The sequence below is a fragment of the Vigna angularis genome, chromosome 8 (assembly GCF_016808095.1).
Source record: "Vigna angularis cultivar LongXiaoDou No.4 chromosome 8, ASM1680809v1, whole genome shotgun sequence".
In the NCBI taxonomy this organism is placed as follows: Eukaryota; Viridiplantae; Streptophyta; class Magnoliopsida; order Fabales; family Fabaceae; genus Vigna; species Vigna angularis.
In genome coordinates, this window is record NC_068977.1 from 7,224,642 (window position 1) to 7,360,247 (window position 135,606).

The 135,606-nt window shown below is 31.5% G+C and overlaps 8 protein-coding genes, 1 long non-coding RNA gene, 1 other non-coding gene and 1 pseudogene across 31 annotated transcripts; 5 read left to right on the forward strand and 6 right to left on the reverse strand.

Moving 5' to 3' along the window:
• The first annotated feature begins 3,883 nt into the window (after window positions 1-3,883).
• LOC108344898 (uncharacterized) lies at window positions 3,884-6,243 on the forward strand. The gene is made up of 7 exons (XM_017583430.2): window positions 3,884-4,058; window positions 4,169-4,290; window positions 4,426-4,478; window positions 4,719-4,782; window positions 5,093-5,135; window positions 5,231-5,278; window positions 5,711-6,243. The coding sequence occupies exons 1-7, from the start codon at window positions 3,972-3,974 to the stop codon at window positions 6,014-6,016; spliced, it is 723 nt and encodes a 240-aa protein (XP_017438919.1). The 5' UTR covers window positions 3,884-3,971; the 3' UTR covers window positions 6,017-6,243.
• Window positions 6,244-7,886: 1,643 nt separating this feature from the next.
• Window positions 7,887-12,646, reverse strand: LOC108344876 (uncharacterized). Its single transcript, XM_017583407.2, has 6 exons — window positions 12,497-12,646; window positions 11,358-11,739; window positions 10,409-10,605; window positions 9,614-9,755; window positions 9,273-9,426; window positions 7,887-8,225 (listed from the first exon to the last, which is right to left on the reverse strand). Exons 1-6 carry the CDS (start codon window positions 12,523-12,525, stop codon window positions 8,194-8,196), a joined length of 936 nt encoding a protein of 311 aa, XP_017438896.1. The 5' UTR covers window positions 12,526-12,646; the 3' UTR covers window positions 7,887-8,193.
• Window positions 12,647-18,811: 6,165 nt separating this feature from the next.
• LOC108343809 (salutaridine reductase-like) lies at window positions 18,812-21,655 on the forward strand. 18 transcript variants are annotated; one of them, XR_008244790.1, is made up of 6 exons: window positions 18,813-19,236; window positions 19,330-19,672; window positions 20,200-20,376; window positions 20,615-20,785; window positions 20,951-21,050; window positions 21,257-21,655. XR_008244790.1 is itself a non-coding variant. In XM_052867086.1 (6 exons), exons 2-5 carry the CDS (start codon window positions 19,445-19,447, stop codon window positions 21,026-21,028), a joined length of 597 nt encoding a protein of 198 aa, XP_052723046.1. In that variant the 5' UTR covers window positions 18,813-19,236; window positions 19,330-19,444; the 3' UTR covers window positions 21,029-21,050; window positions 21,257-21,655. The 18 variants fall into 18 exon arrangements, 9 of the variants coding, with proteins under 9 accessions (XP_052723048.1, XP_052723053.1, XP_052723046.1 ...); XR_008244791.1 differs by having other exon boundaries at window positions 21,327-21,655; XR_008244784.1 differs by having other exon boundaries at window positions 20,615-20,728; window positions 20,951-21,104.
• Window positions 21,656-25,287: 3,632 nt separating this feature from the next.
• LOC108343872 (protein COBRA) lies at window positions 25,288-30,066 on the forward strand. The gene is made up of 6 exons (XM_017582295.2): window positions 25,288-25,589; window positions 26,450-26,529; window positions 27,147-27,603; window positions 27,941-28,100; window positions 28,194-28,477; window positions 29,387-30,066. The coding sequence occupies exons 1-6, from the start codon at window positions 25,484-25,486 to the stop codon at window positions 29,674-29,676; spliced, it is 1,377 nt and encodes a 458-aa protein (XP_017437784.1). The 5' UTR covers window positions 25,288-25,483; the 3' UTR covers window positions 29,677-30,066.
• Window positions 30,067-30,420: 354 nt separating this feature from the next.
• Window positions 30,421-32,866, reverse strand: LOC108344749 (COBRA-like protein 4). The gene is made up of 6 exons (XM_017583233.2): window positions 32,626-32,866; window positions 32,461-32,540; window positions 31,678-32,134; window positions 31,442-31,589; window positions 31,036-31,313; window positions 30,421-30,943 (listed from the first exon to the last, which is right to left on the reverse strand). Exons 1-6 carry the CDS (start codon window positions 32,675-32,677, stop codon window positions 30,663-30,665), a joined length of 1,296 nt encoding a protein of 431 aa, XP_017438722.1. The 5' UTR covers window positions 32,678-32,866; the 3' UTR covers window positions 30,421-30,662.
• A 7,473-nt stretch (window positions 32,867-40,339) lies between these two features.
• Window positions 40,340-47,920, forward strand: LOC108345861 (probable tRNA (guanine(26)-N(2))-dimethyltransferase 2). Of its 2 annotated transcripts, XM_017584683.2 has the most exons (13): window positions 40,340-40,702; window positions 41,087-41,434; window positions 41,603-41,690; window positions 42,227-42,348; window positions 42,436-42,575; window positions 42,665-42,737; window positions 42,931-43,019; window positions 43,144-43,249; window positions 46,022-46,234; window positions 46,341-46,535; window positions 46,761-46,838; window positions 47,328-47,523; window positions 47,660-47,920. In XM_017584683.2, exons 1-13 carry the CDS (start codon window positions 40,427-40,429, stop codon window positions 47,671-47,673), a joined length of 1,938 nt encoding a protein of 645 aa, XP_017440172.1. In that variant the 5' UTR covers window positions 40,340-40,426; the 3' UTR covers window positions 47,674-47,920. The 2 variants fall into 2 exon arrangements, with proteins under 2 accessions (XP_017440172.1, XP_017440171.1); XM_017584682.2 differs by having other exon boundaries at window positions 40,341-40,702; window positions 47,328-47,920.
• Window positions 47,921-50,137: 2,217 nt separating this feature from the next.
• Window positions 50,138-53,133, reverse strand: LOC108344671 (UDP-arabinopyranose mutase 1). The gene is made up of 4 exons (XM_017583115.2): window positions 52,500-53,133; window positions 51,473-51,723; window positions 51,186-51,354; window positions 50,138-50,805 (listed from the first exon to the last, which is right to left on the reverse strand). Exons 1-4 carry the CDS (start codon window positions 52,827-52,829, stop codon window positions 50,476-50,478), a joined length of 1,080 nt encoding a protein of 359 aa, XP_017438604.1. The 5' UTR covers window positions 52,830-53,133; the 3' UTR covers window positions 50,138-50,475.
• Window positions 53,134-60,234: 7,101 nt separating this feature from the next.
• LOC108344744 (cytochrome P450 85A) lies at window positions 60,235-64,017 on the reverse strand. Its single transcript, XM_017583224.2, has 9 exons — window positions 63,830-64,017; window positions 62,944-63,265; window positions 62,697-62,846; window positions 62,347-62,592; window positions 62,027-62,113; window positions 61,786-61,864; window positions 61,208-61,314; window positions 60,878-61,002; window positions 60,235-60,445 (listed from the first exon to the last, which is right to left on the reverse strand). The coding sequence occupies exons 1-9, from the start codon at window positions 64,015-64,017 to the stop codon at window positions 60,358-60,360; spliced, it is 1,392 nt and encodes a 463-aa protein (XP_017438713.2). The 3' UTR covers window positions 60,235-60,357.
• A 36,279-nt stretch (window positions 64,018-100,296) lies between these two features.
• Window positions 100,297-100,370, reverse strand: TRNAI-AAU (transfer RNA isoleucine (anticodon AAU)). The gene has a single exon. It is a non-coding gene; the product is annotated as a tRNA-Ile (tRNA).
• Window positions 100,371-102,265: 1,895 nt separating this feature from the next.
• On the reverse strand, window positions 102,266-106,202 carry LOC108345223 (protein DOWNY MILDEW RESISTANCE 6-like; annotated as a pseudogene).
• Window positions 106,203-126,974: 20,772 nt separating this feature from the next.
• Window positions 126,975-131,320, forward strand: LOC108344909 (uncharacterized). Of its 4 annotated transcripts, none has more exons than XR_008244974.1 (6): window positions 126,975-127,814; window positions 127,899-127,934; window positions 128,067-128,160; window positions 128,350-130,588; window positions 130,667-130,706; window positions 130,811-131,319. It is a non-coding gene; the product is annotated as an uncharacterized LOC108344909 (long non-coding RNA). The 4 variants fall into 4 exon arrangements; XR_008244975.1 differs by having other exon boundaries at window positions 130,927-131,319; XR_001833597.2 differs by having other exon boundaries at window positions 128,350-130,706; window positions 130,811-131,320.
• The last annotated feature ends 4,286 nt before the right edge of the window (window positions 131,321-135,606 follow it).

The following is a 135,606-nucleotide window of genomic DNA, read 5'->3' on the forward strand; positions in this document are numbered from 1 at the left end:
TTTTCAAATTATTAAGTGGCATTAATACATGATCTGGAATTGCTGCATTTAAAATTATTATGTGGATAAATCGTGGTGAAGTACGAAAGCAGTTGGATTTATTGGATAAAATGATTAGATAAAATAAGATATGGATATGAATCAAAAACAAATATGTGAAAAAAGATTTCCATAATAAAAAAAAGATGAAGCTAATGGATTTATAGAAATAAATAACATTCATTTATACATTTCAATTTTTTCATAATGGTTTAAAAATATTTATAAAATTTACTAAAAATTATTAATTTTAATAAGATATTATAAATAATTATCCAAATAATATATTATATCATATACACGAATATATTTTATATTTTAATTTATAAGGTTTAATTAAGAATAAAATAGATTTCTTTAAACATTGTTAAATTTATACTTTTCAACATGTTTCCGTACATGTATCCAAACGATAATAAAGTATTATTATGTAAATTATAATTTTTAGTAATTAAATTAGTTATAAGAATTCACTAATTTTGTTGTTGATTATTTTTTAAAAACACTTAATGGATTTATAATCAATTTTTTTTTGTGGGCCTCTCTTTTTTGTTAACAATAAAAAATATGAATTAATAAAGGGTGTTGCTCCCTTCACCACCACGTCTTTCTCCTTCCACCTCCCCAATTTTTTCTAATTCCAATTATATCCTCAGATTAAATTTTTTTACTTTTACTATTTTAATTTATTTCAAACTTAATTTTTCTACTTTACTTCCTCCACCCTACTTTCCATCTTCCATTTCCGTTGAACAATCTCTTTTCCGTCTTCCATTCCACTACAACCCTCTTCTCCATTTCTTTCTTCTTCATTTTCCTATGGAGGAGCGTTTGGTGTGGAGGAGCCGTTGGTGCGGAGGAGGTCGTTCATCTGGCGTGGAGGAGCTTGGATCTGCGTCGTCCAGGTTTGTTCTCCGTTCACCATTCTCTGTTTATCTCTGTTTATCTGTCGAGCTTTCTGCTTGAGCGCGTTTGAACAGTGTCCACGAAAGGCCAAAACGGATGTGGGACATCCGTTGGCCTTCGACGGATGTCGGACTTCCGTCGACGGATGTTGGATATCCGTTGAAGGCCAATCGGACATCCCACATCCGTTTTGGCTATCGGGATGCTGTATTTTTTTTTTAATATTTTAATTGTTTGTAAAATTATTATAATTAGAATATATATTTGATATATTTTTTGTTAATTTTTTTAAATATAGTTATTTGATAAATATATATATATATATATATATATATATATATATATATATATATATAGTTATTTTTAGATTTTCTTTAACCTTTTATATTATTATTTGAATATTTTATAAATTTTTCTATTTGTAGTTTCTAAATGAATTGATTAAGTTTTTGAATTAGATATGTAAACTTTTATATATTTAAATTATTTTTATTTCTTGAAATAAATATTATTAATTTAATTGTATTTAATATTAGTAAATTTGTATTTGTATTTAATTTATTTATAGTAAATTTGTATTTGTAATAATATTTAATTTAATAATAATTAAATGGAAATGTATTTAAATATTTTTTTTAATTAATTAGCTAATTGTTTCTTTTATTTAATTTTTGTTGTAGTTAATAAATTAATTATTATTAGTTTAATTTATTTTGAATTGCATTTTTTATAATTTATTAATGATATTTAAAACAATAATTTTCTTAATTTTTGAAATTAAACAAACAAATTATTGTTAGAAATGGCAAGAACACGTGGTTCATCTTTTAGTTCTCGAGGTGAGAGTTCTCGAGGAGAGAGTTCGTCGTAGGGCGAAGATCGGAGAAGACCTACCGTTTCTGCTCATAGAAGTCGTGCAACTCCTATCCAGGATGACCCCATAGTTGAGGAGCGAGCCGTTGAGGAACAAACATATGAGGCGTATGAGACTCATGGTGAGGAGAATGCATTTAAGGCCCCTAATGACGATGACGATGAGGAGGAGCATGTAGATGTTCATGACATACAAGAGGATGTCGGTGGATTTCCTGGAGGTCCACGTGATGGTTCATTGCTAACGCACTATGTTCAGCATGTAACTTATGCTATTTCACAAGGCCGGGTGAGTGCAAAAATAAAATTTATTTTATTATTTTTTTAATAGAAATTTTATTAAATATTGATGTGTAGGATCGAGGGGACACACTGAAGTTGATCTCGCACGGAAAAAAAGTAAATAAGTTAGGACCATGCCACGAGGCAATTTGGGTTTCAGCAAGACATTCCATGACCACCGACTACGGTTCCAGATGCAGATGTAGTGGTCATTGATCATGTTTGGTTGCACTTTAGAGCTCACGTTGTGAGTAATGTCAGACATGCAGCATCCCCTTCTGACTGTGTCGATGGGTACATTCAGTGGTTCAGGAGGGTTTCGCATCCTTATATTATTGAGCTGCAAATGACGCGCGACCAGCTCTTGCGCCTAGACAGCGCCCCGATGTTCCACTGGAGGCACGACCCCATCGTAGATCGTCTCCACCTTCACCATCTGGCGCCCTGGTATGTTATTTTTCATTGCTTATATTAATGATGTATCATGTGGACATCCAAGAAATCCAACTACTTTATGTTCTTGTTGAATAATATCCTCGTGCTACTTAATAATATTTTGTTGCTCTTCAATAACATCCTCCTACTACTCATCAAGATCATATGAGGTAGCGATGCAACTTCTCCAAATTTACTAGGATGACCTTTTTCTACAAGCAGATGTCGTAGTTTTTCTTCTACCTTCACTTTGTGGAGAACTCTAACCTCAAGACATAGAAACACCTCGTGTTCTTGTCATTTTTATAACAAACAAATTAAAAAAAATTTTAAAAGCAATACAAATAACAAATAACTATATTTAAAAAGAATAAATAAAGAAAACAACAACAATTTAAAAACATATTAATTTAACAAATAAAAACAATTATATATATATATATATATATATATATATATATATATATATATATATATATTTAAATCCTAGACCTAGTAAACCTTAATCCTTAAATAGGAACACACAAAATAAAATTAAAAAAAAATAACAAGAACAACGAAATTAAAATAACAATTAAATAAAAAAAAAAAAAAAAAAAAAAAACATAAATCCTATAAAAGAACACACAATAAATAACAATCATTAAAAATAAATTAAAATAAAATTAAAATAACAATTAAAAAACTATATATATATATATATATATATAATTATGTGCTTAATTTTTTTAATTATATAATCTTAACTAATTAATTACATTTAAGTAATAATTTCATAAATTATTTTTTAAGTATTAAATTTATAATTTAAATAAATAAATTACATGTAACTTTTAATAATTTTATAAGATTATAAAAGTAAAAAAATTATGCTTTTTAAAAGTTTTGTAATCCTAAATCTCCAATTCTTTTCTATCTATGTTTAATAACTACGGATTTCAACTAAACTAAACATTTACAAATTAAATATTGTAAATAATGTATATCTTGTTCGAATGAGACGATAGGCTTGAAGGTTCAAGGTGACTTGCAAGAAAAGTTGTAATGGTGAAAGAAAATAAAAAGAAGAATTCTTTGTATGGGTGGTGCAGCGCTAGGATTAGGACGAAGAGTGAGCAAGTAAAAGTGGATGAGTATAGTAAATATATAGAAAGATTTTATTTATTTTTATCTTGATTAGAAGGTTAAAACAGGGAAATTAGAAATATTTAGAGGTGGAGTAATAAAACATTGAGTGGCATGAAGAAGGCCCAATCAAATTGATAGGTATGCGGAGCAGTGTTCATACATTCGAAACTCGTCACGCAAATAAAAAAAAAAACAGAAAAACAAAACTAGTTACCTAATCGAACAACAAAAGATCACATTAAAGAATGTGAAAAGTGTTTTTTTTTACTACGAAACGCAGGTTGTGAAGAGAATCAGCAGAAGCAAAGATGAGTGGCGGCAACAGGAGCGGACCCCCAAAGCATCAGAACAAGTACGCATGGAAACCCAACGCTGGACGCAAAATCAACGAAACTGTATGTGATTCAAACCATTCCTTCAATCTTACTTTGTTCCTATCAAATCATTGATCATAGAAAGAACATCTGAACATTATTTTTAATGTTGTTACTGTTTATATTCACAGGAAGTTGGAGGAAGGTTCAGACCCCTCTCTGAGATCACAGGGGTGTGTCCCCGTTGCAAGGAACAAATCGAGTGGAAACGTCGTTACGGAAAATACAAGCCTCTTCTTCAACCCGCTAAATGGTAGTATCATCTATCTATTCTCTTTTTCTCTTTGCCCTTTTGAAAAGAAGACTTTGTTTCCCATTTTTTCCATGAATTAGATTAGATTGTTATCTTTTTAGCTTTTGGTTGATTAGTTAGTTTACTGGGTTGCAGTCAGAGATGTTCCAAGCGCAATGTTCGACAAGCCTATCATAACTTGTGTTCTGGTTAGTATAACAATTGATTACTTTCACCTTTTTGTTTTTACTTTTGGGCATTGGCAAGTGGGTGTTCTTGGTGTGTGGGGGTCGAAAGAGAATAAAGGTGTGTGTTGAATTGGTTGGGCCTCGTGTTCACATGGTGTTTGTGAAAAGTGTTCTGAGGTGTATTAAATAATACCCTGACGAAATTTGTTGAGAACTGAAAATGTGTGTTTTGGTTGATCATTCGTTTTACTGTTGGTGTAGGTTGTGCCAAGGAGCATGGTATATGTGCAAAGTGCTGTTGCAGTAGGAAACAAATAGTTGGAAGGTTGTCTTTCTCACATTTGATGGAAGATTCAGTTTTTGTTTTTATTTATAACAACATAAGAAAGGTTTTTAAAAACAGAATGTTGATCGCAATGTCAAGGTTTTCAAGTTCATAGGGTCTGCTATTATGACCATATTGGCCACATTTGCTTTCAATTTTCCGCAATCTTGCAGTGAAAACCGCCACCCCAATTTGAAACCTTGGACATATATGTTTTGTGCAAAAGGGGCATCAGTTTGCACCTGCTGACCACAACACTCTAAAGGAAAAGATGAATCTGCATTTGATGCTTGATTTTTTTTTCTTGTAGGGATTTGTTAGAAGTTGAGGCTGAGCAAAAGATGCTTGACGAGGTTCCTTTTTCTATGCCCTTCCCTCCTTTCTGAATGTTATACTTGTTCTTTTATGCAAAGCGGACACTCATAGTAATACTGGATTTTTGTTGCAGGCCATTAAGAATTCTCGGGAGAGAGAAAGGAGAACCCTATTACGTGCTGTAAGATACCAAAACTAAGACCATTCATTTTTTTCACTGCATATTATGTTTCTCTCTTCTCCCTATCACTTTTATTCTAATCGATCTACCCCTGAAAATATTTATAAAACAAACATGACTATATATTGTATGTTGTTATGTAACATTTCGTTTGAAAATCATTTCACCAGGTTGAGTTTGTTAAAAAACTCTAGTTTATGAAATTTGTTGTAGTTAGTACCAGCTGTTTGTAATTCTCTAAAATTGTTCTATATGCATATGCTCATATAATATATTTTGAGTTTGTATTGGTATTTTAAAGTCATGATTCATTCTTCACTTATGGCAAAGGCCAAAGCCAGTACTTCTTTTTTTATACCATGATTGTCTTTCTGTCCTGCTCTGCATATGTGCTATGTTACTGATGATTCTACTTTCTACTTCTGTTATCAGATGAACAAAGGCAAATCTAAGAATTCGAATAGTACCCCATCAGATACTAAAGGTAATAAAGTTGGACAACTGTTTCCAAATGCATCACTTGAAGACTATGCCAAACTGAATAGTGTTAAGGTGGGGCATGATGATGGCGAAATTTGTGAAGATGATAGTGAGGGTGAAGTTTGTGAAGATGAAGATGATAACAGTGACAATGAAGATTGTGATGACGATGGTAACACCGACAGTGAAGATTGTGATGAGGATGACGACAAAAATGTTGAAAGCATAATCGATCACCCCAATTCCAAAAATGAATGATTCGGTGCACGAGTATATCAGTTTCCTGTAGAAATTCAAATTACAATATTTATTTCTTTGCAGACTATTTTCGGTGTATCTGTTGCGCATTAGGTGAGAAATATTGTGTTGAATACAAATTTTGGTGAGTTGTATCTTTATTCTGATCGCCTTATGGGCGGGTGCTTCCTCTTGTTTCATTGTATTTAAATTTTGAAGTGGTCTTCATTATTGATTTTTTGTCCTGACATGTTTTGCCGAGCATGATCATCAGTTTATTATAAAGTTATTAACTTCATTTTGAGGTCTACTTATCAAACCAAAAAAACATCTTAATGTTGAGAGCATGGTTATCAAACCCGTGGGCTGACTCTCGCACACCCATAAGTCTAGGCAGTGGTCACGACTCACGAGTTGTATTTGGTGTAATTTGAACTTACATAACAGTCATGTGTGTTGAACTAAGTTATTTTAGAATTATTGAATTAGTGTTTGATATTTTCATTAATTGTGGTGATGAAATTTTGAATTGGTATGATACTATAGACATTTATTTCATATGAAGTCGACTTTTATGAGTCTACTAGTTTGAGTTTACGAAATTCTTATGAGTCTTTGTAAACTCTTGAGTCTGATATCTTTGGTTATGGTTAAGAGATGCTAAGTTGCTTTGAGCTATGTTATAAAATTTAAGAGATTATTGAAGTTCTTTTTAGCATATTTTGGTAAGCTTTTCAATGGAATCTTGTAACTTCTTTCTACAAGTTTCTCTCATGCATATGTAGTTCATGGATGAATTTTTTTATCAAGATGTAACTTTAATATAATGGCAGACTTGATTTTGCCTATTATGCTGACGTTTTAAAAGGGTTAAATGTATATTTTTTTTAGTATGTGTAAATATAATTTTTTTAATTGATAGGTTACAGGTTATACTCCCAGCATTAAGATGTTTTTTGGTTATAGGTTATACTCCCACAACTACACAAGTTTTGACATGCCATTGCTGTATTTTCAATTATCTCAAGTGTTTAAGAAATTCTTATGTGAGATTTTGAGGTATCGCTCATTAGATTGGTAGAGGTCATTTTGACATATTGGCAAGAGTTTAACATATAACTAATGGCATTCGAGATGCTATGTAGATAAATTAAAAAATTAATTTAAGAAAAATTTCGTAAAATCAAAGTTAATTAAATTAAAAATAATCTAAACATGTCAATATCAAGTTTAATAATTTTTTTATGTTCCATTAAATAAAAAAGTTAAGCTTAAACCACCAAATTTTTAAAATTTCAAATCCAAATTTGAAGTGCTCAACTGGTTTATCACTACTTGTCTGGAATGGTTCCATTTCCAAATATTCAAAAGTGAGTTTAACTCTTCTAAAGAATGTCACTAGCAGAATAAATTGTATTAAACAAAATTCCTAAATCTACAAATGGCCTATAAAGAAATATTATAAGTTAGTCCAACTACTATTTTTACTAAACACTTTTCTTTAATAAACACTTTTCTTTAAGACAAATAAACTTCTTAATTAATCAAATAAACAATAAGCTAACTGAAATAATATGTTAAACACACTCAATTTGCCGTCTAAATAACTAAACCCGAATTTCCTAACGCTGATTTGCCCCTTTTTGGGAAATTATTTTAGAATAAAATAAGTCATGATAATCACATAACAAATTTTGCTACCTTTCAATAAGAAAACCCGGATATATCTTAAACACTTCAAAAACTCCAATTCTACTCATATCACAATGACCAGTGATGAGGTGCAAAACAAAATAAAATGAAATGAGAAAACAGTGAAGGCAAACCTGCAGGAGAAAAAAAATCTGATTGTAACCATTTTCCTCCTATTGTAATTATCAATAACAATGTTAGAAGAGAACGCATCTAATCCAATTTAGTCTTCGAAAAGAATGGAAAAAAAAATTATAGTACAAAAATTTCCATATTTATGTTCCTAACGATTAATTCGTTGAACAATCAATTAGCTCAACTGTCTGCTTAAAGTTTAAAACCTTTTAAGCAGTAAATCTAGTGCATATGTGACTGGTTATGTGGCTAAAAAACTAACAGGTATGTCCAGCAGCAAAACTCTTGCTCAATTGCCATTGTGATTTTTCCAGTAATGTCCAGCGAAGCATTTGAGACAAAATTCTTGGACAATTCCAAACTACATCAGTTTACACATCTTCATCCTTTGCACACACGCGCTCTGAGTGAACAAACATTGAAATAATTTCAACATAAAGCTAAAATATTTACCTACAGAATAGGTTCTAGGATACAAGAAGATTAAAAATGTGCCAGACTCTTTTAACAGACAAAACCATGAAAGAAACCAAATAACAAGTCTACGGTATGAAAAAGTCTCTTCAAAAAGGGCATAAACTATGCAATGAATGGGACGATAAATCGAGTGTGAAGAAATAAATTAAGTCCTTATTAAAAATTTTGAGACAGGGTCATCAGAATTTACATTAGTAAGTTCAAAATTCTGACAACTAGAAAAACGTAGATTATTAATACCTCTTCTTTTGTGCAAAACTAATTAAATATGCATCGCTTCATTCCTAAGTGAGAGGACTGATAAAGCTAAAGTATTTAATAAAATAGGGGTGTCTGGTACATGGATTTTGATTGCTAAATGAGGGGAGTCCATAAATTTAAATAAAGATTCAAGGTTTGACTGAAAAATAGAACTAATAACAAGGAAAAAGTCAAATCAAAAGGGTTTAGGATTCTTAAATATGGGAGTTAAGAATATAACCATCCCTTGTGAAAATTTATCATGATATATTTCCAGTTATAGTTAATTTCAGTAAGCACACTACTTGCAGCCCAACATGCACCATATAAAAGTGGGAGATAGACTAAATGTAAAATTGAATCATCTTATTATGGATGATGCATTTAACTTCAAATGTAAATGCATTACATAGTATCATATGCAGTACCACAAAAAATTACCAACAGAACTAACTACTCAGCCTGACCATAATTCCGAAATAAGATCGAAGCAAATAAAATTAATAAATCACCAAAACAAGGATAATTAGAGTTAATAAAAAGTAATGGGTTAAGTTCAATATTTAACTACAGTCTACAAACCAGAATAAACAAACAGGATTGTAAACACAGGAAGTAATTAGAGTTAATAAAAATTAATGGGTTCATTTCAATATTTAACAGCAGTCTACACCAAACCAGAATAAACAAACAGGATTGTAAAGATAGGGAGAAATCAGAGAGCACGACTTACTCAGATATTCATAAGCCAGAATCATTGAAGTGCCCCACGCTGACATGCTGAAAAACCTTGGACCTAATCCTCTATATAAACCTTTCCAACCATCTTCAAGAATCAAATCTTTAACAACTTGTTTTACAGAGATTTTCTTTTCAAGTCCAGTCACCTATAGTGCAAGCCATTGAGTGAGGAAAATTTAGTAGGCAGCGACAGATTAAATAAATATGATTGAGATTCAATCACAATATTATACAATCAAAATACAAGCATTAACATCAACACTGCAGTAATGACCAAATGATGCAGAGAACTTGTGCAATAGAAAGAAATGTGTTCAACAAGGTTATGGATACCTGTAACCGTGTCTTGATTGTATCCAACGGGGTTGTAATACAGGATGCAGTAGCACCAGCAATGATCCCTCCAGTAGCCTGAACTAACATAATCTTTAGTAGACTAGGAGTGCCTTCCTCACCGGAGTTATCCCCCAAGATTCTGCCAAAGCAATCGGTAATAATGATCATTAAAAATCAGATAGTTTACCTTGGAATGCAGAAATAACATATTAGTATGATGTGCTTTATGAATTCGTTACACTGTAAATGGTAAAATTCACCAATCTAAAGTAGCTTAAAAAAATATAAGCTCACTTTGGTTTATGCTTTTGTTTTTGGATAGGTTCTCTAAGTCCGGTAGAAATGAACTATTCAAACTTATATACATGGATTTTATATACATTGATCTGACCAGGATAGCATCAAACTTCAAGGATCTTTACCAGATTTTTTGCAGTTTTACCATGTCCTTGTAATACAACAAATCTACACATCTTTAACTTGAATGAGCTAATTTTAAAATCACTGCTTTCATTGTAATCAACATGTACACAGATGATAAATCGGAACCAAACTGATTGATAGATTGCAAACATTTACAGGTTCTTTCGATACACTCTTATTTTTAATAGCATAGTAACCTTGGGGTGTTAGTTAAACATAAAAAAGAAGAAAATGACAGGGTTAAAATATACGAATTTCAAAAGATTTTCTGTTTTTCTAACCATTTGATAAACAACATCTTATAAAGGAATAGGTAATATGAGCAATGAAAGAGCTTTAAGACTCCAGAACAGCATTACCATGTCTCACCTCCATAAGTAATGTTTACTTGAGCCATAACTTGCCCACCACACAGCACTAGATGGTACATATGTCACGACAGATAGACCAAATCCTCTATATAATCCCCTAATGCCATCAGACCTTAACACCTTACGAGCAACATCCAAACCCCCCCTATATTGCGTATGGCCAGAGTATCCTTGCACCATCAACTTTTGGCTAACCTTAATATCATTCAAAAGGTAGTTAGCATATGAAAATTGATACAATTATACTACTAATTAGGTAAGAATGCAGAAAAGGAGATAATGGAAATAAAAAATAACAAGATATTAAATTAATATGCAGTATTGTGAAGAGATGAAACTTAAGTAGATAAAGAAATATGGAAAGCACCTCTAAGAAAGAAATCATCTATGATAAACATTACTATCTAAACATGTCATTAGCACCCTTAAAAGAAGCACAATATACATGGAGAAAAAAGATAAAACACCATAGTATGCTGATAAAACACATTACTAGAAAACCTTTCTTTCAAACCTTAAAATTTCTGATACATGAGTTTATGGAACTAACCAAGTTAGAGTTTGACTACAAAAAAATGTACAAAATAGTTTAAATTTAAAAATGTATCTAATAGAACTTATAAAGCCATATGAAAAATTAAGTACAAAAATACTTCTAGAGCTAAAATAAAATTGAATTGCAACAGATATGTCAAGAACTCCACTGTATATATTCAAGCTTCAATATTTGGCAAAGTTAAAAACAAACTTAAAAAACTGTTGACCAGCTTGCACTGTCAAAATAACTAACTTATAAAAGATGTATTCAAATGTACCACAACATACAAATGTGTTAGCATAGCATCATATACAGACATCAGTGAGTCCAAAAGAGTATATTTTTTTAACTACAGAAATACAGACACTTGTGCACAGCGGTTGAGGTTAGGAGAATTAGATTATTATACCACATCAATTGGAACAAACATAGCTTGTGCCAAAAGTGATGATGTCATGCCTGCTACTCCATTTGATATGGCAGCCTGGGTGGTATCAGATAGTCTAAATGGCTCCAGCATCCTGAGGGAAGCCACCTTTGTGGTCTCCAAGGCAGTAAGAAATATGATTCTGGTAGGAATTGTACCAGTCATAACTGTAAAAAACCCTTTATACAAACCACGGATGCCATCCGTTTTAAGTAATCCTTTCACAACAGATAATGCACTTCTCTCCAGAGTATCCTTTGAAGCAACCTGCAGCCTAGTTTTCACAACAGAAACCGGGTAGAGTGCTACTGTAACACCTGTAAAGAGTCCTGCTCCCACGACATAGAACTTCTTTTTATCTAGCCTACAAAAATAAGTGGGACTTATTAAATGTATAGAGCTTCAAGACATCAAATTCATCATCCATAAAACATATTCCAAACCAGCCAATTCAAATGTCTAGAATAAACCACCGACTTCTTCCTACAGTTATTACCCACTGTCCCTACTAGTCCCCACCAAATTATTTGCGTAATTCTTGAAGTATTGAGTACTTATCAGTTTGGTCTCCCGCTCAATATATTTTTGTGAAATCCAAGGATCGATTTGAAGGATTGTTTAATATTTGGAGGACTACTTGACATGATTTCGGATACTTTCAGGACTACTCACAAAATCCCTTCGCAAGGTAAGGCTTGCTTGCGTTTATATACTCCATTTAGTCATATATCTAAAAGACGTGAAATCTTAAACACAAAGAGAGTAATAGTTTAGATATGAAATTGGTGATTTACTCAGTGCATATTAAGAAACACTGGTGCAAGATTCATTGAGCTCTGAATAGGAAAATGAAGCAACAATACAAGCATAGAGACACAACCTAGAATCTTGAATCAAGAATCTTGTTAGTTGAAATATCTTCTAATCGAGCAAACATAAACAGCTAACACTACATTTCTTCTTGTAAGCCTTACTTCAAACAGTTATAGTGCATATCATGTATATTTCTTGAACTCATTTTTAGTTCATTATCTTTAATTGTTCATGCGAATGTTGCAATTCACACTGTAAAAGAACTAATAAAAGCGTGAAATAGCAAGAAATGGAGAAAGTGAGAAAACCTGTCCCAATCAATATCGGAAGAGGCCATTGCTCCAGCGGAGAAGAGAATCGTTCATGAGTAGCTCAGTGCTGCTGCAGATTTCGAATATGGAAGAGATGCAAAACTGAGAAGGAAGAGCATACGCAAGGAACTTTGTATCATTTATAGAGAATATGCCAACTCCTGTTTTGTTTCCTATTTATTTATTTTTTATGTTTTAAAAATTGTTTTTAATTTTTTTATTGATTTGTCAAACATGTGTATTGATTCATCCTCTCTAAGAAAAACTTATATTTATCATAACTTTTATAAAACAATTTATAAATATGTTAATAATATATAAAATTTAAGGTTTAATTCTTTTCGACATCCCTATTTGTGTAGAATTGTCTCATATAGGTGTTCGTTTTCTAAAGTGTATCAAAATGGTCCTTAATTTTGAAAATTGAGATCAATTCAGACCTTTCCGTTAAGTTGGTTGGACGGCGTTAAAGAAATTGATGCGTGGTTATTGAGATGACTGACGTGGCATTGTTGTTGACCTGGCTTAATGGTGAGTTTTTATATTTAAAAAAATTAAATTTTTATGACCTGGCGTCTCCTTACCATCTTCTCCCTAGCATCGTCGGCAACATCACCGCCGCACAACCCCGGACCACCGTCAACCTTCAAACAGTGCCACCAGCCTCCATCAAAACCGCGAGAACAGCCACCCAGAATCGCGATCCTCATCGCGTCTCTCTTCGCGAGTTCGGCAATCTCGAACCACCATCATCTTCGCCACAGCACCACTGCAAACAACATCGTGCCACCGCACCGCCAACCACAAGTCATCATCATCGTGCCACCATTCATTTTCCCAATCATCATCTCAAACCTGCATATCCAAAAACCCAATCCGATCTGAAAAATCCTTCGAACCCTAAACGCCGAAATCAAACTCCAAGCCAGAATCCCAATTCTGGGTTTGTTTGCAGGTCTGATTGTGGTTACAGGTGGAGATGAACGAAGGAGAAGATGATTCGCGCCATGGGTTTCTGCATGTTTTCTCTGACAGGTGCGAGGGTGATGAAGGTTAGTGGTTGCGATCATGGCAGCGTCTTCACGGAGGTTTTGTGGCGCTAAGGTTTAGCGAAGCAGCTGCGAGATGCGAAAAAAAAGAGGCGATTCGGAGAGGCTTGCATCTCTGGTTTGGGGGAGGTTGCGGCGAAGCTTGCGAGGAAGGAGATCGAATCACGCTTGGTGGCGGAGGACGAAGGAATCACGATTCTGGTGGCTGATACGATTCACGTTTCTGCGATGGTGGATAGCAGCGATTTGAAGGTTGACGGTGGTGGCTTCAAGGTGGCTAACAGCTAGGGTTTCTGGGTTTCCTCCTTTCCCCTATCTGAAACCCTAATTTTGGGTAGGAAAGGGGTTGACACGTGGCAGGTCTTCACTGGTCACGTTATGAATCAGTCAAAGTTGGTCAACAAGACTCTTTTGATGCCATGTCACCTTGTAATTAAAGGACACCTCAGCATCTCACTCATCAATTTTTTTAACACCGTCCAACCAATTTAACGGGAAGGACTCAATTGATCTCAATTTTCAAAATTAAGGACCATTTTGATACACTTTACAAAACGATGACCTATCTCAGACATTTCTACACAAATAGGGATGTCGAAAAGGATTAAACCTAAAAATTATTAGGTAACAAAATATATGAAAACAGAAATTGAGTAATAAAATTATGATAATTAATGGATAAATTATTTAGTTAAATTAAAATTGAAAGAGTACCGAAATTCAGAAAAGAGTAAGGGCAAAAGGTTCAATAGCATAGCAATTAAAACACATAATAACATTTTTATTAAAGTTATATGTGTAACTGTCAATATTTCTTTTTCTTTACTCTATTTATCCTTTATTACATCTTCCAACTGTAGTTAATAATCTATTTACTATTATGTAATCTTCATTATTTAGTTTTGCTAATCTTTTTTTCTTTTTCTTTAGTTTTGCTAATCTTTTTATTTTATTTATAAAAAATATTAAAACACACGGAATGTTCCTTTTTTAATAATATATATATATATATATATATATATATATATATATATATATGTATGTATGTATGATTTTTAATGTTTTAGGATAATGTGTGTATAGATTGTGGCGGATGAAAGTCTTATGAGAAGCCAAAAACACAATTGGTTAACTCTTCCTCTAGTCCCCACCACTCTTGTGTAGTTATAAGACTTCCGTCTTTTTTTCTTATATAAATACACTTAAAAGAATACTAGTTCAAAAATAATTATTTGCAAACAAAACCCAATAACTCAATAAGGTCATACAGTTTTAATAATTTAGTGATCGGAAAACATTGTTGATATAAATATCTGTATACTAATAATATATATAATCAAATATCATTTGATTATGTCATTATATTTTTTATATTATATATCTACGTCACATTGTTGATATTATTGTATTAATTATAATATATATACAATAAATTGTTATTTTATTGATATTGTTTGATATCATTTTGATATTATTTGTCTTTTACAAAAAGTCTTATAAAGCTCCAAAACCTTGTAAATACACGTGATATTTTATCAGAAAATACATTATTTCTCGTACTCGCTCTTTTATTTAAAAGATTCAAACTTTCTTAGTGACTTTAGTATTAGAATGTCGTTTATAAGTGAATATTTTCTTATGTTCCAATCCTCATAAGCATATAATCCATTATGAACATTCGGCATTCATCGTAGGATATTAGTAAAACTTTTTCCTGACCTTACTATTTCGTGGTTACCACGCGAAGTCAAGCTTAGTTGTCACATGAGATGAAGTCCAACCCAATGATAACCCTCAAAAGTCAGATGCAGACACTAATCTAGTAGAACGAGCAACTGTGTAAGCGTTGCAACAAAGAACTTAAAGCCTTACACAACAAAATTTTTTATATGAAGCTACACAACACTAATTCATTTTATTTTATTATTTTTATTATTTACCTATTTAATTATTTTCCTCGGGTCTTATATGATATGCTCGACATAAATCCTGAAAAGATGAAGGATGTCCCTACCACAACCACTGTTAGGATGAAGAGTCAACAAAGTCTTAGAACTCTACTAGACATCCTGAAAAATGGGTAAACCAGGAAAGAAGTCAGACTTATTAGACACACCCCTATCATTTGAATTTCCAAGATATGAACTGAAGTATCTAAAAAACACTAAAAAGGGGTTCAATAGTCTTTTTGGAAAACGTTTTTCGCAACCCTTCTAATATAGCACGTTGTCAAGCATGTGAAATATTCTTTCAAAAGCTTAAACACTCAACTTGAAATATATGCGTTGATAAGATTGTCGTGCTATTCAGAATACTTCTACTACGGTGTTTGTAAGAACTTCTTTTAAAAGTAAAGGATCGTTTAGCTTGAAAGTTCTTATATTTTCAAATATAAAGCTCAACTACAGGTTTTCTAAAAGGATCGTTTAGTAAAGAGAAGAGAGAAAAGCACAAAAGATTTTATACTGGTTTGCTCCAACTAAGCTACGTCCAGTCTCTTCCGCAGAGGGTTCCACTATAATCTTTACACAATTACAAATGAGTATTAGCATCACTCCTGACACTCAGCTACCTCGCTGAGATTTTCTTTGAGTATTCCCACCATTCCTGGTACTTAGCACCCTGTTGAGATTTCCTTGCGTATTCGTACCACTCTTGATACTAGACTATGGCGCCTAGATTTCTCAACTCAAAAGAGTTTAGTGTTAAGTATTTTAATTCTCTTCAGAATTACAATCAAAGATTGCTTACAAGCAGTTCATACTAAATTTCTCTACGACAGGATTTGATTTCAATACAATGGAATCTAAACACTCATAGGTGTTTCTCTCTATACTCTTACAACAGTAAGAAATTTGACGCTTAAGCTCGAAAGTATCTCTTTCTCTTTTTCTCTTCTCTTCTCTTTTCTTCACCTCAGATGTATTCTTCCTTTAAGCTCTTTTATCTCTTTTTCTCTTTCGGAGGGATATGTCGTTATAAGCTTTGTGCACTTTGGTTATCCTCTATTCTATCCTCTTGATTTTATTCTTCAGAGATCTTCTATATATAGGCTTCATGAATATTTATCTATTAGATTGCGTTTGTAGTTTATAGTTTATGATACTTGTGTTTTCTTTTTCTTCTTTTTCTCAGCAGTCGTCGTGTAAGTCAACTTTGTCAAAATAGACATGCTTTTTCAGTCATTTGCTTAAAATAGGTTGTACGATCTTTTTAGACTTTGCTTTAAGAGATGAACATTCCATGATTATCTCTTTTGTCTCTAATGTCCACAAAATATTGAAATATTTAATAGAGATCACATCACAATATATTGAAATATAAGTAGTCTTTGATTTTATTACAATTAAAAATTTCTTACAATTTTTTTTTCCTTTTTAAGGTTTTTTTTCTTGATTGAGTTTCCTTAAGTTGTTTTCAATTAGGCACATGAATAAATAAATTTATCATTCCCTTTACACTTTAATTGCTTATTATTTACAAAATATTTTTAAATAAATTTGGGTTTGATTTATATCCATGTATGTACACTGTGTTAGAAGAGTAATTTTTATCATTATCAAAATGACTTATATTTCAATTTATATCCATGTAAATATCAATATAAGAGATGATTATGAAATAAAAAAGATTCGATTTTGATTTCTATTCATATAATTATGATTGCCAAATTCATGAGTTGACTTAGAAGTAAACTCGTTTTTTAAGCAAGTCTGGTAGACTCGCCATAAACTTGGCCAAACTTGTGATCTTGCAATCAAGTTGGCGAGATCAAGCGAGGATTTTATTAACGAAAAATTACGACAATGATAGTCATTTGATGTGATGTGTGAAAAAAAGTCCTTATCATAATTAAGGTTTCATTTGTTTCCTTATTCTCCACTACTTGTCATTCTCGATGTTAGGGTTATTTCTTTTTCTCAACTACTCGCTGCTACTCACATTGTTATTTGTGACGTGGTTGTCCCAATTCATCGCGCCATCATTTGGTCGACTTGTCACACATGTTCTTTTCCCTGTTCATGGTGTTATTGTTATTGTCGTAATTTGTAACATTTTATCCACATATCACTCATGGTGATGTTGTTATCTAGAAGAAATAATGGAATGTTTATTTGATGAATCCATATGAGGGACATAAAGACTTTGTCAAGAAAAATGAAGAATGTTGTGAAAAAAATTGAAGTGGTAATTAGAATTATGTAAATTGTGATTGTGATCATACAAATGTGTCTTGGCCTTTTAATATGTTAAAACGTGTTTTTAACATGTTAATCAACTCCTCTTTAAAGAATATGTAATTATATATTAATGGATTGAATTTACTAACAATCAATTAATTTCTCTAGTTAAGAAAAAGTTACATTGGTTTATATGATGTATAACTTAAAGTCAATAATAATCAAATTAGGAAAATCGTTGTTCTTCTATTTGATCATATTGAGTTAGAGGATGAATAGATAACTAAAGAGGGAGATGTAAATTTTGTTGAGATTGAGCAAGCTCAAATTGAAAATGATGATGAAAATGTTCACTTAGATGAAGCAACAAAAGATCCCAATTTTAGATGCACTAATAACATAACTTTTTATACCAATGTGGTCGTACAATTTTCATCTAGGGAAGAATTGGATGAAAATAGTGAAGATGGTTATGGAGATGATAATTAACCTTATATAGAATAAATTAACCTTTTAGTCCAACACATGCCTCACATTAATGCTCTGTTTGTATTCCATATGTCGACTGTTTGAACGAATGTGTGAAGGCGAATTTTTCATCTACTCTTGCATCTGTTTCCATGCATGTGAGGGAATTTAAGAGAGCCTATTTGTGTGAGAGAGGGAGGGAGTGTTCTCGAAAATTGCAAAGATTCACTACAAGAAAAATGAAAATTATCTACTGATATTTATATACGGATTTTAATCCGTATATAATATATATATTACATACGGATTTTGGAAAGTGAATTACATACAGATTTTATGTACGAATTTTTTCTGTATATAAAATTCATATATAAAGTTTAGCATGTTAGAATGGAAAAATTTGTGAAAAACTAACATCCGTATATAATGGTGTATAATCTGTATGTAATTAAAAATAATAATTATTAAAGATAAAATCTAAAAATTCTTTTCCCTCTTTTACGGTCACCCTTTTCCCACTACTTTCCAAAATTTAAAAATTTTACATTTTTTCCCAGTCTTACGGTAACCCTTTTCCCTCAATTTATAAAATCTAAAAATTTTACAAATTCCATTCAAAATTAATCAATAATCTTAGTTACTATTCTAAGTTCTTTCAAAGTACGAACCCTAGGTTTCTTCTCCTTTCCCACCTCTCCTCTATCAAAATCGTCGCCGTCTTAGGCTCCATCGTCGCTTTCGGCAGCGAAGACGACACTATCCACCTCTACGACCTCTCTGTCGCCTCCTCCCTCGGTTCCCTCCACCAACACTCTACCTTTGTCACCGCCCTCTCCTTCTACGCCCCTCCCAATCTCCACTTCCCCCGCAACCTCATCTCTGCCGACGACGCTGGCTCCCTCGCCGTTTTTGATGCAAACGGCTTCGTCCATCTTACCACGCTCTCCGTCCACTGCAACGCTGGTATCAACGACCTCACCCTACACCTATCCGGTGAGCGCGACCGATAAAATGGAAGATGTTTGTTCAGGCTTTGAAGGTAACCCCTTTCCCTTCTTTCCCAAATTAGAAATTAAAGTTTCTGTTTTGGTTTTATTCCAAATTGTGATTATTTCTGTTCTTGATTTAGCAGGATGCTTGAATAGAGGAGTTTGAGCTATATCGATGGCAACAAAATTGAGGACTCCGACAGCCTGGAGAGGATTAAGCGAGCGTTGGCCGAGGCGATCGGCGGGGACGGCGACGGAATGGTCTCGGTGACGAGACCGGCAATGGCGAACTCGGGGGTTGTGGTAAGGAGGTCTGGGCTGGTGGATGGCGTTGGCGAGCGTCGCGCGAAAGCGGAGAGAATGTTTACCTTAATGGATGGGTTTCTGAAGAAAGACCCTCTCAGTCTCCAAAAGGATATTCTGAATCATGTGGAGTACACTGTGGCCAGGTCACGGTTTAATTTTGACGATTTCGAAGCGTATCAGGTACGCTGCCTTTCAATTCCATTGCTTTTGGTTTATGGCTGTGCTTCTTTATGATTTGCTCTGGTATGGTACATTTTCGTGTGTGTGTGGATCAAGCGTGGTTATCCGAAAAGAAAGAGGGAAAAGGAGAATTTGTATTTGTGCATTTTATTTGAAAGGCAGATAGAGGCATAACCAAGAGTAATTGATTTTCTAAAAGATCCATAAACTTGTAAACTTATTGCAGAAGTGCTGATTGTCTCAACAATTGCAGGGAACAACTATGGCTTCACTCATTCAAGAAAATTCTATCAAACAGATGCAACTATGGCTTCACTCGTTAAGCCCAACACAAAGTCAAGGAATTATGAAAGCATTTTAACAACAGTTAAGGATTTTGGAATTGGCTCTTCTTTTGCAGTGTTAATGATTAGATTATCCTGCATATTGTTACTACAACTCAATAGATTTCTTGAATGTGCAAGAGACTTAAATAGTTGTGTAATTGTAGGATTTTCAAAGTGTCATTGAGCTGCCACTGTTTTCAGGTGATACCAGATGAGGAAGCAACAAGGGCAGTGACTCAAACATATGAATTAGCAGAAGAATGCTTGCAAATAAATTACTATGGCACTAAAATAACTATAGAATCCCTTATGCCCCTCTTGCAATTATCTGACTCTCCAAGAATTGTGAATGTATCATCCACTCTCGGGCAATTAGAGGTAGGCAACAACTTCTTCTGCAAATAACTTCATCTCATCTGAATTGTTAATGAATAGCCAATCATATGTTATGCAATGTTACCTTGAGTGTTTCAAAACTTTCCTGTAACAGATATTAGTTTACTATTGCATCTTGTTTCCTTTAATTTTCTGAAGGTGTTGTTGCTTGTTGATGTAAAATTCAGAGTTTCCCTAAAGAATAACTTATTAATCCTTTCAACTTATTTTTCTGCTGTAGGTTTCATTTAATTTGCTTGAGAAGTACTTGGAAGCACACTCAAAGGCCTCCATGTGGGAAAATGAGCTCCTGGATGTAGGCTACCAGCCTTTGTGCATCCAAATTCCCTACACAGTAAGGCTCTTAATTTTGAACTAAGAACTCCAGCCTCACGTTTTGTTTCCTTAGTTGGTATAAGGCTTACTCCTTGCATATTATTTTCTCTGTTAGTCGTGTACTCTGTGTTAGATGGCTTACTCCAAGTAACATTTTTCTGGATATGAATATTGTTGATTGATGAAAAGAAAGAACACAATTTTTCTGGATATTGGAAGTGATGCATTTACTCTTTGCAAGCTAGAAGCATTTCAACCAGGAAAAAGGGGAGCTGTCGTGGGATTAGTGGAAGAGAAGCATTTCATTCTCCTTTCTTAGATGGATGGTGACGTTGCAGAAGGTTTTTAGTTTTCTTGTCTATGTTGAAACCGAGGAGAATTTTGAAGAACACATGGTCTTGTTCTTGTTTTTGTCTTTATGTTTGAACCAGATTTTTATTTTTATATTAGTGTTATTTTACTGTGAAGAAGTGTGCATGTTGGTAGCTTTTGTCATTTTCATTTGGTGATTAGATTGTTGCTCACGGTGATTTGTGGTTTCTTTTAGAAAAAGCTGATTTATTTGAGTTGAAAGAACTTGCACAAGGTGTCAAATTATTTTCTTTCTTTGATGATAGAGGAGAGCACGGTCATTGAAAGTAAGTGGGGTCACGGCTTGAGTTGGTGCAGCTGCCATGTGGAGAAGAATTCATCCACTTTAGAAAGCAAAAGTGGAAGGGTGGTTGGTGATTTACGTGAAGAAAAGAGAAGTCGCTTACATGATGCATATTTCTTTTATTTCTGAGTTGGTGCAGCATGGAGAGAAGAGAAGCACACTTTCATTTGTTTAGAATACTTTCAAATTTTTTATTCCAGCTTAGGAGTAGTTTTAGTTTATTTTATTTGCTGCCAATTATTTTCGAAACCTATGTCTTATTTTTGATAAATGATGAAATTTTTCAGTGAATTATATCTTTTATTAAATAGTTGTAAATGTTTATCTATATTAGATGATTTTTGGCAATTTGTTAGTTATGTTGACTTTTATCAGCTATTGAAACTCAACTATTAAATGCAGATGCAGAATCACCTATTTTTTTTTTTATAAAATCATAAATTATATACGGATTTTTTCGTATATAATTATATACAGATTTTATATACGGATTTTTCCGTATATAATTATATACAGATTTTATATACGGATTTTCCATATATAATTATATACGGATTTTCCGTATATAATTATATACGGATTTTATATACGGATTTTCCGTATGTAAATTATATACGGATTTTTCCGTATGTAAATTATATACGGATATATCCGTATATAACTTAGTTACGCTTCTTTTATATACGAATTTTTGTCCGTATATAATCCGTATGTAATATTATTTTATATACGGATTTTGGAGGTTATATACGGATTTTGACCGTATGTAACTGTGATTTTTCTTGTAGTGATTGGAGAAGGTGGGATGTTCATTCAAACAAAAAGACCAGAGCACACTTGCTTTATTTTGAACAAAAACTGAAGTGGTGAAATCGATTATAGACTCCTATTGAAATGGTAGAATTAATTCTAGTATGATAGAATCATGTTCAGCTTGTGGTAGAATTGATTCTGGAAGTGGTGGAATCGATTCCATTGATGTTGGAATCAATTATGAGCATCGGTGGAATCAATTCAATGAATTTATAGTTTTTGCTTTTTGTGGTTGCAAGAAGGATAAAATATATTCTTTTGATATTTTTTGGTAATGGAATCAATTCTATGTATTTGATGAAATGACCATTGAAACAGAGTTTGCCGACCTTACTTGCCGAACTTGTCGAGCAAAATCGAGTTTATTGAGCTTGTTTGCTGAGCTAAACCAACCTTACCGACCATACTTGCTATTGTTGAACTTGACTATCTTCTCCTCTATTGTCGAGTTTGATGACATTTTCCTCTGTTGTCAAGGGTGACCAGTGAAACCGACCTGAGCTTATTGTGTTATCTGAGGTTCTTTTATTTTTGTAATTTTAATTTTATTATCATTAACAATTTCAAATTCATTTAATATATTTCCATTACTTAAATTTAAATTATATTAAATTTCAATACAATAGTAAATTAGTAATTAACTATTTTTATCAATTAAAACATTTTTTAATCTATCATATCCATTACATCATTCACAAGTTTTTTCTTCAAATCCCTTTATTCATTCCTTCAAATCTCTTAATCCAAACAACACTTTAATTCTTTTCCTATCTTTTCAAATCTATCCACTCTCCTCACATTCACTCTCTCTATCTCCCTCATATCCACTTTCTAATTAAAACACTGTCTAAACCATATACATATGGTATGTAAAATTAAACATTTATAAACAATAATATCATAAAACTAATAAATCTCATTATAATAAATTGAATAAGGTATTAAAAAATAAATTTACCTCAAAGTACTGTAAAATCATTTTTTGTTTAAGGGATGTAGATTTAACACTAATTAAGAGTACACGACTGTAAATAATGATATATGTATACTCGTATTTTTTAATTTAGAAAAATTTAAATAAAAATAAATATATTAGATTTTCTTAGATGTTAAATAGGTATAAAAAAAATTAAAAGTTATTCGCATACACGTTTTCCTTATATATAGAATGACGTGCTTATGAGTTTCCTCTGTCGTACTTCATCTATTCATTCTGTTTGACTTAAAAAAAAAGTGCGTCACTTTCAGTTGTAACCATTTACCACTCCAAAGACGATCAATGTATGTATTTAGTCACAGTCACGGGCGTGGCACTAGATTCTTGACAGGTCAAATAAATTCAATTTTTTATAAATAAAAATTAATTTCAAAATAAATTCTAACATCAGTATAATCCTTCCACACAAAACAAAACACGCTAACGAATAAGAAGAAATAAGAAATATGTAAGAAAAATTTTCCTCGAGTGTTTCTATTTCTGTCTTTTTTTTTTCATTTTAATTACACGAACATTTTTTATTTAATATTAATTTTACAAATATTTTAAAACATAAATAGATTAAAAAATAAGTTAATATTTTTAATTCAAAGTAAAAAAAAGAGAGAAACAAACAATATAAAACTTCTAGTTTTGTTGATTACTTATGTAATAAGAAATGTCTAAAAAATGAAAGTGACATGCACTTCAAAAACGCTCTTCCCTGATAGTCTGGACCCATTGCTAACTTGTTTGAACATTGTTAGACGCAAGTAATCGCTTTTCACATAAAGCCATTTTTCAAAAGCACTTTCACAATTTTTTATTTATTATTAAAAAGTTAAGCATATATAAATTATATATGAAGTTTTTGCCTATATATTTTCTTTCCGACCGTTATTTCGCACACAATGTTGTCAGTTTAAATATTCTGTCACAATTTCATATTAAAAATGTGCTTATAAAACTTTCTAATGAATTCTAACAAATGTTATGATCTATTCCACTATTTATAATTTTTATGTTAATTTTTAACTACTCATATTTTTAACTATATTCTGGAAACAGTCACTTTTAATACTTTTTTTTATTAATTTTTAATGTTTTAAAAAGTACAGAAGTGAAAGTGCTTTTTTATTTAGTTTCGGATAAATTAACTTGGCTGGTGGTAGCTGGGCGCAATCCATTCCTCACTTTGTGAATCTTAAGAAAGAAGATTGAAGATTTTGGAAGAAAAAGAACAGTAAATGATTTTATGATAATATTTTTTAATATAAGAGTTTCTAAAGAAATAAATTAATAAACTGTTACGTAACCTTCTAATTCTTTTATTTATTTTTCACATAATCTAATTCTATAATTAAAAACATTTACACAGTCGTAAGCTTCTACAGTTTTTATTTTTCATAAGCTACTTTATTTGGAATGCGAAACTTTAAGTTTGTAAATTATTTGTCATGGTTATTACTACCATTTCATTTCGAGTGCATCCTTTAATTTTCAAAAACATTAAGATTATATGGTTGATAAAAGAAATTTTTGTAATACTGTTTTTTAATGTGTTTCTTTAGTTTACTCTTTATTATTTAATTTTATAATTTTATATCAAATTTAAAATTTAAGGTATACAAATCACCCTTTCTTTATTTTAATTTAAGAACTCATCGATTGACCTAAACCACGGCTTTAGAACACAGGAAAAGGAAGAATAAAGTTTAAATTAAAATTAAAAAAAAAATCTAAATCTAAATAAGTTATCTACTGATAGGACAATATTTTTCTATACTTTTATATATATATATATATAATTAAATTTATTAACTTTATAATAATCACCTTTTAGTTACATTTAACATTACATTTTAGTTGAAAATATTAAAGAAATAGAAATTAATCATAAATTTCAAATTCATTTGTTGACATTAATTATTTTTTCTTTCATTTAATGTTTAATAAAAAACAATAAATTGTGATTTATTTATTTCCATTTCCTTCCAAAATTGTAAATAAGAATAATGATAGTGAAACTTCTAAGTATTATTATGAAATACATATATATGTATTTCAAAAACATGAAAAATAAAATAGAAAAGTGTAAAGTGGGCTGAATTTGCAGTGCTTACAGTGGGATCACCATCTCTTGCTCTGACAAACACTCGCCAACTGGACACAACAAAACAGTCAGTTTAGGCCGCGTAATTTTTCCACACAGACTCTTCTCTCTCTTTCTTTCTCTCTTCCTCTGTTCCTTTTTACTCACTCTGTTCTCTTTCCCTCTCACTCCAACAAAAAATTCTGAACGCCCCAACATTCCCTTTGTTCAAAGGAAAATGTTTTTCCCTTTCACCTTCACACCCACGATCCGATCCTTCTTCAAACCCTGCCCATGCATTCTGCTTTTGCTTCTCTTCTTTTGCACGTGCTTCACTTCAACAGGTTCCTGCACTCATGCTCCTCTTTTTTCTAGTTAAAGTTTTGGATTTTTCGTGTGTTCCATGCTTTCGATTGGTGGGGGTGTCGTGTTTTTCTGTTGGGTACGAGATTGTTTGTGTTTTATTGTTTGTTCCTTTTTACATGACGTGGTCCTCACGGCGTGTTGAATTGGAATGAATGTTTGAGATTGGTGGTGCGCTTTGTTGGGTGATGAATGGTGATGGACTTTGTCCAAGTTTTGGAAATGGGTTGATAGCTTTTTAGTTTCTGAGAATTGGGTCGTCTTTGGGTTTAGTTTCTGATTGTTTAAACCTTGAATTTTCGTCTCTGTAATTTGAAGTGCCAAATTTTAGTCGTGAAATCGCAGGTTTAGTCTACGTTCTCGTTCCTTAGTGACCAAGGTTTGGGTATTTCAATGTAAGGAGGAAAAATTACACTGGGGCACGAAAAACAAGGATGACCTCCAGGAACTTGTAGAACATGAGAACTAAAAACACTGTTGACACTCTTGAACATTTTGATTTTTTATTAGGTTGTGGTGACTTTTCATGTTGATGATGATGTAGTGGGAAATATGGATTTTGGATTCCTTCGTAATTCTTTTGCTTGCGTTTTTTCTAAATCTTGGTTGTTGTAAGATGCTGGACTTATGATTATCTGTATTGTTGGAAGATGCTTGTTTACTTTCTTTGATCATTTGCTTTATCAATTTTTCATCGAACCTTTCATGAGTATCATCACTGTCTTTTTGGTTTAATGTGCTTGAGGATGTAGGAAAATGTAGAAGTTCACTGTTTACATTGTCCCCCCCCCCCCCTTTCATAAATTAATTTAAATTTTAAGTTTTACTGTGTATTTTTCAGAAGCTTATGATCCACTTGATCCAAATGGAAATATCACAATCAAATGGGATATTATAAGTTGGACACCTGATGGTTATGTAGTAAGTACATTAATTTTCAGTTTCACCTATTAATATCAGAAGCAAATAATCTATTTACAGTTAGACATGGTCATAATCGTATTTGTCCCTCTTTCTCTCTTCTAGTTAGGCTTATATTTTGTGATGAATCTGCATGTTCGCATTAGTTTCATCTCATGTTATATTTCAGTTCTTACTTGGATAATATATCTTGCTTAAAAGGTCTAGAAGCAAAATCATTTTGTTCACTGAGAAATGAAAGCAATATGTTCTCTATCACCCTTCACTGTTGATTGAAATTCATATGATGGCATCCATTAAAATCGTGTGATCCCAGTTTGTATTTATTGGGTCCCATATGAATTTCAATTAGCAAAGTGTGTATTTGTACTTTCTACCATTCCACTTGTTCCAATTAGGAATATGACAGGATTTGAATTCCAAATTACACTACTATCCAATTTTCACAGAAAATTCAAGATTGTGTTCAGTTTTTACTGTGCAAGTTGTAAAACTACTGTAATTGAATGAAAACTAGTATAAACACGAGTTTATTTATATTATTGGCTAGAGCTATTTAGAATATTTGGCTTATTTTTTTTCATTTAGTTATGTCTAAGAAGCAATTGAATGGACAGGCTGTTGTTACAATGAACAATTTCCAAAAATACCGTCATATCTCAGCACCTGGGTGGTCACTAGGATGGACATGGGCAAAGAAGGAGGTGATATGGAGCATGGTGGGAGGTCAGACCAATGAACAAGGGGATTGCTCAAGATTTAAGGGAAACATCCCACATTGCTGTAAAAAGAACCCCATAGTTGTAGATTTACTTCCCGGAACACCTTACAATCAACAAATTGCAAACTGCTGCAAAGGTGGTGTACTCAGCTCATGGGCACAGGATCCATCCAAAGCAGTTGCAGCCTTTCAAATCAGTGTAGGTAGTGCTGGTACCACCAACAAAACTGTCAAACTGCCACAAAGCTTCACCTTGAAAGCACCAGGCCCCGGTTACACATGTAGCCCGGCGAAAATTGTGAAACCAACTCAATTCATACAACCAGACAAAAGAAGAGTGACCCAAGCTCTCAGTAAGTTACTGGACTTTTAAAGATTTCCATAAACGCTGTAGGAGAATAAACAAGGAAGGTAAACTGAATTGGCTTTTTCCTATAAGCTAAACTCAACTTGTACACACTTACTTTCATGGAAGCTCTCGCATTTAACTTTTTCAAAAGTTGAAGTGCATAAGTTGATTTTTTCTCATGAGGGAAACTCAATTCCTATTTTCTTCTCCTATAACTTTAAGTTCTTACTGAGAAGCTTATTCAAATAGAACCTAAGTTAACAGTTGTTCCATGTTTTTACTTCACATTAGCAAGATCCATCAATATAGTTTGAACTTATCATTGCTCTGATGTATCACAGTGACATGGAACGTGACATGCACATATTCACAATTTCTTGCTCAGAGAACACCCACTTGCTGCGTCTCGCTCTCGTCTTTCTATAACAATACTGTTGTTCCCTGCTCTACATGTGCATGTGGCTGCCAGGGCAACTCATCACTAACAGGGGACTGTGTAAAGTAGGTTTTAATGCTTGGTGCACTGATTATTTTTCTTAACAGAAACAAAAACTGTATAATAACATCACATGTCCTTTTTTCATATCATTACAGTCCAGATTCACCACATCTAGCATCAGTTGTTTCCAACCCTGGACCTGATAAAAGTAGTATTGCACCTTTGGTTCGATGTACTCGTCATATGTGTCCTGTCCGAGTTCACTGGCATGTTAAGCTTAACTACAAGGAGTACTGGCGCGTGAAGGTCACTGTTACTAATTTCAATTACAGGATGAACTATTCTGACTGGAACTTGGTTGTTCAACATCCAAACTTTGACAATCTGACCCAGCTTTTCAGTTTCAACTACCAGTCAATAACTCCATACGGATCAATAAGTAAGTGTTATCTTTCAAAGACTTACAACTTTAGATACGTGAAATACTCATAACTATTTAACTTAATTGAATGCAGTGTCTGATAGTGTCTCAAACAGGATTGTCTCTTAGGATACATTGTGGAAAAGCAAAACACAAATTGAATGTAGTGTAGGCTTGGTACAATTATTGGTAGACAGCCACTCTAGGATTATGAGGAGTTGTCAAATTTCTTGGGTAGTATATTTACTTATCCTTCCTATTAATGTATTAAGAGTCCAACTTCTTGAGTGTTAGATTATCTTCTGTTGTAATCTGAATTTGTTCTTCTTCAAGACATGTAGCCTCACCGTTTCTTAACACTCTATTTGCATACTTTCTAAAATGCTTAATTTATCAATTACTACCAGTTTTACTTTTTATGTTAAATTTTTTGCTTTCAAATCTCAATTGCATATGCTCTCAAAGCAATTAATTGATTGTAATTTTTTTGTTAATTATTTTCTTCTCAAAAAAATTTCTCATTTTTTTTAATCTTTTCATTAAAATATTCATTTTATTCTCCAAACTCTGGCTGATCCACTCCTACATATTTTAAAGTGACTCAATTTTTTTCCATGCTCCATCTTAAGAATGACATAAACTGCTTTATGAATCATATATATATTTCTTGTTTATAATTTCAAATTTTTCAAAAAGATTCTACCTCCGCATTCATTCATTACAGTTTTAAATTTTTCAAAAATATTTTTCTTTCAATATGTATTTTTTTAAAATTTGACCAACCTTTGGAATGCACACATACTTGAAAGTGACTTTTCTAAACATTCTGGTGATAATTACTGCAAGAGCAACAATTCTTGTTTTCACCTTAGAGCATGTATTTTTTGTGGAGGAACAAAAATAATTTATCTGTGTTGCTTTTAACAGATGATACCGCAATGTTGTGGGGAGTTAAGTTCTACAATGATTTTCTCATGCAAGCTGGTTCTGATGGTAATGTACAGTCTGAACTACTATTCAAAAAGGATAAATCAACTTTCACTTTTGACAAGGGTTGGGCCTTCCCTCGGAGAGTCTATTTCAATGGTGACGTTTGTGTGATGCCACCACCTGATGCCTATCCATGGTTACCTAATGCTGGTTCCAGGCAAGAGGTTTCCCTGCTTGTTTTGATGATGACCTCTTTGGTGGCCTTAGTATTGCATGCATACGCTTAAAGTTCCTATGCATGCCACCCTCAAATCTGTCATGAACAACTCTTCGATGTGACAAGTTTTGACTCAATTTTGGGATACCAATTTGGGATTTGAACCAAGCTGGAGTAAGACATCCACAGAAAAATTTCATTAGTAGCTTTGTTGCCCCCCTGATTTGTTTCTAAGTTCCAGCGTATGGGGCGATTGAATTGGCTACTACATTGTTATTTCTATTTGTTTTAGTGTAATGATGTGTTTATTCATTTTTGCTCCATAGTTGATTCTGTAAGTATAAGAAATATTTAAAGGTACACAGTAAATGGAATAATTCATAAACGCAAGTCTGTACTAGAAATGATCATTACTTATTCATTGCAGCCACATTGGAATCATCATTGTATGTTTTGGGAGGTGATGATTCATTTAGTATGTGTTTGGTACATGTATTTATTTTTTATACATGTTCCTGAGTGTTTTTATTCAGGTAAGATCGTTTAAACACACTAGTAAACATGATTGTAAATATTCAATCTTCTTTCCATCTCAAATATAACTATAAATAAATTATTTTTTGTAGATTTATTAGTATAACTAAATTTTAACTACATTTAAATTATTTAATGAGAGTATTTTCATGCTTGGTTCCAAAATGACTATTGTTTTAATGATAAACTTCTAAACATGAATTGTATTTCTTTGAACTTAATTTTAACTAAAACTCAACGCGCTCATCCAAACATGCTGTAAATGTAGTCCAAAGAAACAGACTAGAAGACGTATGAATTATTCATTATGGCATTGCTGTGACAGCATCAGGAATCTATGATTAGGACAAAATCACTGTTGAGATTTACATTCAGCATCCCTGTTGCTCATGTCAGAAAAACACAGCCATGAGATTGGCTAGGTGTTTCCAAAGAATTTGAGTATTCATGCCTATTGTCACGTTATCACGGAGAAGGTATTTTCAAAATTTTCACAAAAATTCTGACACACTATGCAGTTGTTCACCACACTGCTAAAAAGAAAAGCAGCAAGAAAATAGATGGTGGGAAGGTAATTAGGCTTGGAGGTGCTGAGTTAGGTAGAAATGGGTAGGTGTCAGGTGGAGGCATCATGCACTCATCGCCATTAAAGTAGATCTTGCGAGGAAAAGCCCACCCCTGCTTGAATGTGAATGTATCCTTGTCCTTCTGAAGAAGCAACTCTGATTGAACATTCCCAGTTGGTCCAGCTTCCATTAGAAGATCATTGAAGTATTTCATGCCATAGAACATGCCAGTGTCATCTGCATGCACAATAACAACATGCTTGAAAACTCATTCTTAAAGTTATTGAATTATTATAGAAACTCGAGAAGATTGATTTGCTTGCACTCACTTATTGAACCATAGGGAAGAAGAGGCTTGTAATTAAAACTGAAAACTTGGGTGAGATTATTAAGATTTGGATGCTGAACAGCAAGAGACCAGAGAGAGTGATTCATCCTGTAATTGAAGTTTGTAATGGCAATCTTGACTCTCCAATAGTCCTTATAGTTAACCTTGACATGCCAGTGAACCCTGATTGGACACATGTGATGAGTGCACCGCAACAATGGTTCATTGTCTTTCTTGGGAGTGTGGAGACCCACCATGCTGAGAATTTTGGAGTCACGCCTGCATACCACACCAACAGTGATAAGAAGTTATTGGAAATTCTCTATTAATTTACATAACACATATTAACAGATTTCTTGAGATTGTGCATGACCCTTTTACTATTTTAACGTTTACAGAAATCTTACTTGACACAATTCTTCTTGTTGTGGCAGCCACAGGCACAAGAGGGACAAGGGGTGATAGTTTCATTATAGAAGGAAGACAAAGATACACAACAACTTGGATTCTTTCTTGCCAGGAACTGTGAGTATGTGCAGGTAACATTCCATGTCACTGCATAAGAAAAAGCAAATGAGATTTTTGAGAGTTTTTAATGGTGAAATTGGTGATCAAACTGAAATTGTGAGGTTAGAGATCATACTTAGTGCTTGAGTCTTGCGGCGCTTGTCAGAGGTAAGGAAAGTGGTGGAAGGAACAATCTTGGCAGGGCCACAGGAATAGCCTGGTCCAGGAGCCAAGAGAGTGAAATTCTTGGGAAGTTTCACTGTCTTGTTTGTGGTACCAGCTTGGCCTACACTAATTTGGAAGGATGAGATAGCTTGTGAAGGATCTTGGCCCCATGCAGCCACCACTCCACCCTTGCAGCAGTTTGTGAATTGCTGGTTGTATGGAACACCAGGGAGTAGATCTACAACTGTGGGATTTTTCTTGCAGCAATGAGGTATGTTGCCTTTAAACTTAGAACAATCTCCTTGCTCTGTGGCTTGAGCTCCTATCATGGACCAAATCACTTCTCTCTTGGCCCATGTCCATCCCAAGGTCCATCCAGGATTCATGATGTGCCGAAACATTTGGAAATTGTGGACTGTTACAGTTGCCTGAAAGAAAATGCAATAGCCATAAATCAGGTGAATTCATTGCATGACTCAAGCATTTGATTAAACAACTAACAGTTACATATTTTATTTTGGCACTTTTCTGTTTAATACTTAGGCTGGTTTCGTTCATGCATTTTACTGCAGCAATTTGTTAAAGCAACTTTAACTAATTCTTAAGTTAAATCAAAACATTATACTGAGTTTTCTTATAAACTTGTTTTTAAGAAAATGAAAGCATTAAGTATAACTCCATTGCATGGAAATCCATTTTGCAAACAAACACACTTAATTATAGATAGAACAAGTAGAAATGCAGATTGTGTTACCACATAGCCATCTGGTGTCCAAGACATGATATCCCATTTGATTGTTATGTTTCCGTTTGGATCCAAAGGATCATAAGCAACTGAGACAGCAAAAAGTTATAACATTAGTTGAATATTCATGTGTTAGTGAAACAAAATCAACATATAGTGAAACTTGTATCTGACCAGCACAAGAGAATAACACAAGAACACAGAAAGTTGAAATGACAAGCCTCATTGTATGAATATGTGTTTGATGTTATGAACTGCTACAATTGGCTCCAAGAAACTATGAGTGAGAAAAGTTTTATAGATCAAGAGTTGTTGAGAGGAACAATGCTAAGGCATTGCATGTATAATATTGTAGAAGAACCTTCGAGGGAATTCTCTTGTGGTTCCAGTTATGTCTCACCTAATGGTTGTTATGAACCTGCACATTTTTGTTGCTATATATCACTATCTTACACTTGGAGTTTCTGTTTAAGTTTCCCTTTCTTAAAGCTACCGCTACAGATCAGAACAACATGCTGTGAGAGTGAACATAACACTTCAACGGTCGTGTTTGAAAGGGAAAGGAAATTCCTTAATCAAGAAACTTTGTTTTCTTTTTTCTTTTGTCATACTTCAAATCAAGAAACTTGACACAGTGAGAATGGAAACAAGGTTTTTCAAAAGAAAAGAAGGACTTTTTTCAATGCCCCCTTTTTCCCTTTCTAGTTTGGAAGTGCAAATTTCTCTCATTCCTTCGAAAATTCTCCAATAATGATGGTTGATTCACTTGATATGGACGTACAAATGGTTGGATAAATTTGGCAGAGACCAATTACAATGGTGTTCTTGTACATTTGGTAGATATGTCGGTCTCATAAAGTCTTTAAATAAAATAGTAATGTATATAATTTCAAAAGTAAATGTTAGGATTACTTATTTTTGTTGTTGTTATAATTGTACGAAATTTATCTTTAATCTTTATACTTAAAATCATTTAATTTAGTCTTAGTGTGTGTGTGTGTGTAAATAATAAGGTTACAAAATGAGTTTTTTTTTTTTAATTTAAGTTATTAACATAGAAATGCTGTCTATGCACTAACTTAAAAAACAAACTTCGAAACTAAGAGAATTAAAGAAAAAAAAAAGAGAAACTTTAACTAAATGATTTAATAAAGAGAATAAATAGCCATACAGTGTTGCATACGTTGATGAATGAGATCACCATGTGAAGAAAAAAATCTTTCAAATATTTAATGTCCTGAATGCTTAGGACATGAATTCAACATCATTGTTTAAGTGAGAATAATCCCATGTTACTAAATTTATACACGATCGGTTAAATATTTGAAAAACTATTAAAAAATATCATCACATAATATTATTTATTTGTTTAAACAAATTGATATTAAAGGTGCAGGCACATTCAGAAACTTAAAATTTGTCTTCTAATATTTATTTTTTAAAATTTTATTTATATTTAAAGTGATTATTTATCCACTATAAATATGGGTGTATATTGTCTCTTAGAACTTAATTCAACTCACATAAATTGATTTCAGTTTTCTTTGCAGTTGAGTTAAAAGATAATCCAACGCCTAACATATTCTCTTACGTGTTGGGTAAGAATTCTACTATGTTAAACCTGAAATTAAACTCAATTTCAACTAAAATTATTAGATAATATTAATTTTTAACTAAATATAAAAATATTTTTCTTTCGGTTATATACATATTTTACTTTTCAATATACTTGTTACTATATGTAAAATTATTTCACCTTTTTTCTTATATCTTACCTATCATTTATTTTTCCTCTCTTTGTTTCTGCAAACGGAGCGAAGGAAAACAATGGTTTTATAAAGTTTGATGCATAAAATCACAGAAAACGGGAAAGAATTATGTTTCAGAATTTCTTCGCTAGGATGCAAAGAAAGGTAGTTATTATAAATTTCATATTATCTCTTTCTAATAACAATATATTTATTCTTTCATTATAATATAATAAATAATTAAAGCATACAAATAGGAATAATAATAAATATTTATAAATACATTTTATTATTATTATTATTATAATTAAAAGAATAAATAAAATAATTAATTTGTTTTAATATATTTTAATCTTACAATTTCATCTATTAAATTATTCTTTTAATCCATCAAATCTATCATATTACTCACAGTTTCACTAAGGTGGACAAAATACCCATTTTCTAAATTTTGTTTTTTAGTTGTGATCCTTATTGCATAATTTCTCTAAACCAGATTTCCTATTTTATTTATATGGAATTTAAAATCTGGAAAATCCAAATTTTTTATTTGGATATGCTCATATCCAAAGAAATCTGAATCGAAACCATCATTTTCTTTCCAATACCAAAATCTGCATTTAGCACAAGAGAAACAGTGTTTGATCCATATTGTAGTTTTTTATCACATCAAAAGGTGGAGGCACTTATATATACACAAAATTGGTTAAAAGACACACATTTAACATCATTGTTAGACTATGATTTTAAAAAGCTTCAATGTGTTACCAAAGTGGTTAATGTTTCAATTATGTAATAATATTACAATTAAATATGTATTAAATAATGATAACTTTTTCAAGAAGATGTTGATTACAACATAATTTCTTTAAGTTAAAGCTCAAGCCCCATGTCTCTTGTAACCAATAAGTACATGAATGGACGTCCATTGTTGTTTTCATATATAATGGCTCCTATGTTTCTATTAGCTTAATGTTAGAAATATATAATTGTTGCTCCTTTTTCAATGATCAAATTCTTACTTTACATTTGTCGTGAATGGGCTTTTGATATGGAGATTAATATTGTTGTTATTTGATGATGTGTAGTGAACTCTCATATATGAATGGAAAATCTTCTTTTAACGATTTTTTTTAATAATTTTTTGACACAGTATATAATCGTTTATAATTGATTCGTTTTAAATATACAAATTAATAAAATAATAATAAATAATTTATTATTAAAAAATTGTTAAAAATATTGTTAACCTAATAAAAAACATTATGTTCATAATATCTTGTCCAGAGACTGTAAGCAATTGATTACATAAGAATTGTTTGGCATTTACTGATATTAAGTCTGTTGCAGTAGTTATTAAGCAGCTTCTACTATTTTAAGATTAACATGTCCAATTCAAGATGCATATTGAAAGCACTAGATTTCGGAATCTGTACAGTATTTAGAATTGGATTTATTAAAATCTAGGAATTGAAAACGCTGTTTCAATCGATGTTATTAGTCATTAATCCATTGTTAGTTTTTTCTTTAAATGTTAAGAATTTATATAATTTATTATTAATCTTTAATGTCATTAATGTTATTATATTTTATATATTATTTAACTTTTTATAAATTTATGTATTAGATGAAGTAGTTATTTTATTTTTAAAATATAGATTTAAAATTAAAATTAGATTTATAAAAAAATTAATTTCATTAAAAATATAAATTAGAAATGGATATGGACTTAAATATTGATCGAAATATTTGGATTTTTTTTAGAAAAAAAAAACAAAATAGTTGTTTTGCAACAAAATCATATTTGAATCCACAATTTACTCCAAATTTGTGAATCTATATTGAATTTAGATTGGATCTTTAAAAATTCAATCCATAGTTATCCTTAATTTTCACAAACTTTTCATCTCAAATATATTTATTTCTTATCTTCACTTCCTTTTTTTTCTTCAAATTCACACTCTTAAATCCATCTTCAAATCCAAGCACAGCTTAATTATCACCTCCTTTTCATTTTAGATTTAATTATATCAAATAAAAATCAAATTTTAACAAAAGAGGATAAACATAAATAAATATACATTAAAGAGGACATTAAATTTAAAATTAATGTACATATTAATTTACCGCATTTATTTTCACTAATATTAATAAAAATAATAGTAATATAACAATTATATTTTTATTTTATTGTTATATTAACAAAATGTATTTTTAAATATTAAATTATCTAACAATTTAAATATTTAAACAATTTTTTCTATTTAAAAGAAAGCATGCTTAAAAATTAAAAAGAGAATATTTTATAATTACAAATTTTAATAAGAAAACTCTAAATCTATAACTCTGTTAATGGAACATACTACAACTTCATAGAGAACAAATTAAATTGGATTAAAATTAATAAAAAATAAAAAAGTTATAATACCAATTTATTCTTCATTTTCATTCGATTTTGTCAATTTTGTCTTAATTTTTTTTTAATAAGAATCGATTTTCGTTAATCTATTTTTCCGTGTTACTTCATAGTTTTTTTTAATATTTTTAAATATTTAAAAAAAATTATTTATTTATTTTTAATTTTTCTTAATTTAAGAAAAAAAGTCACGTGTCAAGTTAATATTGTGTCACGTGACAATAACAGTACCATGTGTCAAGGTGATTAACATGTGTTAATATCAGTGTTATGTTTAATTTGGTTCTTATATTTGTTAAAAAAAATTCAATTCAGTTATACTGTATAATCGATCGGTTAATGTATTCTCCTACTATGACTAACTGGCCAACTTGTCGAAACCGAACATCTTTCCAAACAAATTTGGAGGGGTCCATATACATTATAGTCGGTATACGTTTCGAGGATGATACGATCGATAAATACAATGTAAATTGCTCTTCATAAAACCTTATATGATTAACAAGACAAAACATACTTATGAACTCTTGGGTCTTAATTGGGCTAACCCTAATTAAAACTCACTCCAAAACCTATAAATACAAAGGTAAGGTAAGGAGAAATGTGATTGCATTTATTGTGAAATTAATATTGTAGACCAGATTTCACAACTAACTTGAGTGTGAGAGTGCTTTTGATAGGTACATCACCCCATACTCTCAAAACTAAACATGGGATACCGAGGATAACGATAACTGGAATAGAAGGTGATGATTGGAAACTAGCAATTAATTGTAGAGGAGTAGTTATTGACCCACTATCCCAAACATTACAAAATATATATTATATTAAAAAATATTTAAATATATATTATATTAAAAGATATTTAGAGGTTGAAGAAAATAATAATATTTTAAGTTTATAATTAAATTTTAAATAAAATCAACATGAAAAATTATTCATAAGTTTGAAAAGTCAATATATATATGTAAAAATATAAAGAATAAATTTTATAAAAATATAAAGGATATAACATGTGAAAAAATATAGAGTAAATTCTATAAAAATAAAAAGAATAGACTATGCAAATATGTGTTGAGTATATTCATTATAAATATAAATCAATTTATGGACATATTGGTCTAATGTGTATAATTAATGCATTGATAGATTCATCTAATATTAAATATTAGACTCGTTTAATCAATATATGAACACATTCATTTGATATGTATTGTTACATTTATCAAATGTGTATGAATATATTCGTCTAATTCGTATTGTAAGATATGTCTAATCGGATAATGAATAGAGTTATCTAATGTGTATTAATAGACTCATATAATATGTGTGTACCGTACGGCCTTCCCTAGGACCGATCACCACAAAGGCTGACCACCTAGGCCATGCTAACCACCTAAGCCGACCACCCAAGTCATCCACCCAGGTCAACCATCCAGGTTGTCCACCCAGGTTGTCCACCCAGGTTGTCCACCTAGGTCGTCCACCCAAGCCGACCACCCATGGCGACCACCCAAGCCAGCCACCTAGGCCGACCACCTAAGCCATTCACCTAGGTCTTCCACCTAGGTCGTCTACTCAGGTCGACCACCTAAGCCGTCTTCCTTCAAGAATGAGCTGCTTTGCGTCGAGTTCCTCTAGGTCGTACCCATTATGACCTAATAGTATGATCAAATTATCAATGGTAATGACTAATTAGGCCCCTAATGTAGATTAGAGTGTGATTGAGTCATCATTAGGCCAACGAAAGGTAAAGGTCCATCACAATTATTATAAATAAAGGTCTCAAGTATGACTTAATGGGGAGAATGCACATAATATGTATTACTTGTTGTGCTAATTGATCGATCATATTACTGACTTGAGTGTCGGAGTGCCTTTGATAGGTACCTCTCTACACAACTTGGACAAGAAAGGAGAGGGAACAATGTAACTTGGATGATGGAGGACCATTAAGGAGCCCATCAGGTCTTCAAGACCACTTGGAGTGTTTTGAGTAAGAGACCTCAAACTCGTACCCCTAAATAATGTATATAAATAAACTCATCTAATATATATTGCTAGACTCATTTAATTAGTGTATGGAAAAACACATCCAATTTGTATTGCAAGACTCATTTAATCACTCAATTGATAGACTCACCTAACACGTATTCTTAGACTCGTCAAACTAATGCATGAAATGACTTGTTTTATGTTTTATGCACAAAATATTTGTCTCGTTAGTGCATGAATAGACTTGTGTAACGTGTATTATTAAACTCATCTAATGTGTATTGCTTAACTCGTCAAATTAGTAACGTATATTGCAAGATTCATCTAATTAGTCAATGAACATACTCGTCTAATATATATTATTAGAGTCATATAATCTATGTTTGAAAAAGCTTGTCTAATATATAATGTTAGATTTATCTAATCAATATATGAATGAATTGTCTAATATGCATTCTTAAATTGCTTTACTAATTCCTGAACAACTCATTTAGTCAAAGTATTCCTAAACTCATATAATCAATCTATAGAATTACTCGTTTAATATATTTTTATTATACTTCTCTAGTTAGTTATATATTGTCTCATTTATATATTGTCTCATTTTAATATGCAATGTTATACTCGTGTATCGCTTAATAAGTGTGTGAAAAAAATCTTTGTATATAATATAAGTTATATAGATTAATACGGAGAAGATAAAAGAGAGTTTATTATATATATATAACATGACTCTTATATAATTTATTAATAGTTAAAAATCATATATATATATATATATATATATATATATATATATATAAAATGAAGTGATGAAAGACTAATTGATTTATCAATTTTACTAAAATAAAATTTTATTAAAATAAAATTTATATCGAATTGGGACGTTATGATTACATTTTATTTTTGATAACTTATTTCTTTATTTAGTCCATGGATGTGTCTCTATTTTCTTTTTCTATTATCGCAAATATTTATTAAACTAAAAAATAATATTATTAAAAATAATTATGAAGAAAATAATCTATATAAATTTTTATTATTAAATAATTATTTGAATTTTAAAAAGAATTTATTAAAAATATAAATTCTAAAAAATTATTTTAATTTATATAATAATTAAATTTTGGTTAACTGCAATGGTCGTTTAAAGGTAAAAATGAAAATGCAATTATTTTAATTAAAAATATGGATAAAATTAAAAAAGATATATTGAAAACAAATTTTCTTTATATTGGTTAAATAAATTCAAAGATATGAGTTACAAAAAAATCTCCAACATTATTTTCGTTGAAGAGAAACTTTTACAAACTTTTCATAGTTGAGAACACTTTTATTGTAATTTATATAAATAGAGATTTGGAAAATTATTTTAAAGTAATTAAAGTAACATAGTTATGATTATACTTGTTTTTAAATTAAATTCAAATGAAACATTGTTTTATTTTAATTTTAAATAATAAAATAATTTTAGTTGATATAATTAAATACTAAATAATTATATATGAATGATTGATTTTAATATTTACGTAATATTACATAAATAATAAATTTATTAACGTTAATTTATATTACGAGGCCATTACATAATATTTACTCTTTTTAGTATATTTTCTTAGAAAGACTCGTTTCTGTAATTTACGACTTTAGTAATTTTTTTGACTTTGACCCTACGAGGCATTATTGAGTTGCAGTTAGGGTTTAAGAAAAAAAAAAAAAAACAAAAACCGTTTCGCTTTTGCATAAGAAAAATTGAAAATTTCGCAATAGGGTTTTCAGTTATTGCAATTGAAAACCATGTATATAAACCCTTGCTATGTTGGTTACCCATTCCCACGTTCTAAAACTGCAATTGAAGCTTGTTACAGCAACTAGAATCGGAACAAAACCTCTTTCTCTTTTCAAGGTTTGGTCATTTTTCTGCTCGAAAACCGTAGAACGAGCAGAAGAGAAGGACCACACCGTAAATTTGTTTTTGCATGATATAGGAACGACAATGTCTTCAGATCTCAATGACTACAAAATCATCAAGGAAGGAGAAGCTGAGATTCTCATGCACGCAAAAAATGAAGTCTTCTACAACAAAACTCAGGTGATGAAGTTTGCCTTTTTATTTACATAAATTTTAGTTTTTTTGGGGGTTTGGCTTTGAAATATTGCTTGTGCTGGGAAACCCAGTTGAAATTTGTAGTTTTCCCTATGTCATCAGATACATCTTTTGTATGTTTCATGATAGGCAAATGTTGAAAGTTGAAGAATTGGATGATGTTAGAACCTTTTCAATTGTTTGAGATGACGGTTATTGGTTATTAAGATGGTTACTAGTATGATTTTATGAGAAAGCCTTTATTCGTTCTCTTTTGTTACGTTTATATGTAATTCCTCTGTTTATTAACTTTTTCTTCTAGGCGTGAACTGATGAATTCAATATTCGTTTAGTATAGACTGACCCTTCTTCCTTCTTTATAATTATTAGGTTAATAACAGGGACATATCAGTCGCTGTTTTGAGAACATTTATATCGAAAAGGAAGCAAGAGCACGAGGCGCAGTTGTCCAAGAAAACAAAAGGGGCGCCAAAGGTACTTGAAAATAGTGAACCTTCTGAATTGGTTAAGGAGGAAGAACTTGACACAACTCCACCAGAAGAACATAAATCTAATGGGGAATGCAAAATAGAGGAAGAGATATCTCCAGAAGAACCTTGCAGCACTGTGGAAGAAGAGTCAGTGAAGGTCACTGAAGAGTGCAGCACTACAGAAGGTCAAATCAATGGTTCAGAAGGAAAGGGACGGAGGGAACTGAAGCCCCCGAGAGTTCTTGAGGTTTTGTGTAGTTGCTATATTTTATTTATATAGGAACTCTTTAACGTCATCTTGACACCATCATTGTTGTATATTCAATATTGATTTAATTTAAATATTTTTCACTGAAATTCAAATCCAGATCAAGTATCATGTGTATAATATAACTGTTCTCTTGCCGGCATACAGGCTTTGTCTGCATCTGGGCTAAGGTCTCTCAGATATGCCCGCGAAGTGGATGGAATTGGTCAGGTTGTTGCTGTGGACAACGATCAAGGTGTTTCACGGGTTTTTCAGCTTATATTGTCCTTGAATTTTATTCTATAGTTTTAAACATAGAAAGTTCTTCCTTTGTATGGTTTGTCTGCTCATCGAGTATTTACAATTGATATTATCTGTTTTGAGCTTAAGTGATAGGTTTCTGGGTATGAAACCTATCTAAAACAATCACTCACACACTCACACTCAAGAACTCAATCGGTAAAAAGAATGGGTTTCTGTATTGACTATTCAAACAATGTACACAATTAGCAAAAGCCAGGGAGCCTAACCCCCCTCCACAGGACAAAAAGTTCCTGTCTTTACAAAAGAATACTAAAATCAATCCTGCCCCCTATACAGAACCCACACCCTATTTATAAAGTCTCTTTTCCCCTTCCCACTAGCTAACTAACTGTCAAACAACTCTTCCCTCCTAACTGCCCTCTCATTTCCTCTTCCTTCTATCCTAAACCCATTATACCTATCACCCTACATCCTATCATTAAGCATCTGCATGCTTACTACATTTTCTTTTTGTTTTGCATTTGGCAGCTTCTGTTGATGCTTGTAGAAGAAACATCAAATTCAATGGTTCAGTTGCAGTTTCAAAAGTTGAGTCTCATCTTGCTGACGCTCGTGTATATATGATAACCCACCCTAAAGAATTTGATGTGGTAAGTGGATGCTACGATTATGTACTTGTGTTAACCTTTCTGAGGAAATGTGCTTTTCATGATCTTTATGGGTGATATTTTTTTCAGGTTGATCTTGATCCTTATGGTTCACCTTCTGTGTTTCTGGATTCAGCAGTTCAATCTGTTGTTGATGGAGGTATGCTGATGTGTACTGCAACAGACATGGCTGTGCTCTGTGGTGGGAATGGGGAGGTCTGCTATTCGAAGTAATGTTATTACTCTTATTGGCTTTAAACTTTCTTTGGCATTTGTTTGATTGGTGGACCGAACATCTAAGAATTGCTATTCATACTAGATATGGATCATACCCATTGAGAGGGAAATATTGCCATGAAATGGCTTTGAGGATTGTGCTGGCTTGCATTGAGGTATATATATCATGTGGAATTTCTTGAATGTTTGTTAATACTTAATTTGTGTCCTCCTGTTATTTGGATGCGTAGATTGATGTTAAATAGTCAATCAGTCATCAAAGATCAAATATTGTGCAAAAGTTTGAATCAGTTTAGTATCTATCTATATTATGAAAGTTTAAGTGTGATGTTTTCTTACCAATTGCAGAGTCATGCTAATCGGTACAAGAGGTATATTGTTCCTGTGCTATCCGTGCAGATGGACTTTTATCTACGTGTTTTTGTTCGCATATATACGTGAGTTCTCTACTTTTGTTATCATGTGCTTCAGTAAATATTGTTAGTGTTTGCAAATTAATGATTGTGACATAAAATATAATTTTCTTTTACGTTGACTGAAAGAGGAAATACTTGGTTGCAGTTCTGCCAGTGCTATGAAAAACACTCCCCTAAAGCTTTCATATGTTTATCAGTGTACTGGTTGTGATTCTTTCCACCTGCAGCCCATTGGAAGGACCATTTCCAAGGTGTGTACCCTGTTCTAGTCTGTTATTGTCATCATTTTGACACAATACGTTCTGATTCAATGTTTTCTAACTTTTTTGTACACCTAGACCTGCTGTCATGATAATAAGTCGTTCTTGACATTTGTATGATTTGTTATGTATATATGCATGTATGTTTTTTTTAAATGCACCTAATTTTGAATATTAATTTTCTACCCAATGACAGATATTACTGCCATTACACTCTAAAGTGAGTTACTCGTTCTAGTGAAGAAGGATTCATATGTTTTATTCGATCTGTCCTTTTTTTTGTGCCAGGGATGAACTGAGTAGAAAATAAAGATAGTTAGAGGGCATTTAGCTCATCTCAATTTACGTAACTTTTTAGTTATTTCTTTGCATAGTGTTAGATATATTATCTTTTATCTTTTAGTTGGTTTGTTATTATTTCTCATTTGTATTTTGGGCTTAGCCCATATTTCTTCTATTATAAATAGAGAACCCTATATGTGTATTTTACACAAGGGAGATTAATCTAAATATAGTTTTTCACTATATTCAATATGGTATCAGAGCAAGTTCTCTGATCCTCTTCTGGTGGGCAGTCCATTTTTCTTCTTAAATCTCTGCCACAGTCAGCACCAGTCCAGACCCAGTGTGCCACTGCTGTTGCCGCCACTTTCTGCTGTCGTCACTGCTAACTCCGGCCATCGTCGCCGCCGTTGCCGCCGCCGGCCACCGTCACAGATTCGACGGGTGACCTGCGGATCTGGACCGTCTCTTCGAGCAACGGCCAACCACGCCGGTTTCGAGAGCCACCTCTCAGTCATGCGCCGCCATGCAACGCTTCTTTCCGGCCAGTCCGCCGCCGCCTTGTCGCCGGCCACCGTCACAGTTCCGTCCGGCGACCACTGGATCTGGTTCGCCTCTTCACGCGACGACCAACCCCACCGGTGCCGGCGTCTGACTCTTTCCCACGCTCCGCCACGCGCCGCTTCTTCTCCGTCAGATCTCGGGTGCGTGCTTGTCACGCGCCGCCTTCCCAGCATCGGCATCAAACCGCGACGCTTCCGGTTGTCTCGCCGGACCTCCCTCTCTCTGTTCAGACCTTCCAGAGCAGCCATTGCTGCCATCTTCGTCTGTCTTCAAAGCATCTTCATCTCGCCGCACGTTCCGCATTGTCGGACCTTCCTTTCTGCGTTGTGTTCTTCGTCTCAGCTGTTGATGCCGTTCCAGCACCGTTTGCCGCTGTCCAGCGCTGTTTGCCGCTGTCCCGCGCCGTTTGCCGCTGTCCCGCGCCGTTTGCCGCTGTCCCGCGCCGTTTGCCGCTGTCCCGCGCCGTTTGCCGCTGTCCCGCGCCGTTTGCCGCTGTCCAGGCACCGTATGCTTCCAACCACTGTAGGCCCCCATCACCTCGTCAGTTAGTGATGACAGTCCCTGTAGTTTTGTCGCTTCCAGCCACTACAGGCCCCATTAGTCAGTGATGGCAATTTAGTCCCTACAGTTTTATAGCAGTCAACCACCGCTACAGTCGCTACCGCCTCAGACAGACGCAACTGCGTCAGTTCTTCTTGGGCTAGAGTTTAGCCCGATCTTCTTGTGATACACTGCTAAGTATCACCACTTGGGAGTTGTCCAGCAAAGAATTTTGGACCTCCAATGTATCTTTGGATCTTTGATGCCTTTATTTCAGCATTATAGCTTAAATATTTTGTTTCTGTTTTAGTGGTCCAGCAACTGTGATATTCCACATTTCCGCCCTTCACACTAAGGGGGAGTACGTTTCCAAGACACTGCAAGTCAAGTCACATATATATGGGTGTAGTCCCTGCAGTTTTGTAGATTTCAGCTACTACTGTTGATCCCGTCACCCATCCATCATTGATGAGAATTTAGTGTAGTCCCTGCAGTTTTGTAGCTCTTAGCTTTCAGCTACCACTGTTGATCCCGTCACTCATCCATCATTGATTGGGAATCAGTCCTTGCAGATTGTCATTGTCCACCACTGCTTTCCTTCATCCACTTTTGAAGTTGAAGTTTCACAAGCTGTTGTTAGTTCATCTATGTTTGCCTCACACTCTTGAAGACAAATCATCTAGTTTAACACTGAGTTCATCTATTCCAAGCTTAGTTCATACAATTTGTATGCTCCAGCTTGAGGGGGAGTGTTAGTTATATTATCTTTTATCTTTTAGTCGGTTTGTTATTATTTCTCATTTGTATTTTGGGCTTAGCCCATATTTCTTCTATTATAAATAGAGAACCCTATGTATGTAAAATGTAATATGGAGTTGTGGTGGATAATCAATTCTATTATGACGTCTGGAAGTGTTACTTTTACCATTCTGTTCGAATGTTTAATGTCATATATTGAGTTTAGTGCTGGTGAAGTTTGCCTGGACTGCAATACGCAACAAAGAATTAAAACTACCACACTAAGGATCCAAATAGAGAAATACACTGATCTCCATGGTTAGCACTAATCACACCTTGCATATTTGGACACCCTTTTACTAAAAAAATTACACAAAATCACCTTAACAAAATAAGGGAGGTAGTACAACTTTTAAACAAAAAAGAACATAAGTGCAAATTATTGCTCTAACATCATGGGACGTTGTCTAAATTATACTTAAATTTTATCGTTCTCTTGACCTCTGTGTTTTGAGGATTGGGGTTATGCTTTAGCAATAGACCAAGGGGTTGGCATGTTATACTACTTGTTGCTTTCTTGGCTGTTTAAAAACCATGACATGTTGAGGGGAGGAACATAATTTCATTTTACTTTTTCAGAATACCAGTGTCAGATATTTGCCTGGCTTTGGTCCTGTTGTTCCTCAAGAATGCACTGACTGTGGGAAAAAATTCAATATGGGTGGTCCTATATGGTCTGCTCCTATCCACGACCAAGAATGGGTAGCTGCTATTCTAGCAGATGTGAAATCTATGAAAGACAGATATCCAGCTTACGATCGCATTTCAGCTGTGTTGACTACAATATCAGAGGTGTGTTTCCATGTTCATTTGAGATGCATGCACGTAACATTTTACATTGCAATTAATTCACCCAAATCTTCTAAACTCTAATATTAAATGAGTATATTCTTTGCAGGAATTGCCCGATGTTCCCCTATTTTTGAGTCTGCACAACCTCTGTGCGACCCTAAAATGTACTTCTCCATCAGCAATTATTTTCCGTTCTGCAGTGATCAATGCAGGCTATCGAATATCTGGAACTCATGTTAATCCATTGGGGCTCAAATCAGATGCACCCATGGATGTTATTTGGGATATTATGCGTTGCTGGGTAAGTGATCACGCATGGTTAAAACCTTTTTATTTATATGTTGGCTTTGTTTTTTGCTGCAGAATTAGATTTTTCTGACATGTATATAAAACACTCCTAGATAGAACACATTGCCCCATTTAAAGACGCTGAGTAGAACTTATTTGGTTTGCTTGGGTATACTGGGAAAATTTATAAAGAATGATTTGCATTTTTACTCAATTCATTGATTATCTCTCCCTTCAGGTAAAAAATCATCCAGTGAAGCCTCAGCCAGCAGATCAATCAGGAAGCATCATACTTTCAAAGGAACCAGTTCTACAGGTATGTTAATCATTAAAGCTTTGGTCTCATACAAGATGGGGTTACTCCCCTTCTCCTTATCCCAACATTTTTTATTATGTGCTATTGGGTGGATAATTCAAGCAAGTCATGGAGGAGGATTTGATCTAAACTGAGATGTGTGCACAGGTTTGTGGTGGGTGAGTTAGAAGTAATACAAAGCTTATGCTTTTACAAATCTTTGTTTGGCCAAACTTGGTATTATGAAGCCCTAAGCACCACAAACATCTTTCAACAAGTTACTAAACATATATTAGTTAAAACCATGAACTACTAAGACATGGGAAAATATTTGTGTAATGTAACTTATATCCGTTGTTATTTACTTATTGTGTAGCAAGACTTTGGGCCATGTGGTGAATTTCCATGAACTTAGATATTGGTTATTGTTCGTATTTTGGCATATGGTTTGGTTGGACTGTGATCAGGTGTGGTGTGTTGACTAGAACTTTCCTTGTCTGTCATTTTCAGGCCAATTTTGCTCGTGCTGTAGCATCTCTCAGCAAGGCTCAAGCTAAGAAAGTTGCACGCTTTCTTCCAAATCCTGAAAGACACTGGGGTCCAAAACTGAGGGCAGGTCGTACAATTACTAGCAAGCATGTCTCTCTTTTGGGTCCTGAAGCTATCAATGGAGCTCTCAATCAGGAAGACGAAGAAGAACCGAAAAGTAAGAAGCCAAGGACTGAAGATACTGTCACATCTTAGCTCAAAAAGTTTTGAAATTATTTTCATCAATCTAGAGGTCATGGAGTTCTAAATTATGGTTACTAAAGAAATCCATTTGTCTTCACTAAATTTTGCAGAGGTAAACGGGTAAAAGTAGATAATGTGCCTTGTTTCTCAATTAACAAGTATGCAAAATGCTGAGGGGAGATTAAGGCACCATGCATCAAATTAGATGTTAGAATTTGTCATTTATTTTTTTCTTTTTGGGATTATTATGGAAATTGTACTGTGTGGATTATTTTTTCCTAGTGACTGTATTTGTTGTTTCTTATAGTAGTTGAAGTTTCAAACATTGAGCGAAAAAGAAAAATAAAAGGAAATTGAAATATCGCCTTTCACGTTTAGCTCTACATATTTCTGTCTTTTCCCTCTTGTATAGAAGCTGTTGAAGTCCTTTCCTAGTGTAAAAATAATGACATTTAATGGTCACTACACTTGAGTATGCAGGTTCTTGACGGATGCTCAAAATGTTTGGTGGTTATATAATGTTTTTTTTAAAAAAATAGTCACTGAATTGGTGCAATCCATGTGCATGGAACCGATTTTATTTATTATGTAGTTTATTCCAATAATTTATTATTGGTATTAAGATTGTTGAGATTCATGAAGTGTGATGTTAATTTACAGCAATATAACATGACTATGTTTACTAGTTTATCTTCATACTGAAATTTCATTAAGAATGGTTGGCTTTAAATGGTGTGGACTGTACTGCCATTTTAATTGAGGAACATACAGGGTTCAATTTTGTCAACATTTTGTTTGCGTCTACAAAACATTGTTAGATGCAGAAATATCAGTGTTAAAAATGACTTGCCACACATTTTTAACTCATGGAGAATATTCTTAATAGAAAATTGTAAATGTTCTGTCTTAAAATGGACGTGTTAATTAAAAAAGAAGAGATTTCTTGTAATGCTCAATATATTTCAAAACCGATAAACATTAGTATTTTTAAAATCAAATTGATTTATAATGGATAACGGATTAGCTCAATTGTGATTGAATTGATGATAGCAAAATGTATATTTTTTAATGTTATGTTAAACAATAAATTAACATATCATTATTTGAAGTTAGGTGAAAATTTAAATCAACAAAAAACTTATTGTTTTGGTTATCGCATTTCTTATAAGATTATAAATATTTACATAATTAAATAACATTTATTATACATAATTTTTTGGTTTATTTATTTATTTTATAAATCTTGGAGCAAGAAAGATTTGAAAAAAAAAATATAGAAGGAATTTTTCCTTATTCTTAATTAATTTTAGCAGATTCGATTCACAACAATTTTAGCAACAGTGTCTACAATTCTGAAAAAGTTCACCCTCAAACTACTTAGATGAACTGAAGTGATTAAACCTGCTGAATGATACTGCTCAAATCCAATATCTAATAAAAATAATCCTTAATAAAACTTTATCAATCTTTCCATGAAATCATATTAATTTAAAATAAAAATTTTAATAACAGTGTGAATTATGTAATTTCTTTTTAAAAATTCACCATCAGTGTCGGTGAGAGTAAAACAACAGTAGCTAAGAACAGAACAGTGGCATATTCTGTAAGTACTAAATAAAATCCCAAAAGCTATGGACAACAACTATACGGATTCACCACATCAGACACCTAAGGTCACATATCCCAATGTCACAATAAATTGCCAGAACTAACTGAGCACCTAGTTTAGTACATTACACAGTTTATTACAAACTTTCAATTATGACCATCCAATGGAACCAAAATACAGCTAGCCACTGCTCATGCACAACAATTTCTCACATTAAACCTATGTCACAACCTTCCACATCACATAAAGGACTTGCAAACGTGTCCATTGCAGCTACACTACAATTAATGTTTACGTAATCATCTCATGTGAATGCAAACAGCAGTGAGTTAATGAAATTTTCATCATCACATTTTAGTGTTGCTGTAGTTTTGCTTTATTCGTGCAATCGAAGAAATACCAAAGTTCAGTGCCAGAAATCAAACTACCATAATATCAACAACATAAGTTTTCTATTGCAGTAATAAGAAAACTAGTAACAAAAAAAGTTGACACTGGAAAGTTTATTCTACCAAAATACTGGTTTTCTTGTCTTGTTCTATAACTAGTATTTCCAAATTCTCTATACCAGCAACTATTTCTATCTCCATCAATTTGGTTTGACAAGTTTTTCAAGTTATTTGTAATTTTTCATATAAACTGGTTGAATAAATAGTCTACATACAGACATCGTAAAGAGTTTTTGCATTTTCATCCAATCACAAATAGTTATATTTGATAAGCATATTGAATCTTATAATAATTAACTTAAAAGTTATATTGATAAATAATGATTTTTGTTGATTGATGAAATTATTTTCTTACATTGTCTGCGTATGGAAGTTAAACTCTAATTGGATTGTTTCATCTTCTCATGAGAGGGAAATCACTGTTATAAATATTTTATGTTTAGAAATTCAAGCTAGCATTTGATGAAAAGGAGATGATTTGAGTGGCAGAAAAATTACAGAAGAAAAATCAAACTTCCTGAACATATCAGTTTGAAAACTCGATCACTGTTGATTTGGTAATGAGCCATACATTGATATTCTTCCTATAATAACACTTGCTTCACTTGAACTTCAGAACCAGCAAGTGATAAGGTCCTGAGTGATGTGTGTCTACTAAGGGTACAAAAATCACAAGAAAACAACTAGACCATTGTACTTTATTCTTCATAATCTCAAAGCATGAAGTGAAAAAAATAGAATTACAGCTAACAATGCTGCAAACTTAAGTGACACTAATTGTAAATCGAAAAGAAATACTTAAAAAAAGTACAGAATAAAAATAGTTCGACTTCTAGTCCAGTTTCAGTGGTTGCTAACCAAGACCTGTTTATGCTTTGCCATTGGCCTTAGATGCTCCAACAGGGTTAAGATCATCCCAAGCCTCAATCCAAGTAACCATGGCATCTGCCAGCTTGTCAAAGTAAGGATCAATCTTTGAAAGCTTTTCCTTGACTTGCTTGGAGAGCTCAATGTAGCACTTCTGCACTGTGGTGCATTCTTTTGGAAGCACAACATTCTGGAAGAATGGAATAATGTCCTCCTGCCAGAATATGCCTTTGTACTCTTTCCTCAGGTTAACAAATGGGTTGCTTGCCTTGCTGTGATAGATGTATGGAAGACCAGTCTTGATTCCTAGCCCCAGATGATCACAGATCACCTGAATCACCATCATCAAAGTATCTCATTTGTTTTTTTGCTATAATATTCATATAGCTTATAAGGGTATGCATGTAAGGAATCTATTTACCGAACTTATCTATAACACAAATTTATGTACGTGTTTAAGGAAACTTTGCAGAATAACTTAATGAAAACAATCTAACCTTAGTTCTGCTTTGATGAGTACTGACATAACAAGTACTGATTCAATAAGTGTGTGATTAGATCATGTTATCAGAAGAAATAACTGCTTAATTTTACTAACTGTCTAAAGGGAACTTTTGGTAAAACAATTGTATGTACAAATTTAAGCATTTCTAAATATCCATTTAACTGTTCCTATAAAGTTTTACACTGGAATAAAGCAAAGAAACTGACCTTGCAGCACCAACCAGCCCACATATCATCGTAGCGTCCAATTGGTTGACCGTCTCCCATGAGACCAAAGTACATCGCAGGTCCAATGAGATCACGATCGAATGCCAAGTTCATTCCACACATTGGGAATAAAGTGCCTTTTGGAATGGTCAGAACAGCATCCACATACCTTGTACACAATGACAAGAGTCACAATCAAAATTGTATAGGCTAACACTTTGTAGTTTTTGTTAGGTAGAAGGTTCAAAATAAGGGTATTGCTATGTTATATGGTACTATATATATACCTAGTGTTCCTCTCAAGAGGCTTCACAAGTTGTGTAGGAGCATCATAGTCTGGGATGTTGAGCCAAAGACCATGAGAAACTGCAGTTGGTGCACCTTCACGAAGACTAAAAGGGTATCCACGAACATAATCTGCTCCTTCTCTGAAGGGGTCATAAAGGGTATTGAAGAAGTATGGTGTGGATGGACACAGAAGGTTTTTAATATGCTGCTCAAGAGCATTAATCTTTTTTCCAGATGGTTCACTGGCAACCTGGGCCATAAAAACAATAAACTAGTGAATAATTTAATTTAATTTAATTCAGAAAAATGTAGCAGCAGAAAAAGTTAGATATTAATCATCATATAAAAGTATAGACAAATGATTATAAAATCAACTGATAAATCCAAGGTCCGCAGAAGATATGGCACTAATGACATGTGAGTTCAACAGATAAAGGACAAAGTTAACACTATGGAATATATACCAATGTAATATTTTGCAGTAAAAATTACACCCTAGCAGGTAGAATTGTAAGAAGAAAGGCAATTTTCAAAGACAATGCTTAAAACTACCAAATCTCATAGCACAGATGAGCAAAATAATATTTCACTAATAATCTAAACACCTTGAAGAGGAAGTTCATCATCACAGACCACAAAACATGGATCTAACTCATGCAATGGCCAAAAAGTAAAAAAGAAAACAGCAACAGCACCAGTTGCACATTGAAAACATTTGGAGAATAACAATGATGCAGAGCAGAATAACAGAATCCGTAATCTAGAGGGCACAGGGGAATCTGCAACCAAAATCATTGTTGCATGGAGGCATGAAATTGGTCACTCAGTTCAAAAAAATCACTTCAAGATCTCTCCAAACATCGAACAAAAGAGCAAACAAATGCAGAACTTTGATCTGGTTTTTTCATATGCTTTTTGTTCTGTACTTTAATCAAAATTTGTGTCACTCTGGAAATCCATGCGTGTAGATTTTGTCCATTAACAAAATCGAGACACCCAGAAAGGTGAAAGGAAAGAAAAACTCACAAAGCAGTCATCATCAATGGTGAAGATGTACTTCTTCTTAGACACCATGTAGCCAAAGCAGCGGCAAGCAGAGTCCTTGAAGGAGATGCAAGAGGCCCTTGGACCGAGAAGCTTGTTGATGTCATTGCGGTTGTAGAGTTCATAGTCAAAACCAGGTGGAACCTTAATGGTTTTGGTGGGGTCACCATCCTGCACAATGATCAAATGGTAAGGCTCAAAGAATGGCCTCCACATCTCAAGAAAGTCAAGGTTCCTTATGGTGGGGATAACGATGTCAAGCTCATTTTTCAATGGAGGTGGCGATGTGACATAGGAAGTTGCAGTTGCCATTGCAAGAAGAAGGTTACGTTGCAGAGAGAAGGAGAAAGAGAAAGGGAAAGGGTGAAGAGAAGGGAGAAAAAGAGTGAGCTTTTGAAGGGAAAGAGAGGGAGGTTGTAGGAGTATTAAGGGGAAAAGAGAAGGGTGTAACACGTGCAATGCCTAAGTTATCGGCACTAGTATGGGGTGTATACATTAAAGGTTCATGTCTCTGAATGTTTAAGGTAACAATGACTTCTTCAAGAGCTAATGCCCGCAAGATGTGGTAACTTTTGTGGATGAGAGAGACAGAGAGAAATGCCAACATCAGTGTTGCACCGTCGAACAAAACAGAAAACAATCGTTTGAGATTTGTGTTTTATGTTATGTCTAAGGAGTTATCATGTGTTAATGAAAACAGGGGTAATGTAATAATGTGTATTGTTAATACATTGCGACTAAAAATTACATTTTTAAATCTTTTGATTTGAAGCTGTCGGGGGTTTGTAAAAGCTTGAAATCAAATGATTGTAAATTTGCTAGATTTAATTTAGAAACGCGTGGGCTGATCTTGAAGGAAAAAAATGGTTTTTTTTTTATCATTTTACAAATTTCAAAATTATAAAATTTACTGCTTTTTTATTCATATCTTTAATTTTTTAATGTAACACTTTTAATTTTCTAGCGATTTAGAAAACTTCTTATTAAAAAAGTGGTTTAAATAGTGTTTGACAGATTAACAATGATATATTTTAGACCGATAAGAAATGAATAATTTCTTTTAAAAAAGGACTAAAATTGTACTTCGAAAATTTTAGATAATTACAAATATAATTTACGGATTTTTTTTTTGTATGGGTTTTAAGCACAAACGATTAAAAAATGTTAACAGCATTCAAAACGTGGGTGAAAGAAAGAAAAGAGTTAAAAAGAAAAATAATAAAATAGTAAAGAAACACTTGTTTGTGTAAAGTATTTCAAAAGGCCTTAGTTAAACAAATAGTAGTATAGATTAATACTTGACTTGTGTTAACTATCACATGATATTTTAATTTATATTATTTAAACTATTGATATTTCGTTAATGAGTTGTAACACTCAATACCATAAGAAAATGAAATTAAAATATCATTTCAGGTATTTGTCACCTCTTATCCAAATAAATCATCACATCTTTCAGTTTATAGTTAGTTATTCAATGCTTTCACAAATTTCTCACCAAAATAGATATGCTACAATCATCCATTCAATATCATCTCAAAATAGTACACTAAACACTTAAATATAAGCTTAAGAAAATAGAGAGGTGATGCTTGAGCAACAAGACATCTTATTTGAGAAACTTTCTTCCAGACAAGACAATTAACATTGATTTTCTATTACTCATTTTGTGAGCTAATACTTGAAAGATTGAATATATCAAGTATTCTTCTAATAATTAAGGAACATTCTTTTGGAGAGAATAAATTAACTCTGTTTCTCAAATACTCATATAGAACTAGAAAATTAATAAATAATAATAATAATAATTATATAAGAATAGATACAAATAAGGATAAAAAAATATTAATTAGATCCTATACGGTATCTTCTTTCAAATAAATCTCTAAAATGTTTAGGATGAAAGTCGCAACTAAATAACTGAAGATATGAGACTTGTTTAATACATGTAGGAGAATCTTTGAACGGGTATTTGGGACGTTTTTTCACTGTTACCATAAAAGTTCCATGACCAAATGTAGGTATGCTTGTGGATGTGTGTGTCAAAGGAATTTATGCTAACATGACACAGTTTAAATATGTATTAGAAGCTTAACATATAAACATGAAATTAAGTCTAGAATTGAATCTCATCTTTACTTCATATAGTATGAAATTAATTTATATGAAGCTTGAATTATGGACTCTACAAGAATATAGGAAAATTCAAAAATTAAAATCTAAAATCTTCTAGATCTAGATCAATGACAAATATCAATCCCATGTTTTTCATATTTGTGTCACATTTCCTATATGCTTCTTCTTTCTCTTGTCTGAACTTGATGCTCGTATTTGGTTTGATTGAATTTCAACTAAAGGCAATTACAATCTAAATTACAATTACTATTTGCACATGAAATTACAAATAAATTAAAGGAAATAAATCCTACAATTTACAAATCCAAACAACAAAAAAGTAAGCAACTTTTTTAGTGAGAAAATTGTTTCTTCTCATGTTCCTTGGGATTATTCTTTGAATGCTCCTTATGTTTTCTTTCCCTTTTTCCTTTTCTTCAATCTCAAGAATGGTAAAATGGATCAACAGTTAGCTAACCACTAATTTGGTAAGGTAAGTTAAAATTTTCAATATACTAGCTTGGTTTGACCAATTCTTTTAAACTAAAAAATTATCTTTTCAAAAATTAACTTTTTTATAATGTATTATCTGAAGTATACAAATATGTAATAATATTATAACTTATATTAGTAATACTTGCATATTAAGTTTCAATTACTAATTATAATATAATAATTTAACATGTAAAAATAAAATTTATCCAATTAGAGACATTAACTAACCAATTAAAGACTTAGAAAATATTCACATGTGTGATTTTAATATACATATACAATATATATATATATATATATATATATATATATATATATATATATATATATATATATATATATATATATATATATTAAAATTAAAACAAAAAGAGATATTGAATTTAAAAAACATATAAGAAATTTTAGTTGACTGAGTCAAAATGACCTCAATTGGTCCATGTTTACCACCTTTTTTATTTATGCAATTATCATTACCCATTTGAAAAGCCTTTAATATAAAGAAAAATAGAAAACATAACAAGGGTTATATTTGTGTTGCATAGTATATCAAAGATGAAGAAATCACGACCAATAAATGAATTAAAGAAAAAAAAGTTATTAATCCTGGTTGAGTGAAAGAACTAATAAAAGACACTTTTGAAGAAAACACTTAATTTAGGAAGAAGGATGCATTTTTACCCAAGAATAATGACCAACATTATCAATCATATGATTATTGACAAGAATATTTGTATGTTAAACCAACTTTTCTTGTCATGACAAAGGAGTTTATAAAGTACATGAATTCCATGAAGTAATTATGATTCATTACTAGATTAAAGAAGCTTAAGTTGATAAAAAATCGGATACTGAGGTTTGTCACTTATGGACATGACACGATAAATATTTTACTTTAATTTTTTAAATTAAAAAACTCAAAAGAATGATATTTGATAGTGTATGAAAGGCGAAAAACTAAAAAAAAAGACCATTACAAGGACAAATCTCCTCTAGCTAATCAATAACAAACAAATATTGATCCACACTAAAAGTCTCGTTTTGGGATTTTAATATTATCACTATTGGTTTCACGAAAGCAAAATTTACTAGTTTGGTAAGAAATGTTACATTTGCTCAATGATGAGATTTTCTTTAGAACAACATCCTGATGACATGACTTGCTGAGCCACCACTTTCTTTAACAAAACTTTAGGAAAAATTATCCCTCATAAAAACGCTCCATTGTCATATTAGTAATCTTGATAATTCAAAATATACATTGGATTTCAATTAATCAAAGAGTTAAAATCATGTTTTTTAATCCATCTATTGACGAGATCTTTCATTGACCTCAATATCCTATGTGATTTTCTAAAACTTTTTAGTGAAGTTTTAATAAACTTTTAAAGTAACAAGTTAAGACACAATTATACTAAATTGAGAACAAATTTTAACATGACATGACAAAAACATTGATACTAAAATATGTTGTACAATATACTTGTTCATAATATAAAATCTTTTAGGTCATTTTTTGCTAAATCGGCTAGAGGTAGTTATGTTGATTGTCCATTTAAAAGTCAAGTACTCAAAAAATAGTAGACATATAATATGGTTATACCAACATATAGCTCGCAAAAAAGAAGAAGTGATTACTTGACTGATTCTATATTTAAATTTCAGACAAGTGTTCAAATAAAAACGACCAAAATAATTGATGGTTTGAAGAAAAGTAGCATCAACTTTGAAAAAATTATAAAAATAAACACAAATCTTGACTACAATTAGAGGAAGAACTGATCATATGTTGTCACAAAAGAAGGTAGATATTTGCTTTAGTAGTTAATGATACACGGAAAATCAATCCATATATTTTTTAGGTCACAAGCTAACATTAAATCTCAAGGAAATTTAGTAACAAAAAAGGAAGAAAGTTTGGTGAAGAAAAAAGGAAAGCCATAGTTGAAAAAATAAAGAGTTTGATGACAAAATAACATGAAATTCAATGCTCAACTTGGTTTGTCAATGTTGAGTTGATTAAAAAAATTATTATGTAAATGGAGAGTGAAAGAAGTACACAAACTTTATAAACTTTAACAATGTATATCTTAAAAAATCTTATCCTATCTAAAGAAATTGCATATCTACTCCATATATTACTAAATTCATATTCAAGAAAAATAAATTAACTTGTATATTAAAATAACTATTTTTATTATTTGGATAGTGTCATCTTGACTTAAAATACTTAAAAATAAGTTATCAATGTTTAATAAAAAAAATTGGAATGCAAAAGCATTTCATTATAAGTTATCAATGTTTAATAAAAAAAATTGGAATGCAAAAGCATTCTTGAATGAAATGGTAATTAAATATATATTTATAAACTTTTTGTTTTTCAAATTACACCAATTAAATTAAATTGACAAATTTAATTACAAGAATCCATTTATATACTTCAATTTAAACACTTTTACAAACTTTTACCTTTTATTTTATATCTTAACTTTTTTTAACCCTTTTTTTTTCAGTCCTATGTAATTTCTCTACCAAACAAAACATGGGAGATCAAGATCATAAAATTTGTATTGTTTTTTAGTTTTTTCTTTTCATCTATAATCGGCATTATTTTTATTTAATTAATTTATTTATTTATTAATAGCTTACGAAACCAAACTTTACAATATCAAGATATTTTTTTTTATAATTTTCTTACAAGCAGAGTGAGCCAATGAAGGATCGTGGCATTATTAAGTGGTTCTTTCGTTGAAAATTTGATCTCTAAGAAATGCAATATGAAGAGGGGAATGTGAGCATTAAATAATGTCTAATAGTTGACACACTTAAAGACTTTAACTTCATTTGAAGATACTTAAGTCAAACAAAAAAAAACGCTATTTTAAATATTACTCTAATATTTAATTTAATTTTCTCAAAATAGTACTATTTTTTTACCATTAATAAAGCAGCATTGCCTAATTTTAGTTTCTGGTTATAATAAAATTGAGGAGGGAAATGTACCTTTGGAAGAGGAAAAAAAAATCACATAACATATCAGTTGTCTCATAATTTTAAATTATAAATTCTAGTTTATATCTAAAATTTATTGTAATTTATATAGAGAGAGATTGTTGAAATGTTTAACAATCAAGTTTATACCCCAAAGATTGGGTGAAAGTGCATACAAATTAAAATTATAGCTTCTTCTTTTACACTAATTGAATTTATACTTTCTTTTCAAAGTAATTAAATTTATACCTACTAAAAGTAACTTCAAGATTTGGTGACATAAATTACACATTAGGAATTCAGCAAAAGAATGTTTAATTAAAACACACATGACCAAACCTTGGAATTTGAATGACTTTTTGTGTTGAAGATTGTGAATGAAGCTTCAAAGAGAAGAAATTGAAGTGATAAAATATTGTGGGCTAATAGGTGTAGTAGCCATGGCTATCCCTAAGTGCCATATTTTTATGTCAAAAAACAGTTTAAATTAGAAGATCAATAAATGTTAGAGAAGTTCATTAAGTTGACCATCTTACGTTTTGATAATTATTTCAAGAAAAAAAAATAAAGCAATTAATCATTGAAATTAGTGTTAGAAATATATTTAAGCTTGAGTTTTTCATGCAATTGATGAAAAGTCCCATCCCATATCTAATAAAAAAATTGAATATCTTTTTTATTTGTGTAAATATTGTTGTTTCTTATTATTGTTTTTCTATTGGAATCTTTTTGTCATTCTCAAAAGTCTATTTTTTTTCTTGAAAGAATTATGGTTGGATTTTGGTGTAAAATAACTTTTTTTTTTGGACAACTTGATAAATTATTTTTAGTGAAATGTATCTTTTCAACCACTTTATTTATTTATTTATAGAATTTAAATTTAAGACCTTAAAAACTAAAGCACAAAGCACAGCTGTAGATCATGGGATTTAGCCAAATTTTCTAAAAGCTAAAATTAACTTTTATGTATAAACTAATTTCTAATTTTTTTCAAATAATTATTTCAAAATTTATATTTAATGTGTGCCTAAACTAGTTTTAGCTTATAAAAAGAAATTCATTCCGATTATTTTTCTCTACTAGAATCTGTGAAAAAGTTTTTTCCCAAGTTAAATGAAGGATGTGCACAAAGTAACGTGTTTACCATTTTTTTAGTGGAGAAAAGTTAGATTATCTTTTATAAACAAGAAGTTAGACTCCAAGATAAATTCAATTAAGGATAAATTATAATAACAAAATCAGTGAGTGCAGAAGCAAGAAAGTGGAGTATAAATATTAACTCAAATTTAGAAATTTATCCAATTGCAAATTCCATGAACTACACTAACATGGGCCTGGAAAGAACAGCAAAAAGTTGTTGGGCCTGCTGGGCTTATATTATATCCTAGATCGATGCACACGTATTTAACATTTTAATAAGATAAGTTTTGAATTGTTAAATATAATTAAAATGAGCGCGTAGAAATTAATTATTAACTAGTTTTACATTCATTTATTCTTTTGTACGTAAAAGGACATAACTTATATTACATTGAATTGCAACTATGGTTCATAATGGGTTGGACTTGTCGGTGGTCTTAATATTTTTTTAAAAAAATTATTTATTTTTAACAAAGTCTTAATTACATTTTTTATTATTGAAAAGTAGAATAAATATAGTTTAAGCCCTTCAATTCTTTTAAAAATCATTTAAACCTCTAAAATTTGAAAAAAAAAATACAATTTTAGTCTCTCAAATTTACTATTTTAAAACTGAATTAGTTACAAACAACATTCTAGTTGCTCATTTTAAAATGTACTTTTTATGTAAATAAAGTAATTTAAAAAACTGAAAAAGCCAAAACTGGAGTTAGTTCAAATTTTAGTAACAAAATATAATGAAGTCTTTTAACAAATTTATTCATTGAACGAGGTTGAAGTTTAGGTTTGAATTTAGCCAAACTAAAAAATGGGCCAATAAAAGTTGTAGACCAATGAGATAGCCCACTTGACTCATGTTAAACCAATATTAGGCCCATCTATTTTTTGATAATGGAAAAGAGAGCATAAACGGAATAACCCAAAAAGATAAAAAGTTTTTCTAATAAGGAAAAAAGATGGAAAACAAAGAATGGGATATATGAAGAAGAAAAATGAATTTTCTTGCATTTTGTATTATTTGTTAGATAATTTCCATCCACATAGCCTACATCTGCAGCTACATCTCATCTCATTACTGTACAATACAGTCACTGCCTATTTAGTAAGATGTCACCCTTATGTGCAGTCCATTAGGTGCCTGAACTCTAGGAAATTTCATTAGTTTATCCCCTCCCACTTCTTCCCACCTGCAATCAACATTATATATTCAACATGTCAGAAAAACAGCTTAAGACTGGTTTAAAATTTCAAACCAGACAAATAAATGCTCAATGATGGATAATACTAATTTCTCTAGATGTATGTGAGCCATTTAGAGAATCCAAATCAGTCAAAAGCAGGTAGAGTAAACAATACTTCTTTTCAAATTTTTACAAATTCTTTGTGCCCACCAAATGTTTGATTGAATAAAGTAGTATTAAGGAACTTTATACTGTTATATTATTATACAGTCACAGTTTGCAAGATATTGATACTGTTATTTAGTAACCATCATGATTGATGAATAATGTAAACTGATTTCAGTGGACCATCATGACTTTTGACTGATTCAGAATGTAAATTTTTTTACTCTGAAAGTATATTGAAAATAAATTCAAGTGAATAACTTAATCTGTCACCTGTATCTGGTTACAAAGTAGTGTAGGAAAGTGGAAATTTCTGTTATTCCCAACTCTTTTCCTGGACATAGTCTGGTGCCTCCTCCAAATATCAAGAAGTAGTTTTTTGATTCGAGACTCTTATCCTGCAATTGGAAATTGAAGGTTATTATTATTATTATCAAGAGGGTGATGACCATACATACTAATTTTGCTTTTTATGTAAGAAACTTATAGGACAGTAACAGTCACAATATATGGAGTGTGATGACAAGTATCTGATATGGTAGATCAAGAAAAACTTTTGACATAAGAAAAAGTAAAGGAAAAAGGTTGTTTTGTTAGACTAACCAGCCATCTCCATGGGTTGAAAGTGAGAGGATCAGGATATAGAAAAGGGTCATAGTTGATCTCTCTTGTGTACACATATATTCTCCATCCTTTGGGAATCAAATAGCCTGAAAACAACAATGTGGATCAGTGACATTGTTGACTGCAACAAGAAGGTGCTGCTGTCATTTATGGTGAATAGTGGAATACTTGCGTGATGGTGCAAAACTCGTCAAGGACACCCTATCCTTTCATTCATTCTTACTTTTCTAATCCTTTACTTTTGCTAACGCATTTAATTTAGTGCTAAAAGGCAGAAGAAAGTTGGGAGGAAAGGTACCTCCTTATCTGGAAAACTTGTTTTATAGTGGAATTGTCTTTGTGTGGTTGTTGAATTGATGGCCAAATTGCCAGGTGTGTGTGTGTATTATTACTTATCTCGGATGAATTTCTCTTGGAAGTTACAATTTTACATATTTTATATTGATACTGAATCATTGATGCTGTAGAAGTGACCAAAAAAAGAAGCTCTTAAAGTCAAAAAACAGCTTCTTGAGCCCATAACACAGCAAAAAGCTATAGCACCTAATGAAACCCACCGTTTAGTTCCATGTCTTGAGTGGTTTTCCTTAGGACCCCATTAACTATTGTGGCCAATCTAGAGGTCTCAAAAATCACCTGCAAAATGTACAAAAGCTTGATCAAATCTTCTTGGCAATCATTTAAAAAGCAACTACTTTTTTTTTTCTCTGACGTGTGGTTCAAAACACTATGAGACACTAACTGTGGTACTTAGAAAAACAATCACATAATGTGACAGAAATGGCACACAGTTCTTACCGCACGAGTAAAACTCATTGACTTGAGGTCATTCCAGTCAATTGGCTCATCATGCTTTTTCCTCTCTCTTATGGCCAAATGCTCTTTCTGCAACAAATATTTCACACACAACATAGTCAGCACAGGAACATAAGAAATTAAAGTCTGTCTATTTTTACACCCAATTTTTTTTTACACCATATAACATAACTTCACTACTTTTCACTTTCTCTTTTTGTTACAAATAGAAAAGGTTATTTTTTTTATGATATGATTGTGAAATGGCGTCAATAAATATTTTCCTTTATGAAAGCTAAGGACTAATAGTGTTTTTCACTTACTCTGAGTTCTTCAAGAGCTTTGGGATGGTCATGGAGGTACTTCACTGCCATCATTGATGTAGTTGAAACAGTTTCATAACCAGAATATATGACCGTTATCACCAGATCAATGATTTCTTCATCACTTAGTTTGTATCTGTTTTCCTCTCTTGCCATCAAGCAACCAAGCATGTCATGGTAGGTTTCATTGGATGCTCTTCTTTCCTCCAGTAGCTTACTCAGAACATTGACCATAGTCTTCCTTGCCTGCAAGAGGAATTAAATCAAACAAAGCCTTGTTGTGATGAAGAGAAAACTAAGATGTGAAATAAATCATGCAAACTAAGATGGGAAAAGATGAATGATGAGACCTGGAATCCACGGTGGTAATTTGTCCCAGGAAGGTTAATAGGGAGAGAAATGGTTCCAAGAACAAGCTTAAAGAACTCTGTCATGAATGAGTCAGACAACGAGACAGATTCTCTGCCAGCAATCTGCTTCAGAGACGAGAGGAAGGCCATCTGTATCAAATGTTTGAGAATTTGGAAGAAAGTTGTGTAAGTTTTGTTTTTTTTTTCTTTAGTTGATGAATTTGATTGATGAATTAGCAACACAAACCTCCTTGGTTTTCTCTTGAATGTTGATGACTTTGTTATCCCAGTTGCTAAGGTGGGCTCTGATGAACTCATCAATTTTTGGCAAAAGCTGATCTCTGATCGAGGTGGGGCTAATGATGGAAAGCAGTGCTCCTCTCATGTACTTGTGGGTGGAGCCATGAACAGCTGCAATGTTACATTTGCCTAAGATATCTAACATGGATTGAGGGTATCCAGGAACAAGACCTTTTGCCTCATTCATTAGGATGTATCTATTAAGCTCTGGATCCATGGACACAATGGTAGGACAACCAAGTATGTGGGATTTGAAAAAACTGCCATACCTGCCATTTTGACAAAAGGTAAAATAAAAGTTAACAATCATTACTAATGAGGTAAAAGTACATGCATGAACAGTGCTTACCTCACACCCGGTTTAACTAATTTAAGAAACCACCATTAAGTAAGAAAAAAAAAAAAGATTTGTCAAATGGGCAGCATCCTGATGATGTGTGCAAGCCATAAATTATTCTTTAGGGACACCAAAAGTACCATTAAACCAAACTCTGTTAGCTTAGCTCATTCCCCTTGATCTTCCATTTCCAATTCCCTTCTTTCTCCACCCCCAAACACAACTTTTCATTGGTTTTATGCTCAATAACTCTTGAATCAATGTGCTAGGCCTAGTACCTACCCAACAAGTTAAACACAGAAAGAGTTTAACTTTGAAACATGGAACTTTGAAACAACATGAAACTAACAACAGAAGCAGCAAAGGCTGTAAAAAAGTGTTGCAAACCACTTATGCAAGTGGACATGATGAAGACTCCTTGCACACATACTCACACAACTATAAATATGAGGAAAACCATGTAATGATGCAGTTAGTTACTGTAGTTGTTTGTTACCTTGCTCTCTGGTTTTTCATGAAGTTTGGACCCTGTTTGAGAAACTCTGTTGTCTCCCCAAAAACTGGCCAACCCATTGTGCCAGGAGGCAAACCTTTTTTCCTGTACCTTACTTCATTCCACCTCAAGAGAGCAGAGCAAAAACAGAGCACCACCACTACACCCAATATTGCCATGAACACAGCCATTGCTGAACCCAAAAGAGACTTCAAAAAGAAGGTACAACCTTTTCTGTTGTAGTCACCACAAGGGTGCACATAAACACACATATATATAGGCCCTTCACCTTGTGCTTCCATTTCATATAAGAATAAGAATTAACCATAAAGACAAAAGAAAAAAACTTCACTCTATAAGGTTGTAGCATTTCCTATTCCAACAATAACCATAACACAAATCTGAAAAATAAGTAACATATGCACTTTTTGGACTAAACTATCATCTAATATTATTATAAACTGTCATATGCACTAATAACATGGTTAACTTTCGGAATAATCATTAAAAAAAAGACAACTTTTATTGACAGTATAATTTTTTTTTACAGAGGATAATAAATAAATGCCTTAACATCAAATTTGAACTAGGAAATTACGTAAAAAAAAAAAAAAAAGTGGGGATGGCTTTTATGAGGATTTTAGGGAGGTGAGCAACTTAAATACAACAGACATATGCAGTCTTCAATGATTTATAGATAAAATATTTACAACCCATTTAGCCCTTCGAGATTTTAAGCTGGAAATGTTTGTTTGTGAGGTTTATAATTGATTATAGTTAATTGAGTAAATACTGTGACTGCTTCAGTCTTTGGTATTAAGTGTAGAGTTTATCGAGGAAACAGGGAACTTTAAGAAACATATGTAATTTAAATTCAAATATGTGACAAATGATTGATAAATAATGTCATCTCAGGTTTCTTAAGCATTTGGTTAAAGTATTAAAAAGAGTATTTGCAGAAGTTAATGTATGAGCAAGAAAGAGTTAAAAATAAGGGAATAGAAAAAAAATTGTGCAGTTTATCTTGAAGGTAGAAGGGGAAAAAGTGGAAATAGTTTATAGAAAAGGCACATGCATAGCACCCCATTGGACCTAAAGGAAAAGGTGGTCATAGCCAGCCCCAGTTCTTCACATGTCTGTCAATAAGATCTGGTCATGGAAATACACAATCCCACTACAAGACACTCTCTTTGTGTTACCATGTGAATATGTGAGGAGAGAAGGGCAAAGGGTTTTTTTGCTTCTCTTCAAACACTAGCTGCAACTTTGAACCTAAAACCTCACTCTTTGTTTCATTTTCAACATTACTTGTTGTTGTTATTACCAGTTCTAAGATGAACTATAAACTCTCATGTTATTAATGTTTTTTTTTAAAAGAAAGATTATATTATCTAAATGTGATTTTGTACTCATAAGAAGAATTTAAATCACTTTTCCCTCAAAATCTTTGAGTTATTAAATTTATAAATTTTGTTTTTTACAAGTGCTTGGTCTTTTCAGATTTTTTATATAAATTATTTGAGTTCAAAATGAACTTCATTTCATAGTTTAATTTGGTAAAATTATTTTATTAAAACAAACATGGGTGTTTATACAAAACCTTTTACAGGTAATTTCTTTAAGTTTAAACTTTTCGATAATCTTTATATTTGTAGGAGAATTTTAAGTGAATAACAGTTTCAATTGAGTCTTAAATTTTGAAAAATTATAACAATTACGTCATTTCCAAACAGTATTAACGAATGTTTTAAAAAAAATTACAGCTCAATATATGTTAACATCGTCTCAAGCATCTAATGAAAAGGACATAATTGTTATAATTTTTAAAAATTTAAGATTCAATTGAGATCGTTTTTAACAAGAGAACTTATTTGAGATTTTTCTACAAATAGGAGGAGTATTAGAAGGTTTAAAGCTTTCTTTAATTTTTAAGTGTGTTTTACAAAATATATTCTAGTTGTGGTGGCATATTCTAATTAAAGTCACTTTTTATTTTCTTCGTATAAATTAAAAGGTTTGAATTTTTGAAACTAGAGTAATTGTCTACAAAATTATGAAGTTTAATTTACATGCTTAGGCTATATTTTATGCAAAATAAAATAAAATAATATGTTGTACACACTAAAATATAAATTTATAAAATACTATTGTCTGTTATGAAACTTTACAACAAATAAAAGATAAAAAAAGATATTTATTAGTTTTATATATAAGGTCACTCATTTATGATAATAGTCCAGTTCCATACCTTTATTTATTAGCTTTTGTCCTCTAATATTTATTAGAGAACTAGCTACCACTTTTAGTCAAATTTACTTAATTAGATTCTCTGCATGCATAAGATTGTACCTTAAATCTATGCTTAAATGTTTATAGAATTAAAAATTAGATATAGTCAAATATAAACAAAGAAAACTAAAACTATTTCATTATCTCATTTTTCTGAACCTATATTGTGATCATTAAAAATTTTCCTTACATCATAACTTATTCTTTATTCGTGTTTAATTAAAAATAATATCATATAACATTTCATTCACCACCTCAACAAAATATTGAAAAAATTATTAAATATTATTATATACTTTTACACTGTAAAAAAAATTACATAAAACATGAGAACGAAACTAAATCCATATGATAAAACTAAAACACAAAAAAAATAAAATTATAAAAACCTGTATAAATATGAACATGAAAAGTTGAAACTATAAAAATTAATTAGACTTATGATAAAAAAAAAATCAAGATTTACATTATATTTTAAAAGATCAATATTTAAAACTAATTAAATATTAAAATTTAACTCTTAATTTTAATTCCTTAGTGAGCTAAACTCATTATAATTATATTATCTCCCCCAGAAAAAAAAAACCATCTATAAAAGAATTATGAGAATTTTTCAGATAGCGTAAGCTCAATACTATACAAAAACTTTCATAGAGAAAATTATTTCATTATAGTAGATATATATCACATGACCAACTTGTCATTGAAATATGTTTTTTCTCATATACCAAAATTTAAAAATTTAACATCCTAAGTCAAAATATATCTATTTTAGTTCAATTTCATTTTCCAATACCACACATTTTTTTCATAAGAACTTATAAAGACACAAATAGATAATAAAATGTTTTCTTTCATAAATAATCTTATAACTTAAAACAATAAAAATATTTATTCTTCATTTATTCTAAATTCCCTTTATTATGCTTATTAAAAAACATTTGGTTATTCCTAATAACTGATTACTATAAACAGAAAATATTACCCTTTTCTATTTTTTTAAGATGGAGTTCTGTTACCAAATTGGCTTGCTTTTATTTTCATTTTATAAAATTGTTAGAATCAGAAAATAACTATTGAATTGTGAGAGTTGAAGTTTTGGAGTTTTATGAGATAATAAGATAAAGGACAGTGGAAAGTATGTTTCTTAGGAATTTTATATTAATAAGGTACGTCTCCATTTAACACGACTGGATAGTTCAGTTTTGCAGCACAAAAAGATAAGTTTTAATCACATCACTCCAATTAATACAATTGATTCTTTGGATTTTTTCTAAGAGTAAAACTTTACAACACAGTGTACTTTGAATTTGCAACATTCATCATCTTTCTTCCAATTTCTTGTATTACAAATTCTGAAAACATTCATGTCAAGAGATCATTTCAAAACCAATTCACCTTTCTCTGTTTGTCCCCAGTCTTTTTGATTAGATAGTCTCATAAAGAAAAAAACAATAAAGAGGAAAAATAGTATCTTTTTATTCACTTATTAAGAAACATTTTATTGGACATAAATATCTTATATTATTTAAAAGTTCAAAATAAGGTAATTTAATATAGTTTCTTTTAAATTTTTTAAACACTTTTTAAAGACAAAATGGTAAATTTTAAATAAATTTGACTAAAATAGAATCTAATTTATGATTCTCATATAATAAAAAAATGTAAATTTTAATTTTAATTTAATTTTATACAATTAACTTACAAAATAAGATTTGTATTTACTTCAAATAAAATATAAGACTTTTTCATGCAAATTATCTAAAGAAAAAAATATCGATTATAAAAACTAAAATAAATATTCTTTATTTTTGATTATAAGAACTTAAATTATATTTAGAATTACTTTTTCATGCAAATTTACTAGAAGATTTATGTAAATTACCCATTATATTATATTCTTAATAGTTTCTGAAATTAATCTGGACAAACTCTTGAATTGTTTTCAACTATTCAAAATTAACTTTATTAAAAGCAAAGTTAACCAACTTAATTCAAAGCAGCAAACACTCCCAAAAGAAAAACTTGTATAAAAAAAGTGTTTCTTTTGTGTATAATCAATAAAGTTTACATTGAAAGCAAGATTTGTTCAAACAAACGTACAACTTTCTCTTTCAGACAGTCCTTTATTATTAATAATATCCTAAAAATTAGAAACACCACTCTAAAACATAAAGCCAATTAAGGATATATTCATATCTCTGCAGTGTGCATGAACGTACAATTGGACACTAACCTTACAAAAGGATGGTGGCCAATCACAGTCATTCGATCTAGATGGGATGAAGGTCCTTCCCCTACCATACTGTTATCATCAAAACTGTCATTTTCATCTTAGCATAATCATTTTCGTAATTAATCTATTAAAAATATAATTTAACTCAATCTAATAAATTTATACTTACCCTAATGAATGATACAATAATATATATTTATTAACAAGAAGTTGTGAATGGATTTTCACTGTTGAGCATAGTTCAATCACAATCAAGTAAAGATGATTCAGTAGAATCCATGACTGTAAAAGCAGAAAAACTTGATTATAAAAGTTAAAATTTTTTGTGATGATATGGATATGTTTGTTTGTTTGCTCGGTGGAGATTATAGAGAGATGAAGATCCTATTGTGTGTGAAGAGAGTTGCAGTGCATCACAGAAATGAGTTATGAAGGGCCACATCCGTACAGTTTTCTGGATTGGTGTGGGAGTGTGTGATGATCATAAGTCTCATCAGCATGTTTTATGATTTTAATGAGACATGAGTTTTGAGTGTGACTGATTTCTGTATGTTATCTTCTCTTCCTTCATTTTGTTTTTTGACTTTGCTTCGATCGGATGGTGACAAAGAACAAAAGTCTGGATCCACAGCCAGATCCTTCCATAGAGATTTCACATCATACAACAAAATGCAGCCCTTCTTTTCAACTACACTTACCATTCTATAATGTACTAATTATCATCACTCTGCAAATTTTCTTTTCTACTTAATTCATCTGTATTACAAGATTGGTTTATTACTTTAATCATAAAAATTAAATGGAGAGAAAGAGATTAGAAATCAACTTTTTTTTTTTTATTTGAAAGTTCTAAAATTGATTTGAAAATTTTAAAAAGAAAAATAAAAAAAGTTTAGTTTTAACTTCTTCTATTAATAAATAATATTTATCGATAAAAAAATTAATTATATCACTTTGTTATATAATTAAAATTAAAGATAATTTAAATATATTTTTCTTTTTAATTCTTAAAATGTCGAATAAATACATAAAAAAGTTTTAAACTTTAAATAAATAATGTGAGCCTTGAAAATTTGAAGTACAATATGTCTAGGAAAAAATTATAAAGAAATTTTAAACTTTTATACTTGATTCTAATTATGTAATCTTAACAAGGTTGAAACACTTGTGACTTTTTTAGGAGAGTGCAATTTGAAAATATGAGGCATAATAAATGTATAGGATTTTGAAAAAATAAAATAAAATTCATGTTTGTTGGTATTTGTGGTAAAATTTATTAACTAAAATTTATTACCGGTAGTTAATATCTTAAATATTTATTACTTGGTAGTTGATATTTTAATATTAGTTTGTAAATGGTTTGGGTTTAGATATTATAATATTTAACTCATGGTATCTATTATTTGAAAAAAAAGAAGTAAAAATTTAATTTATATTTTATTAAATAAATTAAATTTAAATTAATTTATATTTTATTAGATTAAATTTAATTAAAAATAAATTTTAATTTATATTATATTATCTTTTATATTTTCTTGTAGTTTTATTTAAATTTTATTTTAGAATATATAAAATATTTATATTTTAATATTTATGAGTATTCACATATTTTAAATGACAATGATATTTTGACAACATTTTAACATTATCGTATCATTATATGATTGGTCCATGTTAGGGTTTATGATTATTATTATTGATTTTGAAGTAATTTTGGACCAATCACAGAATGACATGTAAATGATATTAAAATATTGTCAAAAAAATCTTGTCAAAATATCATTTATTCTATTTTAAAACATACGTAGGTCTTTTTGAAATAAATACTTATACAGATAACGAGCGAATTGCATATTAAGTTTTCATTTGTAAGTCAGGTTAGGGATAGTAACTATTCATATTGAAAGTAAAAACTGAAGAAGATTCATCGTGCATAGCAAGTGGAATGTTAAAAATTATTACTTTTAATAACGAGACAATCAACTTAGGATGAAAATGGAAGCTTGTTTTTCTTTTTGTAAGATTACTGACATCATTTATGAAAAATAATTTCATTTAAAAGTGGTACGAAACTATTATACTGGACAAATTCTTCCCTTAATAACCTAAACATAATTGGTAAACTAAAAAGACTTTTTGGGGCTAAAACTGTAGGAGTGTGCAGACATCACATTGATATCCAATTAATTGGAAATGAGTCAGGACCACTCTACCGAATAATTTTTCAAATAAATTTTTATGTCAGCAAGAAAAATTTGAAACTCCAAATAATTTGTTAGAAAGTCTCCTACATATTTATGAGTAATATTCTAAATAATTTTACTAATCCTAATGATAATCGTCCTATAATACTGACTTACTAAGTTAAACAAATGTGTCAAATCATTATATCTATATAAATTTTTTTTTGGGGATTATCAATTAAAGACACATTGATTGTCATCTATTTATGATTGGAAGTTTTTTTCAGAGCAATGAACAGTTTTTCACAGGACAAAATTCTTACTTTGAAAGTTAGCTTTTTTATTCTTTCCAAATCTGAAATGAACATTGCAATAAACTGATGGATTTAGGGATCTCATAGCAAACTTGAGGACAGGGGGTGAAGAGACAAATGGCATAACAGGGACCATTTTCTGGATCACATTAATTAAAGATCAAATAATTGAGTTGGGTACTGTCGGACCAATCATGGTAAACAAACCCTAAAAGAAAATGAAAAAAAAAAACGAAAGTAAAACAAGGAGTGAAATAAACAAATAAATTCATGAAAAAAGAAAGATATGAATATATTATATATTATATATCTATGTGAATATGATATAGAAATCCATGGGTGGATCATGAAAATGATTCACGGAACTACAGATAGGATTCATAGACGCACGTTAGGGTTTGGAGAAAAAGTGTGTAATAATTGGTTTGGAGAGAGAAAGAGAATGGCACATAGCAATGGATGCAAAAGAGAGAAGAATGTCTACCCACACGCACGCATGTAGCATATACCATTTTTCCATTTGCTTATTCTCTTCTCATTTATTTATGATTAAATCGAATTTTGTGATGTGCATTGAGACATCAACTTTGCACGAGGGCCTCTATTTTGTTCTCTAGTGCTTTTCTTTTTCCTCCCAGAAATTGAGTACCTTTTCCTTCTACCTTCTCCCTTCCACCATCAAATTATTATTGTTCTTTAATAATGGCAATTGGGCATCTCTTTCTATCTCTATGTATATCTATCTATTTCTCTCTCTCTCTCTAAAATACATGTACTTGCACATGTGCACACGTGAGTGGGTTTCCACGTAAACAAAAATTATTGAAATTGAAAGAGAATTTCGGGTCCAACTAGGACTTGAGAAAGAGTCAACATATTTACCCTAGCTATAAAGCCCCCCACCCCCCTTAGGGTTTAACAGAAGCTTTTTAGGGTTTAACCCCTAGCTAGCTATTTTCTTGTTTTAGGAATGAGATTTTGTCGTTCGACCCTTTTGGTCAATTCTCGTGGGGTTGTCCTCTACTTCTCAACATTGTTTGGCTGCTTATTTTGAACTTTCCCAATCATAGCTGGCTTGTCCTTGATGTATACTAAATGCTCTATATCCCATCTTTCAACACATTAATGGTATTTTAGCCACAAACATTCATTGATCACTTTGTCTCAATAAAGCCGATGCATACCATTTTCATTACGCTTCCGTTTTTGGCTCATTCTATTCCATACACATTCTCTTCAACCTTCAAAACTCTCCCTTCCTTGCTACTTTTCTTTTTTTATCATATCATGTTTTTTGTTTTCATTATTATACATTATAATATAAATGCTTGCAACTTTGTTTTGACTCTGTCGTTCTTGAATAGAGCTTGATCACAGTTTTTGTCATTACAAACTCACTTTGATCTCTGTTATATTTAGGATGTGTTTGGAAACATGTTTAATCTATGGTAGAACGCAAGTTTTACACTCTTGAACATAAGCCTAGATTTGGTTGAACCCTACTAATATCTAAAAGTTCTTCTCGATCGTATCTCAAATACAACCTTGAAAAATCATCTTTTATATTAATATTGTATATAGCCTTCAGTTAGACATTCAAATGACAAAATCATCTTCTAAGCTATAGATTCAATTATTTTACTGTTTAATTACAAATAATGTATGAATCTCCACAGAAATTTTATGGTGTGGCATGAGTGATTAGTTAGGTTGGGACACTTTCAAAAAGGTAACATCAAATGAAGATTAGTGTTATACATGTGTACAATATTGTATAAGACAATTAAATGCAATCTCTGTGTCTTGTTGGTGGAAAGGACGATACTATTATATTTGTTCTCTCGTTTGTAAGCTTTATGATGTCGTTTGCTACACTGCTTCTCAATGTAGCCTCTTCGACTCTATTTTGTGACAGCATCAAAACAATACACTCTACATAATTGACCTAATAATGACACTCGGTAACGATAAGATAAAGCTGAAGTTGTTACCCCTCTCTTATTCACTCTCTATGAATGTCATATTGTGAACATTGAAAAGGACATTACTAGGTAGCACGAAACGGATGTTCCAGCTTATGTAGGATCCTTTGAACAAACTTTCAGTGGTCTAAACCTAATTTAGTGTCAATAGTCTCAACTCTGTTTGTTTGTTGGGGCCATTCCAAGTCGGTTGCTATTATGATGGGATTGAGATCTCTTCCAACCTTTGACTTTTCTTCAATAGCTTTCATAAATCAATTACATTAAAGATAATCAATAATATTCATCGTAATCTTCGTACAACAATGTCTAGAATGAAACAAAAAATGCTTAAAAATCGTTTTACTTCATGAACATTAACACTAAATTAGATTTTGTCTATGTTCCAAACTTTGAATTACTCTTATTTTAAAGTTTATTAATAAATGAATGTACTTCTTGTACACAAACTATGTTAAAAATTTGTTCATCTGGCAAACATTGTTGTATAGTATATATGTCATGTATGTCCACATGACTTGGCAAGTGCACTATAAAAATATAAAATTTTACAAGGGGTTATTTTTCTTGTTATTAGCGGTTTTAACTCTATAGGAAAATACATTTTTCGTCGTTACGAAATTCTTCAGGAAAAGCAGTGATGATAAGTATTTATTGACGGTTTTTTTCGTAACCACTGCGACCTCCAAGAGTTTTGGAAAATCGCCACTATTTGCAGAGGTTTTTGGAAACTGCCAAAACTAACTAGGGTTTTGCAACCCTATTACCTACATGGGTTTTAAAAACTGCCGTTACTTGAAGGGGTTCACAAAATTGCCACTACTTACCGGGTTTGAAAAACTGTCGATATTAACGGAGGTTTTAAAACCGCCAAGATTGCAAAGCAAATTATTATTATTTTTTCTTTGTATTATTTAATTTATTTCATTATGATAAAAATGCTTTACTAAACCGAATAATCAAATAATTTAAAACTAAAATTGAATATTATATAAAATAAAACAATAAATATGTTTTGATACAACTAATTCTTCAACATGAAATAATAATATTATTCAATAGTAAACATTAGAAAGAAACATATTTAATGACAATGATCAATTTTGTTTTTTTTATTAAATTCGTCATTTTCTACAATATAAAATAATAGTTAGTGAGTAATATATTTTTTTAAAAAATTATTTCATAAATTTAACAATTATCACTGGTGATGGTTAAAATATGACAAACTATGAAGGCAATTGACCCTAATAATTTTGCAATATTTTACAACCTAAGTTTGTAATTCAACATAAGAAGGAGAAGCTGAAGATGATCCACTATGACAACGAGCATTAACTGCAAAGACTTTAGATGGGCAAGGACCCAAACCTAGACTACAAATGTGTCCAGTGCTTTTGACTTCCTAAAGCATGAGCCAATGAATCTGAACTGGATATTTCTTTTGATTGAGATAAGGATGTTGTGGATTCATATGCTGCTATTTTTTCCTACATACAACATTTAATAAACGGCTAGTGAAATTGTGTACCATATTTTTAATAGCTATAATAAAATAGAATAATAGTAAAAATCAGAGAAAACAAGTGCGCAATTCCAAAATAAATTTATAAAGAACCAAATATTGTAGAATTCCAAAATAGATTTAATCAAAACCAATGCATAAATACTGAATTTGTCCTTCATGACTCTTTTTTCTTCCTACAACAATATTTTCTTAGCATCTAAAATTTCTAACATATCTCAACCTCTTATGTCAGATCACTTGCCCCATTGTATTTCCTAGTCTTCAAATGGTGTTAAAAAATGCTACTAGTTTAAAAAGGATAAAAGGTTTTTTGACAATCATTTTATGTTACATAATATATATCTATATCTACATTGTAGACTTGAATTACGAAAGTCCAGGATACAAGACATGTCAATGAAACAGAAGGAAAACACAGAGAGAGTGAAGAATCGAAAGTCTTTAAAAGGGATAGAAAAAAAAACAAAAAAAAAACATCATTGCACATTGGTTTTCATGCTTCATCTATTAATTCTCACTTACCCTCCTTTTCATGTATCACTTTATCTTCCTTGAAAACACTGGACTTATTTTAAAATAGATAAATTTTGTGAACTGAACACATACAAATGATGTACAGAGATTGTATTAACATCTCCACTGTTGTGTAGGAACAACTGATCTTTGTAGATAAGGATATAAATAAGTCAACATGATGGAACCAATTTGGCACTGAACTTTCTAAAGTATGAAATTGCTCAATTATCTTACTTCATTTCAAATTGCATTTAGACCCTCAGATATTAATGAACGAATACAGGTTTAACTAGCAATGTAGTAGTCTACCACCAAAATCCTATTCGTTATATCAACACCCCTTTCTCATAATATCTCTATTCTCAAGAAAAACAAAATCTTATCTCAGGTTTAAGCTATACAATATACATTAATTAGATTTGACAAATATCATAACTCCTTGATCATTGTACACAAGCTATAAACAACGTTCACCTCTATTTAAATCAAGCATATTCTCTTCCTTCCTTACATCTTCAATCCTCCGAGAAATCTTAACCATTTCTTCTCATGAATGATCTCTCAAATTTTGCTGGTTAATTTCCTTCGTATTAAAAAGATTGGTCCATAAAATGTATATACGAACAAAGGAGACAGGTATGCCAACCCACCCTTTTTGATTTTTATCAAATAAAGGGGAGAGATATGATATGAAATGCTAAACAAAAGAAGAGAAGAGAAAACCATGATAGACGGTAGGACATCTAAGTCAACTATGATAGATGGTAGGACATTTAAGTTAGGAGGAGCACATAGAGCACATGAAATCACATAATAAAAATATACTTCTTGTGCTAATTGAAAACCATATTTTTTAGATGTGTATTTCTTAAACATAAAAAAGGGGGAGATTGCTAAAACAATATCTTCTATAAGACAAGACTATCTAACGCCTCCATGTTTTGAAGTTTAACAAACAACGACAAGTGAAATAAGTATTTGACAAAGTATTATCTTTGTGAAATTAATATCGTTGAATGAAAGACGCCTTACGAAAAAGCGCTATGACGTCTTAATAAACAAGAAAACGTTTCAAGTAAACGCGTTAGGATCAAACGATCATGTCGTTAGTAAATGAAGATGGTTTATGAAAGCGTCACTGAAGCATATTTTAGAAAACGCGCTATTACAACAGTAAACGCACTATCAAATGATATGTCAGTAAACACGTTAATGAGCTTTATGATATTTATACTAAACGCGCTTCTACTGTATTTTACTAAACAATGCAACAAAGTGCTAAATGATGTTTTTGGTATATTCGCTAAAGCTACAAACAATGCTCCTAAAACAATGTGTTAGGTAACACTTTCCTAAAGGTGCTCTTGTACTTAGCAAAGATCACTAAATGATGTCTTGTTGGTATACACCTCTTAAAGGCTAAACAATACCTTGTACCTAAGAGTGTTTTCATCCAACGATGAAACCTTTATGAATTCCTTGGTATCTTTCCATAAATTCTTAAACGATCAGATCTATTTTAAACGATCTATATGAATAGAAAACTTGAAAAGCATTAGTTATTTTCAACACACAATGAAAAACATTAAATGCACAACGTTTAAAAAGTTATAAGTGAAAGGACATATATGCCTGCATTGATATCTACTCTACTCTTTGGAGTTTCCTATTTCAAGTATACACCTGCTCTAACATGTAAAAGTCAAAAGTGGACGTTAGAAACAAAGAAGACATTCACGAAATGGTCGTACCATCAAACCCTGCACTGAACATATCGTACAACCTACTCTAGTTAAAGTACTGAAATAGGATCCCTGCTCAGACACATTGATTTCAACCTATGACTGCTACATACGAAAAGGCTACGAAGATTTGAAGATCGAACACAAGCATTGTATGACAGATCTTTTCCCATGAAGTTTATAAATAGAAGATCACTTGAAGAGAAGATCAAGAGACTAAGTACATGATAAGTGCAAAAAAGTAGTAAATTTTCATTTGGAATTTTGACACTTCTGTATTAAATTGTGTACATTTGTATCAATTTTCCCCAATCTAAGAAAGATGAAATGTAATCATATGTTTCCGAGTTGTTGATTAAAAGCAAATCATTTGATCCCTATTTTGTATATGTTTCAGGTAAATTAAGAGAAAAGAAAAAAGAGAGAAGAGTAAATCCTACAACAATTCGCCCAAGCTAAAATGATCTCGCTTAAGCTAGATTCATCCAGGAAGCCATTGATTTAAAAGTCATTCTCGCTTAAGTGATAATCATCTAACATATACTGACGATTCAAAAAGAAAAGAGAGGGAGAGCTACGGAGAAAAAAGTTACCCAAAGAGTTTTTCTTCCACTTTAGCTATAGGATCTTCTTCTTCATCTCTTAGAATGCTAATGGCTACGATGAGTGGCTGATCTTTTCTTTTGGGATTGAATGTAATCAATTCGAACTCAGATGTAATCTGGAGATATTTATATAAAGCATTTCTGTTTTATTCAATATTGGTATTTTTGTTCTGCTCTTAGTGCTTGATTCTATTTGATCAATAGTTTCATGGATGTGGGTTTTAGTTTTGACTGGAAAATATTTCTAAAATCTGATCTGAACAAGAATACTTGATATCTTGTGATGCTAGGGATAAATTTCAGTTTATCAATTGCTTATAAGACTTGAATATAATGTTGGACAATTTGTTGGATATGTGAGGAATCAATATTCAAGGAACTGATCTTATGAATTTTATACGCGAGGAATATGTATAACTCATTTTTATTGTGTTGCATCAATATTGGTAATTTCAGTTGCTATATGTTTATATTCATTCATATTGCAGACGAGTGAGATAGATGAATTCAATCCCAACTTCTCATATTAAACTTTCTTTAACTTATCTGCTGTTAATATTTTACTTTTACGCAACGTAGTATAAATTATCAAAATCCATTATGAATCAATTTGAATACCCTTGTATATATGCTGTTTGAGATATATTTATCTATTTAATTGAAGTTGTTCCTCGTGGGATCGACACTCTTACTTAAAAATCATTATACTACAGTTGACTATTTGTACACTTGCCAAAAGTTCAACAGTACACAAACAACAAAAAGATCATCTAAGAAGCAAAATCCATACTCGTGAAAGAACAAAAATTTTGAGAACATACACTCGAGCTTCATAGTGTCATAAGCTTACCTTTATAAGAAGAGAGAAAATTCTACAAGGTCTTTTAGATTGAGTTGTATTGTAAACACATCATCTTTGTGAGTTTTATTGTCTAAGAGTTGTAAACAATCTGATTGATTGTATATTTTGAAAAGAATTCAAACACTTAGTGGTTAGCTTAGTTGAGTTAAAAACCTACTAGGCAGGGTAACAGGTAGATACCGGGATTGTCTAGTGGAAACCAAAAGTGGGTGAAACTCAATTAGGCAGCGTGCTCTGAACAAGTTGATTTCACAACATATGGAGAAAATCAAGAAACAAATGAGTAAAATGCAAGTTGTGGGGATATTCTTTCCCAGTAGTAAGGCCATCTAAAGAAGAGCAAGCTTATTTCATGAATGGACCAAGAAGATAACATAATTTCAACTAACACCAAAATTCAAACATGAAGAACAACTAGAACCAAAATTCTGATTAGAAATAAGAGGCTAAAAATTCATAAAGGCAATCTCAGCAAACACCTTACCATGGAAATCAAAATTTCCAACAAGATAGTTGTCCAAAATAGATGAACCTTTGACTCAGTTCATTCAAGTCTCAACTACTAACCAGAAATATATTGAACCCTCCTTAAAAAATGTGGAAGTACAAACTAGGTAGATATCTAAGCAACTAACTTATTAAGAATGAAGTTAATGTTTAGCCAACACTTAAGTAAATCCAAAGAGCAATGTAAGTTTATCAGTACTAGATAAGATATATTGATAAACACGGGGATTGGAGACAATTGAGCAAGAGAGTTTGAGAAAGAAGCCGAAGAATGAATAAAATAGAAAGAGGGAGAAGTAGAAAATGGAGTAGAAGATAAAAGTAAAAATAAAATAGAAGTAGATGTAAATAATTTAGAAGATATAAATACAGAAAAATAAAAAGGAAAAAAAATAAGGAAAGAAAAAGGAGAGAAAACCAAGAAGAACATTGAAGAAGAAGTCCTTCTGTGATTAATTTGCCTTATCCTTATGCACCATCAAGGAAGAATAAGGAAATGCAATTTACCAAATTTGTAGATATGATCAAGAAGTTGCAGATCAATACCCTTTACTAAGGCAAAGAAGAAGATGCCTACCTTTGTCAAGTTCTTGAAAGATCTGCTTACAAAGAAAAGAAGGACTCCTAAGAAAGATATTATTGAATTAGAAGTTGGTTGCAACACGATCATTCAAAAATCTCTACCTAAAATATCTTGGGATCCAAGTAACTTTACACTACTTGTGGAAATTGGTAACTTGACAATAGACAAGGCACTACTTGTCCTTGGTGCTAGTATTAATTTGATGTTTTTATCTATGCTAAAGAGGATTGAAGATATGGAGATTTAGCCTACTAAAATGACACTTCAACTGGATAACAAATTTGTTAAATATTCATATGGAATTGCAGAAGACCTAAAGTCCCTCTCGTCCTAGGAAGATCCTTCGTGAAGTTAGCAAAAGTCATCATAGATGTTGACAATGGAAAACTAAAAGTATGAGTATAGGATGATGAGGTCAATTTTAATGCATTTGAAGCCATAAACCATCCTATGACAAGAAGGATTGCTTTAGAGTTGATGTGTTAAATGTAGTTTGTTGTGAAGTGCAAGGGAAATTCATAACTGTTGAGCTACTAGAGAAAGCCATCACTAACAATGTTAGAAAAAGCATACGAGATTTAGATAGTTTTAAGAAAATCTCCTTCTTCGGAACTCAAAAATTAGAACTCAACCATGAAGAAGTACAAGAACAACAACTAGAATTGAAGCAACTACCAACTTGAAATATGTTTTTCTTAAAGAAAATGGTGGCAATTCTGTTATTCTCGACAACTGATTCATCAAAATAGAACACAATTGGTGGAGGTATTAAAGGCTAGTCAATGAACTATTTGATGGACCCTATTTTATTTAAAGGGAATTAACCCTTCCTAGTATGCATAAAATGGTGATGGAAGAAAATTATAAGTCAGTAGACCAGCCACAAATGTGCCTAAATCCTAAACAAAAGGACGTTGTAAAGAAGGAAGTGATGAAATTACTTGAGATTGGAATGATATACCCAATTTTAGATAGTGTTTAGGTCAACCCTATCCAAGTGGTCCCCAAGGAGGAATGACAATTTTTTAGAATGAAAAGAATGAATTAGTCCCCCAAAAAACTATCATTGGATGAAGAATGTGCATTGAGTATAGAAAGTTTAATCAAGCCACTAAAAAAGACCACTTCACTCTTCCCTTCTTGGACTGGATGTTGGAAAGGTTGGCTGGCCAAACTTATTATTGTTTCTTAGATGGATACTCTGACTATAACCAACTAACAATGGATCCACAAGATCAGGAATAAACAACCCTTACTTACCCATTTAGAGTGTCTAGTTAAAGAAAAATTCCATTTAGGTTATGCAATGCTCCAACCACATTCCAAAGATGTACGTTAGCCACTTTTCAAATTTGGTGGAGAAAGACATAAAAATATACATAAATGACATTTCAGTCTTTAGACCCTCATTTAAGTCATGCTTGAAGAATCTTATTACAATTTTTTTGAGATGTGTGGAATGTGCCATTTCATTGTGAAGGAGGGAATTGTTCTTGAGCACAAAGTTTCTGGAAAAGCCATAGAAGTGGATCTAGAGTAGGTTGGTGTAGTAGCAAAACTCCCTCCCCCAACCAATGTAAAGGGTATTAGAAGCTTCTTAAACAAAAAATGGTAAACCTCTTAGCTTGCTAATAAAGAAGACCAAATTTTCATTTGACAAAGAATGCTTAGAAGCTTTTTCAATGCTGAAACAAAAACTAAGCTTGGCCCCTGTACCAAGCTAGAATCACAACTTTGAAATTATGTGTGATGCTAGTGACTTTGTAGTTGAAGTTGTTATGGGACAAAGAAAGAATAACTACATTAATGTAATCCACTATGGTAGTAAAGTGGTCAATGAGGCCTAAGTCAATTATGTCACAACTGAAAAAGAGTTTCTAGATATAATTTATGGATTAGAAAATTTTGTGCATACCTCAAAGGATCACCCATCATAATTGAAACTGATCACACAATAATTAAATACCTCTTGATAAAGAGTGATTCAAAGCCAAGATTGATCTGGTGGATCTTGTCTCTATAGGAAATTGATTTGACCTTTAAAGATAAAAGAAGGAGTGAAAATCTTGTAGCAGACAACTTATCATGACTATCCAACGAAGATGTCACTAACCATAAAGAAGTGATTTTAGAAGAATTCCCTTATGAGAAGATATTTTTAGTACACTTAGGGCCCTGGTTTACTGACATGCCCAATTTCAAAATGATTGGAGTAGTTATAGAGAAATATAATTGTTAAAGAGGAAAAAGTTGTTAAAAGATGCCAACTAATTCATTTGAGATGATTCATACTTGTTCAAAATTGATGTTCATGGCTTACTAACAAGATGTATATTTGGCGAGGAAGTCAGGGATGTGTTGTGTCATTGCTATAACTCACCATATGGGGGACATTATAGTGGGGAAAAGACAATTGCAAAAGTGTTACAATATGGATTTTATTGGCCCTCCATCTTTAGATATGCTTATGAGCATTGCAAGAGTTGTGATAAATGGCAATGAGCTGGGGGAATTTCTAAAAGATATGAGCTTCCCCTATAAAGCATGCTTGAAGTATAAATTTTTTATGATTAGGGAATAGACTCTATAGGACCATTGCCAACATCCTACTCAAATGAATACATCCTTATGGCAGTGGGCTATGTCTCAAAATGGGTTGAAGTAGATGTTGTCAAGAAGGTTGACTCTAGAATAGTAGTCAAATTTCTCAAAAAGAATATCTTTTACAGATTTAGCTCAACAAGAGTGCTAATTAGTGATAAATGTACTCATTTATGCAATAAGCATCTAATGAAGGTGTTTGATTATTATAAGGTAAAACATAGAATTCTAACCCCATATCACCCCTAACCAATGACGTCTCTTAAGAAAATTTTATAGAAAACTATTGTAAGCTTTAGAAGGGTCTTTAAAGATTGATGATACTTTGTAGGCATACAAAACTGCTTTTAAAACCTCTATGGACTAACTACATTTTAGTTAATGGATGACAGAGCTTGTCATTTAACTATAGAGTTGAAGTACAAAGCACTTTAGGCCTTGAAAGCCTTAAAGTTTTGATTTGAAACCTACAAGTGAAAAGAGGAAGCTTCAAATCAGTGAGCTGGAAGGAATAAAGCTAGATGCCTATGAATCATCCTTTATATGCAAAATCAAGGTGGAGGCCTATTATAGCAAAGGGATTCTGAAGAGGGAATTGAAGCCTGGTCAACAAGTCCTATTATTCAATTCAAGGATGAAAATTATTTGTAGGAAGACTAAGGTCCAAATGGTTAAGACCATTAATTATGAGAAATGTGAAGTCATATAGAGCCATATAGATAGAAGATCTAATCAGTAAGAGGAGATGGGTGGTTAATGGTTATAGGTTGAAGTTAAACATGTACCACCATCACATACTTTGATGATCTCTAAAAGTGTAAAGGGATTGAGCTAATGAAGTTAAACATGTGCTATTAGGAGGCACCCTAAATTTGTTAATATTGTATATAAGTGTCTTTTAATAAGTGGTATTAGGATGCAATAAGTTTAAGTTCATTATGGTTGAGATGATGTTGAGAGAAAGCAATTAGAGTGGTTAGGTTGAACTTTAACTGAAAATACATGTTGCGTGCTCAAGTGTCATTTTTGGTGCTCAGCCATAACACATGGGTTTTCAAGAAGCATGATTTAAAAATTTAAAACTTGAAGGTTCATAGAAGCTCTTCTTTCTTCTACCTAACATTAAGAAGAGTCAGGAAGGTGAGATGGTGGTGCCAGCTAGTGGTGAATTGTGTCGTGAAAGACGATGTCAGGTTATCAAAATAGTCGATGGAGTAGGGGGTAGGCAGGTGAATCATTCTATAGCGGGTCCTTTCAAGCTCGTAGGAAAGGCCTTGCACTTGACAACATCATCAATCGAGTAAAGATTGGCTTGGGTGACATATACAATAACATGTTCATCAAGGTCAATGTTGTCGTCATAACAATTCGAGATAAGGGCTTTCATCTCTTTAGGGAGCGAGGTATCTATAATGACATCTATGAAGGGGTGCCTACGAGCTTCTCCTACTGCCAAGGAGGCGCTAGTTGCTCCTCCAATCTTGATATTGTAATTGTTTTTCCGTTCATTCTCATTGAGTGTATGCAGGTGCAATGAAATCTTATAAACCGAGACAATGTTCTTAGTAGCCTTTCTCCTTTCCTTTACCCTCGGCTTCCACCTTCCTCTTTAGCTTAGTGTTCTCCTATCTTAGTCATTCATCTCCTCTACACTCCTCTTTTTAAACTCAACGAACTACTATTTCATTTCGCTTGGGCCTATAAGATGGTGGCTATGTCAGTCAATGAGGGTTCTGCTTCTTTTTCTTTAGTCATATTGCTTCTCATTGACACCAAAAATTCTTCTCCTCACATAATATAAGTGGGCTCCACGATAAGTTCCAATTGTTCGTCCAAAGTCAACTATATCCTACAAAGACTTCCAACCTCAAGTGCATTTAGCTCCACACACCAAGTAGTTGTGCTCTCCAAGGGGTACACGTCCTTTCTATTCTGAGTAAGGGTTATATGTACAGAAGACACTCCAACGCTTAAGTCAATCAATGCATCATATGGTAACAAGTACACTGATTAAATGTGTTATATTATTGTTTATAGATCCCTACCTAGATGAACCTTAGACCACATGACTTAATTACCTGTTAATCTTGTAACTAATATTAGTGTGGTTGACATTATCTAGTCTTGATTAAATAAAGATATATGTTGATTTAGCATGTTAAAATGTATTCTACATAACATAGTTTCATAATTAAAGAGTAATTGGAAGTATTCAGTACATTAATAAAGCTGCTTTATTAATATAACGTAAATGTAGATGAGAACAGATGATAAAAATACATTTGATCAACAAACCAGAACATATTTTGTATCAGAGCGATAAAGAAGCACAAGAGATTTATATCTTATGCTCATGCACTAAAGCATACTATCGATGAAATATGCGTACAATGGTTATCAGATAAATCATATCTTCATTGTAAAACGCTCATGCATAGAAACATAAGATATATTTTTAAAGAATACTCTATATATATTTCTATAATATTTTATTTACTAACTTTCTTTTGCCATATAGTAAAATTAGATCGAAATGGTACATTTTATTTATTTGTCAATTAACATAAAATGATTTTAAAAATTTAGTTGAAAAGGTTAATAGTTTTCTGTTTTATAAAAATACGTAATTAGAAATATATTTAAATTAAATCTTAGAAATATATTTAAATTAAATCGCATTAAATAAGGAGTGCACTATTTTTTAATATTTTATGCATTTAAGAATGCTAACAAAAGATAAAGAAAAAAATTGGTTTCCCAATGTGGTGATGCTTATTTCTTGAGACTCACAATCTCAATTGTCATCTTCCAAAGGAATAAATATACAAGGGAAGGAATAAATATACAAGGGAAGAGAGTTAATGCGTTTTTGTGCAAATCGAGCATTACCTTCCATTAATGCTTCCTTCTACTTTTTCTTATTCACGTTTTCACCTTCACTTTGACTATAGACAAGTTTCTCAAAAGTACTAATATAATGACGAAAACATGAATTAAAATTCATCTATGAATAAATTTATTTATAAAAGAAAGAATTCTTAAATTAGTTTTAACTTGCAAAACTATTATTTTACTTTTATAGAGCTTATACTTTTTTAAAAATATATATTTCTTTGTTATCATTATGCACTTACATTTAGTTTGCTTTACTTGATCTACTATCAAGAGAGGGGAATATTTTGAACTCGTCAAACTTTTCAATTTACTTTGAGCATAAATGGGATAATGAAGTCTCATTACTCTTTCTCACAATTTTATAAAAGAAAAATATGGGAGAAAATTTTGATATCAAAGACTTATGAAGATTTCGTATAAAAAAAGTTAAGACATTATTTCTAATTTAAATTTTTAATACAATAAGTATGTTAATCTTTTTTTATATATAACTCGCTTCAATCTTTTATATAATATATTTAAAATTTATTTCTATTTGATGTTTAATTGGATAATGACATTATTTATATTAAAGAAAAAAGAACGAGAAACAACTTCTAATGTTATTTTTATTATTTTTACTATGTAATACTCTCTGTAAATACAAACTATATAGGAAATGAAATTTAAAATATACAAATATAGTGCAAAATTCAAAAAGTATATTGTTTTTCTTAACATAAGCTCAATGGTAAAGAAGTGAGAGAAATTGTATGTTTAACCTTTAAACTTAGAGTCGTCAAAATAGGTCATAATCTGTAGGTCAATCTAGTCCACCACAGGTATGGACCAGGTTGGGTTTAAAAAAATTGTATTTTTCTATGCAGGTCAGATTTCAACCCGGTTCATTTAAATCCAGTTTATGCGGGTTGAATCCGTAGTGGCCGGGTTAGCCCACCAACCCACCTACCTAATTTTATTTTATTAAAATTTAATTTTAATTTTATAAAAAAATATTTATTATTTTCTTTTGCTTGAAAAAATTATTTATGTTCTTTATTTTCAAAATTAATTAAACACTAATGTTGAGAGTGAAATTTGGAAGTAAAATTTTTTAGATTTAAATTATAGAATGTTTGTAATTTTTTTATTTAAAAGGAATTGTAATAACATAAACCAGTGCGCTAACCCATTTACCCATCAACCCGTGATGGGTCAGACCAGATTCAAAAATTTTTTATTTACTGACAAATGAGTCGGATTAGGTTGGCTCACTAATTGATCAACCCGTGGTAGACCGAGTCGGGTCAGGTCTAACGACTATTTTGACAGCTCTACTTAAACTATTTTCTCAAGAAAAAAACATATGTTAATTGAACAAATAATAAAAAAGTTTTGGAATTATATATATATATATATATATATATATATATATATATATATATATATATATATATATATATATATATATATATATATATATATATATATATGAATGTAGATGTATATATATACATGTATGTATGGTTGATGATTGAGTGCACGTGTGGTAGGTGATGTCCACGTGCAGCTGTTTGTATTCAGTGAATTGATGGATAGGTGGGGTCTTTGTTTGTTGTGTGCATGCATTGCATTTGTTTAGTACTCTTTTCCCTTATGTCTGGTAGCGACGATAACGTCACCCAGCTTTTTATTCCCATTCTGATGACCACCCACCAGCCACCGTGCGTGCGTGCATTCGTGTGCCATTTACTGCCACTGCGCTACCATCATCTTCTTCTGCTGTGACAGTGTTAATTAATCACTTACTCACCATGCGTGCACACCCCCCCTTTCTATTCACACTCCCAATGCACACCAAACGAATGCTATCTGGACCCCACCTGCATCGTAAACCCAACCCCAACCACACAACATTAATCTTTCTCTCTCTTTCTCTTTATCTGCGTCACTGTCCTTTCTGGCAGAGGGAGGTTAACCACTATGGACCAAACACCCAAATTTTACACCTTCCACTGTAGTAACTCTGTCACACACTCCCAGACACACGTAACTGTCTTCTCTCCTCTCTTCTCTTTATAATCTCATCAATTTTTTTTTTAATTTTATAAAAAAGAAAATCAATATTTGTTTGCTTGGAAGAGAAACCGTACCAGAGTGGTGTCAAAGTAATAGAGTAAAACTGGATGTGTGGTTATCATTAGGGGTGGACAAAATGAATTCTACTGTACTCTTAAAATCTATTTTGAACCAAAAATTAACTTGTTTAAATTGAATTGAACTAAAAATTATTTTAACTAAATTGAACTAAACTTTTTTTTTTCAAACTGTACTACACTATACTATACTGTATTATTTTATCATATTATTAAAATTAAATTAATAACTATAACAATTTATTATTAATTTAAAGATATAAAATGTCTAAAATTTGATTCTCATATTAAATATAATTTAATTTAATAATATAAATTTTTTTATATAGATTAAAAACTTAATCTCTAAAATAAAAAAATATCTCTGTTTATCTCTATTTTGCATTATTAGAAATATTTTTATTTTGACCATTACCTAGTTAAATATAAAGACTCACATTTTTCTGATTTCTCTCTCACATATATATATATATATATATATATATATATATATATATATATATATATATATATATATATATATATATATATATATATATATATATATATATATATATATCCAACCGTGCCTTCATTCTTATGTTTGTGTTGCTGGAAATAGAAAAAAGAAAAACAAACAAAAGTAAAATACAGAATACAGTTTAAAATAGTTAACTAAATTGTTAATGAATTTCAGTTTTTTTAAACTGAACTACAAATAAATATAATTCAATTTTTATAAAAAGTATTTTAGTTTTTACAGTGCAAAATAGTATAGATAATTCATAGTTTAGTAAATTATGCTCAGCTTTAATTATATCTTTTATTAAATATAAGATAAATTTACAAAAGTGAAATTTAGTTTAAAGTTTATTTTGATTATGGTAATATAATATTTATTTATGGTTGACTACATGTCAATTTGTTAAGTTGATATGTATTTGATCAACGTAGTATTCAGTTAGTCATATTCATGTAAATAAGATTGATTACTTAATGATAATTTTTTATTAAGCTAAGAAATAAAATATTATTTTAAGATTAATACGTGATTTAATCGCATGATTTGTGTTCATGCAGACAATGACTCATAAACAATAGGTTTAATCCTTTCGAACATCCCTGTTTGTGTATGGTTGTTTCAAATAAGTCCTCGTATTTATTTTTATCTCAATTAGGTCCCTATTTTTAATGACGTGGCACACTGAGATTGTATTAGGTGGAATTTAATTATGCATTAGGTGAAATTTAAAGCATTGTCTTCTTCCTTAGCGTCTTCTTCCAGTTAGGGTTTTCGAAGTTGTAGTGATTTCACGCAGATCATTCAAAAAGTATTTTATCTTTTATGTCAATCAGCAACCAGTGCCTCAGTTTCGTTCATCCAATACAACATAAGGGGTTTACATATTCCAGAATCTTCAAATCTTAAACAGTAAATCCTCTTCCTGTTGGGTAATCCGGTTACCTTGGAAAGTGCATACCAAAGAACTGAGAAGCTCAACCAGATAGAGAAAACTAGAATTACAGTACTCCCAAGCTAAAAAGAATATGCCTTTCAAGACGCCTTTGGAGGCCAAGAAGTGGAAGAAATTAGGAAGAAAGTATACGACTTTCCTCTTCCCAATTCCCCTGAACCGCTTCCGCGATCGATCAATGTTCAATCTCTGATTCAATTCCAAACCCTAACCCTATCAATTGCATTGCCCTTTTTTTCCCACCCCTTCAATGGCCAATGTCTCCGTCACTGCGGAGTGGCAGCTCCTCTACACCCGCTACTACCGCAAGCCCGAGCTCTACCCTTATTCGTGGGAGCACGTCGACCTCGCCCGCACCAAGGTTGTCGTTGCGCCCTTTGGCGGCTTGGTCGCCATCATCCGTGACGACTCCAAGATCGTCCAGCTACATGCTGAGTCTGCCTTCTGCAAGCTTCGCCTCTTCTCTTCCTCTGACGACCTAACCTCTCTCTAGGAAAAGAGTGCTTTGAGGAAGTCGTTGCACATTGCGCGTTTTGGAGAAACAGCTTGATTTGCATCACCGAGGCGCACCAACTTTTCTGCATCGCGAATTTCAAGAACCCAAGGACGGTGAAGCTCGCGGATCCCCTGATTGATGAAATGCCTCATTGCTAGGCATGGATGATGTTGTGGTGCTTGTTGTGCAGGAGGATGACGTGCAGAGGCTCGGGGAGGGAGTTCTGTATGGACTTCTGCAAAAGATGGTGGTTTCACGCGAGGCTGTTAGTGGAGGCAGAGCAGGGAGTAGCGGCAGTGGAGAAGGTGCTGAAGCTGGTGGAGGACGCAGCGTGCGTGACGGGATGCTGAACAAGGAGTATGATGGCTGGAACAAGAGAGGTAGTACTAAGACCCTCCTTAGTTGACATAGCAGCTATGTTAGAGGCACAACGATAAATGCAATAAGAGTTTGTTAAGTTCAAGAAGAGGAGCGTAGAGGAGACAAACACTCTAAGGGAGGAAAACACTAGGTTGAGAAGGAGGGTTGAAGTTGAAGAAGTAATCGGAAAGAGGAAGGAGAAAGCAGCCCTTGATGATCCGAACTCGGCGAAAAGAGTTGTGTCTCTTCTGTAACATCCCAATAATTATAGCATTAAACTATAATAGAGTTCTTACATCATTGATACAACAGAACACTTGATAGAAGGAGGAATAAAAGTTTTCCTCATAACTATACAAACCACAACTCAGATTTTAAACTTAATACAATCCAAACTTTAAATAGAAACTAAACACATAAGTCTTGTACACGTAAACTAAACATCAGTCGATCCTTCATCTAGCACCTGCTCTATCGGCATCTCATCATCTTCTGCTCACACCTATCGGATGATCAGCCGAAAGAAAACACACAACATAGATACAACCAAACAACAAACAAAGCAAGGATGAGCCAATGCAACAAAAGACAACATGGTGTATTTAAAGTGATAATAAAATTCTAAATTTACGAGTCAAGTAAAACACACACAAATCAAATAACCCATCATTCAATAAATAAATCATAATCATCATAGTCTTGACTCATCCAGATAATATTATGAATATCGAACTCATAGAGAGTTCTACACTTATAGTGGTACTTTACTTTGATACATCTTATCCTACTATGTCCCCAAAGTGGATATTCGGATATGGATACAACCACTGAAGCTACATCCTTCCTACTCTGTCCCCCAAAGTGGATCTTCGGTAAGGATCTCCCACTCTCCACCACATAGTTTTTTCTCTACATGAAATCAAGACTATTGAGAGCATCAGAATGAACCCCTAAGTCGGAGCTCCTACGTTCATACACACATAAATGACTTACAATAATAGGAAGTTCCTCCTTGGAACTTCTTTCCACACTTCTTATACATACCAAATATTTTACCATAATCATCAAATCATCAAACTATATATATCAATCTTGAGTCATATCTCAAGAACAATTCATATGTACACAGACGTTTCATACTATCATAGAAAAACATCACCTATTAGCACAAATTTCTTTATGGCCTATTGATCCTAACACTTAAGTAACTCAAACAGCTTGGAGAAAATCACCAATGCCTCCGGAAGGGTCAAAAACCCCCCAAAACGACCTGAAGAACGTCCAAAACAGACATCCAGAAACCCAAAACATAAAAAAACACTCAATCTGTCTCGGGTAACTCGCTCTAGCGAGTTCTTCACTCGCTCCAGTGAGTTGGCTCATTCCCTCCAGCGAACTCACCGTTCCAAAATCACGAAAATTCACTTTTCGAGCTAATTTGACTATTCCTTTCATCATACCGACTTTCCTGACATCCAAAGTTCATCCTTAATCATCATAGATACAAAAATACTCTCAAACATCAAGGATTCATGTCTTAACTCTACAATTTTCATTTCTTAAATTTTCTACCGACTAAAATGCCTAATAAAAACATGATCTCTTCATAAATTCTTAAGCAGATTCAAATCATCAAAACAGAAGGATTTACCATTCAAAATCATCACATATTCAGATTTTTACAAAACAGAAGCATTTCATCGATTCAAATCTATAATAGAAACAAAAATTCATTCCAAAACCTTAAATAGAATAAAAAAAACTCAAGGTTAGCTCCACTTACAGTTTTCTCCTAAGCTTGCTTGACAAAAGCTTCGTGCAAACGTTCCCGGACTCAGAATCTTCTCTCACAACTCTAGACTTAGCTTTAGGAACTCATTGCTTCAAGATCAAGACGCTATGGTCTTAGGTTCTCTTCTGAACCTCCCTAAGCTCCCTAGAACGCCCTTAAATAGCCAAAAATGGCTAAAAACGTGTTTAGAATGCATTCAAATCTGGTCAACTCGCTCAAGCCAATGGGTTCAAATAAAAGATGACCAAATTTATTATTTTGTATAAATGGAATTAATTAATTTATTCTTATAAAGAAACATGGATTAATAATATATTAGTTTTAAATACTTACTTTTTTAAAAAATATTTATGATTAATTAGTTTAATTTTATAAAAAAACATGAATTGATAATATATAATAATGTAGTATGTAAAAACATTATTTTAATAAAAATATTAGTATTATATTTATATAAATAATAAATTTGGTTTTAATTTGGAGAGTGACAACAATGTTTCATCTTGAGAAAAATTAGAACTAAATTGAGTCAAAAAGATATATATATGAATTAAATTGAAAAAAGAACCATGACACTTGGTACTAATAATTAACATGTAACATTATCCTGTCATATAACACTAACATTATCACGTGTTACATCAAAGACCTGACACATAATAACAAAAGCTTTAAAAAAAATTAAAATCTCATATTGACCCATAACATGTTATTAACATTATTAATAATTTTGAAAATCAAAAACTAATTGAGACATTTTTAAAAAAATAGGACATAATTAAAACTTTTGTAAAAACGGAAATCAATTGAAATTTTTTTCACTAAACAGAGACCAAACAAATAATTAAACATATGTTATATGTTATGTATTTATTTTATGTTATATGTTATACGTTATGTATGTATTTTGTAATTTCGTAAGATACCTCAAGCACCTAAACATGTTATGGTTTTTAATCACACTTCATACGAGGTTTATTGAAACTGTTGATGAGGTCATCCGTTATTCCACAAGTTAATGTGGAAGTTGTGTGTGTTACGATTTTTGTTGTTGTTGTTTTTGTGACATGGACACGACATTAAGAAATTATAGGCAAATGGCATGGGTGAAGGAGATTTATAAGGACTTGTGAGTAGTGCAGCGTTTGGCAGTGACACTGTGACAGAGTAAGGTTGGGGTTTTCACGTGTGCTGGTCCAAACATCACGATATTCGTTGTTGGAGTTATGCATGTAACATTAATTTACTATTTAACTTTCCCTTTCGTTTCAACCATTTAAGGAAGAGAGATTAAAAGAAAGAATTAAAGGTATTTTATTAAAAAAAGAATTAAAGGTATTTTATTAAAAAAAAGAAAAAGAAAATGGTATAGGGAAATCTTATTCCAAAATCATGCATGAAAGTATATATAAGCCATATATGTTGGTTTTGGAATTATATGCACGTGTGATGCAATATTTGATCTTTTCATAACTTTTCAAGAAACTATGTGCATTGTTCTTGCCATTCCTTTGTGAAAGAAAAACCTTATAATGTATAAATGAGTCAAGATAATAATATCATCTAATTAAAATAATTATGCATATTCAAGAGGTATCTCACATTATAAAACAATTTTCTCTCTTATAATCGATCATGAAAAACAAAGATGGAGAAACTACATATTTTTTAACTTTTAATGTAGGCTTAATAACTTTTTTTATTTAACTATTATGTTAGTTTTAACTTTTCTATTATTTTTAATATTCTCAATTTTCAGCTCTCTTGTTTTGAATAAATCATTTTAATGGTTTACTATAATTGTGATATATACTATTTCTTCTAATTTTAGCTGATAAATAATTATGGACATAAGATATTGTTTATTATTTATATCACAATGTTAATTTTGTTATGATCATATAACAAACTATATTAATTTAAAAAAGGTAAAATAAAATTTGTAAATAAAGTTGAAAAATTTATTGTAATGATGGAGAAACAAATTAACCTTTGATTTAGATTTTTAATTAATCATATGAAGATACTATTTTTTTTATTAAATAGTTAATAATTGGAGGAAAAAGATATTATAATAGACAACAAATATTATATATACACTCAAATGGGTAATGATTACCAACAAGGTGTGACATACGCACTTGATAGATAATTGAGATTTTTAAATATATTGACACGGATACGATTTTGTATTGTCTAATCTTATGATTATCAAATAAAATAAATATTTAGTTTTTAAGAAAAACAAAATTATGTACACCTTTTAGCTGTACTTTGGACCCACCACAACTACAAATGCAATTCTCCAATAAAACAAAACACTTCACTCAAACTATAAGGTGCATAAACATGTAGCACCTCAACTACCAATCAATCCAAATAACCAAACCCCACAAATAATGAAGAGTTAGTTATACATATGCAATGTTTAAATTTTGTTTAACCCTAAGTTAATTATCATTAATTAGCTTTCTCTTTTGTTCACCAAGTCAAAGGAATCAAAAATATGATTAATGAAATTCTTCTCATTTGCAAACCCTACTCGCACTCTAAACCTAACCAAATTGTGTTTCTAGGATTCTTGAACATGCATTAATTAAAATATTGAATTGAGTTTATTAATTGCATGATTAATGTGTGGGGTTATGATAAGAAGAGTGGAAGATACATGGAAATCTTCTAGCTTTTGGTGTGATGTGTACATATTTGTATGTAGGGTTTTATCCTTCTCCAGATCCATGTTTTTGCTAAAAGATTCTTAGCTTTATGTTGTTTGGCTCCACACCACAAGATGAAGCATCCCACCCCATGTGTAGAAGGTCCCCATTAGGGTTTGTTTTGTAATTTGGAGTGCTTTTGTCTTTGCTTTTATAATCCTTCATTCCCACTCATGCAATTTTTTAGTTTTCATTCAAAAAAATAATAAAGACCGTTTTTTTATTTTTTTAAATGTTGTCACTTTTTAATGTATTAACTTGTGACCAGCTACCAGGTAAAGATATTTTTGTTACATTTTCTTTTTTAATTTTTAAAACCAAGATAAATAGTTACAAACTTAGAGTCACTTGTACAAAGTCTAATTTTGTTATTACATATATCGTAGAAAAAAAAAACATATAAGACAACTAAACTCCTTCCTTTTGTGGGTTATTTATAATTTTTCATTTTAATTATCACAATTCTGTAATTTTATTCCATATGTGAATTATATATAGAGATCACAGGGAATAGAAATGAACGTGGATTTGACTATTTTTTATCTTATTTTCGAAATAAAAATGATCTCTATTTTTATTCTTATATTCAAAGTTCATGAAATTTTTTACTCATCCCATTAAAAAACGAACACTGTTTTTCTTTTATCAACAATAAATAAAGAAGTATATAGGGATTTCAACCCTTTTTTAAAAAAAAACATATATAAATGTCACAATAATAACATAAATCACATATACATAACTCTAGACCTCGTATTTCTCCTATACTTTGTATAAAAAATTGTTATAAAATTTGATAATTGCTCACTCAATATCTGAATAATGAATATATCTATACCTATGTCGATAAATGACTTTTACTGTTGGAAGGTGTACAGAATAACACTCAATAAACCAAAAATCTTATTAAAGCCACTAACTATATATATATATATATATATATATATATATATATATATATATATATATATATATATATATATATATATATATATATATATATATATATATATATATATATATATATATATATATATATATATATACGTACTATTTTAGAAAAAATGAATGATGATCTTGTATGGGGACATTTTCCATGTCACAATCCTATACGTCACCCTTCTTTCAAGCCACATTAGGTAACCTTATGTTTACACAAGAGTACCAAAACCCATGTGATTCGGTGATTGCTTGGCCACATTGAGGATGAAGCTCAAACCCTTGTGGGGTTGCCTAATTCCAACTAACTACCCTTAGTGCCACAAACAACAAGGGAAAAAAAATGGTGCTCCATTGCAATATTGCATGTTACCCTCCCTCGTGTGGGAATATCATAATCATCCTTGCTACCAATACAAAAAACCATTGAAAAGTATCACTCACTAAGGAATTGTGACCCCAATTGCTACACCCCTTTTCCCACCTCTCTCTCAAAAGCACACACACTTACTTATCCCTTTCTTTCAATCTTATCATTTTGAGATTACACCTTGAGTTTGACATCTATATGTATCACATTATTGCTTTTTCTTAGTAGATAGAAGATGGTGTGTACTTCAATTTTAGATGTGGTTTTGGCTTTGTGATTTGTAATATTGTTAGAAGTCTCACATCGACTAGAGATAAGGTCAATTCATAGTTTTAAGTGGGTGAAAATTTCATCTTACAAGCCAGTTTTATGGATTTGAGTTAGGCTTAAAGTCCACTTCTAACAAATATTTCATTGAATGTGTTGGAAATATAAGTATAAGTCTAAGTTTTATTAGGTAAACACGAAAAAGTAAAACACCATATAAAAATGAAGACCTATTAATCTATTGTCTTAAGGTTTTAAATTGAGAATAATGTTTTTCTTATGTGATTAAGCTTATGTCTTATTGGTATTATATCTTTCCAATAAATTTTTCATCGGAAAAACCTAACATAACGGAGTAGTTGCGAAGGTTTTGGATTTTGTGAATTGTTAGAGAGATTGTGGTGGATTTGGATTCTCCCCACACACTATAAATGTCATCTTCACAAAAATAAATTTGATCGAGTCTACTTATGAACACGGACACATCATAATTCTAATAGTCGTTACATATCGCTTTCTATCACAACATATTCAACTATATGCTACACTATATATACATTACAAAAGCCCATTTCATAACACAGTACAAAAACATACGTTCGATTATTATTGGTTCAATGTTAAATTAAAAGACAAATGTTGTATGCTACCAACAGTTTTGGACAAAAGGGTGTTATCGGTACATGAAACACAATTATAGTTTTCAACTAAAACAATCTTATTTAGTAACCTAGGACTAATATTGTAGAAAAAAAATGAAAAAAACAACTCTTCCTCCAAATGTTTAACTTCCAAACTTAACTCCTGGTCCTTTATTAAGATGAATATATACACTCACACTAAAATAAAATGCTTACATTATTATTTCTTTTCAACTTTATGATTACCTTTTTTTCTTTATTTTATTAAAGAACTAATTAAAGAAGTTTAAAGTTTGAAATAAATGAAGTTTGTTTACTATCATGTGATTTTATGGACATAGGATTGCTCTAGTTTAATCAAGATTTCTTTTAGTTTGAATATGTAGTTGCGTTGAAATGTTGAGAATGAAATTAATGGCCTTATTCAATCTAATTTTTATATTAAGTAAAAATGAGAAAAATTAAATATTATATAAAAAAATCTATAAAATCGTAATTTTAAAGTTGAGTTTGAAGGTGTTGTTAAAATTTACTGAATTCATTGTTTTATTCACACTATATTTTCGTAATGAATCTTTTTGAAAGATCCATAAAATAAAACATACATGTAATTTGTAAAAAGAAGAGTATAATTATAAAGATAAATATAGTGAGAGGTAACTTGAATTGTAAAAAGTTACGAGTTTTCTTGGACTGAACCAATTTATAAGGATTGCCATTTTGCAAATGTACTATTGTGATCTTATTTATGAACAAGGAGAAAAATGCTAACATAAAAGTAGTGGATATCTTAAAAATGTCGCATTCAATAATTGAAAGGTTTGAAGTGTAGATTCATGAGTGTGTGCATGTGAGAATAAATTGGTACATACAATAGGCTACTCATATATAAAGTGTTTAAATTAGCTAAGTTAACCAACTCAACTATAATCAATGTGGTGGCTCAAGAAAAATTTGGCTTTAATGTAATGAACTAATCATAGTTTAAAAGGTATAATTGAAAGCAACATGATCCCTATTGTTGAAGAAAAGGAAGAAAATAATATTATGTTATTAATGAAGTATTGTATCCGACACATAACACAAAATTAATGAAAAGTTGGGGTAATAAGATTTAGTGTTTTGTTTTATTAATTCCTCCGAGATTGGTAGCATGTGTGAGATACTTCCTAAGCTACCTAATCACATGGTTCATATAAGAAAATTTATTGGCTGAAGTGACTGATTATGAGAAAGTTACATATTATATATAATATGCACTGATAAATGATTGTCGCAAATTCAAAAACCCTAGAAGTTTGTGTTTGAATGAGTGCTATTTCACAGACTCAAGGTTGACTTGATCCCCTCGGTATTCTCAAAAAGTTACGGTTTTCCCTTTGACTCTGACTTCCTGAATCTGTGTCGGTGGATATATAAACTATTACCACATTATGCTAATTAATTTAATTAACAATATATTAATCAATTATAAATGAATAACAAGAAAACAATGGGATTAGATATGAATAGTATTTATTAGCTACCTTATCTACAACTAAAAAAATTGTTCTCATCCGTCACGTTATTTATTAGAAATTTGTTTAAAATATATTTCTAAATATTTTAAAACTCATGTAAATATTTAAAAAGAATATTTTATAAATTTTTAAAATAAAATCTAAATAAATATAAACTATAAAAAATAAATTAAATTAAATCTAAATTTAGTTTTAATTATATTTAATCAAATAAAATATAAATTAATTTTAATTAAATTTAAATTAATAAAATATACATTAAATTTTATTTTTCTTTTTTTTGTAAATAATGAATTCTCTTAAATATGATTAGTGTAATATGCTGTCAGTTTATTTATTATTTTATTATCCATAAATAATAAATACTCATACATATCTATTATTTATCGTAGATTTTATTTGTGAATATCTATCCTATACAAATATTTTTACGATTAATCTTCCATTAATGTGTCACATGTGCAATTAACGATCATTTGCACTAATCATAACTAAAAATCACAGTTTCCAAATTGAGATTCGAAAATCTTAAAAGAGCTTGTGGGCACACACACTTTATTTCTTTTACTTTTCGAAGGAAAAATTTAAGCGGATCTCTCGGTTTTGTGTTTGGATGAATGCAAAAAAGTAGAAAATGATTGCCATGTGAAAGTGATGTTTCAATCGCGGTTTGCAAGTTACAATTGCAATTAATTCCTTCTATTACTTTAGTTGTATCATACCATCTAATGAGTTTATCATTATATTGCCTTTACATTTTTGTATTATTTACACTTGTGGTGTATTGCTAAGGGTGTAGAATTAGTTAAAATTGTTCCCTACTTTCATAGGTTTCTAAAGAATTTGGTTCATTCAACATTTTTTAGGGTAGGAAATTAAACGTTAGCATGTGATTAGTGTTGGATTTGTAGTTTAGAAATGAACATAGTGTTCATTTAGTTTAGAATATAGTAAAATTGATTTCAAATTCATGTGATACTTTACTAAAGGTAATATGATTGAGTGACACAACTTTTTGTTAGTATTTAATATAGCTTTGTGTTGAAAACTTTAGGTCAATTACTATATAATAAAACCATTCAAAAACTTCATTGTATTTGCTATAATCATAATACCACTATTACATTATTAATGTTTTAATCAAATAAATCCAGAAAAGTTCATCACAAAATAAAAAAATTAAAATTGGTATAAACGAAAATAATCTTATATAATTTGGTTTATATGTTTATTGATTACGATTGAATGTGATTAAAAAATGAACTTAAATTTAAATTAACTCAAAAATACATGTGGCTTTATTTTATTAAAATTTGAACTATATTTAATATTATAAGTACTATGTCTTAGATAATTTCTTTTATGATTTTGTTTTGGGCAATTTGATAAGAAAGTTTGTTTGTCTAAATTATGTTTAGAGTTTTTATGGTTTATGATTTATGGTTTATGCTATATGCTATGATGGTAGGATGAACTTTAGTCAAATGAATTGTATTACTTTTGATTTAAAATATCAAAACATTTAATGTAGTACGATTTATATTTAGATTATTCTTAATAAAACAAAATATAATTCTAAAATGAATTAAGATTGCACTCTAAAAACATGTGGTTCAATTCTAAACTAAAAATCTAAATTGATTTTACATAATAAATTACATTTTTCACTCGTCAAAAATAGAAAAATTGAAGAGAAAAGAGAAAGAAGACACGGTAAATGAAAAAAAAAAGGTATAGAAACAAGGTCAACTAAAAAAAAAGTAAATTTACAATGATTATGCTCTGAACTCGCAAATTCACTTTCTCAGTTAACTTTTTATATTGAAAAAACTAACAAAGCTTCTCTGTCGGATGAAGGGTAACCACCATAGAGTGACCATTGCCAGCAAACTGTGTTGGAGTAAAATGGAATAATAATGGATATTATATATATATATATATATATATATATATATATATATATATATATATATATATATATATATATATATATATATATATATATATATATATATATATATATAGGTTAACCTCTTTTGTTGTTTGATAAGATTGAACTTTATTTTATTCTTTGTTTGCAACCCATTGATACAGCAAAACATGGAGGAAGACAGTGGTGTATCTTTAGGTATGATTGGTCAGCATCATAAGCACAGTAATAATCAATCACCATTTTCAATTCATTTTTAATTCCCATCTTATCATACTTTCATCATCTTCTTCATTTTTATACGAAAACTTTCATTTCCAAATCATCATCTATCAGTTTATATAGATTAGTAGTTTCCACCAACTTCTGATGCTTCTGCCTTTCATTTTATCTTATCAAAGCCATCATTTTCAACATTTTTGAGCTTTATTATTTGCCCCTTATGTGGGATTTCTTTGAATATAAGTAAGAAATGTTTTTTGAAATTTCTTTAATGGGGAATAGTTGTTTTCTGCAGCAAAGTTCTGAAAAAGAAAATTATAGTATTGTATCTGAATTTACTCTTAGTTATTTCCATTTGGCTTGATGAATGTTTTGCAGGTATGATTATCATTTTTCAAGTGATTGAGCTAAGAAAATCAATGAATGGAACTTATGTGTATCATAGTGAACATGTTTTTAATACAATAATTCTTATTACAGATTATAAACATTCACTGAAAGATTAAAAGAAAAAATTTAAACCAACTTGATTTCTCGCCAAGATCTGTGAAAAATGAAAACTCTGTAATTCAATAACTATGCCATTTTGGGGGCTCTCAGTCCATTTATAGTACACGCTATCTGGCCCAAAGTAGGAAATTGTTTTCGCACCAAGGTTTTTCAAGGCTTGGGAATGCAAATAGAAAGTCCACAAAATTCCTGAACTAATAGGCCCATAAAACACCGAAATTAAATGGCTCATTTTTTCTCACGTGAAATAAAAAATCACTTAAAAAAAATAAATTGGCCCATGCAGGTCTCGAACCTGCGACCTTCGCGTTATTAGCACGACGCTCTAACCAGCTGAGCTAATAGGCCATTTAATATTTTGACTGAGCTTTGAATTAATAATAAAAGAAAAAGAAGTGAGTCTTTTCTTCTTAACACAGGTTCTCTCTGTATAGAAATTAAAATTAAACACCAAAAGTATCTGCCTAATATATCCTGAGAAATTATATTTTTTCAACTTTAGTTTCTCACTCTGTTTTAACTTTTTTATATTCCATTTACGTTCCGTAATAGCATATTAAAAGCTAAAAAAACGTATTTTCAGCAAATATTTGGTTTATATATTAGTTTTGTTTTTTATTGGAGCAACTTTCCGCAATATGAGGGGTAATTCTGGAAATAAACTTTGCATCTTTTATGAGATATAATTTCTTATAAATAAAATCTCATTTTTAATTAACAATTTATTTACATTTTAATTTGGAATAAAATTAAACGATAACTATGCAAAAAAAAAAGAAAAATCTGAGTTGCTTAACCTTTTTACATCATAGTAATTTATGTACGAGTTACTTAATTGTAGTGTGTCATTGTGGGAGATTATAGTATAAGAATTGAATTTTTTTTAATAAATATATGATTATTAATTTTACATAAAATATTTTTAATCATGTATTTTAAGATTAATTAATAAAATATATATTTTATAAATGAAAAATCAAATGTTTTTTTTTGAGGTCGATATTAATCATAAATGCGATCTCACATGTCTTGGATTTTTCTTATAAATTATAACAAAAATTTAGGGTTTATGATAACGTAGTATGATTATTTTTTTTCAATAATATTTTAAATAAATCACTAAATCAAAATGAGATATTCTATTCACTAGTTATACTTTATAATAATAGTGGCATAAGAAATCTATTTTTTCAACTTGTTGAAAAATAAAAGAAAAAAAAAATTGTGTTGGGCTTTTGACCTCTATATCCAAAAAGTAAGTTGTAAAAAATTATAGGATTTGAGAGGAAATTAGAAAATATAAAATATAATATCAAAAAGTAGTTGCTGACTTGCAAACATCCAAGTTTGTACACCAATCTATATCACTTAAGCCTTTGATAGAGAGATTTGTAGAGGATCATGATAACACCTTATTGATAACGCACACACAAATCTAAATAAAGAAGAATTTGAAACGAAAGAAGAACCTTCTTGATTGAGACGAAGAGAGGAAATCATTCGGGTAGGTTGAGGTTTTGCATCCAACATCTTGAGCATGAGAAAGAAGATAACGAATAAGGATGACAAAAATATCTGTATCTATGAATATCTGCAAATAAAATCTGTGATAGATATTTGATATCCACAAGTATCTACTACTCACAGATAGTTGGTAGCGAATGTTTTAATACCCGTTTATAAACGAGTTAGATGTAATATTATACTATTCGTACTTGCAAATATCGATTATCTGAAAAAAAAGTTATATTTTATTAGGTTAAATTTAATTAAAATTTAAATTTAGTTCATATTTAATTTGATGTATATTATATTTTATATTTTTTATAATTTTATTTACATTTCATTTTAAAATATATCAAGTATCCAAACAAGTAACAAGTAACGAATTAAATATTTTGTTGCAGGTTGAACAGTAGGTACGCACTATTCTTGATCAACTTATTGATCTGGGATAGATAAAAATAGTCATTTGGAGTTCACAAAACTTCAATTCCAAGAAAGAAATGTAAAGGTTTGAAATCCTTACAAAATTCAGCTTAGGAGAGTAATTAAGGAGTTTATATAAGTAATAAAAGTGTCAATAATAAACAATTAGAACATATGCCACACGATTTGAAAATTCTTAAATTAGAAATGCTAGATTTTTGACAAAAGTAATTATAAACAAAAATCTCTTCATTAATAGATATAAGAAGTTATTTATTATTCCATATATGAGCGGATGCACCATAGGATTAAACTTTTCAAAACCAAATAGTTTCTATAAACATATGATACGTGCATGTAAGCATGCATATTTGAGTTATTGTAAATCTTCTTCAACCTTAGGACCCTTCTGAAAGAATTTTGCACGAAACTCTCTACAAGTGATGGATTTGTACAATGGTGGAGTATTGCTTCCTTTGAGCAAAGCTTGTGCTGGTTCTATATTGCTTTCAAATGATGGATACACGAAATATACAACACTTGTGCGTGCAATGCTCGAATTCGTCACAGCTCTGTGTTCTACACCAACAAGTCTTCCATTACTGATAATCTGCAATTAGAGTTAAAAAACATATTAATGGTCAAATTGACAATTAACTGAAGTAAGCATTCATAGTTTCTCATAAAAAGTGACATTGTACAACAACTCTAAAATTCACAATAACATGTTTAAATTCTCTCTTGGTGAGAATAAATATATATAACTCATTATATATTAGTGTTTTTTTACATGGTTATTTTTTAGCAAATAAATAATAATTTTGGCAAAAAAAAAACAGTTAAAAGAAAGAAATTAGCTGAAACCAATCAAATAATAAGGATTTTGTTAAGTAAATTTTTACAACTTTCTAATAAGATTTTGATGATGAAGTCAATTTCACTCAAATTAGTTGACACATTATTGATTGAACTAAAAAAACCCATCAAAACATTATTGAACAATTTATTTTTTTTATTATTGAACAACATCTTGATATGCAAAAAGATCAAAATGTCGTAGTAAACCATTATAAAAAAAAATAATGAAAAAATAATAAAAAATTGTTGTTGGTGAATTAACTTACTTTTTTTTCAGTTCAAATTCGTTTAACTTATAAATACAAACAATTAGGATTTAATTTAATTCACATTTACAAAAGTTATATTATTTTCTAGCCTAACCCAAACACAAAATCATAATAAATCGGATTAACTCAAATTACATGTCTTTATCATTTGCAGAAGACATTATGCTATCATTTGTAATATTTGTGTGTGACAACCAAGCAAAATGAGAGAAAATTAAGAACCTGCAAGAGTAGACCAATGTTAACCACAAAAGCATTGGGAATAGGGGCAACAGCAATCCATGTCCCATCCTTAAGGACCTGCAGTCCTTCAACCTCCTTATCTTGAAGCAGAATGGTGATAATTGTAGGGTCCTTGTGCTTAGCTAAACCCAATGTTAAAGTTGGTTGAGGGCAAGGAGGGTAGTGATGGGCAGCCAGTGATGGATTTTCACAGAGTCCACCACAGAAATATCTTGGCTCAAGCCCTAACCCCTCACACAGAATCTCCAAAATTTCAAGGGTAAGTCTGTTCATTTATTTCTCTGCTATATTTTCCAACAATCTCCCTAAAAGGTTCCAACATCAAACCTTTTGTTAGTTGGCTAATTAAATGCACAAGATCTCATTATTTCTTATTATAAATAAAAGATCAATTTTCTCACGCAACAAATTTACGAATAAAGTTTAAATTCATGGAACAAAATCCATACGTAAAGGTACCATAATTGCAGTTATCTGGAGAAAAAATTTCGTCGGTAATGTTAGATAAGAAAAAATTAGGGACAAAGCATAATATCCATGGCCAAGCAGCATTTATAATATTATGTATGGTATATTATTTAAGAAAATATAGAAAGATGTAAATTTTGTATTTTTTTAATCATATTATTAACAATTTAAGTTAAAATATTATAATATATTTATATCTTTCAAATAATATAATTTAAAAAATCGATCTCTTTAACTATTTTTTATTTCAATTTTTAAAAAAATGGACTAACAATTTAAAATAATAACTATATTTGTAGGCTAAGGATCACTTTGCCACCTCTAACGATGACATGTATAATGAATTGTGAAAAATTAAAGCACTTCCTAAGACAATATTTTTCTTGGAGAATTATCGTATTACAAAAGATAATTTAACTATAAATAGGAAGAATTATGGTAGGAAACAGCTCCTGTGTCATGTATAGGAAGTGATTTTTTTTTTTTTGAGAAGTAAGAATAAGAATTAAGTGTTAACTAGAGCTATTAAAACGGATCACCCGCCCCGATCCGGCCCGATCCACCACGGGTTGCTCACTTAGTGAGTCAACTCAACCCGGCTCTTTTATTAGCGAGTCAGAAAAATTCGAATCCGGTCCGACCCAACACGGGTTGGCTCACTGGCTCACTCAATTACAATTTTTTTAAATAAAAAAATTATAAACTTTCTATAATTTAAATCTAAACAAATTTCACTCTCGTGTTTAATTAATTTTTAAATTAAAATAAGAAACTTAAATAACTTTTTCAAGCAAAAAATAATAATAAATATTTTTTTATAAAATTAAAATTAAATTTTAATAAAATAAAATTAGGTAGGTGGGTCAACCCGGCCCACCACGGGTTCAACCCGTATGAGCCGGGTTGAAATCTGACCCACATAAAAAAATTCAATTTTTTCAAACTCAATCTGGCTCAAACCATTGGTGGGCCGGATTGGCCCGCGATTGTGACCCATTTTGACAACTCTAATATTAACTTTTAAACTTTTTATTGTAAATATGAGTTAAGACACCCGTATACTCTATTTATATATATATATATATATATATATATATATTCTTTAACTCATCAAAAAGTGTTATTAATGTTTTTTTATATAAATTAGAAAATAAAATACATAAAATATTGTTGTGATTATAAAGGATTATTGCCTTAAACTGTCTAATAACTTCATTATATGTTTTTATGTGCTTTAACTCCCCCAAAACCTTTTAAAACAAGATTGATGACGATCCACTTACTTCTATAAAAGCAAAGAAATCAAAACAAATCAAACTACTTTCATTGAAAAAGTATATATTTAAATTTGATATGATGTCATACAGAGTATAAAGATTACGAATTTTTTCAAATTATAATGCCACGATAGTGATCGATCCATAAAGAAATGTGTTATTGAAGTTGACCTCTATACATGTCTACGTAATCTTGAAAATAGTAATAATAGTGTTCCATAACTCATTTAAAATGACGTTTATAATAAATATAAGAAAATTAATTACTTTATCATGTCCAACAAAAATATCATAGGTGGATGACTAAATTGATATTAAAAATAAATTATGATGAAAACGCAACAATAATTTGAAATAAATGAAAAACTATACTGAAAAAAAAATGCAAAATAAACTTCACCTGTAGTTAGATGGTTTCTCAGGCCAATACTGAATGTTTTCGCCAGAAGGAGGACAAGGATGGATCAGTGAATCCTTCCAATAATGAGTGGCATTTTTCTTCTAATTCTCACCACTTGTGTAAATCTTGCAGTTTCCATTTGGGTCCTTCGAGCATTGATTTATCTTCTCTTTTGGAGGCATGGCATGGAATTCTTTAAAAATGTTCAGTGTTTCGTCCATCAAATGATGGGAAACTCCATGGTTGATGACCTATATATTTAGTTCCTCTTAATAATATAAGAATGAATTTAATTGAATAAAAATGAGAAACTTATAAATAAATTTTCATGTTTGTGAAAGAAAGAGAAGTGAAGAAAGTTGTGGTGAGACTGAAATTAATGAACCTGGAAGGAGCCATATTCCTGAGAGGCTTTGAGAATTTGTTGTGTGAGATGAGCGCGATCACGTTCTCCAAGATCAATAACTGGTATGGGCTCATGCAAAGAACTAACGACCTTTCCAGGTCTGTTTTCTGGTAATTGAACGTAGGATGGGGGCACTGTGGAATGAACATCGTACCAGCTTGACAAAAGCATCTCATCCTCCATGCCGACTCAAATCTCTAACTACACTTTCAATTCTTGTTTCTTCGGATAAAAATAGGATGAGTTTCATATGCTGTCTCACTGTTCTTGTACAGTTAACTTGCAAATCTGGCACACAAGCGATGTGATCCATGTAACTAACAATGTGTTCCTTTTCTCTCATTTTTCTTTATTTTTGCAAATTATAAGAGCTGGGTTGGAAATTTATCGTCGGTGAATTTATAATATATAATTAAGTGTAAATTGAGATTTATTATTGAATAAAAATAAAATAAATTTATAATATATAAATAAGTATAAGTTTTGTTTTATAAGTTAATTTTGTGTAATTGAATTAAATTTTATTTTCGTTTCTTAAATTATGTTAGCATCATTTTCATGTTCTTATTTTATTAATTTGAGTCAATCAATTGATACATATCCAAGAGCCTACTGTAAAAATTAATTAATTTAGATCGAAAGGATTCAATTTTCTTGAGGAGATTCAACTATTAATTTGCATTTTTATTGGCAAACCTTAATTAAAATAAAACTCTTTTTGCTTCTTAAACATTTTTGTCTTAAACCATGGGGATTCACTTCTCTTAAACTCATCAATTGAACCCCATTCCCTAAACATATATGTAGCAAGAATCCTTGCAATCGTTGATCCAATTCACCTATCTTGTATGATACTTCATCCTCCACAACATATAATAAAAAATCTTATGATATTGAACCATACATCTTCTCAAAACCTACTTAAAAAGTTAAATATTATTTGACTTGTCATTTTACATTATCCACCACTTCATTAGTAATTTCAATAAATTTCTATAAACTAATATGTTCCATGTTAATAAAGTCAGTTTAAAATATATAATTAAATACAAACTTCATTTTATAAATTAGTTTTGTAAGATTGAATTGGATTAAAATTTATTTTTAAATATAATATATTTTTTGTTTCAAAAATAAGTTAAATTAATTTTCAAATTATTTAAAATTCATTTCCACTTCTTTTATTTAAATAGTTTTATTTTCAAATTTTATATTTAGACATAAAAAAAAAATTTGGAATCACCTCCTAACACGATCTAACTTGATAAGAATCAAATTATTGATGCTTTGATACTTTAGATAACTTTGATATATCAAATTTAATTTAGTTGGAGCATTAATTGAAAAAATATTTATAAAATAATACGTTTTTAATTTGGATTAAAAATATTATGTGGTAAATATGAACACATCTTTTGTATGGTATGAAGTAGAAGAATGGACTTATCTTGTTTAAGGTTGTCATTTCGCGGTTTTAACAAAATTACTTACGAAAATTAAGCCTTACTTTATTTTCTTATATTTGTTCAAATTTAATGAATAGCATCATTATATATTCTTCATTTTTAAATGAACTTGGTGATTAGCACTCAAGCAAACAATGTGTACTATAAAGTTTGATATTATTGATGGAAAGAGACCATTCCTTATTTATTCTGAATATTAGGTTGTCTTAAGCATGCAGAGCTTAATACAATGTATCTTGATCAATTTAAGGAAATTGACCCATCAAAGTCTAGAAGAAAATTATATTGAGCCCACAAGTTAAGTTATTGTAAATAACTCACAGTACCACTAAAAGAACATTCATATTTTTTTAATTTTGGTTGTTGACGTAGATTAGGGGAAAAGTAAGACTATGGACAACAATATCACGTGATGATTCAGTGGTATGGTTGCATTTGAAATTTAACACTCCACTATCAATTAATGTTCTGCACAAGTGGAACCGAGTTATATTTTTTTATATAAAATTTTTGGGTTTGGTATTTTAATATGAAAAAAAATAGTTTCAAGAACTCTTGCATTAAATGGATCGGTTTTATAACTTATATAGAAATTAACTCGACTAATCTACATTGAACCGATCAGAATTATTCATATCAAATGCATTAACTCTCACATAGGATTATAAAATCGATTAACAGAATAATTAGAAAAACAAATGATGTTGCACCGCTTTACAAAAGAATCTCAATGTTGAGTAATTGATGGAATGTGGAATGTTTGTCTAGGTGATTAAGAGTATATGTAGAATTTAACACAAATCATCTGATAATTGTGGTTAAGAAGTAATTGAACTATAATTAAATCGGTAGTGAGTAAAAATTTATTCCAATTTATATAAATAGATGTCCGTGTGAAATAGTTAGAATAATTTATTGTTACATTTAATATTGGAGTGGCGAAACCACTTATAACCGAACCATTTTTACAGGTGTCATCAAACAGTTGTGAACCCAATGACAACTAGATCAAAGGAGAGCAGAGGATTTAATAAGTAAAGAAAGAAAAAAATTGAAAATTGAATCACTTTAAAATCATTCGTACTCAACCGTTTTAACAGAAACATTAAAAATAAATAAGCTCAATTTTCATAAATATTATAATTATTAATAAAATTAATAAATACTTTATATTTGTTGTAAGAACCTGAAAATAGAGTAAAGGGTGCCTTAAGTTAAAGGAAACAAGCTTTATATGAGCTTTTAAAATCTCCTGATCCATTAACTCAAGCACACTGTTCTTTCTCTAAAACTCAAACTCACATTTTTTTTGTCTTCTCTTTTCAATCTCCTTTCACTAAGCCAATAGATTTTGTTTTAGGTATTGCTCAAACGTCTGCGGCATAGAGGGCTTCAAAACCATCCGATCAGTTTTGGGTTCTTAGTTGGTAAGTCCCTCAATGCAAGCTCATCTTTGTTCTTGAACCTAACACATGCAATCTGTTATTTGCATGTTACTTGTGCTTTCATTTTCTTCAATTTTCCACTTCATTTTAGCTCTAAGAGCTGTTTTCTACCATCAATGTGGTAGTTTGTAGGGTTTGGTCGGGTCCTTGTTGTGTGAGGCACTGTTAGAGCATTTTAGGGGGCTGTATTGCTCAACTCCAATGTAAGGGGAGCTAGAATACTTCTTTAAATTGCTTGCATGAAGTGTATGTATATTGGATTCTGAATTGGTGCACTGTTTGGAGTTGTATTTTGCGTTTTGAGTATGTTGTATTGTATGTGTTGATATGTGAAATCCATGAAACTGTGTTGAGTTGTTTGGAATTGATTTGGATGGGTTTGAATTGCTATAATTGACCAATTGGAAGTGATTTAAGTGTGAAATCTAGTATATTTTTGGTTGGATAGAAATTTCGGTCTCTCAGGTAGCGTTCGGTCTCTTAAGTAGTGTTCGGTCTTAGGTAGTGTTCGGTCTCTTAAGTAGCGTTCGATCTCAGGTAGCGTTCGGTCTCTCAGGTAGCGTTCGGTCTTAGGTAGCATTCGGTCTTGATAGTGCTCTGTCTTAGGTAGCGTTCGGTCTCTCTTAGTGAGCGGTCCTGAATAGTGTTCGACCACTTCTTCAGTCTTATCTTTTATGGACCGTTCGGTCCTGTCCTTTGGGAGGTGAGATACCGTTCGGTCTCTACCATTCACGAGTTGTTCGGTCTTGCTCATTATGTGTTGATGTTTTCTGTTCGGCCTATATTCCTATTTATTCCAGTATGCTATTTTACTTAATTGTTCCAGTTGCTTTAAGGGCTTATGTGTGCATTATCATGTTGGTGTTAAAGTGGAAAGTATTAGTATTGGACGTAATTCCATGATCCTCAAGGGGGGATACATGGTGGTGCCCTTTCAGTGTGTTTAGAATGATTTGCATGGTAGCTCAGTCTTGGGGGTTTTCCTGACGCTCCAATGGTCTTTCATTCTCAAGTAGAGAGGATTGATCCATGTGGTGAGAAGTAGCAGGAGGTCCTAGTCTTGGGTGCTTCCAGTATGGCCCAAGGTGAGTGATAACGGACTAACCTCGTGAGTGTGGTAGGGTGAAATCCATTGACAATGGCTTTGCAAAGCAGTAGAGGCCACCACGAGTGCATAACCCACCATAGCTCGACAATCATTCTAAGTCTGGACGAGTCAAGTTTAAGTGCAACAAGTCATGTTTATATAGTATAGTGTATCGGTCTTTACTTGCATGTTGCCTTTGACTGCTATAACATGATTTTTATATCTAGCTCACCCTTGATTTTGTGTTTGTGTTTTGCTTGGATATGTTTTTCTTTTGCAATGATCATTCACTTGGATGTGAGTAGAGACAGATGAGGTGCCTCTGGAGCAGGCTTTGGAGGATGACGGTGTTGCTGCTTAGTTTAGTTAGGACCCTTAGTTGTCCTTACTATTTTGAAATACTCTAGTATGTTTAAGTTTTAAATTCTGACTCATTTCAGAATGACTGTAAGCTTAACAAACTTTATTTACAGTCTATTCTAACTGTTCTCTTTTATTTAAATATGAACTTACTATGTTATATGCTTCTATACGTAACATCCAAAAAGATAAAAACACAAACACAAAAACTTAATTCTCCAATGTTATTATATGCCAACTTATTTTAAAATATATATAAATATTAAAATATTTACATTTATCTTATAAATAATATATATATATATATATATATATATATATATATATATATTATCTTATTATTATTTTATTTTTAAATAAGGTTAAAGGGATAAAGAAAATTTAAGAAAATTTTAATGAAATATTAAGGTGTTTCGATATTTCTCAAATAGTGCATTAAATAAATTTTGTATTAACTTTATTAATTAAAAATTCTTTTTATGATTGTTACTTTAATTATACATTTTGAGATTTCAAAAATATTAAGATGATGAAAAAGAATATTTTAAGTATTATTTTTATGGAACGAAAAGTATTCAAGACTTTATATTTTTAAATAATAATAAAAAGTAGACTCCTAAATCTAAAGTACAATATTAGTGAGGGGAATTAGATGCCGTTTTGTGTCAATCGATGGGATTCTAATTGACAAGTTAGTTGTTAAAAAAATTTGTAATTACATTCAATTGCAAGATAAAATAATAGTTGTTTAAGAATGGTAGAATGAGTAATGCATCTTATCTATTGCCTCACAGTGGAGTTATGCATTGTTGGAATATTGACTAATGGAGGTTAAAGTAGAGTTAACATATGGTATGAGGAGTCTCTTGCATCTCTACTTCCATTATATGAAACGTAGAAACTTACTTGCACAAAATTAATAGAACAAATAAGTTCTCAATTTGTACGAATCATTAATAAAATCATAAGTATAAATATGTTTAAGACATTCTTAATTTCATATCATTTGAATGTGATGCAGTTAAAGGGTATATTCGTTTATTGTTAATATGATGCAAGTATCTTTAGTTGAATAGGTTATTCGAGACTCATTTATTTTTTATGGTTGTGATGATATATTAATGACGGTCATACAAAGATCAAAACACCCAAGGTGCATAATGGTTGTGGTGATGGTTGAAGCTTTTGTGATTAATTTAGTGCACTACCATGGAGGAGTAATGTGAAGTCTGGTAGACATAATGTCTTGTAAAAGATGGAGATACAACTTTGTAGATAAACTAAATCAGATTTAACAATTTTTAAAGAAGAGTTTGAATTCCTTGCTCGTTCTCAATAACATACTCAAGTGACTTAAAGTTGTTTGAGTGAGCGTTAAAGAGAGTTGTGTTGTTGCATATGTAACTGTTGGAAACTTTCATGGACTAGAGATAAGGTCAATTTAGAGTGTATATGTGAGTGCAAATCTCCACTTTAAAGTTGGTTTTGTGGGGTTTAATTAAGCTTAAAGTCCACTTCTTAACATGGTTTCAAAGCCATGAATTAGAGTTTATCCTAGTGAGATTTTTGTTTGTTGGGCATATCATTCCACTGTTATCGGACCACCCACTGATGTCTAGTCTCACGCACGAGATGCATGTATCTTGGCATGAGTAGGGTGTTGAAAGTCTCACATCGACTAGAGATAAGACCAATTTATAGAACATATGTGGGTGCAAACCTCATCTTACAAATTGGTTTTGCGGGTTTAAGTGAGACTTTTAGTTCACTTTTTTAACGGTAGCAAACTATTATAAGTTATATATGTTAAATGGTTAAGATGAATGATTAACCATTCATAGTGTCCCTTGAGTCAGCAATGTGGGTCGATTCTCCCATTTTTATCCTTCATCTTATTTAAAGCCCAAATGACCTAGGAATGGTTACTGCATAAGACTTACAATTTAACAGGCCTCACTAATCCCACATAATTGCAAGTTAATGGGTTTCCAAGCTAGCCTACATGAATTAAAAAAATGGAAAACGAAAATCTAAATATCCTTTTGTAGTATTTTAATTCCAAAGATGATAATCGTATAAAAATAGTTATTTATTGTAAGCATAACAATTATAAAAATAAAAACTTAAAGACTAAAAAGTTATTATTTACACAAGCAAATAAGGAATCATTCTAACAAAAATAGTTTAGTTGTTGACATAATCAAGGTTGAAGAAGAAATTCTTACCGACACAATGAGACAATAATGTTTTTAGAGTTATACTTTTATTGTTTTTATTTATATTTTTCAACCTAACACATTAAATATTATTGAGAAAGCTTCATATTAAACATTTTACTCATGTAACTGTAGGTGATGTAAATTATGCTTTCATTTATGTTTTATGATATTACAATAATTATATTTAAGCAATAATTTTATTTTATTTGCTACATTGAAAAATTGATATGGAACTAGGAAAATTAAGAGAATATGAATTTGTTATGCCTCCATATTTGAAAATACATATTTAATAATGATTACAAATATAAATGACTCATAAAGACATATGTATATTTAACTCTATAATAAGATGGATTGGTTTTTAATATATTTTTATTTTTTAACTATGTTATTTATGTAACTAATTTGTTTGTCATTGTATATTAGAAATTAATTATTGTTATACCAAGATATTATGTTGTGGTGTAGTTTTGTTTACTCTTGTAAAAACCTACCTTAAAAATAAAAAACTTAGGTTTAATGTCTCGGTAGGTCCCTATTTTCGGCGTGAATCTCAAATAGGTTCCTTTTCTTTTCGGCGTCTCAATTGGATCCTTATTTTTGTAAAATTTGAGCAAATAGGGGTCTGCCATCAAATTGAATAAACAGTATTACGTGGCATGCTGACGGTGTAGTTTTAATTTACGTGGCATTAAAAACGTGTGTGAATTATATTTTTTTAATTTTTGAGATTCTACGCTCCATTCCCAATTCCTTCACTCAGTCCTTCTGGCCGCACCCTTTCAACGCCGATTCCGTGACCTCTTTTTTCGTCGATTTCACCGGCTACGTCTCCAAGGCCGCGCAAGCGTCCAGGTGGAGAAGAGCACGAACTAGATCGAAATGGGTTCTTTATGTCGGTGATTATGGTGCTAAAGGGGATGGTCTTCACAATGACACTGAGGTAATTGCTTCCTTCTATTTGTGTAACTTCACAATGACCGATTTGCTTAATAATGTTTATTTAGATGATTCTTTTGCTTGAAACTGTTTATCGTAGATTTCATAACAGCCCATGAAATGTATGATAATTTGTCTGAAAGGACTGGGTAGGATTAGGAATGTCCCCATGACTTTGTCTATTTATTTATCTTTTTAGGCCTTCCTGGAAGCTTGGGGAATCGCATGTTCTCTCGCTGGATTTATAAATCTTGTTTTTCCATCTGGGAAACTTTTCTTATCTATCCAGTGGACATTGGTGGACCTTGTCGATCTAAGATTATTTTGACGGTAAGCTCACAGAGTCAAATCTCTCACATGTTGACAAATTCTGCTGGCAAGCTCACGGTTCTGCTCGGGGTTTCTTGTATCCTCCTACTTGTTTCTCAATCAGTGATGATTTCATTAGACAAAATATCTTCGTAGAGTCAAACCATACTATTCATTCCGTTTGAATTGAAAGTATATAGATTAAAGGTATTTCTTTGTACAATAAAATGAGTACGCGAGTTCCTCGGTAATTATTTTGTACTCTATTGTTTAAGGGGAAGGTAGATACTTGTGATCCATTTTGAAGGTTTTGAAGTCCATATTTATGTTCAGACGAAGGTAGATATGTTCAGATTTTTGAAAGACATCATAAAATCAGTGAATTATCATTAGTAGCAAGCATATCACATGCCACTTTACATATTTCCAACTCAATATTCACATTTTAAAACTGGTTCATAATTTAAAAATAATAGAATAAGCATAGCCAAAAATATTATATTATTGAACAAAATGATTTAGTTTAACTATTTTGAAACCATTTTCTATAGGGGGAAGACATATCCATATTATGTCCAATGGGTCTTGAATATCAAAAGATACATGCTTGTCCTAATGATTGTGTTTTGTACACAAAGGAGTTTGCTTCGTTAAAGTATTGTCCAACATGTGGTTTATCCCGTTTTAAAAAGAAATCTGACAGAGTCACTGGTAATGAAGGTAATGATGGTGCACCTGCTAAGGTGATGTGGTATTTGCCTATAATACCTAGGTTCAAACGTATGTTCTCCAAAAATGACTTTGAATTTGATGTTCACCTTCAACTTTTATGATAAATATAGTCATATTAATTATACTTTGTGTTTTCAATTTGTACAGAGTTATTGGTAAATCTCGTGGTCAACTGGTTCAAATTTTGTATCCAAAGGTTGTAAGTCATTTATAGTTTCTAATTCATTTTCTATGTTATTGAATGATCTAAATTCTTAACTATTTAGTTTGTGATTTTAGTGTAACCAGCAGCTAGATTCATGGGAATGCGGCTTCTATGTGATGTGTTGGATTAAGACCATCATTCGAGTTGTCATTACAGATGATTGGAATGAGGTAATGATGTATACCTTCAATACATTACAAATCAAATTCATCTTCAACATATATGAAACCATAATGAATCTTTCTTGAATTTTGCAGCGCTTCAAGAGTACATCGCCTATTCCAGAGGACACAATTAAACAGATAAGGCAGGAGTGGATCGCTTATCTTCTGCAAAGATGAAGTTAGGAATAGTTTTATTTCTTGTTGAACATTATTTAGTTTTAGTTTAAGTTTTATGTTGATAGTTTTGGTAGTGGATTGAACTCCACATTAAGTAGAACTTTGTTTATATGAAACGCATATTTATATTATTGTAAAATTGTTCTAGGACATTTTTCTGCTTTTCAGGTGTGGTTTTATTGGAAAAATAAATCAATTTTTTAAAAAAAATGCCCAGTAGACGTCGGTTAGTGCACAGTCGGACGTCTATAGACGTCCGGCAGTGCACAAACGGACGTCCAACCCCCCAGCCCCTACCACTAATGATTCAGCCAAGTAGACGTCCGGGGGCGAAGCGCCGGACGTCTATATGGACGTCCGAGGGTTCACAGCGGACGTCTATATAGATGTCCGGCCTGACACAGCGGACGTCTATATAGACGTCCGGCCTGACACAACGGACGTCTACATAGACGTCAGGCCTGACACAACGGACGTCTACATAGACATCGGGGGAACGTCGGACGTCAAAAGGCCCAAAGAACGGACGTCTGTCAACACCCAATTTCGTTCGGATGACTAAATAATATAGGTCTCTCTTATTTTATGTTTTTTTTATATAATTTTAATTCTGTTTTTGTTATTATTTATTTTTTTTTATTGATTTGATTTTCTATATGAGTATTTTAAAAAAAAGAAAGCAAAAAAAAAAAAAAAGAAGAAGAAGAAGAACGACACGTCCTTGATCACGTACACTCACATCCAATTCCCAAAAAGAAAAAAAGAAAATCGTTCCTCCTTCACGCACGGACACAGACACTGCCCTTTTGCCTCTCCACCACTCCTCTGCCCTTTTGTCTCAGGAAGAGGGGATCTCTTTGCCAACGAGGCAAAAGCATGTAAAAGAAAATCAGACCAATTGGGGTCATCCTTTTAACCGATCCTTTTCATGCCCACTACCTCTTCCAAACTAAACCCTGGGCCAAAAAAAAAACTGGGGCAGCTTTGTAGATCTCACCACGCATCTTCGCCCTGAAATTTATCAACCCATAATTTCAAGACTGGGGCAGCTTTGCGAATCTCACTTGAACTTTTCACCCGAATTTTCAAAGATCCATACCCTATGCTGGGGCAACTTTCGGGATATCCCGTTTCACTTTGACATTCACATACCACATCTTCGGCAAGGAGTGTATGAGGAATGATGTGCCCACGTGGTTGTCCTAGTCTTCTTCAAACCATCCTAAACATCTATCATTTTTCTCACTTGCCAGTAAATTCAAGCATGCGTGCATTGATGTCACAAAAGAAAAAGTCAAAATGTAATCATATCAAACATTAGACCTCGAATGTATGACATTTCTCACTTTCACAAAACATTGAAAATAAAGATCAGTTTGATGATGATTGCAAGTAAGATGAATGACTCAAGCAAAAAAAAAAAGAGCGAAACACAAAACAAAGCAAATGTTTTCCATATGTGTGCATTCATCCATCAAAAGAAAATCTTTTGGATCGAAACCCTCTTCATTGATATGAATGGTTGTCGAATCCTTCTTCAAAAATACAAAAAGAATAACATTATGGTTTTCTCTTTCAAGTCATGTTGTTTCATGGTGATCATGTTTTTTCTCTCATTTTGGGGTTTTAACATTCACATCCTTATACCCTGTTCACCGCTTGTAAGTTAGGGTTTCAACATTCTACCATGGTCTTTACACCTTATTTCTCTTATCCTCATATCAGGATCCCTTGCTTTGGGAATGGTCACTGAAGCCTTTTCATAGATCAAATTTCTGTCAAAAAAAAAAAAAAAAAAACTATTTCACAAAACTACAAGTTTCAAGAATTTCCAAATCCAAAAGCCCAGTTTTCACACTGGCCCCAAAGTCCAGTTTTCACACTGGCCCCCATAAGCCCAGTTTCGCCTGGCACCCTAAACTCAAGTTTTTCTTTTTGTAACGGCCCTCTGCTTGGCAATGGTCGGATTTAAATTTCTGTTCTGTGAGTTTGGCCCTCTGCGAGGCAATGGTCAAATCCAGGTTTTAGTTTTTTGTAACGGCCCTCTGCTTGGCAATGGTCGGATTTAAATTTCTGTTCTGTGAGTTTGGCCCTCTGCGAGGCAATGGTCAAATCCAGGTTTTAGTTTTTTGTAACGGCCCTCTGCTTGGCAATGGTCAGATTTAAATTTCTGTTCTGTGAGTTTGGCCCTCTGCGAGGCAATGGTCAAATCCAGGTTTTAGTTTTCTGTTATCGGCCCTCTGCATGGCAATGGTCGGATTTAAATTTCTGTTCTGTGAGTTTGGCCCTCTGCGAGGCAATGGTCAAATCCAGGTTTTAGTTTTCTGTTATCGGCCCTCTGCATGGCAATGGTCGGATTTAAATTTCTGTTCTGTGAGTTTGGCCCTCTGCGAGGCAATGGTCAAATCCAGGTTTTAGTTTTCTGTTATCGGCCCTCTGCATGGCAATGGTCGGATTTAAATTTCTGTTCTGTGAGTTTGGCCCTCTGCGAGGCAATGGTCAAATCCAGGTTTTAGTTTTCTGTTATCGGCCCTCTGCATGGCAATGGTCGGATTTAAATTTTTGTTCTGTGAGTTTGGCCCTCTGCGAGGCAATGGTCAAATCCAAGTTTTAGTTTTCTGTTATCGGTCCTCTGCATGGCAATGGTCGGATTTAAATTTCTGTTCTGTGAGTTTGACCCTCTGCTACGCAATGGTCGAACCCTCTGTGTTGCACCAAAACACTTTTCTTTGAATTCAATTATTGTATCTGCTTAGATAAGTTTTCTATTCTTCAATCTTTCTCTTTTGGAAATCCAGACGAAATTAGTGTTTCTTTCTTTACTTAGCTTTTACTCTGATAATACAAAAATATCAACTTTTCATATTATCCAGTAATAGCTAAGTAAAGAGGGGCAGCTGTCAACACCCAATTTCGTTCGGATGACTAAATAATATAGGTCTCTCTTATTTTATGTTTTTTTTATATAATTTTAATTCTGTTTTTGTTATTATTTATTTTTTTTTATTGATTTGATTTTCTATATGAGTATTTTAAAAAAAAGAAAGAAAAAAAAAAAAAAAAAGAAGAAGAAGAACGACACGTCCTTGATCACGTACACTCACATCCAATTCCCAAAAAGAAAAAAAGAAAATCGTTCCTCCTTCACGCACGGACACAGACATTGCCCTTTTGCCTCTCCACCACTCCTCTGCTCCTCTGACCGGTAACCACATTTTTCCTTTCACTCCCCATTCCCCAACTCCATTACCTCCAATACCCATCACCTTCATCCCAGGCCTCAGTGGAGCAACACCTCTATTCTTTTCACACAGCGTCTTCATTATCACCCCTCATAATTCCTCACCAAACCAGATTCAATCTCCAGAATCACTGCCCATTTAAATTTATCTGGCATCAAACATCACCCGCTAACTTCATCTTTAACCTCCATTTTATCTATTGCTTTTCTTTAAAAAGCATTACGCAGAACCCCAACCTTCATCGCCCATTCTTACCATTTTTTCAATCACCAAGCCAAACTCTCACAGGGGAAACCCACTCACTCACCGGATGGCCTCCGCCTAATCCCTCTCCATTCTCTGTCAACACCGAGAACCCCTATTCATCTACAACAAAAAGAAAGGCCAACCACAAGGAGGAGCTCCAGGAGGCACATAACGGCACACACTGTCACTTTCTTTCGGGCGTGAAGTGCGTGGGAGTTTTGTTCTCAAGTTCACTGGCTACCCCGTCGCCGACGACTACTACCAGCGTTGTATCACATCGTTGTCGGATACCGCTGCTCGCACCGCGCCGTTCGTCTATCGTTTATTCGGTTGGGTCGCCACTGCGTAGCTTCATTTCTTCGGTCTCTCCACACTCATCACCATTGCACCAACCCAATCTCAACACCCGAAGAACAGAGAAAAACTCACTCATTTTCCTAGTCTCTGCCCACGCAGCTGCGAAGATGAAGAGACGTGCAAGTGTTTCGTTTTGGGGCTGGTTGGGCTGGTTGGCAACGTGAACAATCTGTGCGAGGAGAAGAAGCAGGCTGACATAAGGTTTGGACGCTAATGGCTCACTGCCTGGTCCGTCCTAATTGTTAGCATTTGTTTTTGGGTTTCTTTTTATGTTATTTATGCAGGTGTATGGATCTGAGGTTGGCCTACACTTTGTTCACGGAGGCTAGTGATTTGGTGTGACGGTATGAAGGCTGAGGAAGAGGATGCCTCTGACTCATGAGAGAAGAAGGAGATTTCCACAAATGAAGAGAAAAAAGGAAACTAGGGTTTCTGCTTTGAAAGAAATTGGGCCTGGGCCAAACTTTTCCTCAATATCGGTTCTAATCTATATATCTTTGGTTTTATTAGATTTGTTTTTTTATGTTTTTATTTTACTTTATGCAACCATATATGTATTTTGCGATTGTTTTTGCTTTGATTTTATTTTTTTTCACTGTAATTATTTGTCACACGTACACTTTTCTTGCACAGTTTATTTTACTATTATATTAGTATGTTTTCACATTCATTTATTTTTTTTTTATACTTATTTGCCATACTTACGTAACTATTACTTTTACCTTATATTTTATAATTTCATTTTAAATACTTATGTAAATAATATTGTCATTTTTATAAATAGGTATGTAAATAATATCGTTGTTTCATTTCAAATGCTTAGTAAATATTATTCTTATTTTATATTAAATCCTTACGTAACTATTATTACTATTTTTATAATCTATTTTAAATATTTTTGTAAATACTATTTTTATATTAATAAAAATTACAAAAATCTGTTTCAAAGGTTAAGCACACGTGTGATCGCTCGCATCGTCCTTGTGCTAAAAAACCTTTTCTTTTTTCTTAAATAAAAATTACAAAAAGTATGTTTCAAAGGTTAAGCACACGTGTGATCGCTCGCATCGTCCTTGTGCTAAAAACCTTTCCTCTTTCTTAAATAAAAATTACAAAAATCTGTTTCAAAGGTTAAGCACACGTGTGATCGCTCGCATCGTCCTTGTGCTAAAAAACCTTTTCTTTTTCTTAAATAAAAATTACAAAAAGTATGTTTCAAAGGTTAAGCACACGTGTGATCGCTCGCATCGTCCTTGTGCTAAAAACCTTTTCTTTTTCTTAAATAAAAATTACAAAAATTTGTTTCAAAGGTTAAGCACACGTGTGATCGCTGCTAAAAAACCTTTTCTTTTTCTTAAATAAAAATTACAAAAAGTATGTTTCAAAGGTTAAGCACACGTGTGATCGCTCGCATCATCCTTGTGCTAAAAACTTTTCCTCTTTCTTAAATAAAAATTACAAAAATCTGTTTCAAAGGTTAAGCACACGTGTGATCGCTCGCATCGTCCTTGTGCTAAAAAACCTTTTCTTTTTCTTAAATAAAAATTACAAAAAGTATGTTTCAAAGGTTAAGCACACGTGTGATCGCTCGCATCGTCCTTGTGCTAAAAACCTTTTCTTTTTCTTAAATAAAAATTACAAAAATCTGTTTCAAAGGTTAAGCACACATGTGATCGCTCGCATCGTCCTTGTGCTAAAAAACCTTTTCTTTTTCTTAAATAAAAATTACAAAAAGTATGTTTCAAAACGTGTGATCGCTCGCATCGTTCTTGTGCTAAAAACCTTTTCTTTTTCTTAAATAAAAATTACAAAAAATATGTTTCAAAGGTTAAGCACACGTGTGATCGCTCGCATCGTCCTTGTGCTAAAAATCTTTTCTCTTTCTTAAATAAAAATACCAAAAAATATAAAATCTACAAAAACTATAAATATTAATACTTTCAAACGAACAAACCATATTGCTGGCTAGAACTACGTTACCCTTGATTCTTCACCAAAAATGGAGATACGTAGGAGCAAGGTCAGTCCTTGTCAGGTTCATTTCCCAAAAATACAAAATCATTTCCAAACAAATTTCTCAAACAGTTTCAGAAAGAACTACGTAACCCTGATTTCTCATTTTGAATGAGAATACGTAGGAGCAAGGTCAATCCTTGTCGGGCCCACAAAACTAAAAAATATATTTTGTTTATTTAGAATTTTATTTTAGGGACAGTTAAACATTTTGAAAACCACATCATATTCGCGTATTTAGTTAAAGGTACTGCTTTTGGGCAGGCGCTGTAGGGTGCTAACACCTTCCCTACGCGTAACCGACTCCCGAACCTAGAATCTGGTTTTCGCGGACTGTGTCTTATTATTTTATGGTTTTTCCGTAGTTTTCCATAATAAACTATGGTGGCGACTCCAAATCTCTTTTCCAAACCTGTTTCTTTTTGGATCGTCGTCCCGTCGCGATTCCGGTTGCGACAACGTCTATAGCCATTTCTGCACTAGTGGTTGTAATTAAAAGTATGGTTGTTGGAACTTTTACTACCTAATTATTATAACTTTAACAGTTTAATTCATTAAACTTAAACTTAAACTAATTTAAGCATCAAAGTATTTTAGTAGGTATACCTAATTGATTGAAGAATAAATTATTTGAGCAGAAAGAGAACAAATCTCCTAGTAAGCGACAAGGAAATTGTGTTAAGTGAACATTCGACCTTATACTCGAAACATTTTGGCACCATAGGATTGAACGAAAATTTTTGAAGCCCACATGATAACTATTAGGAATATGGTGAGCAATGTTGCAGTAGAGGAAGTCGTTGACAATCACATGGATCCAATGGAGATGATGTGAAGAATGCAGAGATAGATAGACAATATGAAGAACAAATCATAAGACCAGGTGGAAAAGGAAGTTGTATAGGCACCAAGCCAAAGCAGAAGAAAAAAAGAGATTTGTTGTTTGTTCAATGTGGTCCTCATTTTTTTGCGTGTTCAATTATGTCCCTGTTTTGCTAAATTTGTTTCAATTTAGTCTTTTTGCATGATGTCGTTTAAATTGTTAACGGAAAAGCATACAAGGTGACACTGTTTGCAGGACATATGTGTTGCGTTTGCTTATGTGACCCGTCAGTAGGAAATGCTCGACTAAGAATCTTGGCTAGTAAAGAAAAAGCTCGACTATGAAGCTTAGCCAGTAGAGGAAAAGCTCGACTGAGAAGCTCGACTAGTAGAGGAGAAGTTTGGTTGAGAAACTTCAACGGTGCACATCCTCTCATTCTAAACTTAGATTCTCTTCATTTTACTATGTAACTGCCAACGAATGCATCTCCAACACTACTAGCAATGTTGACCATTGTTGAGGCTTCATCAGTGTCGCCTATCACCATTTGCCCCAACCTCCTTCAACTTCTGTTTTCACAAAATCTCATGAGATCACTCAATTGCCGTTACAACAGTGACTCATCTCTTCATCTCTCATTTTTCCGTATTACAATCACCAATAATCACAAACAATAACAAAAACTAAAATTGAATAGGAAAGAAGGAATAGGTTAAATGAGATAAAAAATGTGAAACGCGATGGCGATAACAAGGTAAAGGGCTTCACTATTACAACCATGGATTTGGAAGATTGAAACCCTCGCTTAGGATAAGGAAGAAAGAGAAAGCATTAGACAACATTTGTGATAGTTGTAGTTGCAAGGGTCTCAATAGCTCTAACAACAACGAAGTGGTGGTGATCCGACGACGAATGAGCGACGATTCTTACTTGATAACAGAGTGCGACAAGGGATCCTAGTGCCATTGGTAGTGTGCTTCACAAAAGAAGGTGACAAACTACTAACTTGCTGGCTTATAAGCTTCTTAGTTGAAGTTCTCCTTTCTTTATTTGGTTTCTCAGTTTATCTTCTCCTTATTTGTCGAGTTTCTCAATCGTAAGCTAAATAATTCTTTATAATTTATTACTAAACAAAATTGGTACCTTTTTATTAAGTATTAGATATATTATTTTTATCTTATTTTTATCTTTAATTAGTTTCTTATTATTTTTATTTGTATTTTTAGTTTAATTCATATTTTTTTTATTATAAATAGAAGACATGTATATATACATAATTTTTTTACTGCATTCTAACATTTGGTTAAATTGTATTCTCTTCTTTTGTCATTAATTTTACATCAATTATTCAGAATTATTTATCAGTTATAAAACCAGTGTATATCTAACCAATTTAATAGCAACCATGTAAAATAAACGACTTATATTTTTGTGTAAGATATTAAATCCAAATGACAGATTCAGAGAATCCAAAAAAAACTAAAATATAAGGGTGATAACATAACATGTGACACATTTTCGAAAATGAGAAAGCAAAAGGAGGCAATTGTTTTTGGAAAACAAAAATAAATATTACGTAGACTCAAAATATTTTATATTTATATTATAATTTTGACTCTCCCTATTAATGATGGTGTTTATATATATATATATATATATATATATATATATATATATATATATATATATATATATATATATATATATATATATATATATATATATATATAAAGAAAAGATCTTACATAGTGTTTTCATGGGTTATCAACTTTTATTTTTATCTTATACTTAGTTTTATTATTTGTTTTTCAGTTCATTATTTTCAAAATTTTCTGAATTAAAATTTAACATATAAAGTTATAGTAGTCTAATTTTTATAATAACATAATTTATTTATAATAAATATATAATATCACTTATATATTTAAAAACACTCGTCTACTGTAAATTCTAATTATGTATGGGTGAAAATTTGTTTACTATACATTTTAATTATGATATACAAATTTATTTACTATAAAATTACTGATAAATGTTTATTCAATGCAAATCTCATCATAAAAACATATACTTGTTAAATAGTAATTATTTTAATATTTACTTATAAAGTATGAGATTTCGATATACCCATAATATTCATTTCCACCTTTTTTATTCTTTTTTGGTTTAATTGATTCAGATATCCCTATTTTTGTAGATTCACTTCAATTAGGTCCCCGTATTTTGAAATAGCTCAATTGGGTCCTATTTATGTAAAATTGAACCAATAAAGTCTCTACTGTTAAATTCTGTAGACGGCGTTAAAAGTGATGTCTAGTGGCATGGTGAGGTGGCATTTAATAACCACGTGACACAATAACATTTCATTACGTGAATTTATTTTAAATTTTAAATAAAATCCCTATTATCTCTCCTTCAAGTGCCATGAAATCCGATCGCCTTCACCTTTGCGGTTATTATAAAACTAGTTTAAGAATTGTGAAGATAATTTGAGTGATGTGAGTAGGTTGAGGTTATAGATGAAAAACTCACAGGGATTCCATGGCCACTGAATTCGATAGAGAAATTATCCGGCGATCGAATTTCATGGCACTTGAGGGAGAGGTAACAGGAATTTTATTTAAAACTTAAAATAAATCTACGTAATGAGCTGGTACTGTGCCACGTGGTTATTAAATGCCACCTCACTATGTCACCAGACAACATTTTTAACACCGTTTACAGAATTTAATGACAGAGACTTATTGATTCAATTTTACATAAATAGGGACCCAATTGAGCTATTTCAAAATACGGAGACTTAATTATGCAAAAATAGGAAACTCCGAATCAATTTTAAACAACATCACCGTGTCAAGTCAGCTTACATGTCACTGTGTCACGTCAGCTTACATTTAACGTTGTTCTACCAATTTAACAAAGGATCTAATTACATCAATTTTTCATAATCAGATACTCAGTTGAAACAAAAAATAACTAAGGGATCTATTTAAGAAAATTCACCAAAAATGAAAACGAATTGTATAATTAAACCTTTGATAATTGTTAGGTTTTGATTGGACATACTTTAAAGAGTCTTTTAGAAGTAACCAAATATAACAAGATATATTCCTTTATTGAAATTATTGTATTATTAGATGAATTGATTTTGCCATTATATGTTGTATATGTTATAATAGGTGTGATGTGATTTATATATGGATGTGTAGTTTATATATATATATATATATATATATATATATATATATATATATATATATATATATATATATATATATATATATATAATGTGATGATTTTAAAATAATAATCTCGTCAACTGTTATAATAGCACGTAATACATGAGAAGGTGAGGTTAAAAATGGCAACCACAATTTATTTTCATATATTTTCCTGCTAATAAGTTTGATTATACAATTTTTTTATAATTTTTTATCATTTATAACTTTATTTTATTTTACTTTAATGTTTTTTCTCTCTATTTTATTCATACATTAAACATATTTTATTATTACTTTATTATATATTTTTATGCACTAATGAAATTAAACCCATTAAGTCTCACAAACATATATCATATTTGAATGAAATAACAAATAATATAAGTAATATAAATAATATTTAAATAATTAATTTTGAATCAATTTAATTTAGATTAGTTTCAAGTATCCAACCACAAACTAAATCAAACCATCTGATTGTAAAAAAAATGATAAAAACTTAGTTTTCAGTATATATAAATATAATTATTTAAAATACATGGATCATTATGCATGAATTATTTATTTTCTATAGTTCACCTACTTTATTTATTTTCTCACTTAAAAATGCATGAATCATTCTCCTAACATGAATTATTATCCCACAATATTATGACAATTATATATATATATATATATATATATATATATATATATATATATATATATATATATATATATATAATCTACAAAAACACTAAAAAAAAATGTCGAATCATGATAGTCTTGAAGCCCTTCATTCTGAAATAGCAAAATATCATACGCTCAGGTGTGTTAGATTTATAGAAGAAGGAAACTGCACTGAGGCTCGTAAGGAAAATTTATATGCGAAGGAATCTTTAACCTACTTAGTGGACTCATTTTCCAAACCAACTCAGATAGCGACTCAACCACCACCTCAACAACAGCCGCCGCCCACTTAGAAATAACGGTTTATGGGGATTATGGGTTTATGGGATTATGGTATAATGTTAGGTTATTTTAAGCTTTGTTTTAAAATAAATCTTCTATTTATTTTAATTTCAATAATGCCAGACCGGAATGTTATTTTGGCTTTTAATTGATTATTCAATAAAATATATATATTTAGAGAAATTTTATTTTAAGTATATAGTTTATAACATAATCAAAGAAATTTTTTTTATAAAATGTAGTTGTGCATGTTTAAAATTCAAATACCTACCATAAACAAATATTAAAAGGAAATTATTAATTCACCTAGTATATTAAGTCTTTCATGTAATCTATAGAACATGCTCAGATGCAAAATAAAATTTCTTCAACAGTTTCCACAAGATAAAAATAATTTTACAATAATAACTAATTTTACTCGGTGTTTATTGAAACAAGAATATTCAAAATACAAAGTAATACAATGTTCTATTATATATTAAGAGATCCATAATTTATCTTTATATAACAAATTTATTGGATAAGATTCATTTATATATTTTATAAATTAGTTTTTATCTTTAGTGGATATATATAATTTTTTTACAAAGAAAGATTAAGAAAGATAACAAAATTAAGATATGATCATTTGTCTTTGATGTCCATTATTACATGTTACTATTATAAGACTGGAACTTAATATTATGATTTCCATGGTCTGAATGCGAAAGTTACAATCACAATCGGGCAGCAAGGAACTGGATCCAAAAGACATAAATCAGCAAAATTAAGATTTATCTAGAATTAATCACCAAAGAACAAAGAGGAAATATAAAAATGCCTAGGCATTTTTCATTTTTTTGTCGTTTAGCAGTAGAAGCAGATTCAATATCAACAACTGAATCAAAGCCTGCCCAAAAATAACAGTGAATATATATACAATGATGGGATATTAATTACACAATGTTTATCTGAATAACGATGGAATCTTATATTTAATAATAATGAGCTTTTTATCAAATCTATATAAATGATTTAATATCATTTTCCAATTCAAAATCTTATTATAATAAATTTTATGAATGCTCTTCTTTATGTATTGCTTAACAAATTTTTATATACCTAATACTTGGTTGAATTTTCTAATATCAAGTACTTCTTACAAATTTATAAGTATTAATTTATCTTCAGACACAAGAAGTCGCGTCTCGGGTACTTTCCAAAATATTTCGCACCCAAATTCGCCTCTCCAATGCTTTGTTTCCACCTTCATCAGAGTTCCGAGTATTCTTGACTTTCTTCACTGTGCCGTTTCCATCTTCACCTTCGCGTCTCAACTTCTTCATCTTCAGTCTTCGCGTCTCGACTTCTCCACCTTCATAACGCTTTGTCACTTCGCAATCCCTGGTTTCCTTGCCTTCTCCTCCTCCAAATCCCTAATTCCGAAAACCAAGCATTTTTTAGGAGCTTGTGATTCGCACAGCCTTCGTGTCTCGCCATTTCCATCTCTCAATCTTCGTGTCTCTTCGTTTCCATCTTCACAGCCTTCGCGTCTCGACTTCTCCATCCTCACAGTCCTTTGTCACTTCTCAATCCCTAATTCCCTTGTCTTTCTCTGCTTCAAATCCCTAATTCCCTTGTCTTTCCCTGTTTCAAATCCCTAATTCCGAAAACCAAGAATCATTAGGAGGTCGCCGATCTTGCGATTGGTGTTTTTGAGGAGCTTGCGAGTTGTACAAGGTGGAATCAGTCGTTTACCGGAGCCACTTCTTCTTCACGGCCTCCTCGACGGTATTACTTCGGGTGTGTGTCGTTTGGGTGGTTTGGTGGTGTTTGCTTGGCCATTGGAGTGATGCATATGGTGTGTTTTAAGATGTAAGCTTGTTAAGTTTTGTTAGATATTACTGACTTCAAAGATGCATATGGTGGTTTGGTGGTGTTTGCTTGGCTCATTACTTTGAATCAAAGTTGTTGTTGTTAGATATTACTGACTTCTCTGTGAAGGTAATTTTTCATTGCTTCTCATTTTATTTGCTTTAGCTGGTCATTTACATATATTCTTACTTTATATGTTTTTCCCTTGAACAGTTGCAGAATAAATTTAGATGTTCCCGAAAGATACCGGTGAGTCCACCTTGCTCAGTTCTCTGTCATTCTTGACATGATGAGATTTCAACTTTGCTAGCTTCATTTTTTTTTATGTACTTTTTACTTCATAGTGATATTTTCTTGACTTATTTGCTTCTGTTTCCGTAGTCTTTGAAAAGATCAATATCGGAGGCAACCTTGAAGCGAGTGTCTCGTTTGTTTGGTTCCTTTTCTATCCTTTCTTCACAAGGAGAAACAAGAGGTACTAAAGAAATAAAAGTCAATGTTTAAAGTATGAATTGTTTTATTCAGACATTGCAAATGGATGTGGAGACTACATATTATCTCTTCTCATTTTTTTAGATACCTGTATTTGCCGTAATATTTATGTTGCTAACTTAATATATATAACTATTGCATCATTGATTTTGATTGGTACTTTCTTTTGAAGGAATTGTGCGTCAACAAAGCAGTGCCGCTGAAAGTTTCAATCCTCCAATGCTTAAGAGGAATGCTTCTACTGCATCTGATATAAGTAGCACTGCTTCCCAGGGTGGTCCAACACTTCCAGGTTATACTTTAGAAATATAGGTTGCCTTATTAATCAATAATGAAGATGCTACTAATCCAGCTAAAAGATTAATGTCACATATTACAGAAACTAGTTCCATAATTTTGTACATAAGGAATGTTGAGAAGCTCGTTCTTCAATCAAGGTTATATTACAGTTAACTATTTATTTATTTGAGTTTTAAATATTTTTATTAATATAGATAAAATTCTTAATTAGGCATTTTTATAATATTTTATTTATGCAAGTAAGAATACTTATGTTCATTTTAAGTTTTATTATATTCTATTTTATATATGTAAAATTAAATAGTTATATGTGTTTCGTGGAAACTAATTATACTTTGTTTTGTTAACTGAAAGCAGTATAAAATTGTTATATGTGTGTTATGTTCTATGTTTTGGTTGATCATTCATAAAAGAGACTGTTATGTGTCTTAGAATGTGATTGATTATATTATGTATCTGTGAATTGACTACATGAGTCAAGAAATATACGTGGGAAGTTACTCTGCTTAAGTGTAGAATTAAGACATTTCAGAAATTATGATATGTGTATGGTAGCCTTCAATTGATTAGGAAATGGGTATAATGTCGTAAGCAACATGGTATGAATGGAATGCTATCATGTATAAATTAACTGCGTAATCAGCTATACTGTAATTTTTAGGGGTAACATTGATATTGTTTCATACAACATTTGGGTTAAATAAGCATGCATAAGGTTGTGGGTTGAAATATAATAATGAGGTATAGTGTGTAGTGAAAACTGGTTGCATTGATGACTTAAAAGCATTATAATGTGACTGTAAGGGCATGAATTTACGCTGTTAAAATATAGAATCTTGATGTATATAGTGAAAATTGATTAAATCAAGTTTAATAGACATAAAGTAGTTATTATCAAATTAAACATGCTTGGTTTACCTAAATGAACTTGCTATGTGTCTTATTGGAGGAGTTGCATGATCAAAATAATATTAGGTGTTGTAATGGAAGGAATCTAAGTATTTGTAGCATTTCCTAATAACTTAGAGTTGTTGGTTGTATTGAAAAAAAAAGGCTGCTAGTATACAGATTAAAGATTAGATTATTGATATATCATGCATTCTGGTATTATATAATTCAATGATGATTAAATTGTGAAATGGACCGTAGAGTGACATGTTAGTCTGATGAATGATGTGTATTATGAAACTTAGTTGTGTAAATGGTTGTCCGAGACCTGCAAGTGCTGGAAATTTAATTCTATACGTGTTCAATAATGTGTTGGTTTTGGGTGAAGCTAGCTAAGATTTCCATGATATAAGTATATTTTGATTGCTAAATACTGTTGGTTTCTGTTTTTCATATAAAAAATAAAATCTTCAAATATACCTCTGGAGGTATACTTGTTAAGCGAGACAATTCATTTGAATAAAAAATATTAATTATTAAATTTAACCAAGAATAATCAGAATTATAACATTACACCAAAGAAAAAAATCACCTAAACACTGAGACTGAAATTGCAATGAATGAAATTCACTGCCAATGACCATCTATTGATAGATAACAGACGTATCAATGTTTTAACACGAAAAACTGCAAATTCTGCTATTGATCAGTAAACTCTAATGATAATACATGGTAAAGGTTAAGAGCATAAGGAAATTTTCCCATCACCAATAAAATTATAACACTGTTCGTGCTTATTAGCCTTTACTCTGATAACATCAATCTATAATTTGTTGTGTCAAGGAATTGTAGTTGTTTTTCTTCAATCATGCAGTATCCTGGAACAACGTCCATGCCTTCCGTCGATCACAAAGTTCATCTCTTCTAACTCACCAATTACAACTGATAAATAAAATTTTGGTAAACTAGTTTAATCACTACATAATTTTGAACCTAAACAGCTGCACCGAAATCATCGTCCCTGCAAGATGAGCATTACCATCACTTTGCCATATATTCAAAACTATTAACCACCTTATATTTCAATATTCCAAGCCATGGCAGGGTAAATATATGGACTCTCAAACGACCAACAGGGAAGTTATTTATCATCAACTAAAGACATTACAGGAATTCCCTTGTTAGAAAAGCCTGAGCACACCACTCGCATCTCATCGCCTATTGTAAAGTCCCTACTATTATTTTCCTGCACGATAGAACAGTAACAGGTTAGCAAGTGAATTGAATGGCTCATGGTGCAGACAAAAAGACAATACAAAGATGGATTCCTACCTCAAACCGGTACACTCCTCGAACTCCTCCACCCAAATCCAACACAAACCCCTGTGCACGAATTTGATATACTTTAGCAGTTACTATGGTTCCAACTTCAAGATCTTTTGCAGTTACAGAAGCCTTATCTTTGCAGTCTTCTTAGCATTAGTATATGGCAAGGGACCTGAATGAGAAGTTGAAGAATCGATAACATCTTGAGATTTACGAGATTTTGATTTCGGTGCAGAATGAATTGCATTTTGAGATGGACGTGATTTTGACTTGCGATCCAATTGGACCCCATTATCTACTTGAGGAACTTTGGAAGATTTCTCCTCTTCATCACACTCGGCAGCACTACGTATTACAATTACTGGTACTTGGGAGGTTGGGGATTTTGCTTCACCCGACTCAAGATCACCTAAAGACAACTCAGAAGCAGAATTTTGTTGTTCTTGTACTCTAGACGCATTCCCGTCTGTTTCTTTTGCGGACGTAACAGATCCTTCAGTTACATCATTAGTCTCCAATATTCCAGGACGAGGAAAAGTTGCTTTAAGGGATAATTTGATGTTACCATAAACATCTTGGCCTATGCACATCAAAGAAAGCTTCTGGCCAACAGACACAACCTCTGAAACTCGGGAAACCTATGTATGCAGTCACTAAAGACAAATTATAACATACAAATTGTTTTGCCTGCTATTAGCAGACCCAACACACGACCCTTAACGACAACCAAATAAAATAGTTAAAATCATACATACAGGTTCATATGACAACTCAGAAATGTGGAGTAAGCCTTGGTGGCCACCATTAAACTCCACAAAAGCGCCGTGTTCTTTTATATTGGTGACAATACCTGTGTAGATACCTCCAACTTCAATTTCACGGCCCACAATAAAATCAATCTGACAAACAAGATGGTTGAACTTCAGAATGAAAGCCAATAGGAAATAAATGAGGGTGACATTTGTGATATATAGTAAAGATTGAGTGTGCAAATAGGAAGAGCTAAGGAGTATAATATGTTAAAATACTAAACGGGTTTAGGATGTTGAAAGCCTAAGAAAAAGAAAAATCAACCCAACTAATTATCCACTTAAATAATTTGTATATCTCTCACCTAATTAGTTCATTTTAAGTCTTTCTTATAGTTTAATATAGATTTAATTAACTGTCCCACAGATATGATCCGATCCCTAAATTTTTTATTATCTAAGCTTTTAATTCTTATTATATATATATATATATATATATATATATATATATATATATATATATATATATATATATATATATATATATATATATATATTAAATTTTATTGTAATTTACTCACAAATTCTTAAAGGTGTTACTCCCTTCACCACCATCCATTGCTTCTTCCAACACCCCATTCTTCTTTTATCCCTCTCTTTATTTTTTCATTCATATTTTACTCTTAGTAAAATTTTACGGTTAATATTTTTTAACCTCTACTCACTCCAATCCTCTACATGTATTCAGCGACAACTCTTCTTCCTCTTTATCGTTCGTTCCCTATTTGTTTCATTGTGCTCTTCTTCCTCTTTTTCACATTCCACTTCTTCCTCTCATTCTTTAATTGTGATAGAATTGTGGTCTTAGAGTTTAATGGACTTTCATTAACTAGTGTGTTTAGTGAGAGATTGCAAGTGGTGGTGGAAGTAATTGATCAGTCGTGTCAAGATGGTGTCTGGTGATGGTGTGGTGGTGCTAGAAGGATTCGTCATGAAGGTGCGTAATAAATCCTAAAAAAATAAACATATAATCTTTAAATGGATGTGAGCATCCCTCAGCGGATGTCAACATCCGTTTAAGGGAAAATAGATGTCGATATCCGTTTTGCCTTAAACGGATGTTGACATCTGTTGACGGATGCTCACATCCATTTAAAGTTACATGTTTATTTTTCAGTTTATTTTTATTAGTTTATTTTTTTATATTAATTTTGGAGATATTTTAATAATATAATTTATATGTTTTGATGTATTATTTTTTAATGTATTTTAATAATGTATTTTTGAAGATCTTTATTGTTAGGTTTAATAGCTTATTTTGTCCCAAGTTTTGGTGAGTTGTGTCAATTAAGTTTCTCCTTTTAAAAAAGTGTCAATTGTATCCCCACGTAGTAAAATTTGCCTCAATCAAGTCCCTTCCGTTAAGTATACAGAAACGTCGTTAACTTTTTTACTCTCTCCTCTGCTCCTCTGTGCAAACCGCAGTATTTGTTAGGCCTATATTCAGGTCCTTTTCTTTTATCTTTGGATTATGTTTAGAAACATGATCAGGACTTTTTTAACTATATAATATCATATTTATTACTTACTTAAAAAATTGAATAAATATATTTAAAAAGTGATTTCTTTTTTATACAACATACAAAGGGTTACAGGATTACCATAGTAGTGTTTTTTTCTTCATGAAAATAAGCTTAAGGTTGGAAAACAAAGTGGTTGTACGGGAAATACTTCATAGTAGTATATTTTTAATTATGTTTTTAAAATTTAAATATAATTTTATTTTAATTTCTTTAAGTTACTTAAATTTGATTATGGTAATTATAATTTTTTTTAGATAAATAATCGATTTAGTACCATCAACATTAATATATTTTATTTTTAATGCAATAAATAATTATAATTAAAGTTTTAGTAGAAAATTTTATTTTTATTAATTTTGTTTGAATTCTATTAATCTAATTGAATTGTTACATATACTATTAAAGCCAAAAAAAATATATTTATAAAGGTAAAATTAGTATTAATATTGTAACATCCAAAAAATACACTGTAAAACCATATAATAGAATGATCACATATAATAATATTACAGATCAGTCTTACACTAATAAGAGCCAAACGTAAGTTTATGGCCGAACGGCCTTACAGGAAGAGTTACAAACTTAAACTGTACAGGAGTACAGGTCTGACCAAACGGTTTATAACATAACCAACACCGAACAGTCGTTCAAAACAAAAGGGGAGGATTAAACGACCACTTTACAATAAGACTAAACTACTGACCGAACGTCCTACTGTTCGGTCTTAACTTCAACTTTGACCAGGTTCTCCTCTTCCAGCGAATCTTCCAACAGCTCGTCTCCTTCTGCTCACATCCACACGGATGATCATTGCAATGACAAGACGAACGTACAAAACAAGACAAGACAGGAAACACAGGGTAAGCTTATGTAATTTAATTCATGTATAAACATACATTTCACTCAATCAAACACACAAGATATATTTCATCATACGTTTCATATAAATCATAATACAAGACTGACAGTCCGGATTGTATGAAATTTGTGTAGCTACAGGAGTTCGTGCACCCGGGTGATGTAGTAACTAGGATGCCCTCAACAACTGCCACCCGAGGTTAGTCCTATCTGTCCAAAGTACTCCAAAGGACTAGGACCTCCTGTCGTTCCCACACATGACCTACCCTCCTCTACGTGAGGACGAGTACTCACGGAACATCAGGATGAACCGCCAGCTTAGCATGCCCACAGTCATACTTTACCAATTCCAATATTCATCCATGAGTCATTCCTCCCCGGAACGCTCGTTCAAAATCCAAACATTTCAATCCATATCACATTCTCTTCATATTTCATTCATAATCATTCTCAATTTCATCTTTCATTATCAATCATCTCAATTTTCTTCTTTGTTCAAAGGTTATTAAAGACACCAAATACCGAACGTTAAATGCTAAGTCAGAACAAGAACTAACACTTGGAGCGAGATCGAGAGGTCTCCAGTTCCATAATAGATTAAGACCGAGAGGATTACTATTGGTTTGAGAAAGAAACCGAGTTCAATCATATAAACATGAACGACTAGAACGAACGGTCGTTACTAAAAAGGTAAGCCAATTAGATGAACTGACTCTTGCGAGTTCTAACCGAACACCGAAAAGACCATGTCAAGTACTAAGGCTCTAGGCCGGAATCAATAACTACGGACACTTCAAAGAAAAATACTTAGAAGAATTCACATGAAGAAACCGAACGCTTATGAGTACTTAGCTTATTTGAGTTTAGCATCAATAAAACTGAATGCTAGTTAATGACCGAACACGAAAAAAGGAAAACTCTATTGAAGTTGGATGAATGTTATTTTCATCAAGATATATTATAAAAGGAATGAGACGATCGCTTGGTGTAAGACCAAGCACCATTCAGACGATCGCTTGGTGTAAGACCAAGCACTACTCAGAACGATTGCTTGGTGTAAGACCAAGCACTATTCAGACGATCGCTTGGTGAAAGACCAAGCACCATTCAGACGATCGCTTGGTGTAAGACCAAGCACCATTCAGTCGATCGCTTGGTGTAAGACCAAGCACTACTCAGACGATCGTTCATGCACAGTATTTCGAAACAAAGACGATCGTCCTCAACTAAGATTCTTCCCAAATGAAAGAATCCAAGTCTAACCAAATTTACTATGAAATACCAAACGGTCGATGACCATTCGGTGACAAAGTACTCTTTCATATAGAAATTTCATACCATAACCATTTATCTCAATTAAATTTCTCAACATATATCTTCATACTTTCATATATTAATATCATAGTCCATTTTCATACTTCATACAATCCATATCATAGAAATTCCATATATTTCATACATTAGAACATATCACAATCATATTTCATTTCCAATCATTAAATAAACGAACGTTTATGCAATACAACCACATACAAATTAAATTAAATAAGCTTCCCTTACCTTATAAAGTGAACGATCGTCCAAGAGATAGAATACGGTTTGTCTGACTACAAATCCTTCTACTCTCAACGCTCAACAACTCTTCGAACTAAACCAAACAACAGAAAACCAATAATGGCTCAGACAAGATGGCAACATGCAACCAGAACTTGATTTGCATGTACC

Coding starts and splice junctions, on each gene's coding strand:
- LOC108344744 (XM_017583224.2), bottom strand. CDS start 64,017: ATGGCTGTGTTCATGGCAATATTGGGTGTAGTGGTGGTGCTCTGTTTT. Junction 62,593..62,696: donor ATTACCACCGTGGATTCCAG/GTCTCATCATTC, acceptor TTCCTCTTGCAG/GCAAGGAAGACTATGGTCAA. Junction 61,315..61,785: donor TCAAGACATGGAACTAAACG/GTGGGTTTCATT, acceptor TGTTGTTTTCAG/GCTATTTGATTCCCAAAGGA.
- LOC108344671 (XM_017583115.2), bottom strand. CDS start 52,829: ATGGCAACTGCAACTTCCTATGTCACATCGCCACCTCCATTGAAAAAT. Junction 51,724..52,499: donor CCATTGATGATGACTGCTTT/GTGAGTTTTTCT, acceptor TTTATGGCCCAG/GTTGCCAGTGAACCATCTGG. Junction 51,355..51,472: donor CCTCTTGAGAGGAACACTAG/GTATATATATAG, acceptor ATTGTGTACAAG/GTATGTGGATGCTGTTCTGA.
- LOC108344876 (XM_017583407.2), bottom strand. CDS start 12,525: ATGGCCTCTTCCGATATTGATTGGGACAG. Junction 11,740..12,496: donor TCCGATATTGATTGGGACAG/GTTTTCTCACTT, acceptor TTATTTTTGTAG/GCTAGATAAAAAGAAGTTCT. Junction 10,606..11,357: donor TGTTTGTTCCAATTGATGTG/GTATAATAATCT, acceptor AATGATATTAAG/GTTAGCCAAAAGTTGATGGT.
- LOC108344898 (XM_017583430.2), top strand. CDS start 3,972: ATGAGTGGCGGCAACAGGAGCGGACCCCCAAAGCATCAGAACAAGTAC. Junction 4,291..4,425: donor CTTCTTCAACCCGCTAAATG/GTAGTATCATCT, acceptor ACTGGGTTGCAG/TCAGAGATGTTCCAAGCGCA. Junction 5,136..5,230: donor AGCAAAAGATGCTTGACGAG/GTTCCTTTTTCT, acceptor TTTTTGTTGCAG/GCCATTAAGAATTCTCGGGA.
- LOC108343872 (XM_017582295.2), top strand. CDS start 25,484: ATGTTTTTCCCTTTCACCTTCACACCCACGATCCGATCCTTCTTCAAA. Junction 26,530..27,146: donor GGACACCTGATGGTTATGTA/GTAAGTACATTA, acceptor TTGAATGGACAG/GCTGTTGTTACAATGAACAA. Junction 28,101..28,193: donor CTAACAGGGGACTGTGTAAA/GTAGGTTTTAAT, acceptor ATATCATTACAG/TCCAGATTCACCACATCTAG.
- LOC108345861 (XM_017584682.2), top strand. CDS start 40,427: ATGTTGGTTACCCATTCCCACGTTCTAAAACTGCAATTGAAGCTTGTT. Junction 42,576..42,664: donor GGGGAGGTCTGCTATTCGAA/GTAATGTTATTA, acceptor TATTCATACTAG/ATATGGATCATACCCATTGA. Junction 46,839..47,327: donor CAAAGGAACCAGTTCTACAG/GTATGTTAATCA, acceptor TGTCATTTTCAG/GCCAATTTTGCTCGTGCTGT.
- LOC108344749 (XM_017583233.2), bottom strand. CDS start 32,677: ATGAGGCTTGTCATTTCAACTTTCTGTGTTCTTGTGTTATTCTCTTGT. Junction 32,541..32,625: donor TGTGTTATTCTCTTGTGCTG/GTCAGATACAAG, acceptor TTGCTGTCTCAG/TTGCTTATGATCCTTTGGAT. Junction 31,590..31,677: donor CCGCAAGACTCAAGCACTAA/GTATGATCTCTA, acceptor TTTCTTATGCAG/TGACATGGAATGTTACCTGC.
- LOC108343809 (XM_052867088.1), top strand. CDS start 19,445: ATGGTCTCGGTGACGAGACCGGCAATGGCGAACTCGGGGGTTGTGGTA. Junction 19,673..20,199: donor ACGATTTCGAAGCGTATCAG/GTACGCTGCCTT, acceptor CACTGTTTTCAG/GTGATACCAGATGAGGAAGC. Junction 20,377..20,614: donor CCACTCTCGGGCAATTAGAG/GTAGGCAACAAC, acceptor TTTCTGCTGTAG/GTTTCATTTAATTTGCTTGA.